This window comes from Heterocephalus glaber, unplaced genomic scaffold (assembly GCF_053883595.1).
Source record: "Heterocephalus glaber isolate CG9 unplaced genomic scaffold, H.glaber_assembly_v1.0 deba00001861, whole genome shotgun sequence".
NCBI classification, from domain to species: Eukaryota; Metazoa; Chordata; class Mammalia; order Rodentia; family Bathyergidae; genus Heterocephalus; species Heterocephalus glaber.
Genome location: NW_028258501.1, coordinates 237690 through 375382, shown reverse-complemented (window position 1 = coordinate 375382; position 137693 = coordinate 237690). Strand labels below are relative to the sequence as shown.

The 137693-nt window shown below is 56.5% G+C and overlaps 4 protein-coding genes and 1 pseudogene across 24 annotated transcripts; 1 reads left to right on the top strand and 4 right to left on the bottom strand.

The window, feature by feature from the left end:
* Window positions 1-24892: 24892 nt before the first annotated feature.
* On the bottom strand, window positions 24893-25800 carry LOC101714768 (ADP/ATP translocase 3 pseudogene; annotated as a pseudogene).
* Window positions 25801-32089: 6289 nt separating this feature from the next.
* Ccnq (cyclin Q) lies at window positions 32090-45136 on the top strand. 13 transcript variants are annotated; one of them, XM_087204112.1, is made up of 7 exons: window positions 32090-32314; window positions 33088-33176; window positions 34482-34665; window positions 35883-36015; window positions 39301-39534; window positions 40982-41302; window positions 42880-43356. In XM_087204112.1, the coding sequence occupies exons 3-6, from the start codon at window positions 34496-34498 to the stop codon at window positions 41261-41263; spliced, it is 819 nt and encodes a 272-aa protein (XP_087060238.1). In that variant the 5' UTR covers window positions 32090-32314; window positions 33088-33176; window positions 34482-34495; the 3' UTR covers window positions 41264-41302; window positions 42880-43356. The 13 variants fall into 13 exon arrangements, 10 of the variants coding, with proteins under 10 accessions (XP_087060238.1, XP_087060240.1, XP_004874985.1 ...); XR_002392157.2 differs by lacking the exon at window positions 33088-33176 and adding an exon at window positions 41627-41722 and having other exon boundaries at window positions 32101-32314; window positions 42880-42946; XM_087204113.1 differs by lacking the exon at window positions 32090-32314 and adding an exon at window positions 32934-33011 and having other exon boundaries at window positions 42880-43051.
* Window positions 45137-47005: 1869 nt separating this feature from the next.
* Atp2b3 (ATPase plasma membrane Ca2+ transporting 3) lies at window positions 47006-107708 on the bottom strand. 9 transcript variants are annotated; one of them, XM_013069336.3, is made up of 23 exons: window positions 107377-107668; window positions 92341-92522; window positions 91724-92059; window positions 87193-87390; window positions 86829-87086; window positions 83668-83793; window positions 82951-83076; window positions 80751-80792; window positions 79024-79188; window positions 78532-78746; window positions 77946-78188; window positions 77229-77470; window positions 72850-73084; window positions 70500-70679; window positions 70330-70417; window positions 69871-69977; window positions 66764-66955; window positions 64662-64875; window positions 64273-64484; window positions 62926-63033; window positions 61664-61846; window positions 58149-58302; window positions 47006-49989 (listed from the first exon to the last, which is right to left on the bottom strand). In XM_013069336.3, exons 3-23 carry the CDS (start codon window positions 91929-91931, stop codon window positions 49964-49966), a joined length of 3522 nt encoding a protein of 1173 aa, XP_012924790.1. In that variant the 5' UTR covers window positions 91932-92059; window positions 92341-92522; window positions 107377-107668; the 3' UTR covers window positions 47006-49963. The 9 variants fall into 9 exon arrangements, with proteins under 9 accessions (XP_012924790.1, XP_021107922.1, XP_021107931.1 ...); XM_021252263.2 differs by having other exon boundaries at window positions 58216-58302; window positions 107377-107643; XM_021252272.2 differs by lacking the exon at window positions 80751-80792 and having other exon boundaries at window positions 107377-107659.
* A 5429-nt stretch (window positions 107709-113137) lies between these two features.
* Window positions 113138-123991, bottom strand: Bgn (biglycan). The gene is made up of 8 exons (XM_004874920.4): window positions 123853-123991; window positions 117237-117485; window positions 116922-117034; window positions 116136-116349; window positions 115481-115591; window positions 115306-115399; window positions 115079-115217; window positions 113138-114293 (listed from the first exon to the last, which is right to left on the bottom strand). Exons 2-8 carry the CDS (start codon window positions 117472-117474, stop codon window positions 114096-114098), a joined length of 1107 nt encoding a protein of 368 aa, XP_004874977.1. The 5' UTR covers window positions 117475-117485; window positions 123853-123991; the 3' UTR covers window positions 113138-114095.
* A 6251-nt stretch (window positions 123992-130242) lies between these two features.
* Window positions 130243-135798, bottom strand: LOC147820548 (extracellular matrix protein 2-like). The gene is made up of 3 exons (XM_087204050.1): window positions 134987-135798; window positions 133933-134090; window positions 130243-133239 (listed from the first exon to the last, which is right to left on the bottom strand). The coding sequence occupies exons 1-3, from the start codon at window positions 135039-135041 to the stop codon at window positions 133195-133197; spliced, it is 258 nt and encodes an 85-aa protein (XP_087060176.1). The 5' UTR covers window positions 135042-135798; the 3' UTR covers window positions 130243-133194.
* Between the last annotated feature and the right edge of the window lie 1895 nt (window positions 135799-137693).

Genomic DNA, 137693 nt, shown 5'->3' with positions numbered 1-137693 from the left:
TGTCACGGAGGGAGATGACCAGAAGGTGTCTTCAGGACAGGGCACTTGTGGTCCACTGACATCCTCTTCTGCTTGGGCAAGCTGCCTCGTCCCCCGTGACTCATCCTCGTGTCGCCACTGTCTTCTGTTCTTCGCTGAGCTGCTCTCAGAGGTCCCCTGAGCATCTTGGGATCTGCCCTGCCACCCTCCAGTGCCTTCCACATAGAGCCTCTGCCTGCTGGCTCTGGACCCCTGGCCTGTGAGTGCTGTGCCTCCTCCTGTGCTCTCCCTGCACTGTGCCACCCCATTCCCGCCACAGCTTGTGGCTCTGATGGGGTCAGGGCAGGAGGTCTGCAGAGGCGAGCGGATTGGACCAGACCTGCACTTAGTGGGCCATTGTCCCTGCGGTGGCCGGGCATCCAGGCTCGGGCTGGGGACCCTGTCCCTTCCTGCACTGGCCTCTCCCCTGTGCCCCTCTTTCCCATGCCACCCTGCCACATTTATAGCAGCTCTCACACGCCCCGCCTGCTTCCTGAGCAGGTCCTCTCCAGTGCCCAGCCCAGTCCCCGCGTCCTGGCTGAACTGCTTCCGGGACACACTCTTCCCCGCCCGTAGCAGCCACCCACACACCTGGCTCTCTTTCCCTCCCTCTGGCCGTGTGTCCCCAGTCTCCCCCAGATTCCATGTCTTCTTCCCTCCCTCTACATGCACAGCTGGACACTTCCGCTCCTCCCCTGGATGGAGAATGGGACATTAGTGTCTCGGGTGCCTCACTTGTAGCTGACCATTGCCACCTGAAAGCCCCATGACGCATCATGCAGCATGTCCAAAAGTGACCACACAGCAAGCTCAGGGGACACCTCCGTCATGCCCTCCCGTTGCCAGGCTCTGGTGCTTTGAGCACCTAAAAGAGCTTGCAGAGTTGCAATGTGCCCCCAGTCCCCATCCAGGTCCTAGCTGTCCTCTAGTGCCTGGATGACAGTGTGCCCAGTCCCCACCCCACCCCAAGGCCAGCACAATTGTCCAAGTCAGGAGCTTCGAGACTGTTCCCCACAGGGCCCCTCAGTGGCCCTGTGGACTTGAGCTCAAAGTCCAGCCCATGGCCCTGATCTTTCCTGGCCACCCTGACCTCTGGGCTCCCACCTCCTCCAGCCCACATTCCAGCCCCACTCTGCTTGCTGTCACCAGAATGTCCCAAGATGTCTTGTGTCCTTATTCTAAAGGTCACATTCTGAGGCTCCAGGTAGACACATTTTGGGGGCCACTAGGAGCCTAACACAATCCTCCCCCTGCCTGCAAATTCACACCCATCTCAGGTACAAAATGCAGTCCCTCCACCCCACCCCACTCTCACCCTAGTCCTCCTGCCTCTGCCTCCCCTGCATGGAGCTGCGCGCTCTGCCTGGCTCTCGATCCCTGGCCCCACCGCACCAGCTCATGAGCCCTCCTTCGCTCCTCTGGGAACGGGCATGGGAGCTGGCATCTGTCTCGTGTGCCTGGCACCAGCTCACTTCTTGGGCTGGTGTCTCGGCATGTGGGGGTGCCCCACTGACATGGGCTCTGTCCCTTCTGGTGAGCTGCTGCCAGCCCGTGTCACTGGGGCACCCCATCATCTGCCTTCTGCACAGTGTGTCTGGTGCGGGCCCGGAAGGCCTGAGGCTCTGCAAGCGTCTCCGGAGTGAGAGGTGTGAGTTGGGGTGGCTGCGACCCCACAGACCTTCCCGGCCCCCACTCCAGGAGGACCGGCTCCGCCTCAGCCCACAGCTGGCTGTCACCTGGCCCGCTCCTACAGCTGCTGCCACGTGTCACAGCGTGGTGGGTGCTGGGTCCCGGTCACCCCTTGGCTTTGCCTGTCTCCAGGGAACCCCAAGGCCCGTGGCCCCCACCTGTTGCTGTGGACGCCCAGGCTTCGGAGGCCCCAGCCCGGCCCCCCAGGCTCCCCTCCATCGTCTCCCTCCCCTTCCAGGCTCCGTCCCAGCCTTTGTTTCTGTTCTCTCTTTCCAGATGCACAACCAGGCCTCGGACCCAGCCTCCCTCTCCCAGCCCAGCGCTCACCTGCCACCCAAGCGGCCCTTGGGCTGGTGGCAGCTCAGGCCTGGGGCTGTCACCATGGACCTCCCTTGTGTCCCCCAGCTGGCCACCCCTCGGGTGCCGTAGGAAGAGAGGGAGACCAGCACGGGGAAGGATGGGCTGTGTGACGTCTCTTCGGTGGTCCTTGGGACACCTCTGTCGCAGGTTCTGTGACCAGTCAGTTGGCTGCAGGGCTTGGTTACTGAGGAAACCAAGCTTCGCGTGAGTGTTGTTGTCAGGGAGGAGGGAGGCGAGTGGAGCGGCCTCGGAGAGGGATGGGGTGCCCAGGCGACAGGGATAGACCCACACTCCTCATGCATGATGGGCTGGCTGTGGTGACAAGGCTGTCCCTGAGACCAGGGTGGGAAGGGGAGGGAGGAGGCTGCCAGGAGAGCCACCGTTCGTGGCACAGGGACAGCAGGACCCACCCAGGCCGAGGAGGCCGACTGGCAGGGAGGCTGCCATTGCAGATACCCGGAGCTGCTAGGGCTGGAGTCACCAAAAGGGCTGATGACCAAGAAGAGCCTAAAAGCCTGTACTCTAATGGTAGGAGGCAGCTCCACCTGGCTTGATGTACCTCTACCAAACCTGCAGGGCAAAGTGGGCTCCAGACCTGGGAGTGTGGCTTTGTGTACAAATGAACTCAGCACCTGGAGGGAGCCGGGCCAGGTCCCACTGGAGGCCCCATTGTGGCTCCTGTCTTTATAAGGAGGATGGGACCCAGAGAAGGCAGGGAGAATTCGGGATGGAAGAGGAGGGTCTTCTAGGTACAGAAGGCCCAGGTGGCCTGCACACCCAAAAGCCTGCTACAGGAGGGAAACTGATGGGGCCTCGAACCTTCAGGAGCAGTGCAGCCTCATCAATGCCTAGATCTTGGGCTTCCGTCCTCCAGAATTGGGAAGGAATAGATATCTGTGGTTTGAAGCTACCTTGTGTGTGGCATTTTGTTGTTGCAGTTCTAACAAACCAACCCAGAGCTTTACTATTTTTAAAATACTTTCTCATATGTTATACCATTTAATTCTGAAATAGTTCCATGAGCCAGCTGTGGTGGCATAGGCTTGTAATCCCAGCACTCTGGAAAGCTGAGGCAGGAGGACTGCAAATTGGAGGCCTGCCTCAACATAAAAATAAAAAGGGCTGGGCCACGGATTTAGCTCAGCGGCACGGCACCTGCCTCACAAGCACAAGGTCCTGAGTTCGATCCCCTGTACCCTCCCAAAATAAATAAATAAAAGGGGCCGGGGATAGAGCTCAGTGTGAAGGCCCTGGGTTCAAACACTAGGGCTAGAAAAAAATTCCTATAAAGTAGATATCTTCACTTCTGTGCCATAGATTGTCTGTCTCAGCACTGCTTTGGCTGCATCCGCAGATCGGCAAAGATGCAGCTTCATTTTCATTCATTTGCAAGTGTTTGGAAATGGCTCATCTTTGGATTTCCCCTGCCCCTCATGGGTGGCTCAGCAGTGGCTTGGTTGGCCTCCCCATGTGTGGAGATCTCTCTGGGGCTGATATCTGGTTTGATTTTGTTGTGGGTGCAGAACACTCTGTCTGATTTCAGTTCTTTCAATGGGATGAGCTCTGCCTGATGATCCCTGGGCCCTCAGGAAGAATTGTTTAGATCCCGTTTGCCGATGGTGTCACTGAGTCCCTCTGGACCCTTTCTGACCTCCTGTCTAGTTATTTTATCAGTTGTGCATTTATGCATTTTTTCAGAACTGGACATTGATGGACACCCCTGTTTAAATGCCACATTGTGTCTCTGGTGTGAGAAACTGAATGTGGAAATAAGGACTGAGATGTACAATGGATGCTGGGCAACGGGAAGAAAGTGTTCACATGGGAAGGGGAGCAAGGGAGGAGGGAGGGGGAAAGGAAGGCAGGGACAAGAAAACAGTGAAACTAGAAGGACAAAGTGGAAACAAAGCTTGTGTATATAGGGAGGGGAGGGAACATGAGAAAAAGAGGAGGGAGGTATCGTTTACAGGTGCAAATTCCCTAAAATGAGTGTTAGCATTTTGTATGCCTAAAATGTACCAATGCAAGTTTTACTATAAAAAAAATTATGGTGCTATTAAAAAAAAAAAAGAACTGGGGATTGAACCCAAGGCCTTCACACTGAGCCACATCCCTAGCCCTTCTCATTTTTTATTTTTATTTTGAGACAGGGTCTTGCTAAATTTCCCAGACTGGGCTTGAACCTGTAATCCTCCTGCCTCAGCCTCCCAGAGTGGCGGGATGACAGGCGAGCACCTGCCACTCAGTTTCCTTTTGGTTTTATTCCTTTTTATCACACATATTTCATAGCTTTGATGTTTGGTGCACACAAATTTAGGATTGCTGTGTCTTCTTGGAGTGCCCTTTTATCATGGTGAGTTGTCGTTGATATCCAATTATTCTGCTTTTTATACAGGTTAATATTATTGTTTACTGGTTATAGTTCTCATGTGTCTGGGGCCTAGCGGCAGAAGAGGGTGTCAGAAGGGAAGAGAGCTGGATTGAGAGGAGCTGGTTCTGCTTTCTTGGGCTATTTAGTTAACTGCTTATTCTTTTTTTATTTTTGGAGGCAGTCTCTCTATGTAATTTAAGCTGGCCTTGAACTCACTATGTAGCCCAGGTTGGCCTCAAACTCAAGGTGATCCTCCTGCCTCAGCCTTCTGGGTGCTGAGACGACAGGCATGCTTGTTCCGCCTCAAAGACAGGCACAAATTGCACAAACAACAGCAGTCCATAGTTGTTGTTGAAACTGGGTACATGTACTTAGTTCTTGCTTTGTTAAGGGCGTTTCTTTCACATCTGCTCCAAATGCCAGTTTTCCTAAGTATGTATCCCAATTTGGTCCTGGGTGGCCATGTTATGCCAGGGGCAAGCAGAACGTAGTAGGTGCCCATCGCCTGTGGGCAATGAAGGGCTGAGTGGGCCGCAAGCCGAGGCAGGTGCTGTCCTGGGCCAGCTCGGGCTGCAGTTGGTTATGGGGACACAAAGCCCCTGAGAGCATGGCGCAGCTCGCAGAGCCCTGTAGGGCAGCCTGGCTGCCTTTTGGGATGGGCTGCAAGCAGCTGGCTGAGGGAGGGAGGCATGGCAGGCAGGGGCCCATGAGGACCGGAAATTCTGCAGACTGGCCACTGCAGAGCCACAGGGTCACCCCAAGCAGCTGCAGATGGTGGCACACATGGGCCCCCACTCCCCCACACAGCCACCACCGCCCTGGACAGTGGATGCAGACAGGGAGTGCCCGGTCCCCGGGCCGAAGGGGGTGGCCTTGCCAAGATCCCCCCCCCCAACCCTGGGCCGCCCCCGTGCTTCTAACAGCAAGGCTTTGCTGTCCAAGTTGCACTGTATGCCAGAGCGTGACTCCAAGGTGGGCACCTCCGCAGGACCCTTCCGGCCTCTCCTAGCAGCTGTGGGGCCTCCGCTTCCTTGGCTGGGACCTCCCTTCACCGAGCTTTTCCCTCTGCGTGTCTCTCTCCTGTCCTTAGGGGAGCCTGTCCTTGGGGCTAGGGCCACCTAGATAAGGTCGGGTGTCTTCTCCATATCCTTCACTCAGCTACGTCTGCAGAGACCCCCTCCAGCTCCTGGTGGCTCCAGGTGACCCTTGGCTTATGGCTGCATCACCCCAATTCTGCCTCTGTCTTCATGTGACTTTCTTTCTAGCAGTACTGGGATTGAGCCAGGGTCTTTACACTGAGCTGCATCCCCAGCCCTTTTGTATTTTGAGATGGGGTCTCGCTAAATAGCTAAGTTGCCTGGGGTGGACTACAACTTGTGATCCTCCTGCCTCAGCCTCTCTGAGTGTTGGGAAGACAGGTGCTCACCACGACACCTGGCTTCTATCTCTTCTAAGGATGCATGTCACTGCATAGTGACATCTGGTTATGTCATCAAGAGAACTGGCAATGATCTCACCTCAACAGCCTTAATCTCATTCCATTTGTGAAGACCCTTTTCCTTGATGTCCTATTCACAAGCTCTGCGACATGGACAGATCTGGGTGTCACCACTTAACCCACTGTCCCCACTGTGTGTCACACTCACAGGCACCCCGTTTCTGAGGGCAACAGCTCGTGGGTGCAGATGGGGTGGCTGCTTTTGGCTGAAGTGTGAGAGGGCTGAGCCCCGTAGGTGGACCCCTCTGTTGTGGTCCTTGCCCACTCTGTGGAGGAGGAGCTCAGTGTCCTCCTCTCTGTCACTTAGTTATTGCCCTGCACGAGTTGGACGAGGCTGTGCCTTGCTGGCTCACGCGTGCAGCTTGGCATCTGAGGTCTCAGGTGTCTCGTGAGACAGAGAGAACTGTGCACTGGAGGATCCAAGTCCTGCCTTGCGTGGCCCCTCAGAAGAGAGCAAGGACAGGCCATTGGGAGGGACAGGAGGGAAGAGGTGCATATGGAGCAGGTGGCTCTGGTGGCCCCACCTGGAAGCCCCTTGAGTGCCTCCTCTGCAGGAAAGGGCTCTGCTGTTCTCCCCTCCTGTCCCCATCCCTGGAGAGCCATGCTCACTGCAGTGACTCCCCTGCGCTGCATTTTGTTTTCCCAGGAGTTAATGATTGTCCCCCGGGCTGCTGCTGGCTTGGCTTCCCACACACTTATCACTGGTTCGGCCCTGCACTCTCCTCCGGGATGCAAATGCACCGGGCATGCGCTGCTCCCCTCTCTGGGGCTACATGCAGGCCGTATCTGTATCCAGGGCCCCTGCCCCTTTGATGTCCCAGCCCTGGACGTGGTGTGCGGCCGGCGGTCCTTTGCTTCTCCTTTTTTAATGTCTTGCTGTGTGAAGCTGGCCAGGCTTTAGGAGCCTCAGGATTTGGCGTGACCTTGAGTGGCCCCTCCCCTCGCTCGCTGTGGGTTGGGGCTGCAGTTACTCATTAACCCTTTACCGATTCACCATTCACCGCAGACGTTTGTTTAGCAGGGAAAAGGTCAAACACAAACAAAAGTAAAGAGTAGTTAATGAAGTCCTGAGGATCGATCAGCCTGCAGCCAAGATTCTCAACGGTTTACCCCCAGTTTTCATTTAGTCCCGTCCTTTCTGCCCCTAGAGAATCTTCGCAAACTTGCTCTTTGGAGTTCATTAGAGAAAAGCAAGTCCCACAGCCCAGGCATCCTGCCAACAAGGCAACCCAAGCAGGTGACTGTTCCTCAGCGCCAAGGCCCTGTGGCCCTCTGCACAGATGTGCTGTGGCCAGACCCAGAGCCTTGGGGTGCTGGCCACGCTGCCACGTCTGTGTTTTATAAGAAACTGGCAAACTGTTCCCCACCGTGGTCAGCCCATTCCCTGTCCTACAGCACGGATGCAGAGCGGTGTCCCCACATCCCTTCTTGCCCTCATTGTGTCCCTGAGTGCCTGGTTCTGTGTCCCCAGCCACTCACAGAGCCTCCTTAGTCTTTTGTCCTTGTCCTCTTTCTTTTCTTTTTTTCTTCTCTCTCTCCCTCCCTCTCTCTGGTTTTTTTTGAGACAGTATCTCACTATGCAGCTCAGGCTGGCCTCAGACTCGGTGATCTTCCTGCCTCAGCTTCCCAAGTACTGGGATGACAGTTATGCAGCACTTATGCCCAGCTAAAAGATGAACTTTTGGTTGTGGAACGATTTTAGTTCTGACGCCTACAGCACTTTTTGCGTGGCACACTTTAAATCCCTTCCACATACACATGGGTCCCCAGTGCCAGCGAGGGACTGGTCACACCTCACAGCTGTCTCTTAACATCGCCTGGCCCCAGAGGCTGCAGGTGCAAGGCCACAACAGCATCTCCCTTCCAGGGCTCCCAGCAACCCTACCCAGAACCTCGGCATCCAGATCCACTGTTTGGGCTTCCGAATGGGGGGATTTCAGAGTCTAGCGTTCTTGTTGAATTTCCTGGTTGGAATTCTGGGTGGAAGACGCTTCCCTCACTTGCTACTTGGTTACCAGGGATGCCGGGAAAGCCAGCCAGGCCCCCTGTGCCTTCTGCCTACTTCTCGGCCTTCAAGAGGTTGGGCTAGCGCTCAAGTCACCCACCGGCAGGTGAGCGGCCGTTTCTGGGGTTGCTGGGGTTTGCTGCCCTTCCAGTAGCTTCCAGGTGCTCTGCCATTGTTCCCAGCAGAAGTGCCAGCTCACCCTCAGATACACCCTGTCTCACCCCTTTCTGATTTGAGGGGCCCCTTTGGTCTTTTTGATTTCGTCACATTATGGAAACCATTTTTGATAAAACGGTGTGTACAAACTCATATACCCATTTTTATTTATTATTTTTATTTATTTATTTTTTTGGTACCAGGGATCGAACTCAGGTCCTTGCGCTTGTGCAGCAGGTGGCGAAACCACTGAGCTACATCTCTGGCCCCATATACCCATTTTTATTCCAGAAAGAGCACGCTGCTCAGGGCTTAGCTTGGGCTGTCCACCCTGTGCTGGCGCCACCAGACATCATTCCTGGCTGCTCTGTCCCCCACTTAGGTGCGACAGTCACCTCTTCTTCAGGCTCCTTGGACGCAGAAAGCCCTGATCTTGAGCCAGCCCACAATCTCAGGAATGTAGAAGTCACTTCTGAGTCCCTCTTCATCGAGTGTGGCCATGCAACTGATATGATTCAACTGGAAGTCTGGGCTAGCACCTTCTTGGAAACTGCTTTCAGAGGGCTGTTACTAGCCAGGTGTGGTGGCTCATGCTTGCAGTACCAGCACTCAGGAGGCAGAGGCAAGAGGATTACTGTGAGTTCCAGGGCAGCCTGGGCAACACAGTAAGTTCAAGTCCAGCCTGGACTACATAGAGAGACCCTGTCTTACACCCCCTCCCAAAATAAAGATGCTGGTACTCTCCTTATTTCTCTGGTTCCCCCTTCCCCTGTCTCTTTCTTCACCACCATTCTGGAATGATGGCTGGAGCTGTGGCTGCCATCTTGGGTCAAGAGAATGGAGGCCACACCTTAGGGATTATGGTGTGGTGAGCTAGAAGGACCCTTGATCCCTAATGACTTCATGGAATGTCTAAAGTGGCTCTGAAGGTTTTACCTCTGTCATCCATGCAGCCGAACCTAATCCTAATTGATAGAAGAGAAAACAAAACAGACAGGACCCGTTATCATCTGGGCCAGGAGGACAGTCACTCAATGACACATGGAGAAGTGAATGTACAAAAACATCTATGAACAAAACCACAAAGTCACTGTGAACAAGAAAACAGAGAGAGGGAGAGAGAGAGAGAGAGAGAGAGACAGAGTCATTTTGGGTGAACATATCCATATTCCTGCCATCAGAAAGCCCCAGGAAAGAAGGTGTTTTTGTGTTAAATGAAATATTTTCAAATCATCTTTTTAAATACACTGAGGAGATGACAAAAGGCGAGGGTTTCCAAGTACAGAATTAAATCAAAGCAGGAGCTCTGAGGAGCTGTGCGCGACCTCCAACTGCGGTCTTCGAGGCCCCTCCCCACTCTGCTGGAAGAGGGGCCCATGACAGGTGATGTCCTCACAGGCTCCAGTCCTCCAGGACTCCGAACCTGGAAGGGGAGCGGGGAGGAACAAGGTCTACTCTGAGTATTTGCTCCCCAAGGCGGCATCAGATCTCCATACACCAAGGGCTCCCCAGACTGAGAATTTCACTGAAAGTGTCAGAAGGTGGTCCACATCTTCCCTGGAGGAGCCTGGTGAGGTGGCACATGCCTGTCGTGCCCAGCCCTCGGGAGGCCAAGGCAGGAGGGTCACCATGAGTTCAAGGCCAGGCTGGACGACACAGCGAGACTCTGCCTGAAAAAAACACAAACAAAAACAAAATCTTCTCCAGAGGGACCCATCTGCAGCAGGGTCTCGGGCAGTCCTAATATGAAGTTGTGAGAAGAAAGAAAAGCCAATCCAAAAATTCCAGCAGGCAAGTGGAAAAGGAAACAACCCCGCAAGTGAGTGCCTGCGGAATCCACCTCCCACAGGTTGCAAATGTGGGGCTGGTGGGTTGGGGCAGCAGGTCTGTATGTTTCTGTGTTTGGGGAAATCAAGGGAAGCGTGGGAAGCATCACTCTCGAAAATCAAGCAAGCATGCACCAAAATGAACCCAGTGATACTTCTAAAAATGAAAAGCAAAATAATTGATTTTTAGCATTCAGTGAAGGACTCTCACTTGTGGTAATGATAAATTTGCAATTCATTTGTACCTCCTAACGAGGACAATTAGAAAAGCTGAAGAAGTGGGGTGTGATGCTGCACATCTGTAACTCCAGCACTAGGGAGTCTGAGGCAGGAGGATTGCCGTGAGTTCAAGGCCAGCCTGGACTACATAGTGAGACCCTGTCTTAAAACAACACAAAAATAAATAAATCACTACCACAACAAAACGCCATGAGATATCACTCCATAGCGATAAAGAAGACAGACAGTAACAAGTCCTGGGGAGCAGTTCACGGAGAGCTGTCTATCCAACAGGTGAGTTGCATGGACATGATATGTGGATTAGAGCTCCAAAGAGCTGTTTTAAAAAGAACCCCTCCCAGTGCTTGGGAGGCTGACCTGGAGGATTGATGTGAGTTGAGGCCAGCCTGAACTACATAGCGAAACCCTGTCTCCAAAAAAGAAAAAAGAAAAAACCTGTTCTATATGCTTGTTCTGCTTCCCTATATGTTGGCATTTTATTACATTTGCTTTATTCTTATCTCTGTGTATCTACACACACACACACTTCTTGAAATCTTTGTTTGTTTGTTTTGAGACGGGGTCACTACATAGCCCAGGCTGGCCTTGAACTGGCAGCGATCCTCCCGCCTCAGCCTCCCAGGTGCTGGGATGACAGGTGTGCACCACCACACCCAGCTTCCTCAGTGGACTTTCACCCACTAGTTTTTCCATGTATTGATTACTTTTGTTGGAATCAATCATTATTCTAATGGTTGCCAAGTGGCAGTTCTCCCCCTCCATCCTTCTTTCTCGTTATTCTTTGGCCTTTGGCTGTGAGGAAGTGCCTCCTCCCTCATTTGCTTTTTACTGGGGTGGAATTGCGGTCCTGTACTTTCTGAAGATCAATATGTTCCAGGCTCATCTTGATTTCCTTGCTGTCACTCCTGGAACCAGCTGGCTCTCCAGGACCCCGGTGTGCTCTGAGTTGCGCACCTGCCTGGTACATCGCATGGGCTGTGCTCACCCCAGAGGCGTCTGCAGGTCAGATGCCCTTGGCTTTCAGCTATGTCAAGGGTGTGGGTTTTGTGTGGTTTCCCTTGCATTTTTTAAAAACTAAATTAATAATTTAAATTTTATATGGAATTCTTTTCTTATTTTGGGTATAATTCGGTACTACACTTAGTAATTTGAACCTGAAGCTCAGCCGTTAATGTTGTCTAGGAATTCATTTCCCTGTTTACTTCCTTTTCCCCAAATGTCCTGTGTATTCTAGATGTCGCTACTGAAGATCCCCTTGCTGTTTAAAAATTGATTTCCAAATGACTGAAATGTATAATACCCTTTTTTTTGGGGGGGAACCAGGGATTGAACTCGGGTCCTTGTGCTTGCTAGGCAGGTGGCGGAACCACTGAGCTAAATCCCTGGCCCCTGAAATGTATAATAGATACTGTGAAATGGAAAGAAAATGCTCACATGGGAAGGGGAGCAAGGGAGGCGGGAGGGGGAAAGGAAGGCAGGGACAAGAAAACAGTGAAAGTAGAAGGACAAACTGGAAACCGCTTTTGTACACAGAGAGGGCAGGGGCTTGAGGGGGATGGGAGAAAAGAGGTGGGAGGGGCCAGGTAGAGGTGCAAATTCCCTAGGATGAGTGTTCGCACTATGTGTGCCTAAAGTGCGCAGTACATGTTTTGCTATGAAAAAATTGATTTCCAGCCAGGTGTGGTGGTGCATGCCTGTCATCCTAGCCGGCTGAGGCAGGAGGAGCATGTCTAGTTCAAGGCCAGCCTGAATTACAGAGTGAGACCCTGCCTCAAAGAAAAAAAATATCGATTTCTGTTTGGATGCTGTGTTGAGAATTTCAGATTTACTTGGTTGCCATTACCAAGGCTGCCCAGACTACTCCAAAAAGATCAGTGTTTGGAACATCCAGCTCTTCCCATGTAGTTTATAGATTGAATGGTGTTTCGCAAGTGGAGCTCAGTGATTTCTATGCCATGAAGCAGGAGGCAGTGGAGAAGAAGCCCTGCAGAGAAAGAGACCTGACAGGTGTGGAGAATTGCTCGATGACAGAACGGGCGTTGCGGGCCAGTGCGGAACCACCAGAAAGCTCAGCACTACGAAGCAGCATAAGGACTGGGACAATGAGCTTGGTGTAGTGATGCACGCCTGTCATCCCAGCACTCAGGAGGCTGAGGCGGAAGGATCACAGGGAGCTTGAGGCCAGCCTGGGCCACATCGTGAGACACTGTCTCAAAAATATATATATATATATATAGTTAATAAAGACAATTATTTTGAGACAAGGTCTCATTGCATAGGTCAGGCTGGCCTTGAACTCACTGTGCAGCCCAGGCTGGCCTTGCACTCGCAGTGATCCTCCTGCCTTGGCCTTCCAAGTGCTGGGATGACAGGCCTGCGGCACCATGCTTGGCTCTACGGTTCGTATAGAGCTCTGCTGCCAGGAGGGAAGGGGATGTAAGAAGAATGAAGATGTGTCATGCCCACTACGAGTGTGATCCTCTTGTAATGCAAATGCACACTCACAAAAAGGAAGAAACAAAAAGAGAAGCAAAGAGAATTCTGTTGGATTATATGTGAGGAGGCAAATGAGCCTGTTGTAGCTGAGAGACCTTGAAGGTCTTCCCGGTACTGGTGACGCCTCATAGCAGGTGGGGGGAGAAGCGGGGAGGGGGGCCCAGACCGGTCCCTGTCCCTACGGTCTCCGTGCATGTGTCAAGCGTTGAGGTGCCTCAGTGGCACACGCCAAGTGCTCCCCTTCCATCGGTCACTTCTGGTCTCCTTGGGACTTCGCTCCTCCTGATCACACGGGGCACAGCAGTGGCACTTGGGGAGCCTGTTCCAGGCCCCTTGAGGTCCTGCCTGGCCGGAGGAGAGACTCAAGGTGAGGTCCACCCCAGCTCAGGAGCCAGTGCAGGTCACCTCCAGGCCTGGATCTGGGATTCAAATGAAGGCGTATATTTCTACCTTTTATTCCAGCAGCAGCTCAGGCTTAATCAGGTCTCTAGTGATCAATTTGCCTGATTTAAAAAATTAAGCGTTTGGAAACCGATTCACCAAAGGCCCTTGTGCATCTCTGAATTTCCCAGGATTGAGTCTCAGCTGAAGAAGTAGGTTGAAGGCCCTGGGCATCCTTTGCAGTCTTTTTCTTCCTTCAGGAACAGATTTTCCAGTTGCAAAGGCCCACCAGCCTGCCACACCGCAGCCTTTGGCCTAGAGTTGGCTGGCTGTTGGGCCCCTCTGGCCCAGGGCAACTGAAGCAGCCACCACAGGTCGGGTGGTGTCAGGTGACAACGGGAGGGAGCCCAGAGTGAGGCAGGACACACAAAATGAAGGACAAAATACCTTGCCGGAATGTATGCGTTCCCAGGCCAAAGCAACCTTCAGAGAAGCTTCATACCACAGGCAAGGAAGTACTCAAATAGTCTAGGCTCAAGAGAATAGAGAAGGCCGGGGCTAAGAGGTCTCAGGTTTGTGACTATGGTCAGGGAGGCAGAGGAGTGGGTGACTCACTAATATACACTGAGCCTCGGGCTGCCTGTGGAGGGCCACCTTGTGCTATCAAGCGACAAAGACCTGGGAGGAAATAAGGTCCCAACACAGAGACAGACACAAGCTGCGGTGGCCTGCTTGGCCTGTGGCTTCCAAGTGCATCTCTGCCGCCTATCTCAGTGGCCTGGGCCCTCCGAGGCCTGGGCGTGGACAGCTCCAGCCAGATCCTGTGGGAATCCTGCTCTCTCAGCACTGCCTGCCCTCCCCAAGGCTGTGTCACCCTGATTCACTCCATGCCCCATGCGAGAGGCCAGTGCAGAGTGTCACCTGAGGATGGCCTTTGAGAGCCGGGTGTGGGTCCCCAAGGATGGGGGTGCACATTACCCATCTGTCCTGACAGCACACAGCAGGGTCCCCTGAGAAGGCCTGGGCCATAGACACTGGTGTGACCCAAAGAAGACAGGGCTGCTGGTGCTGAGGGTCTTTGGCAAGGAGGGACTGCGGCCACCCTGGGAAAGGTGTGACCCCACCCTCGACCTTGGGAGGAGAGGAGCCTGCCTGCCCTGGCCTGACAAAGGGAAGGGGAGGGGAGGGAGGGACAGAGGTCAGGGCAGCCGGTCTCCAGTCCGGTCCGTTCAGGCCCCGGATGGGGAGGGCAAGCTTCCAGGGGCCCATGAGCCTGGGCTGAATGTTAATCACTCAGAGGGACCCAGCAGGTTAATGGGCAGGTGTGGGGGAGGTGCGAAGCACATGGGGACCGCACAAACAACTCCCGTCATGAGGTCCACTAGCAGAGGAGCTCTGGAATGGGCCGCCAGCCCACGTGTGTTCCCCATCCAGGCTCTGGTGGCCCAGCTCCATCCCCTCCAGAAGGGGCAGTGAGCAAGGACAGGGGCCCTCTCTTTTCCAGAGGGAGCCGGGTTGGCCCATGGCCCTTTGACCCCAGGACACATTTCTCACTGAGTGGGAGGCGGGGTGGGGATAGATCCGGTGGACAGAAACCACTGGGTGGAGAGGGGCTCCCTTGGTACAACCAAGATCAGCCTGAGGGTTTGGGGGCCTGGTGGGCTCAGATTCTGGGGTGCAGGAGTGGGTAGGCCCACTGTGAGTCCTTGAACCCTCAGGACAAACACGCCCAACAGGGACACGGCAGCTGCTGAGCTCAGCCCTCTGGGCCATTTTCTAGGCTCCTCAGTGCTTATGTGGGGCTGGCTCAGGACCTCCAGAGAAAATTGGAGCCAGCTGTGGTGGCCAATGCCTGCCATCTGAGGCAGGAGGCTCATGTTGAGTTGGAGGCCAGCCTGCGCTAGTGAGTTCAAGAGCAGCATAAAGTACATAGTGAGACCCTGTCTCAAAAAATCAACAACTCCCCCCAGAAGAAAATGGCCGTTTGCTAGACTTTTCTGGCCAGAGGGAAGTTGGGCTCCCCAGTTCCGAAAATGCCTGTGCTCAAAACCAACTGCCAGCTCTGGCTGAGCAACGTGGGTTGGCTCTGGCTTTGTGGATTTCTCTGCAGCCTCTCTTCACACCTTGTCATCTAAGCTCAAGAACACGTGCTGCCTGCCCATTGCCTCCCTGACCCAGGGGCAACGGGACCAGGGTGTTCACCACCCTCTTTCCTGGCCATCTGCACACCTAGCCACCACCAGTGGCCCCTGGCAGAAAATGGCTTCTGCGCAAAGAGCTGCCTGGTAGCTAAGTGGAAACCATGGCAACAGGAAGCAGGGAGGATATTCCTGTCACCCCGCAGAAAGGGCAGCCTATTTCTGGGACCTGAGCCCAGTTATTCACTAGTTGTGTATTTCGCTGTGAATTTCAATTCTGGAGAGAGGCTGGAGGGGCGAGTGTTGGGTCCGAGGGTGGGGGCGGGTGGACAAGTGACCTGCTTTCCTCCCTGTCGCCGAAAAAGATTCAACTCCTGGCTCCAACTGTCAAAGCTGTTCCCGCTGCCACATGGGCGTCCAGGGCCAATCTGACCCCTTTCCAGCCAGAGCAGGTGCTGGTGGCTGTTCCGGGGCTGACTGGGCGTGCAGAGCCAGGGCCCCTGGACGTCCCCCTACTGCCTGGCCTCTGCTTCCCTGGCTCCTGCATAGGGGACCTTTCCGGCCCCCAGGCCAGGGGGCTGCTTAGGGGGTCACCTCAGTTCGCGCGCGCGCGTGCATGCAGAGAGCAACGCTCCGGTGAGTCAGCAAGCTCATCTGAGCCTGTGCTGAGCACGCTCCACCGTGCGTGCACACGTGCACCTGCTCATGCACGCACACGCACACGCACACACTTCCGAGGGGCGGCTTTTGGCGTAGACGACTCTGCCCCCTAGCGGTGGGCTGCGGCAGCACGCGGGGTCCCACGACTCGCTGCGGGGGGGCGGTGCGCGAAAGGGGACAGAAGAGGGGACCAAGGTCCTGGAGATGCTGGGTCTGAGGAGAAAGCCTCGGACCAGGCTTGGGGTGGAAAATTGCAGGGGACCCCAAAGCCTCGGCCCCTTGGCCCTCCTCTCCTTGCCCACCCTGGGGTTCTACACCCCCAGTAGCTTTGTGGCAGAATTTCGGCCTCCATGATGTCTGATGTCAGGCCTGTGAACAGGTTACCTTGCTTGGCCAAAAGGACTTTGTGGAGGACATGATGGCACCGCTCACTTGATCCTAACGTCTCGCCAGCTGGGCCACTGGAATCTGTGTGGCCTGTGCTCTGGAACCCTTTACCTTGGAGGCTAGAGTTACCACAGGGCAGGAACAATTGAGCAACTCCTATCGGGTTTCATTGCAAAATACTTTCACTGATACGTAGTTCCCGTACCATACCTGTGCAATTCAACCGTTTTTAGACTATTCGCAGTTGTGCAACCATCACCACTATCAGTATCTTTATCACTCTCAGAGAAACGCTGTGTGCTCCGAGCCTCACTTCCCTTCCACCCCTCCCCTGGTCATTTCTGTCTCTGGATTTATCTTGCCTGATCTTTCACATAAATCGAATCACAATGGCCTATTGCATGAGTCTTTGGAGAAAGACCTACTCAGAGCCTTTGCCTTTTTTTTTTTCAGTACGGGGGACGGAACTCAGGATTGAACTCAGGACCTTGAGCTTGCAAGGCAGGTGCGGTGCCACTGAGCTACATCCCCGGCCCATACTTACTGGTATTCTTTGAGGCAAAGAACTACTTGATTTTTATTTATTTTTTTTTGGTACCAGGGATCGAACTCGGGTGCTGGCGCTTGCGAAGCAGGCGGCGAAACCACTGAGCTAAATGCCCAGCCCAAGAACTACTTGATTTTGAAGCCCGACTTAATGATTTTTCTTCTGTCATTTGGTATCATATCTGAGAAATCATTGTCTCATCCAGTGTTGTGAAGGTTTAAGCCTGCTTTCTTTGGAGAGTTTTATATTTTGAGCTCCTACGTATAGGTCATGATCCATTTTTTGGACACAGTGTGAGGTAAAGCAAAGATCCGACTACATTCTTCCATCTGTGGCTGTTCATTTGTCCTCGAGCTGTTTGTTAGAGAGACGATTCTCTCTCCCCTTCAGCAATCTTGGCGCGCCTTGTCAGAATCAATTGACCATAGACATATGGGTTTCTTCCTGCACTCTTGATTCTTTTTTTGGTACCGGGGATCGAACTCGGGACCTTGGGCTTGGGAGGCAGGTGGTGGCACCACTGAGTTAAATCCCTGGTTCCCTGGACTCTTGATTCTATTTCATTGATCTATGTCTGTGGTAAGTTTCAGAATCAAGAATCATTGAGTCCTTCAACTGTTCTCTTTCAAGATTGTTTTGGCTATTTGGGTTTTGAGCACTTCCATATGAATTTTAGCATAAGCTTGTCCATTTCTGCAAAATGTTGGGTAGATTTTGACAGGGATTGCACTGAATTTGTAGATCAAGTGAGGGAGTACTGCCATCCTAACAGTATTGCGTGTTTTGATCCATGAATATGGGATTTCTTTTCATTTAGGTAGATCTTTCATAACTTTCAATAATATATTGAATGTATCTTGGCCTTCTTTTAAAAGATTTATTTCTAAGTTTTTTTTGTTTTTGTTTTTGAGACGGGGTTCCGCTGTGTAGTCCAGGCTAGTCTTGAATTCAGTATGTAGCACAGGCTGCCCTCAAACTCATGGCAATCCTCCTGCCTCAGCCTCCCAAGTGCTGGGATTACAGGTGTGCACCACCACACCTGGCTGTATGTCTTCTTAATTTCATTTGTTGTTCACTGTAAAGTGATGCAATTGATCTTGTAACCTGCAACTTGGCCAAACTCGTTTATTATCTTGACTAGGCTTTTTTGTATACTCCTTGGGATTTTCTGTATACAAGATTGTGCCATCTGCAATACAGAGTTTTGTGTCTCCCTTTCTAGCCCGGATGTGTTATATTATTTATTTGCTTGCCTTCAGCCTAACATTGTGGCTCTTCTGCCAGTTGCCACTGAGCTGTTACACACAGGCTTCTGCAGCTATGTCTCGGCTGTTACCTAGGGAAGCAGGTGAGGGGCAGGAAGCAGAGAGGCGGAGCCCTGTGGGGGCTGGGGGTGCAGGGGAGAGAGGGGCCTGCAAGGAAGGGGGAACCGGTGAGTCCTCCCTTTCTAGCTTCGATGCGGGCTGTCTGTGATAGCAGGTAGAATGCCGAGGCGCAGCCAAAACCTTCCCTTCAGAGCCGGTGAGCTGGGCAGGTCTCAGGTGACCACAGGTCTGATTTCTTCATGGGCTCCTGTCCACCACTTTACTTGGGAGAAGGTTCTGTGCTGATGGCCCTGGGACAGACGTGGAGCACAGAGACTGGAGTGATGGGGCCACCAGCTGGGGGACGCCCGGAGCCCCCAGGAGTTGGGAACCTGAGTGGGGGTGCCGCCCTGCCCATGCCTTGACTGCAGGGTTCTGGCCTCCAGACTGAGAGAGCAATGATTTTTTTGGTTTGGGTTTTTTTCTGGTAGTAGGGAGTGAACCCAGGGCTACATCCCCAGCCCCCCTCTCTCTCTTTGTTTTTTTTGGTACCGGGGATCAAACTCGGGGCCTGGCACTTTCCAGGCATGTGGCAGCACCACTGAGCTAAATCCTTGCCACCCCCTCTTTTTGAAACTTTTAATTTTGAGATAGGGTCTTGCTAAATTGCTTAGCTGCCCAGGCTGGGCTGGAACTTACCATCCTCCTACCTCAGCTTCCCAGAGTGCCAAGATCACAGGCGTGACCACCATGCCTGGCTCATGCTGTTTGAGCCACCAAATTTATACCTTCCTGTGCTTCATTTCCAGATGCACGAAAGTCACACAAACCCCTGCATGAAGATAGTACACTTTGGGCTGCGTCAACGTGTACAAATTCCCCTATACACAGCCCTTGCCTCTTTGCTGGCCATTTGTTCCGGTGCGGCTGTGCCCTGGCCCTTGTCCCTCCACTCGGGGGCAGCCCCTCTGAGTCTCGCTTCCGTGGGCACCGCCTGCTGTCCCTCTAGCTTGGGAGTGGGCTGGTCTCCTAGCCTCCAGGACCTGGGTGTCACATCAAGGTGTTTCTGGGTCCCAGGGCCTGTCAGCATGCTGTTTCGGATGGAGTGGCCCCGAGCGCTGTTCTGGGGGACTGTCTGGCCTGGAGCCAGAGAGCTGGTGTATCCTGGGAGAGACAGTTTTCTGGGCTTGCTGTGCCCCAGCTAGAGGGTCCTAGCAAGAACAGTAGCTGTGGGGGCAGTCACCATGGGGTTGAGGGACAATAGCTTCCGAGAGGTCTCTCTATTGGAGGAGCCACCGTGGCACCCTGCCAGTTGCTAAGCACCTGTTGGAATGGGTCGAGCCAAGTTATCCCAGGCAATGCCTCCCACACCTGGGACTCCACCTCCAACCCCCACTGCAGCTCCCTCCCCAAGGGGCCCTGTGCAGTGATCCTTGTTTCAGGACTTCGAGGGTACCCCCACAGGTCCCCTGTACCCCCTTCCTTGCCATCAAGCTGCCCTGGGCCACCAGTGTCAGCGCCCACCTGCAGCTGTCATCCAGCCTGAGCCATGTGTCTGCAGGTCTCCCTTGGGCTTCTGAGAACCGGCAGACTCTGGGCAGCCTGCCTGCCTGCTGCCCATCCCTCTGGCCAGGCTGTAGCCATTCCCTAGGAGAAAGCTGTGTCCTTGATGACATGATCGCATTGGCTGGTTTTCAAAAGGCACTCCTGAAATCCCAGAACTCTGGGAGGCTGAGGCAGGAGTATTGAAAGTTCCAGTCCAGCCAGGGCAATTTACTGAGAATTTGTCTCAAAATAAATAAATAATGATAACAATAACAATAAACGCTGGGAATGTAGCTCAATGAGAATACCCTGGTTCTATTTCTAGTATCACAAAAATAAATAAAAAAGCTGTATTTAGGTATAATTCACATATCATCCAATTCATCTATTTAAACCATACAATTCAATGGTTTATATATATTTTAAACATTTTTTTGTCTTTTTGTTTTTGTTTTGAGACAGGTTCTCACTATGTAGTTCAGGTTGGCCTTGAACTCACAGGCATCTTCCTGCCTCAGCCTCTCAAGTACTGGGATGACAGGCGTGCACCACCATGCCAGGCCTGCTTTTTCAATGTATCAATATATTCAGAGTTATGTGTCTGTCACCACCATCCAGTCCAGGACATCCTCATCACTCCAAAAAGAAATGCTGTTGCTATGAGTGGTCACCCCAGCCCTGCCAGCCCCCCAGGCCCTGAATCTGGATTCACTGAGCCACATCCATGGCTGGCCCTCGTGCCACTGGCTCTTAGCTCTTTGTGTCCCTCTGGTCACGTGGGTGACTTGTGTCCGCTCACAGTGTGTGCTGGGATTTTCTCCAATCAGACAGACACAAGTCTTAGGCAGCAGAGGGAGCAAGTTCCACCCCACTGGTCCAGTGTCCCCAGCGGTGAGGAAACCTCCGCCTCCTTGCAGAAAAGGCAGCTGTGTTGCCAGGTGCCCAGCTGGTGCTGTGCTGTGGGCTCCTTGTGGCGCTAGCTTGACAAAGGTTGCTCTGTTTGGAGCGTGGGGGGCTGGGGAGGAGGGCGAGGTGGTGGCCGCGTTCCCAGCTCCAGGAGTATGGGAGGTGACAGGGGGCAGGGGCTGGGCCAGTGTGTGGTGGTCCCTCTGCAGGAACAGGACAGACCCCCGTCTGAAGTCTGGCTTGGGAGCTGTTGCCTGTCTTCCCCAAGAGGACGGGAAGTCTCCATCCCTCCAGAATGAGCTTGGGGGGGGGGGCAGGGCAGCCTCACAAGCTTGCAGCAAGGAGAATGGCGGGTCCAGGGCCTCTGCGGCTTCAGAGACACAGAGTGGCAGCAGGCAGGAGATGGGACCGGAAGGCACAGTAGAGCTGGAGAGAAGCTTTGTGAGGACACTTGGTGGCACTTGGCTGCCACCAGGCTCCTTCTGCAAAGGCCGCTGGGAAGGAGGGTGGCAGGGGTGGCGCTGGGGAAGTGGTGCCTGTGCTTTGAAGAGCAGCCAGGCTCTTCTGTGGTCCTGCCAGGGCACAGCCTTCCCTCCGCATCCAGATGCCCTGTTATGGCTTAGATCTCAAATGGCCCCCAAGTCTCCTATGTGTGGGAGACGACTGGCTCACGGGCTGCAGCACCCACGAGTGGATTCATCCACCGACGAGTTCGCGGGTGGGGGCTGGTTTGAGGGAGTCACTGGGGTGCCCGAGAAGGATCTATTCTTGTCCTCTGTTTCTCCCTGCCCTCCGCTTCCTGTCTGCCTTGGAGCAGCCGAGCATGGGCTGAAACTGTGAGCCCAAATAAACCTCTGCTTCTGGCACTTTGGCGTCGGGCGCTGTGTCTGAGCCCCGGGGGGGACCATGCAGATGACGCTGAGGGTGGCAGGGAAGTGAGGGCTCCCACAGTGGGTGTGGCCTGCCGGCAGGAGAGAAGGCACTGGCTAGAGGAGTGCTGGCGCCAAGCGGTAGCTGCGGAATCATTCACGTCTCAACCACTGCGCCAGGGCTGCTTGCCAGGAGAGAGCCCCGTGGCCCAGGGCTTTACAAATTGATGTGTTCATAGAGTCCTTCCCTTGACTCACGTTCACAGGCACCTATTGCTCAAGGAGCCCGGACTCTTCACACCACAAAAGGCCCAGGGGAAAGGAGGAGTTCACGTGGCACTGTTTAACCAGCAAGCCCCGCAGGTGCAGATGGCACTGGAGGCTGGGGCCAGAAGGCAGCACCACCGCAGTTCAGGGTGCACAGGACAGATGCACGACGTGCATGTGCCTGTGTGTAGTGTGCATGGAGGCTGGGAGGCAGCAACCTGATCTTCCAAGACCAAGGGGAAATGTGGGGTGGCTCCCAGTCCATGGACAGGCAGTTGCTAGAGTGCTCAAGGCACGACAGGGGTCAGGGGCACAGGGGCATGCATGTAGACATGTGCACACCACTGTACACACAGAGCCGATTAAGCTGCGGTGGAGGGTGTGGGACAGGAATCCCTTCAGAGAGCAATGACACTGAGCTGGGAGACCCGAGGCTGGCCAGGCAACAGGGCAACTTGACGAGGACTGGCATATCAGGCCGAACAAAGCCTTGGGCTTTCTCCTGAAAGAGAGGTGCCTGGGGCATGTTAGTTAGGGGAGCTCAGCCAGTGTCATAGGCTGAACAGAAGGTCCCCAAAAAGTGTCCATTTCTGAATCCCAGACGCTGGGATCATGACCTGATTTGGCAAAGGAATGTGGGGATGCAGCTATGAGCTTGTCCTGAGTGGACCCTAACCCAATGACAGGTGTCCTTTCGGGAGCCAGAGAAGCCAGAGTCATACACGGGAGAAAGCCAGGTGAAGATGGGGGGACTGTAGTGATGCAGCCACAAGCCAAGGGACAACTGAGGCTATAAGAAGAGCCACTTGCCTGGAAGGGCAAGGAAGGGCCAGAGGAAGCATGGCTCTGGTCACCAGCATTGCGGTGGGTGCATTTCTGTTGTCTTTTAAATTTATTTTTAGGGTTTTTACAAATATTGCTTATTTTAATGGCACTGGTACAATGTCCATTTAAAACCCAGACCCTGGGCCAGAAAGTACAACTAAAATCAAAAGGAGCAGTGTTGTGTTGTCTACACTTCTGCACTGTAGGGGACAGGGGAAGGGGACGTTACTAGAACCTCTGCAGTGAGCCCTGGTCTCCTGTGAGCCATGGCAGCACACGGCGAATTACAGGAAAGGTAGACAAATGAGACTTTGAGAAGAAGCTGAGCTTTGAGTCTGATCAGTGCTGCTCTGGGGAGCAAAGACGAAAACTCCTAGCTTACCACACCTTTTATTCAGTACATCGGGAGAAACAGATGTAACAGATAACTGGAGAGCAGTGGAATTCCTAGATCAATGAGGAACTGAGTAGATGAAGATTTTGTTCCTCCCAAGATGTCTTCAGCTGGTGTAATCTGGTCCTGGAGCATCACAGCATCACGGGATCATTGAGGTCTCAGTTGTGACCGGAGGTCAAAATGGAATTACGTCTCAACATGCCACAGCTGGCCTGTAGGCAGGAGAACCAGGCCTAATCAAATGATTTTTCCCCAAAATTATGTAGCATTGCTCCCGACATATCTCCTTTTCTTTTTGTTTTATGTGAGGGTGTTTTTAGGAAAAGTGAGCACACCCAACAATGGCTGGTCCCTATATATTGTGAGGATCTATAGTGTGTTTGACTGGCTTAGCTGTCTATAATAAGCAAAATTTCTCTTAATTGGGGCTGTAAAAGGATTAAAAATCTAATAATTTTTTTAAATAATGTTGGCTAAAAAACTTAAAACTATTGTTGAACTCAAATAAATATTATCTTCAGTTATACTTTCCTACTGGGTGTTTAAGACCAAGTTACGGTGAGACCTATATTAAATAAAATCAATCTCTTGTTATCTAACAAGGTCAATTAAGTCTCCACAGGCACTGTCTTGGAACCATGCATAGAGCCTCTTAGCTCCTCTGTCAGTGTCAGCCATCAGGATATGTCACGGCCTTGCTTGACCATGTTGCTTCCTGCGAAAGCATGGGAGATTTTTTCCTCCAGGTGACATTCCTTTGGCACACTTTTTGTTGGATCTTACAGTTTTGGTGTTCAGCAACCTCCCTGCTCAGGAGGTTGGGTGACTCACCAAAAATGCAGGATCTTGGAGAAGGTTCCTCATGACCTGGATCTTTTTGCTATTGTTGTTGACCTTGGAGGGCCAGGGCCAAAATATTGGCTGCCTTCTTAGCCCAGATACCTCTTCAGTTTTGGTCTCTAAACTTTGGTTACTGAACACTCAGAAGAGAAGATCAATTAACATTAGCATTGTAAGAGGAGTAGTGAACTCAACTATTATAATTTTACCTGGATATAAGCATTTTGGAATAAAAATATAGTTAAAAGACTGTTATTATTGCCAATCATGCTTGTTCTTGTGGTTGGATCCCTAAGTAGCTATATTTTTATAGGACGTCATCTAAGGAAAATAAATCACCCTACAAGTGTGCCTATTATCATAGGTGGCTGGAGCATAAGAGAAGGGCAAATACCTGAATCAAAACGTTATTAACATACACAATGTTAGAAGACCCATACAATTAGAGGGCATCAATACATTTTGTACACCAGAAAAGGAGCAGCAATAAATATCAGTTACATAAAACCTTATGTTCTTCAATGTAGTTTGGTACCAAAAGCATCTTTCTAATAACACTCTTTAGTTTATGCCACAGAAATTAATCTTTTGAAGATGACCAATGTAGACATATCACAATAACATTGTTAGAACTTAACCAATATAAACATTTTATAATAACATATTTAGAACTTAAACTTCAATGATAACCAATGTAATCAATTTATAATAATACATTGAGACAGTATTTGTTGCAGTGTGTCTCCCATAAGATTATGAAAATTACTAGGGGGTCCCTTCAGTGAATTAAGACCAGAATAATTATTTTCTGGGTGGCCACTTCTTTATTCACCAAAGGGAGTACCCAAGGTCTCTATTTACTTTGACAAACAACAAATAATAAAAAAAAATCTTTTAATTTTTGTAACTGCTTATTGCAATTTGTTAATTGCAAGTAGGTGACAATACACATTACTTTTGTAAGATAAATCTCGATGGCACTTTGATCAGTTAGCAACCTGGGGCAAGAAGGGCATGCCTTTAACTTAATAACATTTATGTGTAAGCCAATTTAATAATAGGTGAATATCTTTTAAGAAAAAAATTGTTTTTCAAAAGGTGAAAAGGAAAAGAGAGGAAAAAAAGTTTTGAGCTCAACTGTACAAATGGACAAACAGACGACAGACAAACAGATAAGACAATTTATTTATTTACTATTTTTGCCAGCCTGGTCCCGCTTTTTTGGTCTGCACAATGCCCGAGCGAGCGGGACACGAATGGAGATGACATGATTCTTCGGCGTAAATAAATACTTTGGCGTGAGGCGGGCCTCAGCGCGCTGGACTCTGGTCTGCCAGCTGCCTCGCGTGGACCCTGGGGCCGCCCGCCGCCCGCCCAGCATTGCGTGGAGGGGTCCGCCAGGGTCAGTGGGGACGGTGACAGCCTTGAGGATCTTGGGCCAGCAGTCGATGGTGCCCATGTACATGATGTCAGCCCCTTTCCAGCCTGACTGCAGGGTAGGAGACCACGCTGGCCATGGGCGTGACGCTCTGGGCGATCATCCAGCTGACCACGATGTGCGTGTTCTTGGGGTCGGGGAGCATCCCCTTGGTGGTGTCGTAGATGCCGAAGTAGGTGGCGCAGTAGATGATGATGCCCTGCATCGACACGTTGAAGCCCTGGTAGAGCCCGCGGATGCCGTCCGACTTGGTGATCTTCACGAGACAGTCGCCCAGGCCCTTGAACTCGCGCTCGGCGCCCGACTTGCCCATGTCGGCGGCCAGCCCGTCTGGGCAAAGTCCAGCGGGTACATGAAGCACAGGGAGGTGGCGCCGGCCACGCCCCCCCGAAGCCAGGTTGCTGGCGAAGTACTGCCAGAACTGCGTGTGCTTGTCCATGCCGCCCAGGAAGATCTGCTTGTACTTGTCCTTGAAGGCGAAATTGAGGGCTTGCGTGGGGAAGTAGCAGATGACGTTAGCCAGGTTCCCCCGCCAGGACAGCACCCCCTGCTCCTTGAGGATGCACACAATACAGTCCACCATGCCCTTGTACTGCTTCTCAGCCGTGATCTGCTTGCTGGCACGCTGGACCGGGTATCAGTGGGGTCTTCTCAGGCAGGGATTGCTGGCCTTCGGACACTGCAGCCACCCTGGCCAGGAGGGGCTCCATATAAGACAATTTATAAAACTAGAGCGTACTAAAATGTATTTGGCCAAATTGAATTATAATATCCCTTTTATGGTTTTTAGGTTTATAATTGTACATAAGACTGGTCAAACACTTTTGTAGTTAATTAACAGAGATCTCTTGAGATTAGAATCAGAAGGAATGCAAGCGCTTTTATACCTGTACATGTAAAAAGAACATCCCCCCCCTTTTTTTTCACCATAAATCTATATTTATTCTTCCTCTGGGGGCATCATCTCAATCCTGAACCCTGCTGTGGATTTGTTGGTCCTTGCTGGTGAGGTGGGTCGCTCAGGTACAGCTGGCTTGTCGCTCTCAGCTGGGGTGCTATCACCCATTCTCCAACATGTTGGTGGCTCCACCAGCGTGACCCATGGTCTCACGTTCTGGGAGGGCAGCCACGAGGTTTCATCATTATCTGTCAGGACACAGGCAAAACCTCTCCCCCAAGTTATTAAGGCAGCAGGGCCACTCCACTTACCTGTTTGGACATCTTTCCAAAGGACTTGTGGTTTCTGAGTCTTAGCCTTGGCATCTGCATGCCAATGGAGCATGGCAGGCAGTTGTGTGAAGCCTGCTATGGGATTTTAAAAATTAAGTACAAAAACAGCTAGATCTAAACAGGCTTGTGGAGGCAGCTGATTTTCTTTTGATTGTTTAAGCAATTGATGTTTGAGGGTGGCATGGGCTCTTTCTACTATGGCTTGTCCTTGTGGATTATATGGGATACCAGTTACTATGCTTAACATGCCAAATAAGAAAGAATTTTTGTATAAATTTATTAACATATGATGGACTATTGTCAGTTTTAACCTATTTTAGGCCTCCAATAAAAGGCAAATCGAGGCCGGTCAATCGGCCACAAAGAAATGTTGAAAAAGCAGCCTTGTAAATCTGTAAGTGGCCCCTTCTGGGGAATTGCCACTGGGTTTGGTAAGCCAGATTGGAACGCCTTCACGGGAATGAGGCTAGCATTAACTGCCCATAAGTCCTGAGGCCAATGCCATTTCCCTGACTTTTTTTGGAATAATAAAAATGGGTGTGCTCCAAGGGCTCATGGATGGTTTTAAGTGCCCTTTGTTAAGTTGTTCTAATATAGGTTGCTCTAAAATGGTTAGTTTCTCATGTGTTAGGGGCCACTGATTAACCCAAATGGGGTCATTCAATTTCCATTGTAAAGGCAAAGCTGCCTTGGGCAGAGAAACTTCTTCAATAGCCCCAACTAAAAATTTTTTTATCGTATTCAATTCCAAGGCGATTATTTTTCTGTTGCTGTTCTATAGGCTGCATTCCGCCCTGACGTTGCTTGCCTAATCCTATTTCCAGTTCATATCCCATTTTAGACATCATGTGTTGACCCAGTGAGGTTTCAGGGGGCAAAGTGGTCATTACATAAGACTCTCCATTCTTCCAATAAATCTCTGCCCCATAAATTTACAGGTATGGGAGCTGTATAAGGACAAATATGTCCTGACTGACCATCAGGCCCTTCATAAGGCAGGGGAATGGAGCTTTGCAAAACTTGTCAGGGGGTGCCAAGGCCTACCAGAGATGTTTTAGTTGGTTTTTTCCCCCAAGATGACGGCCAAAAACATGTGCCAATCACGGACATGTCTGCGCCCGTGTCTATCAGCCCTGTAAAGAATTTGCCATTCAATTTAATTTTGCACATGGGCCGGTTTTTTGGAAATCCTTTGGGTGAAATAAATCTCTTCTTGAGGAATTTCTGGCTGAGGATCCTCTCGGGAATTTTTAAAGCTAACATTATTTAATTTCGGTTTAGGCAAGAGCAACAATTGTGCAATATAATCTTGTTCTATTACCCAGAGTCCTGCGGAGCTAAGAGGAATGCACAATTCAGAGGTACAATCAGTATTTGTTTTTTGTTTTTTGGTACCGGGGATCGAACTTGGGACCTTGTGCTTTCGAGGCAGGCGTCAGCACCACTGAGCTAAATCCCCGGCCCCCAGAGTTACAATCAGAATCAACAATAGCCTAAATAACAGCAATGCCTTTCAAAGTTAGAGAGAATTTTCCAAGTATCAAGCCAATGGTTCCGGGGGGTGGGGGGGTCCATGAATTCCTGTGGGGACAGATACCGGAGTCTCACCTCCCAGTAGGTGAACTCTCTGAGCAGCAGGAAGATCTATTCCTGAGCTCCCCAGTGTTCCCCTGATGAGGGAAGAAATGTCCCTCCGGACACCCATGCCATCTGATTTTGTACTTGTGCACGGGTCTGAACCGGGTACCGCTGACTCAGGGGGACTGGAGCCCCCTGGCCCTGATCCCCTCTTGTTTCCCGAGCCCGGGGAAGGGCTTGATTTCCGTTTCCCAGCAGCAGTGCACCATCCCTATCATATTTGGAGCGGCAATCTTGAGCCCAGTGAGTGCCTTTTCGGCATCGAGGGCAAAGGCCAGGCGGTACCTTGTTTTCTCTGGATGCCTGACTCAGTGGCCCTGGGTCAGCTTGTAAAGCCCCTTTCATTTTGCAGTTTTTTCTGAGATGCCCCATTTCTCCACAATTAAAACATGTTAAATCACTGTGTGTACTGTGTAAATGTTGGGAGATGGCCTGAGCCATCAGAGCTGAATTGTACAAAGGAGACCCAGTATTCTGGCATGCCTTAGTATAGGCTCCAAGATCTTTAGAGGAGCGAACAGGATTTATTGCCTGTTTGTAATCCATATTAGCATTTTCATAGGCTAGCTGTAAGATCAGGATGTCGGCTGCCTGGGAATTAGAAATCTGTCTCCTAATAGTTTGTTGTAATCTTGCTACAAATTCTGTGTTAGTCTCCCCAGGCCCTTGCATGATTTGAGTAAAAGATTCCGTTGGCGCACCCTCAACTGGCACAGAAGCCCAAGCCCTTCGCAGGAGGTCCTCTAGCTGGCGGAAGAGTAACGCTGGGCAACAGGCCTGCCTGCTTAAATCCGAAAAGTCACCTGTGCCCAATAACATGTCGATAGTAACTTCTCTTGACTGAGCGTCTCCCTGAGCATTCTTATGAGCCTGTTCCCTGATTAATGAACGCAGTTCCACCTCAAAGTGGCGATACTGAGCGGGGGACAGGCTCGTTTTTGCAAGGTGAAAAACATCGTGTGGAACCAGAGAATAAGTCTGAAGTACACTGTTCAACAAACCCACTGTATAGGGGCTTTGGACGCCATTAGTTAGCACACTCTGCCTGAGGTCCTTTAGGATGTTAAAATCAAACGAGGCATGAACATACATGTCCACCTCTGAGCTGTCAGGATCAGGCAAAACTGAGACAGGAAAGCACAAAGGGTCTCCCACCGCCTGGCTCGATGTCACAGCCTTTTGCAGGGTACAGTGATAGGGAGTGGCCCCAGAAGAGGGCTTCACAAGAGGGGCAGCTAGACCTCTGTGAGATGGCTCAGGGGCTAGAGAGTTAGGGTCTTCCTCAGCACGCTGTGGGGGTGGAGCAGAAGCCGCAGTGAGATGAAAGCAAACCGGAGACGAAGCCGAACAAGGGGAAGCCTGGACAGAAGGGTGGGGGGGTGGGTTAGCCGAGGTTTCCTGATCTGACTGAGAGAATCCGAGAGCAGAGTGGACTGAGGCCCAAGTGCGGAGCGTTCGGGGGGAGAGACGATCACCCCATTGCCAGGCCTCACGGAGAACGGTACCTACACGTTCCCATGCTAGTAAGTTAGTTGTCCCTTCCTGGGGAAAAGATGGGACGTACATTTGCATGTCTTTTAACAAATCTATCACAGCACCCTTAGGTACTGGGTACATAGCTTGCTTTAACAGTGACTTAAATAATTTGGCAAAATTATGCTGCTCCGATGACAGAGACTGACCCATAGTTGTAACTCAGCAAAGATAGAAAATTACCCCCAGCTGGACACACTTACCACCAGCGTCCCTCGTCCGAGTCTGGAAATCGTCCTGGGAGATCCCTGTGTTGTCTCTTTTACTCCGAGTTTGTCTCACAGGCGAGTTCACCCCTGGATCCGATTCACATCCACGTTGGGTGCCAAATGTAGGCAACAGGGAAAGGGGACGTTACCAGAACCTCTGCAGTAAGTCCTAGTCTCCTGTGAGCCAGGGCAGCACAAGCAAGTTAACTTATTACACAGGAAAGGTAGACAAATGAGACTTTGAGAAGAAGCTGAGCTCTGGGTCTGAACAGTGCTGTTCTGGGCAGCAAAGACGAAAACCCCCAGCTTACCGCACCTTTTATTCAGTACATCGGGAGAAACAGATGTAACAGATGACTGGAGAGCAGTGGAATTCCTAGATCAATGAGGAACTGAGTAGATGAAAATTTTGTTCCTCCCAAGATGTCTTCAGCTGGTGTAATCTGGTCCTGGAGCATCACAGCATCATGGGATCATTGAGGTCTCAGTTGTGACGGGGGGCCAAAATGGAATTATGTCTCAACATGCCACAGCTGGGCTGTAGACAGGAGAACTAGGCTAACCAAATGATTTTTCCCCAAAATTATGTAGCCTTGCTCCCGACACTGCACAAGTAACTTTATATTGTTAATGAAAATTAGAACGCTGCTGGGATCTTCTGACAATTTTTTTTTTAAGTCTTCAAATGGCTTCTCTTGAGTGAAGCCAACTTTGGACTTAGTCCCTACTCTCACCACATCTGTCATCTTCACTCCAAAACTGATCTTCCTCTTCTTGTGGTCCAGGTCCTTAAATGTAAAGCTTCAAGTTAAGGAAAGATCATTTTCCCACAGTTCGGTTCTCTGAAAAACTTCTGTCTCCCACTGTAAATCATGGTCAGGAAGCAATGCAATCACAAGCCCAAGTACCAGGGCCAAGTGGAAAGTCATTAAGAACAATCACATTGGCCAGTCGTAAGCATCACAACTTGAAAATGCACAGTCCTGAAAAAGGTGGCCTTTCTGCACATGTGCATCAGTTTTAGAAAGGACACGACAAGCTAAGGGAGCCAAGGTTTGATCACTGAAACCAGGACTATGAAAATAAACAGTGATGAATACTGAGCACTGGAATTCAAGTTACCACGTTTCAGAGACGGAGGTGCCAGTTTTCATTTCCATTTAGAACACCATATTACAAAAGAAGTATTTTTTAAAAAAATAAAAGAAGATTGAAGGAACAGAAAAAAATGAAAATCTAAACCTTTACATGACTGCCTGCTCGTTCCTGATAAACTTCAGGGCATCAGTTCCCAGCTCTTTCGGAGTGTGGTCATCAGCGGTTCTCTGACCCTCACGGAGAAACTCTCTCCCTTCTCTCATCCCTGTTGTCTTTAGTTATTCGGTTTGTCCCAGCAGCCCCAGGACATTAACCCAGCTGGAAAGAGGAGAGGACTGGGGGAGCACCATGGAGGTGTGGGGGGCCGAAGAAGGGGAGAAGGCTGGACAGATGGGGAGGTAAGAGGTGGAGATTTCCAAGTCACTGTGCAGGAGGGCTTTCACCTCTCCGTAATCCCAGCGACTTCAAATCACAGCATTTGTCTGAATGTGTCAGAATGTCCTGTGTCACTGTCACTAGCTTGGGAGCCCCTTTGGTGCTCTATGTCCCTCACACTCAGCGCCCAACTTCTTGCTTGTGGAAGACACGAATGAAATATGGGATGACAAATGCATGAGTTTGATATTCAACATTCACTCCGCAAACACTTATTAAGCTCCTACTGTATGCCGGAGCTTAAATCTGTTAGATCCACACAAATACCCTTAATGCCTCCATTAGAAAAGCCCCTCTTCGCCTTCTGCACAGCATTTCCTTCGGGTCTCATCTGTATGATTGTTCGAAAATCTGGATTTGGGTTTTACAAAAATTAACGTCTCTCATTAGGGTCGACTGCTTACTCACAAGCCCGGGACCACACCTAAATCGCAAGAGGGACCTTCTGTCCCCGCCCTCAGCTAGCGCCCGGACAGCTCCCGCTGGGGCCGGGAGCAGACTTTGCGTTTCCCACGGGCGGGGCCTCCGCTCCTAGGCGCAGCCCTGGGAGTCTGAGATCCTGGTGAGTTTCCCGGAGGCGGGGCGTAAAACTCGAGGGGGCGGGCTGTTCGGCTTCCAGAGGCGAGCAGGCGCACGCAAGCCTCCCAGCGCGCCGTCGGCCTCTGCGCCTGCGCCTACGCCTGCGCCGACTCGCTCAACCGGGCCTCCTTCCATTGTGCAGCCGTGCTCACCCGGCGGGGAGGGAGGAGGGCCGGGGCGGGGCCGGGCCGGGGCGGGGCCTGCGGAGCGGGGCGGGGCCGCCGCTCCCGCCTCGAGGACCCCGGGAGCCGGCCTCGGCGCGCCGGGGGCGCTTCTCCCTCCCTGGGAGGGTCTGGGCCGTGGGGCGAGGCCTCATGGAGGCTCTGGACCCCGAGAGCTGCGGAGGCGTCTCGGCGCCTGGGGCTGATGGCCGGCCGGCGCCGGTGGAGAGGGTGCATTTCCGTGTAACGAGGTTCATCATGGAAGCAGGTAACCGCTGCCAGGGAGAGGTGGCCCCGCATGGGCAGGGAGCGCGGGCTGGGGACGCGGAGCTACTCGGGCTCACGGAGATGCCTGGGCGGAGGTGGGACACCCGGCTCAGGGCTGGGGTCTTTGCCTTCTGTTCCGAGCCCAGTAGGGCGAGGCGAGGAAGCTCTTGGGGTTTCTGTAGAAACTCCCTGTTTCCCTATTAATACCATCTCGTTCGGTGTCCTGATCACTCTGGTGTGCTCAGGTTCAGCAGTCAGCCTGAAGAAATGGCGAAGGACCATTAATCCCGGCGGTTTGTGCATTTAACTTGATTTCCAAGAATTGCAAGCCAGGTGTGGTGGCACGTGCCTGTTATCCCAACCCTCAGGAGGCTGAGGCAGGAGGATCCTTGTGAGTTTGAGCCCAGCCTGAACAACATAGCGAGACTCTGTCTCAAAAAAGTTGCAAAGTGTTTTAAGGAAGGGTAGCAGTGAAGTGGCCCCTCCATTTGCTACCATCTGTCTACTCAGAGGGTCATGTCAGCAACACCCCCTTATCTGGAATCTCCTGGAATGAGAGTCCTGATGTGTAGACCTTGACATGCTAAAAGCGCTAGGTGTCCTTTTTTTCTGGAGACAGGGTCTCGCTATGTAGCCCAGGCTGACCTCGAACTCCTGGAGGTTCCCCTGCCTCAGCCTCCCAAGTGTTGCAACTACAGGTATGTATACACACCACACCCAGCTCTTGAAGGACTTCTTGAGAAAACATACTGCATTTGCCCTTGTCCTTTGTAGGAACTATATATTGGCTCCCTGAAGATTCCCCGTCTGAATCCCTGGAACCTTTGAGTGGCATCTTATATAGCAAAAGGGACTCTGCAGATGTGAGTAAGGACCTCCAGATGCAGAGATTGTCCTAGATAACTGGGGTGGGCCCATTGTCACCATGCTTGTCCACACAGGTGAGAGGTGGGAGGAGCCACAGGCAGGCGAAGGCTGGGGGTGACAGAAGCAGGCTTAGGAGAGGAAGGAAGCCACCTCTAGGAGCTATAAAAGGAAGGGGCATGGATTCTGTTCTGGAGCCTGTGGGAGAAACCCCCTTGGTGCCTTGGCTCTGCCCCCTAAGGCTCCTTTGGTGGGAGTGTAAATGGCTGGGGTGCGCTTTCAGCCGATGATTTGTTACAGTAGCCACAGGGTACCACTCAGGTAGAAGGTGCTGACCGAAACCTGAACAATTGATTATTGGCTGCTTTCCACCTTCTGCCAGCCCATGGGATGTCATTTAACCTTGTCTGGTTAACCCTGGTCTTTGGAATTGGTTTTGGTTCTGTGACCCAGCACAGTGATTTATTTTATTTTATTTTATTTTATTTTATTTTATTTTATTTTATTTTATATTTGTTTTTTTGAGACTGGGTCTATGCAGTCCAGGCTGGCATTGAACTCACCATGTATGTAGCCCAGGCTGGCCTTGAACTCGCAGTGATTCTCCTGCCTCAGCCTGTTGAATGCTGGGAAGACAGGCGGGCGCCACCACACCGGCTCAGCGCAGTGATTCCTTGAGAACCCGTCCAGGACTGGAGTAGGGTGGGGCAAGCTCTGATCCCGGAACAGTAGCACTCTACCATGCTGTGGCTTTCGAGTCTGGCTCACTTCTCAGCATGTTGGTCTCCTTCACTGCCCTGCCTGAGGTTGCCCTAAAGTGTAGACCAGGACACCGGTGCTGGATGTAACTGGGTGTAATCCCATAACACAGCACGGAACTGCTGGCATGTGCTTGGCTCACAGGCTTTTCTCCTTCCTGCCCTGCAGGGTTTTGGCTAGGTGGGCTGGGAGCCAGGGGCCTCTAGTTCTGCACTGACTCGTGTGAAACAGACGCGTGGCAGTGGATGGTCTTTCTGGACCTGGTTCACAAACTGATAAGCCCGGGGGTGACTGACGTTGCCCACACCCTTGCTGTGGGGGTGGTGCGCTCCCTGTACCATGGCAGGACCTGGGGGCTGAGACCGGCATCTCAGGGTCCCCAGGCCTCCCGCAGGGGTACCTGGACTTGAACACCATCCTAGGGCCCTTATCAGTACCCTGGAGTCCAAGAAGTGCCTACTCTGGTCTGCATGGGGTGTGCGCCCCAGGGCCCAGCGCAGCAGGTGGGGAGGGCCAGAGTGAAGGACTCTCCTGTCTCCCCACAGGCGTCAAACTCGGGATGCACTCCATTCCCATTGCCACTGCGTGTACCATTTACCATAAATTCTTCTGCGAGATCAACGTGGACGCCTATGACCCATACCTAGTCGCCATGTCTTCCATTTATCTGGCTGGCAAAGTGGAGGAGCAGCACCTGCGGACCCGAGATATCATCAACGTGTCCTACAGGTACTGGCATCCCCAGGGCCCTGGCCTCTGGGTGCCAGGGGGCAACAGCTGGATGGCTTGACCCAGGGTGGAAGGACTGGCTGCAAAGGTGGGAAGGAGCCTGGGGTCAGGAGCCTAGGGACTGTGTGGGAGGGAAGGTTGCAAGGCCACCTGGGGAGGAGGGGTCCTGAGTGGAGGGAGCCAGGAGAGGCTACTGGGAGCTGTCCAGAGTGCAAGTACTCATCCAGGCAGTGGTTGTGTTTAGGAGGCACGAGAAACTGAGTCCCTGCTGCCCAGGAGCTGCTGTGGGCAGTGGGCAGCACAGCTGGCCACACAGTTGTACCCTTGCTGGCGAAGGAGGCAGGGGCCCAGCCACCAAGGCCAAGGGCCCATGTGACAGCTGCAAGGCTTACGGAAAGTTCCCAATTTGCAGCGCGTTGCGGGCTGTGTGTCACTCTGATCATTAGGAAGAAAGCCATTTTGTTCTGCTACTTTATTAATTAACAGGTAAGGGAAACAGCACCATCCAGCCCCTCCGCCTGGCAGGTTCACACTGTCCAGGGAGAGGCTGAGATGAAAGCAGACATGGGCCCGGGGAGGGCGGCTGCAGTCTGGCCCTAATTGCCTGGCCCCAGCAGGGAGGCGCTGCAGAAGGGGAAATTGTGTGGCCCCCTAATTATGCGTGGGCATGGGGAGCTGGGTCGTCCTTGGCGAGCAGCTCGGGAGGGCGACTCACTGGCAGAGTGCTGAGCACGTGTTGTGAACCCTGTGCCTGGACATCTCGGGCAGCTTGTGTAGAAGTGTCACGGACCCAGGGCGAGGGCGGAAAGGTCTGGCAGGAAGGAAATAGAAAGCCGAAAAGCCTTTGCCTTTCACAGTGAACAGTCTTGGCCTAGGGTTAGGGTGTCTGCTCCGTGGCCCAGGAGGAGGGCCCAGGGTCCTGCCCCTTGGGTGGTAAAGGACCCTCCCCACGCCCTCCCCAAGGCCTCATGGCCGTGACAGGCACCACGACCCCCAGTCTTTGTGCTTGATATCCTGTTGAGTGCTAGCGGATAGCCCTGTTGGGCTAGAACTGAAGCCAGCTTCTTGCCTCAGCCGCTCAGTCTCCGTGGTGCCCTGAGCCACGTAGTTAAAGAGCATGCCTCCTGCAAGACGCCGTGGGCTGTCCCTGGGCGTCACACATGTGCACAGTGGGCTGTCCCCTGGCTGCGCTGTAAGCATCTCGGTCCCTCTGGCAGGTACTTTAACCCAGGTAGCGAGCCCCTGGAGCTGGACTCGCGCTTCTGGGAGCTTCGGGACAGCATCGTGCAATGTGAGCTCGTCGTGCTTCGAGTTCTGCGCTTCCAGGTGTCCTTCCAGCACCCCCACAAGGTATGTGCGTGCCTTTTGGCCCATCCCTGCAAGCCTGTCCCTGCTGATGCCACAGGAGCAGGGCCACAGGCAGCGAGGTTCGCCGCCTCCTGCCCTGCTCAGGGGCACCTCCGGCCGTTGTGGGCCCAGCCTCTGCCTGCCTGCCTTTCTCTTGTGAGTACATAGCACTTTCATAGACTAGTGGGCTTGGGCTTGGCACATCCAGGCACAGACAGGATACACTTGGTCATTTTCAGTCCCCGTTACGGTCCTTCCCATTCCCTCCTCCCCCATCCCTGTCTTCTTCTCTAACAGTCTCTCTTCTGCTTTCGTGTCCTGTCTTTTTTTTTTTTAATGCTCCATCTAGGAAAGAAAACACGTGCAGGGGCTGGGGATTTAGCTCAGTGGTTCCGTCGCTTGCCTTGCAAGCACAAAGACCCGAGTTCAATCCCCAGTACCAAAAAAAAATAAAAATAAAAGAAAAGAAAAGAAAAGATGTGCAGTTTGCCTGAGTCTGGCACATTTTGCCCAACATTACGCCCTCCACTCGCATCCATGGGCCATGAGCTGGGGCCTCTGCAGCCCAGCTAGGTCAGGTGCTTCCTGCCACGTCCCTGTTTCCAGGAGGTGCCCTCCATCCGGCTCAGTGTGCTTAGAAAGCCCTGAGAGGAGCTGAGGCGCTGAGTTAGGTGGTACTTTACTGACTTCTGGGGTATGGGGGTCTCAGGAGGCCATCAGGCAGTGGCCCAGGCTTGGCCCGGGACCTTGTGGGCAGGTGCAGGGCAGGGTTCTAGGCAGGAGCTCTGTTCTCTTTACAGGGAACCTTTCGCAGGTGATGCTAGATTCCCATACTGCTGGAAGGAAGATCCCAAAGTGATCCCACGTGCCCTCGCCGAGCCAGGTCACGACCAGGATGCTGATTTAGTGTGTATTGTGTTGGCCATGTTGTGTCAATACAAAAGGACTCCATCCCTCTTAGGGTCCTTCTGGTGCTGGTTTATCACCCGCTCCCTGACCCCCAATGCCTCTGGCCTGGCCTTGGATGTCCCCACAGTAGTCACAGTGAATGCCTGTCACCATCCCAGGGCCAGGTGGGGAGGGCGCTGGCCACTGTGGGGTGGACTTGTCAAGGCAAGAACGGTCTCCAGCCCTGGGCCTGGGGGCTCAACAATGGGGCTGGGACCTGAGCTGCGGAAGCCTGCAGCCTCTCCCCCTTTTGAGGCCCTTCAGTGTGCCGGCTTGCTTGTGTGCGTGTGTGCATGGTCCCGACTGTCCAGGCACCCCTGTGGTCTGCGCATGTGTGAGGTTCTGAGGTTTGGGCTGAGCCCACTAGCCAGCTAGGGTCCTGGAGAGGTTGCACCCAGGACTAGCACCACTTTAGCTCCTTGGCACCAACTGTAGTCCTCCTGAAAGTGGCTGGCCATACAGGGTGCACCGCCCACTGTTCTGCAGAGCGATTTCCTGTGGTGGCCTTTGGGGAATCCAGGCTAGAGAAGGTTGTGGAGGGTTGGCCATCAGGGTGGCCAAGGCAGAGCCATCGCCTCATTAGACATGGGCATGGGAGGACAGGGGAGGGGCTGGGGAACACCCTGGCTCTCACTGCCCGGCTTCCCTTCCTGGGCCGTGGGCCCTGTGTGGACACAGAGCTGCCTTAAAGGAAGAAAACTTTCATATCATTTGGTCCTCCATTTATAACACAAAGCAGAGTAGTTTTTAAATACTTAATGCAGAAACAAAAAACTTGTATATGGGTGTGTGCTGTGTGTTTTTCTTTTTCTTTTCCGTTTTTTGGTTTTGTTTTTGAGACAGGGTCTCACTATGTAGTCCAGGTTGGCCTTGAAATTACTGTGTAACCCAGGGTGGACTCAGACTCTTGGTGATCCTCCCGTCTCAGCCTCCAAAGTGCTGGGATGACAGGTGTGCGCCACCACACCTGGCTTAAAATTTTGTTTTTTTGTTTTTTGGCATTGCTGGGTATCAAACCTGGGGCCTCACATGTGCTAGGCAGATGTTCTGCTGAGCTCCACCCCCAGCCCTTCCAAATCCTACTTGGTGAGTGCCTAATTTTGAGGCACATAGTTTGGTTTAGAAACAAGGACCTCCTTTGGGGTAGGGGCGGGCAGTCGGGGACTGAGAAAAGTGGTTTGGGGCCTTAAACTCCCAGTACCATGCTGGGTTCCCCTGCCCTGCCTGCCCATATCAGGAAAGTGGGCCATTGATGCTTACCAGGTGGACACATGTTCCTAGCAGCAGAGCTCCGGGCCTCAGTTTGAAAGACACACATGGACAGGCTCACCTGTGGGTTTAGAAGTGGGAATTGGCATGTTACAGATAGAGGGAGAACTGGGGATCAAGCTCAGGGTCTTCGTACTGAGCTACGTCCCCAGTCCCTTTTTACTTTTTTTTTTTTCCCTTTTTCCCTTTTTCCCTTTTATTTTGAGACACTAAATCACTTCGTTGCCCAGACTGGGCTCAAACCTGCAATCCTCCTGGACCATGGATTTAGCTCAGTGGTGCCATGCCTGCCTTGCAAGTGCAAGGTCCTGAGTTCAATCCCTGGTACCAAAAAAACGAAAAACAAAAAAACTTGTAATCCTCCTGCCTCAGCCTCCCAGAGTTCTGAGATTACAGGTGTGTATCACCATAGTTGGCTAAATAGTTGTTGTTTTTTTTTCCAGTACTGGAGCTTGAACTCAGGACCTTGCGCTTGCCAGGCAGGTTCAGTGCCATTGAGCTACATCTTTAGCCCTGCTAAATAGTTTCTAAAAAAGCAAAACAGAAGTTGAGATTTTAATCAAATCTGTAGGGTTTGGAAGTATAATTTTCTCGGGTTCCCTGTTTGCATCACTGTGTCCTTCTGCTGTGCCCTTGGAGGAGTTGGGCACAGGGCTGCAGTGAAAACAGTTTTGTATCCTGGAGACTTTTCTCCTGGGGCAGAATGTTCCTTTCCTTGTTAACATTCCTAAGGAAGGTTTTTCTTTTATAATACACCTCTCCTCATCCCTTTAGAAAGCAAGAATGGCCCCAGTGCATTCTGTGGTGGTGGGACTGGAGGATGGGCGTGGCAGGTGCAGGCCCTGGGGTGGGGGATGGTTTCAGGCAGAGGCAGCGAGGAGTGCAAAGGCCCTGGGGTGGAGTGAACCCAGTGCATCCCAGCCCAGCAGGAAGGGGGCTGAGGCACTGTGAGAGGGAGGCAGGGCTTCTTCGCCAGTGGCCTGGATGTGCATGCCTGTGGCAACCTGGAGAGGGCTGGGCCAGGTGAGGCGCGAGCCCGAAGCGCCCTGGCTGATGTGCGTGTCTTTGCAGTACCTGCTCCACTACCTGGTCTCCCTCAAGAACTGGCTGAACCGTTACAGCTGGCAGCGGACTCCCATCTCTGTCACAGCCTGGGCCTTGCTGCGGGACAGCTACCATGGTGGGCTGTGTCTCCGTTTCCGGGCACAACACCTGGCTGTGGCTGTGCTCTACATGGCCCTGCAGGTCTATGGAGTTGAAGTGCCTGCTGAGGCCGAGGCCGAGGCCGAGAAGCCGTGGTGGCAGGTGAGGTGGCTGTGTGGTGCTGTGGATCGCGCACCTTGCTTTTCACAAGCCCCAGCTGGGCACAGAGGTAGCCGTCAGCTGCTGAGGAACGCCAACGCCTGATGACATTGCGTCGGAGTGGGCTGGGGCTGGGGGTCTCCCCGGCCTCCACCCAGACGCTACCAAGTCACCCCCTGTTGAGAAACACTGAACTAACCCAAGAGCATTACTGAATTGCTCGCTTACTGAACTGAGTAGGGACGGCCTAGATTGAGAGGTGCACAGATCTGGCTCCCCCAGCGGGGCTCATGGGGTGCTGTGTGGCAAGGATGGATGTGTGGGAGGGTGGGAGATAGTTCGGTGCGTGGTTCGTAATGAGCAGGCGGTGAGGTGGGTGATGGTTGGGCGGATGGGCGATGGGTGAGTGGTAACTTGTCGCCACACCCACACCTACTGACCTGAAGTGCCCTTGGTGGACAGTGTATTGAGATCTGCCCCTTGACGGAGCTGTGTGGCGGGTGGGGCGGTGCTCAGGGGAAAGGCCACACTTTCTCGACATGCCCTTTCTTGGCCTGCTTGCCCTCTATGGGAGAGCTGATCTTTCTCCTTTCTTACCTGTCACATCCTGCCTAAATCGGGCACACAGATGGGGCTGGGGGCTCTCTGATAACCACAGGCACAGTCGTGGCCCCCAGCCAGGCCCGCCTCTGAGTTTGTGTGGGCCGAGGGTGGCTGTGCACACACAGACAGCGTTGCAAAGAGCTGCCGTGGCCTTGCCTGGTTGGCATCAGCTGCTCTCTGAGAACATTTGCTGGGCATGGTGGTCCTGTCCCTCAGGCGCCTGGCTCTGTAATGTCACTAATTTCTGCCATCTGCCTGCACTTCCGTTTTACTCTCTCCTTACACTTGCTGTGCTAGCTTGTAAACAGTACCTGATAGTGCCACCTCTGCGCCCCTGCTAGGGCCTCCCAAGGAAGTGGCCCTGGCACTGCTCAGCCTGGGCAGAAGTTACCCTTTTTTTTGGTACCAGGGATTGAACTCAGGACCTTGTGCTTGTGAGGCAGGTGGTGAAACCACTGAGCTAAATCCCCAGCCCCTCTAGCTCTTCTTAAAGCCTGTCATCTCACCTGTTCAGAATGGCTCAGGGCTGCCTGCACCGGAAGCTTGGAGAATCCAGGCCCCCTTTGGGTGGTAGGGTGCCAGGCCAGCCACCTTGGATGAGCCATCCCAGGGAGCTCAGCTGCATGCCACTGCGAAGCTCATGGCTGATGCTCCTTTTTTTTCAGTGTTTTGTTTTGCTCTTTGAGACAGCGTCTTGCTGTGTAGTCTGGCCTTGAATTCACTAGGTAGCCCGGGCAGGTGGACCATCCTTCTGCCTCAGCCTCTGGAGTGCTGGGATGACAGGTGTGCAGCACCATGCCTGGCGTTTCGAATGCTAGAAACACTGTCTCTCCTCATGTCTTCTCAGCTGCTGCTTCTTGCCATGACTGCCTCCTGTCACCTGTGGGCCACGGGCTTAGCAAGAGAGCCCAGCACTTCCCTGCCAGCAGCTGGCCCGCATGTTGGCACGTGTGTGCCGAGGCATGTTGCAGCCTTGGGGCCTGGGAGGCAAAGCTCTGACCACAAGATGAATCGGGGCAGCGAGGGGTCAGCGGTGCCAACAGTCTTCACAGTGTTCCAGAGAGCTCCACATGCAGAGCCACACCAGGGCTCCCTGTACGCCTTCCTAAAAATTGGGAGGATGTGCTGACGGATGTGGAAGAAAAAATGTGCCTCTTCGGCACTTCAGGTCTGCAGTTAGTGAGAGTAAGCACATTTGTGCAGCCTTCCACCGTCCGTCCCTGAAACTCTCCTGCACAGCCAGCCTGCCCCAGGAGACACCAGTTCCCTGTGCCCCTGTGTCTAGCCCCTGGCACCAGGCAGTCCCCCGCCATGTATCTGTGATTGGCCATTCTAGGAGCGTCCTGCATGTGGGAGCACACAGTATTGGTCCCTTAGTGGCTGGCTCATTTCACTGAGTGCCATGTCCCCAAGGGTCATCCATGCTGTCCTGCGTGTCAGCATCTCCGTCCTTTTGTATTTATTGATTGATTGTTTTGGTCTTACTATGCAGTTCATGCTGGCCTTGAACTCACCGCAATCCCCCTGCCTCAGCCTCCCTAGTTCTGGGATGACAGGCGTGCGCCACTCATCCACAGATACTCACATGGTGAGCTGCTACCCTTTGGCCATGGACAATTGGCTTTTTTTTTTTTTTTTTTTTTTTTTTTTTTTTTTTTTTTGGTATGGGGCATTGAACTCGGGACCTTGTGTTTGCGAAGCAGGCGGTGGCACCACTGAGCTACATCCCTGGCCCGCACTTGGCTTTTGTTTTATTTCTTGGGCTTTTGGATGATGGTCATGTCTCAGCATGGGGTCCCCAGGACACATGGGCTGGGGGCTGCGGAGGGGCCTTCTTTCCTTAGGGGATTTAGGGCAGGCAGACTAAGGTCCAGTTCTTGCCTCGGGTCACCCAAGGCCTTAACCTAGTAGGTGCCTTTGTTCCCTGGCAGTCCTCTTGGCCACGGGATTGTTGCTTTACTTTTTACTTCCTCTTGTCAGGGGTCCCCCGAAGCAGCAGGCTTGGCTCACAGGGGACTCTGGGACCCCACAGACTGTTAACAAGAGGACACCCTGGTGCAGGTGTCTGGGGCAGGGGCCAGGAGTGGCCAGGCGGGAGTGTCTGGGGGCCTGGGAGGTGAGGTGCAGGCGGCTTGTGTGCGGCCTTGTCACCCAGGAAGCCCCCCTGAGCCCTGTGTCTGGGGGTCTTACCGGGTGGGTGGTGTAGGCTGGGAGTGCCGAGTGGCACTGTGCTGCCCAAGGTGCCTACGTGCATGGTGGTGCCAGCGTAGACTGCCTGGCAGGACCTCAGGCCCCGGTAAACTAGGGCACTTTCACCCGGCAGGGTCTTGTGGGGGCTTAGTCCCTGCCAGGGTGGGCCCCCAGGCTCACGGTGTGGCCCAGTCCTGGGAGTTAGGCCCCAAGGACGCGTGTGCTCTAGGTGCCCCTCGGGAGTGGGCCAGGCGGGGCCCATTTGGGAGTGGGGCCCAGGTGCCTTTGGACACCTGTGTCTGGAAGGGGGACCCCACCCTCCCTGTCGGCAGCAGCATCCCTAGGGGCCTTGGGCTTGACAGAGTCCCCCGGTAGGAGGCAGGAGCCTGTGGTTTGGGCTGGCTGTCACCCAAGTGTTCTGTCCTGTCCATCTGGGGTGGTCCAGGTTGGAGCCCTGTCTCCCCGCCTGCTTGGGACACGCCGAGCTGTGCTAGTAGCAGTGCTTGTCAAACACAGAGGCGTCTAATTGGAACCTGTTCTCCTTCTCCTTCCTAGGTGTTTAGTGACGACCTTACCAAGCCAATGATTGATAATATTGTGTCTGATCTCATTCAGATTTATTCCATGGACACAGAGATCCCCTAAGGCCCTGGCCCAGGCCTACCCAAAGAGAAACCCAGGATGGCCAGCTGCCTGGGGATGGTGCCACCATATCGCTGTGACGGCTGGTCCCCAGAGGACCAGCTGGGAGGACTGGTTGTGCTGCTGGAGGCGGGCTGGTGAAGGCAATGACATGCTGCCGCTCTGACTGTCCCCAGCAGCCACGGTCCCCATGTGCTGCTGCCCAGGCGGCACTTCTGCTTTAGTCCTTTGAGAGGACTCTGCACTTGAGGCACTATGTCACTGGCAGGGCATTCAGAGGACAGACGGGACTGCACCCCTAGGGGTTTTTTAAAAGTCAGACTTGTAGAAAGTTTGACATGTGATATAGATGGAATTTTATTTTGTATAATAAAAGACAATGCAAATCAACAGAGCCCCTTTGTCTTAGCTCGGAAACCCATGCTGCTCTCTGAGACTCAGTTTCCCTCAAAATGCCCCTGCTCTTCGTTGCGGTGCTTGGCACAGCGCTAGGGCAGGGGCCTTCGGGTGGCTCACTGGCACCTGGGCAGGCCGGTGGGATCCCAGGGCAGCCGGAAGTCCTGAGTAGAGTCCAGACAGACACCAAGGTGTACCCCGAGCGCCACGCCAGGCCCTTCCAAAAGGCCAACTCTCGGGTGTGCAGGATGGCAGCCTGGCATGAACTCCATGAACACCCAGCATGGGGTGACACTTTCCACGGGGATTGGCCTCTGGCACCCATTGGTGTGCTTAGTGTTTACACTGCCCCCAGATGGTTCCCTTTCACATCCATCCACCTGGTACACCCAGAGCTCCTGGAGGCCAGGGTCAGAGCCCAGATCTGCCACCTGCTCCCTGGTGGGCAGGGCTCTGGGGCGACCCTTGCCCTGCTATTGCCTGTGCCTTCTGCCTCCTTGAATGGACCTTGGCAGTGGTTCCCGGGGTCCTGTCAGGCCTGTGCCTGGACACTTGTGACTTCATTTGGGCCACCAAGCGTGATACTCTCAGCCCTCGGAAAGCCTGGAAGCCTGGAAGGGACCATGCTCTTCTGCTGCTGTTCCCATCTGTGTCCCTCCCCAGCCTCTCCCCAGGACGTAGCAGCAAGGAGAGGAATTGGGGCGAGCACCCTTGCCCTGGCTGAGAGTGCCCCGCAGGCCCGGAAAACTTGGTATTTCCCTTCATGGCGATCAAGTGTGAGGCCAGTTCCTCTCATGGGACTCAGTTCCCACTTTGCAGATTGAGCAGTTCGCACCGAATGACTTTTAAACTCCCTCCCCTGCCTCTGCCTGTCACGCTGCCTGCCGTGGGGATTCACCAGCTCTGCTCAGTGTTATTTGTGCGCTGGCTGCTGGGCCTGTCAGCTCAGGGCTTACTGCCTGGCCTGTCTGTGGTTTTCCTGATACGACAGCCAGCCTGTGTCCATCAGGGCCCACGGGATGTGGGACTCGAGCCTGTTCTACGTGCTGTGAAATTCAAGTCATTGTTCATAGGGTTGGGGGTTCTGTTGGCTTTTACTTTACTTTGTTCTGTTTGTTTTCGCTTTTTGTTTCTTTGATTCCTATTACCGAGGCTTTTCCAAAAAATAAAGGAGAGGAGAGACGTACAGCCTTTCAGCTCCTGCAATAAGATATTGTGGAACCCAAGGTAATGCGATCAATGGCCGAGGCTTGCTTGGGGCAGGAGGGGGAGGCAGGCCAACCCTAGGCCGGACCTGGTGCCCTGAATTGTGTCCCCTAAAAGATCTGCCCACATCCTAAGCCCTGCAGCCTGCAGAGAGGACCATATTTGGAACTAGGGTCTTGACACACGTCACCAAGTTGATGAGGTGCTTAGGGTGGACTCTAATCCAGGTTGGCACCGTGAGAAGACAGGAGAGGACAAGGCCATGTGAAGATGGAGGCAGAGGCCAGAGTGACACGTCTACCCGCCAGGGAATGCTGCACATCGTTGGCGCCACTAGAAGCCAAGAGAAAGATCCAGAACTGTTGCCATTTCTCCCGGCTCCTCGAGTTTGGACTTCAGGCCTCCTGAACTAGAAGGGGAGATATTTCTGGTTCTTTTTAAATTTTTTTGGTTTCTTGAAACAAGATCTCACTATGTAGTCGAGGCTGGCTTTGAACTCAGCCTCAAGTGCTGGGATGACAGGTGTGTGCTCCCACACCCAGCTCGTTTCTATGGTGGTTTTTGTTTGTTTGTTTGTTTGTTTGTTTTGGTACCGGGGATCGAACTTGGGAACTTGCGCTTACGAGGCAGGTGGCAGAACCACTGAGCTAAATCCCCGGCCCCTTCGTTTCTATGGTTTTACCCTGGCAGTTTGTGGAAGTCCGTGACAGCAGCCCCAGGACGTTCACACAGGCTCCCAGGGCTCTGCCGCTGTGGGACTTCCTTGCCCCAAACCATGGGAACCTGTGTCATACTTGATAGAGAAGTCTCAGGACAAGAGAGGTCACAGGCCCAAGTTCTAGTTCTTTAGGGGGAGCATAATCTCTCTCCATATGGTGCCAGCTGTCTTGGTGTGGAGTGTGGCCAGCCTAGACTGACTCAGCCTTTTGTCCTAGGTGTATTCACCTAGCAGTGAAACAGTGCTCTGCTGCATCCTTTCACCTGCTGGAGAAGCACAGGCTCAGGTGGCTCAGGGCACTTTGAATCCATCTTCCTTTCTCCGCTGCTGCCCTGCCAAGTGTGTCCTGTGGTGCTGCCAGCTCTAAAGGGTGGCAACTCATGAAACAAGGGACGGGGCAGTGCTCCAGTGCACATCGGCGAGTCTGAGTGCCTGACTCGAAGATGAGCTGTCCACACGCACAGGGCTTCAGAGGGATCCGGGAGCCCAGAAATGAATGAGTGCAAGGGGCTTTGTTCCATGGCTAGGAGTACAGTGGAGGTCTGATTGGGATCCTCCTGCCCTGCTAATGGGCGTGGCAAATGGTGTGGCTGCTGTGGCGAAGGTAGAGTTGTCAGGGGACCTAGCAGGGCCACTGCTGAGCAGACAGCCATTTCCAGTGAGGTCGAAAGCAGGAGCTCAGAGAGCTGCATGGAAACCCATGCTCATAGCAGCTTTATGATCATGGCCCAAAGGTGGGAGCCACTGAGTACCCTTCTGGGGCTGGGCCTGTTCCCACACATCTGTTACTCACCCTCCTGACCCATGCTGAAACATGGATGCCCTATGCAACAAGCCATTCCCAAAAGGACACTCTGATGACCTCTACGAGGGACCTGCTGTGATAGCACTAGGGCCAGCCAAGTTTACAGCCAGACCAGAGAATGGAGGATGGGGTCAGGGGCGGAACGGGGAGTTGGTGGCTCCTGGGGACTGTGAGGGTTTGCTTAGGGTTCTGGAAGTAGGGAGTGGTGAGGTCACAGGACACTGGGAATGCGGTCAGTGCCACATGTAGAAATGGCTGAGGGTCTGGGGTGGGCTCTGGTGAGTGTTTGCCTGGCATGTGTGAGGCCCGCATTCTAGCTCCTGCACTGTAGATCAAAAGTGTTGAGATGGTCAGTTTTATGTCATGTGTGTATGTGTGTGTGTGTGTGTATATATATATATATGTTTTTTCTTGAGAGAGGGTCTCATTATGTAGTCCAGGCTTGCCTTGAACTCAGTAGCCCAGGCTAGCCTCAAATGTGGCAATCCTCCTGCCTCAGCCTCCCCAGTGCTGGAATGACAGGTGCTACTGCACTCATCTTATGTATATTTTATCACAATTTTTTTTTTTTTTTGGTACCGGGGTTCGAACTTGGGACCTGCGCTTGCAAGGCAGGCACCGGAACCACTGAGCTAAATCCCCGGCCCTTTATCACAATTTTTAAAAAGTAAGGAGTTCTGGTGTTAGGTTTGGTGTGCTGGGGCTGAATTGTGGCATCTGAGGGTGCTGGCCTGACATTCACTGCAGGCTCCGCTGTGTCAAGCAAGTCACAAGATGGGCCATCTGTCACCTCTGCAGAAGGACCCAGCAGCTCAGCAGTGCTCTGGCCCAGTGGCTCAGGCCCAGGGCCACAAAGGCACCCCTGGTTCTGTACAAGATTCCCCCAAGCAATGAATCACACGTGTTACCCAGGCCACGGTTGTAAGAGCCTTTCATTTTTTTTTTTATACACAGAGATTTTGGTCTATTCTTTAAATTAGGAAATTCAGCTACAGACTTTAGATTGGTAAGCATCTGTGGTCTTCCTCATTAAGATATTTTTGTTCATCTTTATAATAGGCAGATAAAAATGTAAAACATTTATTAACTGAACACAGTTGACCAAGCCATTCTGGATAATATAATGCTTAGAAAGAGGGGCCTCCGGATGAGACAGTCCCTCGGCCTGAAGACTGTACAAGAACCAGAGTGAAAGATCACGAGTCCTCCGTGCCCCTTCTGCGTACCCCACGGCCCAGCTCAAAGGCACCCTAGGGACCACACGGGCAACATTTGCACCAGGCGACAGGACGCGGTGCCAGTGAGGGTTTGCTCTATCGATGTCTACAATGGAGGATGGGAAGAAGCCCAGGAGTGTGGCCATCTCCAGCTGACCCTCGGACTGACACATGATTTGGAACACAAAGACCCTCCAGAAATTGAGTTGCCTTTCAGGTTGTGGCGGTTTAAACAAGGACATGAGGGGACAATTTACAAATGGGTAACATTCTCAATGTGCCCTTTAGAAAAAAGGGATGGCTTTAAGTTATCTGTAGCTGGCATTTTAAAGTGGGATTTGCTTTCAAACCAAAATCCTTTTGCCCGAGATTCGACTACTGCTCAGGGGTGACAGCTTTCGTGTGAATGGTGGTCACCAAGCACATTTCCATTTGGCTTTGGGCAGATGCTAGGGAGGTGATGCAGGGTGTGTGTGGGTGACAGGCCCAGCTCCTGAGGGTGTCAATCTGCAGCTGAGCCCAAGCCCTACAAAGCATGACAGCCGGGAGCTCAGAAGCTCAAGGAAGCTCATGGCAAGGTGCTGCCCATTTCACTGACATCACTGCGGCAGACCTGGGGGCAGAGGGAGACTTGGCAATCCATGGGGAAGAGGCCTGTTTCCTGGGGGACAGGAGGACAGCAGACATCAGGGCCCTCTACCTCTGCCTTCCCTGCCTTCTCCTTTCAGGTTATCACTCATCCTGGAGAAACTGAGGCTTGGCATGCTAAGTGTCACACCGCCAGGAGAGGTGCCTCCCAAAAGCCCCACCTGCCTGGGTGGGCCTGAGCACTGCTGCACCCACACTCCGCCACAGTGGGCTTAGAAGAGCCCCTGGTGTGATAAGAGTGACGGTGACAGCAATGAAATGTCATTGCTCCACGAGGCGTGGCTTCTCTGCTGTTGCTGGAAGTGGCACAGACTCAGGGCCATGCCTTCACATTTGTCCTCCAGATGAGAAGACCAGGCTTGGAAGTGAGCTCCGGTGGGTGGCACTTCCCAGGCTGCAGCACGCAGTGGAGTGGCCTGGTCAGCACTTCCTGGCATTGCCAGAACACGAAGTGCACGTCCAGCCAGGGTGCCGAGAGTGGTGGGGTCTTGATTGGGCCCTAGGCGGGCTCCTGGCATGGGGGCAGACCACCTCTGCTCCAGAGACCCACAGTGGGTTCTGGCCCCACCCTTGCAGCAGACAGGATGGGTGTGGCCACCCCCAGCACTGGGTGCTTCACACTCTCCAGCTTGGGGCGTTGGCAGCTTCCTGTGTCTGCCAGAATGCAGGACTTGCGGTTGAAATGTCTAAGGGAGGGTACCATGCTCATCGAGACCGGTATTTTGCTTTGCAGTGACAATCCCACGGCAAGGTTTTTCTCCTTGATGCAGGGTCTGGAAGTGCAAATGTTCCCATGGCAAGGCCTCCCGGCCTTGAGCATCCCTCCCCACACCTCCTCCTTGGGCATCTCATGAGGGCTGAGCTGTGGGCAGCAGTGGCACAGGGGGTCCTGAGGGGCATGGGGCTAGGGAGGAAAATATTCTTGCAGCTGTGTCCCTGAAAAAAACCTCCTACATTCAATAATGAAATCTCAAAAGGAAAACACCTGGTAAGAGGAATGGAAATATCATGCCAATAAAGAGCTCCTTATTCTTGAACTATGCATCTTGTCGTATATGTATGTGTATGCATATAGACACACACACACACATATACGCACACGCACACACTGTGGTCTGCAGTTGGGCCATGTGCACTCAGGTCAGTTGTTTCGTGGTTGCAGGTACGTTTGCAGGTGGCTCCCTCTGGTGACCTGTATGAGCAGTGCCACCCTCCTGGACCCTGCGGAGGGCCCGCCTGGTTGTGGTGCCTATGTGTTGAGCTGATTGCTCCTTTTCAGGTGTAACAGAGCACCCAATAAGCCCAGAGCTGCCCTGCCCAATGCACAGCCCAAGTGGTGCACACTCGATTTAACTGCCGTGCTCGTTAAAAAAGATGCATCTATAGGTAAAAGGTGGGGAGCGCAGGTCTCTTCATGACTTTCTTCCTCCCACCTGGGGAAGAAGCTTCTCCGCCTCTTCTCCGACACCCCCCACTCCTCCTCTGTCTGAGATGAGAAGGCCGACTGACTACACCCTTATTGAATGGATTTGGCTTCTTGCAAACGCCATGCCAAAAAAAGTCTTCAGTCACTGTAGTGGTCTCCCTCTTGGCAGGTGTGTGGGCTGCCCTCTGTGTGTGTGTGTGTGTGTGTGTGCGCGCGCTCACGTGCATGTATGCACGCGTGTGCAACTGCATGTGAGTCCGAATGCGTGTACCAAAAGGAGTCCTGGTTAGAGTGACGTCTCCATGCTGTGGAGGGGGCTCCCGGGCCTGGAAGAGAAGGCTGAAGAGGTAGCTGACTTGGTGGCATGCGTGGTCAGGTAGATGCCGCTGTCTATGGCGTTGTTGTTCTGGTTGGGGGATGGAGGCAGGGCAGCGCGCAGGCGCTCCTCGTTCTCGTCCACGTCCGTGTCATCGATGAGTGGGATGTTGCGGGTGTAGTCATTGATCAGAAACTCAGGCGTTGCCATGAAGTTATGGATGGAGCTCTTGGATTCTGGTTTCTCCAGGCCTTCATAGAGTGAGCTACGGAACGCTTTCACCACCCGGATCTGGAGGAGCAGGGTGGAGGCAGGGTCCCGAGGCAGGGCGGAAGGGTAGAAAGGGAGGGAGAGAGGAGGGAAGGGGAAGAGAGGAGAGGAGACAGTCAGTGGCAGGTGCTGTGACACACTGGGTGTGCATCCAGGGGGCAGTGGGGAGTGGGGGCTCGAGGGGCTGGGTCTCGGGCTTGGCGACAATGCCCACATGCGGGAAACACGACTGGCCTGGCTCTCGGCTGCCACCTCCCTAGGCCCTGATGTGGCCCCCTGGGTCTCTGCCCAGTCTGAATTCCAATCAGGTCGAAATGAGAGATAATTAGAACAAGGGAGAATGTGGGGAGGGTGTCCTAGCGACAGTCTGCAGTACCTTGTGGGGAGGGATAGCGCCTGGTCTGTGGGCATTGCTGGCCTCCATGGCATGGTTCCCCTCAAGCTTCTCTAGGGACCTTGGCTCCTGTGGCTGCAGCCAGTTCCTGCCATGCCCAGGCCCATCAGGACAGCAGTTCTCATGTACCCAACACAGCTGACCTCCCCCTTCTGGAAACTGCTCAAGGCTCCGACATCACTCCCACTTGGCCTCCTCTGTCCTGCTCTGTGCACACCACCTCTGCCCTGGTCCCCCACCTGGAGGCCAAGGTTGCAAAGACCCCATTGTGACTTGCACACGCCACACCTGCCCTGCCTAGGCTGCTGGGTCTCCTCAGCCCCACGCTGAAGCTGCATGTGTCTGAGGGGGTCAGTTGCATCCTCAGTGCCACCAGAAGACCTTTGCTACCTGCTCCTTCAGCCTCTCTCACCCTGACCCCTCCTCCACTCAGGCATTCGCAGGCTTTCCCATGCTGGGCATATCCCCTGAAGGTCCCCACCCTCATTTCCAGCCACCAGAGCAGCACAACTCCCCTGCCACTGGGCCCTCTGCCCCTGGCCTGGATCTCATGCCCTCATGGGTGGCCTCTGCTGGGCCAATGCCAGCCATCCCGACAGCAGCTGCAGAGGCAGCCGACTGCCCTCCCTGCCCGCTGGCCCCAGCGAGCCCTTCTTATGTGAGAGGAGGACACATTAAGAGGCCCTAGGACTTGGCTCCTTGCTTTAGATGAGATGTCAGCTGACTCTGGCCTGAGGGCTAACTCTGGCCTTCTGCTGGCTTTGTAAATAAAGTTTTATTGGCAGGTGGCTGCAGCTGTTCATCTAGGTGAGGTCTGTGCTGCTGCCTGGCCCAAAAGTCAAATCGATGCACTCTCTGGGCCTTTAGAGGGGCAGCTGGCCGGCCCCAGTTCAGATAACACAAGCACAGCTCCTAGATCAGTTTAAGTGAGGCAAACCTTAGCGTCTTTGGAGTGCAGAAGCACGCCAGAAGCCCCATCGAATCAGTCTGACTTTTCTAGCTCTACATCTGAAATCCACTTTGGATTTTCCTGGACTTGGTGAAGCCACATCTTTTTATGTTATTATTATTATTATTTGTTTATTTATTTTTGCGGTACCAGGGATCCAACTCAGGACCTTGCACTTGCCAGGCAGGCTCGGCACCACTGAGGGACATCCCCGGCCCATATTTTATTAATTTTTGATTTTTGAGTCGGAGTCTCACTATGTAGTCCAAGTGAGACTTGAACTCACTACGTAGCCCAGGCTGGCCTTGAACTCCTGGGGATCCTCCTGCCTCAGCCTCCTGAGTGCTGGGATGACAGGCATGCACCACCATGCCCGGCTTGAAGCCACATCTGCCCGATTACAGATGGTCTCAGCTGTTCTCCCTCGAGCCTTTCCCCTAGAAAGGTTTCTGAAATAGGAGTAACACAGATGTTGAGAATCCTTTGACTGTTTTAATGAGGACCGTATTCACTTCTGCAGCCAGCCAGCTCAGACGTGGCCCCACAGGTTAGGTTCTCTGGGCCAGGGACATCACCTACTCTGGCTGTCGGCCATGCCCATTAAGTCACTGGAAAGAGACAAAGCTGCACGCTGCCTCCCTTGACCTTGGATGTGTTTCAGAAGTTGGTCACTAACGTGCCCAGGACCCTGGCCACACCTTCCTCCTTGCTGAGCAGGTGGCCTCATTTGGACCCGGGTCACGCACTCAGGCTCCTGCTCAAACCTATCCGCTGGTCTCACTGCACCTGACTGAATTCCAAAGTCCTTCCCTGCAAAGGGCAGCCGAGCCACAGGGCAGTCCCTGCCCCCAATGCTCCTCTCTCATGTCATCTGCCAGGCATAGTGCGCCCGCTGGGCCCCTGGGGGGATTGAAGCCCAGGCCAGGTCATCATGAATGTTTTCCAGCCTGTTTCTCCCATTCAGATCCTGGGCATGTTTAGCCCACCCGAAGGTGGAAGGGTGCAGGCAACTTCTGGGAAATGGGCTCCTTGAAAACCATCGAATGGTCCTAAGAGGGTGGTCCTGGAGGTGGCTTTCGGACCCAGGCTGGAGTGGGGTTTCCAGCACAGGGGTCCTGCCCGAGATGCATCCACATCTCTACTCCTCCCAAGAGGACCTTGACAGCCTCAATGCTGGCAGTGCCACATACAGCCCAGCAGACCTCTGTGTCCACCTTTATACCTGCAGCCAGGATCTGTACCCGCTGCCTCCCAGGGATCCCCCCAACCCCATGCTTCCTGGGCTGCTTGCATCCTTGCTCCCACCCACCTGGCCCTCAGCCTCTCCGAGCCAGGCACTGGGCCCTGTGTGCCATACTGTCCTCCTGTCCCATGCCCTTCCCTATCTCCACTGTCACCTGGGGGTCCGGAGGCCCCCGGGGACCCACAGCCATCTGGCAGACACCTGGGCATCACTTTTTCCTTGGTGCCTGGCACACAGCTCCTGGCTAAGGGCTCTAGCTAAGGCTGCTGTGCTGGCCCACTTTGCCCCTTCTCCTAGGGACATTTCCAAGCTCTTGCTGGCCACAAACTCCAACGCCCTTGCTCCCCAACCTGGCTTGAAACCTTCTCAAAGTTGCCAGAGCTGGCCCTTATTGAATGCTACCCCCCACAGCCCACCTTCCCATAGTGAAGTCTCTAAAAAAGAAATCGAAGGAGTGTGCAGGAGAGATGCATCCTGGGGTGGTGGCCCTGTGGGGCGATGTTGCCCTGCCAGCTCCTCTGCCCTTATTAAGTCACCCCACGGTTCCCTGCAGCTGCTGCCCCATGTTCTGTGCCCTGCTCCATCATAGCCAGTGGCCCTGAGCAGGCTGCTGATGCTTTATTTTCTCCACTGTGCCCAGAAGTCCCCAACATGGCAGGGTCTGCTGCCTGCCCGCCCCCTCCAGCAAGGCAGCCTGAGGAAGACAGAGCCAGGTGCAGGCAGGCCCTGGGCAGGACATGGAAGGACACACAGCTGTTGCAGTGTTCAAGATGCTGAAGGCCATGGCGCACTGTGGCTATTCCAGAATGTTCTTCCCCCTTAGCGAGCCCTTCCCTGTCCCCCCCAGGACCCTCCTACCCACTTCCACTTCATATGCTCCCTTCAAAGGTGCCCTGCACCCCAGTATTCGCTCCTTGGCCTATTGCTGGAACATGTCCCTCCAGGGCAGGGGTTTGTCTGTGGGCTCACTGAGAACCCCAGCACCCAGCAAGGTGTAAAGAATGTCAGGGACTCACCCACCTGGTCCTTGTCTTCCCGAGGCTCTCCACCCACTTCTCTGCCACCAGCTGGCTGGAGTTCTTCCAGAACATTCCAAGCAGGAGCCTCCCCCACCCCTGCCAGGCCAAGACCACTGCCCTAAAGTGCTGCAGATAACCCATTGCTGGCCTCTCTCCTCACGCTTAACTTGGCTCAAATGTCCATCCTCACACCCTGAGGCCCTCTTGCCTTTGGAGCCTGGGATCATCTGCCCTGAGCCCTCACCCTGTCAATCATCTGCTGTTGAGGAGACGCCCAGGGCCTAGGAGTGCCATCTGTCCCCAAGAGGCCTTGGGTGCCAGGCGGGGAGAGGGTGGGGCAGGGGTGTGGGAGCAGGGGATGAGTGAGGGACCCAAAGAACACCTGCCCCAGTAAAAGAACGGAAAAGGGAAACAAAAGAAGAGACATAAAAGCAAAGGCCCCTGAGCTTCAATGATGACAGTAATGACAGCAACTGCCTGAGTGCTTTTCACCACTTCCTACTAGTTCCTCAGGCAGAAATCAAGTCCACCCACCCACTGCTGCTGGGGTGCTGGGGAGCCCCCTCCGGCCCCTCCACTGGCTTCCTACTGCTCTGGGCTGACCTCCACTGCAGAATGCTCTTGAGGAGCAGGGATGGGTCAGAAACTGGCTTTGGCTTCTTTTGTCTGGGTTGGGGGAGCACCCAGGGGGGAAGCCCCTTTCCTCCTCACGGGGGGGGGTCACATGTTTGATCAGGAAACTGGAAATGCAAACTCCAGAGTTGGCCTTTTCATGGAGGGATCACAGCAGACACGGCTTTGTGCACACTGGCAAGTTTCATGACAATTGCCTCCCATTCTCCCCACATGTACCCATCGTGCCTGGGACCATGCAAGCCCAGACCTGAGCTCTGGGCATCAGTAGCTGAGCCCAGGCTGCTCTGGTGGCCAGATGAGGGAGGGCACAGGTGGAAGTCTTGATAAGCCCTGCCTGTCTTGGGGCCCTGCATGCTAGGAAGGGTCAGAGTGGGGCTCCTGGGGGTTCCCTAGCTGCATTCTGACATGTGCTTTAAGAATTCCCTGAAGCCCTGTTTCTCTGTGGAAGGCCTGGGATTGGGCAGGGCCCCCACTGCTTTCCCAGTGTGGAGGAGGCAGGGTGCACACTGTCAAATGTCTATGAGAAAATGCCAATACACCATTCCCAGAAACCCAGCCAGGAGATTCCGCTCAACATCATTCCACTTTCTGACAACTGTGCCAACTCCAGAAAACAAGACGGCTTTCACTTGGCCAGCTCCCTCCACATGGGCCTGTGCGTGTGCTGCACATGTCCCCCTGGGCTCTGGAGAGCTGTGTACAAGCAAAGCCCTGGAGGCTCACCTGGTGGGATTTGGTCCCATTGGGCCGAAGCTTTGCATGTTGCAAAAGCCAGCTGGACTAAAGCAAGGCTGTGATCTGTTTCCACATGGTCAATCAAAACTCAGGGCCTGGAGGGAGCCCCCCTGGCCACAGGGAATCAAACCCACTGGCCGCCTGCCCTTTTCTGGGCTGAGTCAGGAGCCAGTCCCTGAACAACTGCAACAGTAAGCACTTGGCTGCCATCAGGGCGAGCCGAGCCATTAGGGAACAGGCTAGGGACCTTGGCTCTGGAGGGGCCGGGCGTGTCTGTGTATCCCCAGGAAAACAGGCACAAAGGGTCCTTAGGCGACCAGAGCCCTCAGGCTTGGGCGGTGCCAGGACACTAGGTCGCGCACCCTCCTGTTCCCACCTGGAGGCAGAGGTATGGTGTCCTGGGCGAGTCCAGATGACCACAACATCCCATCTCCAGGCACACCCTGAAGATGTCTGCCCCAAGTGGAGAGATGCTGAGGTTCTGGCAGCCTCAGCGCGTGTGCCTGGCTGGGAAGGGGTGCCTGATAGATGCCCCAACGGGGAATAGGACTGTGAAGTCCCCGAGTTTCCAGGGCCACCCAGGCCTTAGAGGCTACATGACATGCGGCAGAGGCCCTGCGCCTAGCCTGGGAGAAGGGGCTGTGAGTGGGAAAGGGGTACAGAGACCATTCTGCAGCTTGAAGTCAGGGTTGCCGCCAGTGCAGTTTCTGGGCACAGGGGCTACCAGAGCGCAGGATCCTCCTGCTCACTCTCTCCCTTCGGCCACACCCTGCATCGGCCCTGAGGACACAGGGCGAGAATGGCCTTCTTTCACGAGACCCCTGCAGTACCCTGGGCCTTCTTGGCAGGTGAAGAGGACAGAACGTTGTGCATGGGTGGAACTGTGGCTTTCCCAGGAGCCCCGGGACTCATGGCACATTTGGGCCTGGCTGCCAGTCTGTGACTACACCACTGTATACACTGCTGCCTTGGGGCGCTCCTCAAGGCCTTCACCTTGCTTTCCTTCTGAGCAGCTCTGGTCTTCCAGAAAGTTCCAAGGCAAGAGAGAGGGTGGAGGGCATCCCCTCTGCCAGGCTTGGCTGCCTAGGGAGCTGTGGGCATCTCCTGGGCTTTGTGGGTACCTGCCTTTCCTTGACTCATAAGACGAGAGTGCTGGGCTTGGGGATTTCTTGGGGTCTCCCAAACTCAGAGTGGGGCTTGGCTTCCGAATTGTAAACCTATCTGCCATGCGGTAGCGATGGCAGGAGTGGCTTTGGTCAGTGGCTTCCAGAAGCAGGTGCCCAACCGGCACCTTCCTGTGTGGAGGGACGGGTCTTAGAGGTCACTGGAACCCTGCGCCTTCCCCGTACCCTCCTCAGAAGGCCCTAGGTCACCAGGGGCAGCTCAAGATCGGCAGGAGGGGAGGTGTCCTTCCACTGTACTTACCGAGTGCTGCTGATTTCTGGAGATGGGAAGGAAGGGATAGATGGCCGCAGGAGGAAGGAAGGGGGGTTGCTGGAAGGCAGGGAAGAAAGGAGGGAGAGGCTGCTCCCAGCGAGCGTCGCCTAGTGGTGGAGGTGTGGGCCAGGAGTGTTGCCTGGGTTTGTCCCGGGCGGGACCTGGCCAGAGCTGTGGAAAAGGTGTGAGGGGCATGAGAGAGGGCCTTGCCAGCTGCCTTTCCCCCGTCCGCAGGTGGGCAGAAGGACAGATGGACAGGAAGCTCAGAGAGATGACAAAGGAAAGTATGGCGGAAATCAGCAGGGAGGAAGGGAAGGGACCCCCGTCTGTCTTGGCCCTAAGTTCCCAGGGCCCACCCGTGCCCTGGCCAACGTGTACTGGGGGGCCAGGTGCTGGTTTGATGCGTAAGTGACCCAGGGGATGGGGGAAGGCCCCTCTAGGCCCTCTTCCGGGTGTGGCCAGGTGGGTGGCCTAGCGGGTGGGTGAGCAAGCTGGAGAAGAGGGTCCCCGTGCTGTCCCTGGGGTGGTCCCATCCTTTCCTTAAAGGGCAGAGTGGCCGGAAAGGGAAGTTTAAGCAAGAGGACAGGCGCCCCCACTGGGGACCTCTCACCAGTTCCTAAAAAAAAAAAAAAAAAAAAAAAAAAACGGAAAAGAAAAGAAAAAAGAAAAAGAAAAAAAGACAAATAAAAGAAAGAAATCAAGCCAAAAGAAACTGGAAGCGTCTGTGGTGGGAAGAAGGCGTGGTTAGGGTGGCAGGGCGGCCGGGCACTGCGGGCTCACTGGAAGGAAGAGTAGCACCGCGCGGCAGGGCTCCGGGCTCGCACTCCAAGGTCTACTGTCTGCTCTGGGAAATCTGAGCTCGTTACAAAAGCAGGCTGCCCGGGTGGGAGGGGACCCCACCTGGCTCCCTGCATTGTCTCCTGTTGGGGGAAGCGGGGGATGGCAGGGTCCGTGGTCTAGTGGCCTTGGCTTTGTCTTTGTGGAAAGATGTGAGTGGTCAGGGATGTTTCTGCCTACGTAGGACAGCCCCGAGTTCTCCTTACAACGTGTTCCTCGAAACGTGCTGAAGGGAGAGATTTCTCCGGGCTGAGACCTGGCAGTCCCGAGGCCTGTTTGGAAAGAGCAAAGGTGCTTCGGGAACACAAGGCAGGGTGGTCACCCTACTTCTCAAGACACCTCTAACATCCAGTGCCACCACTGAGCCCACCTGGGGACAGATGACGATGGCATCCTTTGGAAGCCACCTCAAGGAAAATGCTGGAAGCTGCTGCTTTCGTCCCCGAGGAGGTGGACTGGACTCTTCGGCTGCAAATGATGCCACACGCCCGGCAGGTACTTGCCACCCACTCCAGCCCTGGGCTGGGCACCTCCCTGACCCTCAGCAGTGAAACAACGCGCGAGTGAGGCCCTGCCTGCCACCAGACGCCACCAGAAGAGGCCTGAGTTCATGAAGAACCGTCGGCACATACGGACAAGTTCGAGAAAAGGAAATCAATGGCAGGAGGAGCACTAAATGCAAACTAAAAACCCCAACAAAGCAAAGGACGCCAGGCCTGGCAGGCAGTGCCTTGGGTTCGGTACATCTCATAAGAGCATGTATGGCTTGGGAAAGACGCCGTCTGGCGGGAGGGCTGGACAGGGCAGCAAAGAAGGAGCAGAAAGCCACAGTGAGCAGAAACGCAAGACTGGAAAAAAGAGAAGGCAGAGTGGGGGCCTTTGTCTTCCCCCAGATGCCATTTATGAGAGAAAAGGGAAGTCAAGACTCACTGCCGGAAGCGCTGGTGGGCTTGGTGGCAGAGAGAGTTACGTGAGTAGGGGTAGAAAGATTGGTTACGTCATGGAGCTGGCTGAGGACCGAAGACCGCCGGCGCACAGCACCCTGAAATGACCCGCTTCTCTTGAAGGTACTCACTACCTCCATCTGTGGGAGAGAAAATGAGATAAAGGTTGGCTTGCACTGCGATCCTGGCTACTGCAGGGGCGGGGCTGGGGGAGGACAGGGGCCACACTGGGGACATGTCGCCATAGTGAAGCCTCAGCTAGGTGAGCTCCGCTCACCAGGAGCTGATGACACTTTTGGCCAGACCGTGACCAAGAGAGCATTTGCTGGGCAGTTGCTTAGTGGTCACGAGGCTTGAGGAGTCACGCGCATTCACGCTCTGCTGGGTACAAGCCACTCCCCAGTCAGTGCCTGTGTTTGCCAATACTCTGTCACTGTACTTCTGTAGCTCTCAACCTTTTCTGCCGCCCCAACACACCTGCGGGACATGGCACGCTGCCATTAGGACAGGCCCCGGGGCAGCTGCTAGGTGTGTGCGTGGGGGTCCTTCCACTGCGTGTGGCCTGGCACTCCAGGCAGGGCCTCTATGGCCTGTCCCTACACCAGCCCGCCCTGCTCTGATGCAGGGGCCGTCACCCTGCTTCTACCTGAGACCCTCCACAAACAGGAGGAGAGGCTCAGGGTTAGGGTTAGATGCCCTGTCTGGACCCACAGGGGTGGAGGATCGGGGAGCAAGGATGGCTCCTGCTTTGTCTCTGCCCTTTAAGCTTCCCAGAAGTTGGAAGTTCAGTGAATCTGCAAACGTGAGACCCACAGAGCACCCCAAGGAGAAACCCAATGTCTTTGGATTTCCACCTCTGCCTTTGACTGGCAGGGACACTTTGATCTCAAGTTGAGGACAAGCTCTGGCCTTAGAGAGGGAAGGTTGGACTTTGGGAAAATACCATGGAGTTCTCTGGATGACACTAGCAGTGAAGCCAGCATGCATTTCTGGGGCCCAAGACCCTCACTTCCTGCCCCACCCACCTCAAGCCCTGCAGTGGCTAAGTGGTGTCTGGCATAGGTGTCAGGAGAAGGCAGCTTGAGTGTTCAGACCCCCTCAAAAATGCAGACAGATGCCATTTCTACCTCGCACATACCATGGACAGGTCTTGTCACCTGCTCCCCCTGCCTAGCACCCCTCTGCCTGTGACTGTGCACGCAAGGGGTGGGGGGAGTGGAGCACCGAGCAAGGGGAGGGAAGATGACAGATGAGATGGCATCGAGGTCTCTTGTGGGGGGGTCTTCCATCTAGATTTTAGGGTTGTAGGCCATAGAGATGAGTCTCTCTCAAGGGAGCACTGTTACTGTGGCAAAAGTGACAGGCGACAGGATGCATGACTTTCCTGTCTTGGATTTGCATTGGCTTCACCTGGCTCTGCAGTGTCCACATGGGATAACTGTATCACTGAAAATATTGCCATTGCCACCTCCCCTCCCACCGGAAGCCCGAGCCTTGGGCTAGGAACGAGGGCCAGTTGTTAGAGCTCATTGATCATGGAATGTGAAAGGACTGTGGCCCAAGCCTTCCCAAAGCTGCGCAACGTGGGCCTGAAGGGCTCTCTTGTATGCTGCTTGGTGCCCTGATGCGTTACTATGGACCGGTGGTGAGAGCAGGTAGTGCGTTGCTTAGCAACAGGAAACTTTGTGGAGGCCTCTGAAATCTGGGGAACAATTTTGTGGTTCATAAAATTCAGAAATCTGAGCAGGGTGCTGAGGGGCCAGGCACGAGCGACTTGGGCCTCTGGCTCTCGCTGGTGACCTTGGGCTGTCCCTTCCCTTGGGGCACTGTTCCCTCACTGCTAAAGCATCTTTCCGGGGACTGACAGAACAGCGGGGAACACGCACGAGCCCACAGGCACACGAAGACACAACGCACACAGGTGGCCAGGCCACCACTGACACCTCCGATAGGGCCAGGGTTGCTGTCCCAGCTGGTGCAGAGGCCGCCACTGCCTCATGCTGTGTGGACAGAAATGAAATGAGCCCATGAGGAGCACGGTCCTGCTGTACTCCTCCTGGGCTCAGGGCAGCCTGGGCTCTGTGGCAAAACTGGGGTCCTCCAGACAAGAGCCCACCCCGCCCAGAGGGCTGCTGGGGAAGACACGGGGCTGCTTTCTTTCTAAAATTCTCAGGGTTAAGCTTAGCACCTAAATATTTATTGAAGGAACAAGGAGAAACTCCCCGTGCCGCACCTGGACTGTTCAGGGCGGTGCTCGAGGTACTGGCACCTCCATGGCGAGGAGACTCCTTCCTGGGGCTCGGCTGGTCCAGGCCCTCTGGCCCCTGGACTTCCCTGGTGCCACCTCCCCTGCCCCACAGGAGTCCATTCTCTGGGCATTCTGACATGCAGTGACTCAGGGCCCCAGAGTGGCAGGAGGGAGCGGGCATGGAAAGGCTTCACCAGGCTTGCCTCCTCAGGCCCTTGCAGAGAGCAGGCAGATAAGTATGGTGGCCAATGTGGGAGCCAGGGTCCCAGGGGCTCCATCACACCACTAGGAGGGAACACTGGACCTGGGCACGAGGATAGCTTGGGGACGAGTCCTTGGCCATATATGGCAGCCAGGCTGGAGGGGTGTGGCCTCTGATCTGCCCTAGGAAGTTGTCCAGACAGAATCCCAAGGGGGACTTAGCCAAGTGTGGCCCTGCCTTAGCTGGTAGGACCCTGGGCAGGGCCAGTGGTGCTGTCTCCCAAGAGAAGGTGGCCAGGGCCTTGCAGGAGAATGAGGTGGCACAAGGGCCAGGACCTCCTGGAGGCTGCAGGGAAGAGTGGGGCTACCACAGGGTCTTCCCCCTCCGAGGCCCAGGTGCGTCAGCAGGGCAGAGCAAGGGCTGGGCAGGTGAGGTTGTCACAGGAGAGGGCAAGGGGTGATGGAGTCACCAGGGACACAGCATCAGTGGTGCCTCTAGAGGGTGACTGGGAAGCAGGAAGGCTTGGAGGCTGGGGGGTGGGGACAGCATGATGGCGGAAGGCTCAGGGGAAGCATGTGGAGAAGCAGCAAGTGTGGAACATTGTGCAAGGAAGTAGGCCACCGAGGGGTGGGGGCCAAAAGCCCCGAAGCTCAGGCACACGCGCTCATGGAGCCTTCCCAAGGGCCTGCTGCTGGGCCGGAGTCGTGGCCATGGGACTGGGGGGCTGTATAGCCGTGCCTTGGTCTTGACCAGCCCTGATGTGTAGACATGTGGGTAAACGGAAGGACCAACTTGGTGGCAGAGTGCACCTCCCAAACGGAGCCTCTCCAGAATGCCATGTGCCCACAAGCAGAGCAGACAGCCACTTGTCACCCACACAGCGTCCGCTGGCACCCGCACCTATGCTGGGGGCACCTGGCTGCCAAGGGAGGTGTTGGGAGGCCGTCCAGAGCTGCGGCCAGTGGCAGGCACAGTGGGGTGGCCAAGGGCAGCCTGGAGCTGCTGCCCCTTCTCGGCCCAGGCTTTGGAGGAGTGACGTGGGCGGCCGTACCTGCGTCTGGATCCGGTTGAGGCCGCGGAACCAGAGGATCTGGCCCCTGCGAAGCTCGCGCTCGGCGTGGTCGATCTCCTCCTCCCCCTCTGCCAGCTCCTCGTCAGTCATCTCGGCCTTGCCCGGCCCGTGGCCTGCCTCCTTCAGGCACTTGAGCTGGCTGGTGGGGATGGTGGCAATGACCTGCAGGAGCCCCCGTTGAGGGACAGCAAGCAGAGGTGGCCGTGAGACCCTGCAGGGGGTGGGGAGAGACCACAGCCCCCTCTTCCTGGTGACCCTGGTTGGTGACTCTGGTGTCCTTTGCTGGGCCCCATCTAGCCAGGGGACTTCTAGGAGCTGCCATGGCAGCCTGGGAAAGGTCTCAGGGGCCCTGGGTGGTCGGTCCTGCCTGAGAGGATGTGGCTCCCCAAAGCAAAGGGCAAGATTTAGGGCCACAGAGTGCTGGACACACCCCTAAAGCTACTTGGGAGGCTGAGGCAGGAGGATCCCATGTTTGAGGGCAGCCTGGGCAACTTAGTGAGGCCCTGTCTCAAGATAAGATAAAAAGGGGCTGGGGGTGCAGGTCACAGATAGAGTGCTTGCCTAGGATGCATCAGGCCATGGGTTCCAGCCCTAATACTGAAAAAAACAGAAAACAAAAAAGAAAAAACAAAACCCAAGGAGGATCACAAGTTAAGCCCAGCCTGGGCAACTTAGTGGCTTAGTGAGACCCTGTTTCAAAGTGGAAAGATGAAAAGGGCCTGAGGGTGTAGCTCAGAGCTCCAGCAGCCCACGCTGACTAGGACTTGGTGAGAAGGGAGCGTGACCTTGGCGTCTCAGCTAGTGTCCTGAAACCCCACAGATGCTGGGCGAGGCCACCTGTGACCCAGACTGCTGCTTCCTCAGCTGACTGCTGTCACCTGCCCTTGCCACAGGTCTGGACATGGGGTTCTTTCACTTTCCATCTGGTAAGAGGCCTTCCAAATTTCTCGAGACCTTAGCTTGGCCCCTCAGATTAGTTACTGGGGAGATTTTGAATTTCAGATCCAACAGTGGCAACTTTCCAAGCCAGGGGCAAGTTTGGGCTGCTCTCACGGGCAGGAAGTGGCTTCCTGGGACTGGGGTAGCCCAACCATGTCATTTGCATGTGCTGTGTGGAAGCCAACATTTGTGTCTTTGTGCCGGGTCATGGTATGTCACAGGTACAGGCTCTGAGGCCTGGTGCCATAGCAGAGCTGACCGGAAGTGGGCAGGGTGAGAAAGCCTAGCAGGAAGACACTCACCTGTCCCCAGACCAGCTCCCCAATGCCGACGAACAGGCACCAGAGCCACTGTTCCGTGGAGAGCGGGGAGCAGCTGAAGGGCTTCCCGCCGAACTGGACGATGACGATCTGTGGGGAGGGGAGAGTGGGTGTGGCCGCAGACCCGGCCACAGGCACAGCACCTGTGCCCTTGTGCCCTGGCCCTCACCTGACCCACCTGCTGGGCCGGGCTGCTCAGAGACCACTGTCTCCCCACGTGCGGCCACTCCCCAGGGGAGGCAAGGGCTCTTCTTCCTGGGCACACTTCCCTTCCATCTCTCTCAGCAAACACCTAAAGGTGGCTTCTCTGACTCGCTCACCATGGGGCCAGGGGTTCCATGACAGAGCAGCGTGGACTTGGCATGCTGCCCTGGCTCCCCTGTGGGTGCCAGGTAACTAGCAACTCCGGCCTCCGGGTGGGGCACAGCTACCGACCATGTTCCCAGCCTCTGCCAATGGGACACTGCAGCACCCACTCTGCAGGCACGCACCAGACCCTCAACGGGAGGGTCACCTTGATCATAACAGATGGTCACCTTGGGCTGGGGATGTAGCTCAGGGGCACAGCGCCTGCCTCAAAAGTGGGCAGCCCTGAGTTCAGTTCCCAGTACCAAAACAAAACAAACCAGATGATCACCTTACCCCCAACAAGAAGGTCGCCTTGCATATGATGACAGGAGGGCCACCTCACTCATAACAAGAGGGTCACATGGCCCATAACAGAAGGTCACCCTGCCCAGGACAGGAAGGGAGCCTCACGTATGACAGGAGGATCACCTCATCCACAACAGGAGGGTCACCAAGCCCAGAACACGAGAGTCACCTTGCCTTGGGCCCTGCTCCCTCTTTTTCCCTGGGCAAGCATTTCCCATAGGAACCATGCAACAGTCCCCTGCCCCAGGGTGGGCAGAAACCACTCCCAGTAGCTGTCCATTGTGTCCTGGGGAAGCCGCAGGATCCCTTTTCCTATGTGTCCTGTCCCCCTGGGCTCTGTGTCATGGATTATCTTAAGATGCCAATCATCTCCTGGCCCATGGACCTTAGTACACTTGTGATTTCTTCCAAGTCACTGTGTTTTAGGACCGGCCACCCGTACTGGGCAGAGGGATCAGCATGCCAGCCTTCCCCAGGAAGATGGAGCTGGGGATGGCGGGCCTCAGCAGACCCAGGGTGGGCTGCACCTGGCCTTGAAGGGAGGCTGCGAGCTCACAGTCAAGCTAGGGCAGCCTGCTGGTGTCAGGGTGCAGCTTGGGCACTGCCTCTGTGAATGGAGACAAACAGGCCAGCATCAGGGCAGACCTGGGGCCCGAGCCCTGCCCGCCCTGCTACCTGAATCCCAAAGGTGCCCAGCACGATGGTGCAGAAGATGGGGTTGCTGAAGATGCCGTCGAAGACGTTGTGCTCGCCATGGATCTTGCGGGCGTTGATCTCGTTGAAGAGCTGCATCATGACGAAGGTGTTGAAGATGATGGTGTAGTGCTCGGAGGGTGGCGAGTGCAGTGGTGCGTTCCTCCCGCTGTCAATGTCAAAGAAGAGCTCCCCTGGAGGGAGGAGGGTTCAGGGGCTCAGGGGCCTTCAGGCAGCGACAGTGGCTGCTGTGAGGCGCAGGCACATGCCCGTTCCCCCTCGGTCACCACCTGCATGCTCTGGGGATACTGACGGCGTGCATGTGCCACATAGGCCCCGAGCGCACAGTGACAGCAACAGTGCCAACCTACCGACAAAGAGCAGTGTGAAGATGATGGTGAGCTGGTAGACTGCGTGGCCCAGGATGTTCTTCATCATGGTGCGTGAGATGAGGGGCTTGTCGCGGCCATATGGCTTCCGCAGCAGCAGTGACTCTGTTGGGGGCTCTGTCGCCAGGGCCAGAGAGGCAAAGGTGTCCATGATCAGGTTCACCCACAACATCTGCACAGCCTTGAGAGGGGAGTCCTGCAGAGAGGGGACAGTCACCAGCCACCTCACAGGGAAGAGCTCAGTGTGGGCTCAGCACCCCAGGCCACAGGACATCTCCAGCTCAGGTTTCCATTAGGCTGGCAGGCTTTTTCCACTGGAATTTCAGGTTCTGGCCACCAGCAGTGATCTTGAAGGAGTCCAAAGCCTTAGCAAGAGGCTGAAATCCCCAGCCAGTTATACCAGCCTGCAAAAAGCAATGACAGGGTGCTTCCTTTCGGGACCACAGTGGTGGCTGTGCTTCCTGCCTCCCTTGGGACAGGAAGAGGCCAAACCTCTGAATCTGACCTGCTGTGGTGGTTAAGGTACAGTGTCACCCAGATTGGACCTGCCTGAGGGACTGGTGGAGCACACTTGTGGGTGTGTCTGGGTGGGTCTTAGAGGTGTGACTTGGAGGTCTATAGCTCAGCTGTGGCCCATTTCCTGGCTAGAGCTATTCCCCTGCTCTGGCCTCCAAGAACTGAGCATTTTTGCTCCACCACATCCTTCCACCATGATGTTCCTGCCTTGGAGCCAGCCAACCATGGACTGAGTTCCCTGAAACTGTGAGCCAAATGAAACCTTTCTTTCTTTAAGTTCTGGGTGTCAGGTATTGTGTCCCAGTGACAGGAAAGCTAATACACCACCACTTTCTTGTTATCCCCTCTGAGTTGTTCTGTAAAACTAGGCCTCACAGGAACCTGAGGCAGGAGGCTATGTGTCATGTGACTCTATTCATGGGCTACTTCCAGAACTGTTAAGTCCATGGAGAGAGCAGAGGCAGGGTCCAAAGGCAGGGGGAGGAGACTGAGGGGTGAAGGCTAATGGGTGCGGGGTTTCCTTGCAGGTGATGAGAATGTCCTGGGAGTTGTTAGCAGCCTTGATTCTACAACATCATGAATATATTAAAAAACATCGAATTGTACACTTTCAAATCCTTATTATAGTGAAGTTTATGTCATGTAAATTAGATCTCAATTTTTTTTTTGAGACAGGGTCTCACTATGTGGTTCAGGCTGTCTTTGAATTCACTACGTAACCCAGGCTGGCCTTGAACTTGTGGTGATCCTCCTGCCTCAGCCTCCCAAGTGCTGGGATGACAGGCGTGCACCACCACACCCAGCTAGATCTCGATTTTTAAAAGAAATCTTTGTAATGACCAAGTTGATCAGCAAATAATTTAACTCCCCATCGACCACAAACATGACTGTCCCACACGGGGAAACAAATCCTGGACTCTGGTGGCCAAGGCGAACAGGGCCATTGAGGAAGTAGAAGAGCTCTGCCAAGAGTGAAGTGCATGCCCCATGGGGCCCAGTAGCGTGGAAATGAGTCTGCACAGACGCAAGGAATGGCGGATGCCATGTGGGCTCTTTTTCAGCCCCAAATACAAAAGGCCACAAACTACTTGAGTCCATTCATATAAACTGTTCAGACCAGCAACTCCATGCAGACAGAGGCTGGGGCAACCAAGTGCTTGCCAATGGGTACAGGTTTCCTTTGGGACCCATAAACATGTTTGGGAAATAGAGAGAAGTGATGGCTGCACAATACTGTGAATATGCTAAACCCCAGCTTTATTGTGTACCCTGCAGTGGTGATTTTTCTGGTATGGGAATATGATTTAAAGAAAAAGAATCTGTGGCAAAGAGCCTGGTATGGTGGTGCAGGCCTGTCATCCCAGCACTCAGGAGGCTAAAGCAGGAGGATCACTGCATAGTGTGACCTTGTCTCAAAAATACAAAACAAAACAGAGAAACAATCTCCAGCAGAGAAAAACTTTGCTCTCAACCTGACCATCGGGCCTAAGCTCCTCAGCCCAAGCCTCAGACAGCAGCTGCCTCCTACAGCCCCAGGGCTTGTGGGAAGGACAGTTCCTGGTCCCCACCTGAGTAATGCAGGCGCCTGTGAAGGCCACGATCACAGCTACTACGTTGACTGTCAACTGGAACTGCAGGAATTTGGAGATGCTGTCGTAGACGTTTCGGCCCCACATGACCGCCTTGACAATGCTGGTGAAGTTGTCATCGGTCAAAATGATGTCAGAGGCCTCCTTGGCCACATCAGTCCCTGCGATGCCCTGGGGGTGGCACGCAAACACACACAGAGTGTCCATGGGGCCCCTTCTTCAGCTTCGGGAAGCTTGGCTTGGTGTCCCCTTCACTATGGGCTCCGGGAAGGCTGGGCGAGGCCCCTTGTGGGCTGAATGAAGGATGCTCCCTGCCACAGGGTGGGGACATGGCTCACCAGGCTGCTGCCAACCACAGCTCCCTACAGGACCAGGATCAGCCATGGGGCAGTGCCTGGCATGCCACCCTGGTTGGTAGGATCAGGGCTTTATGGGAAGCACTAGCTCTATATGAGCAGCAGGGACCCAATACAGGGGATGAATCTGTTGGGGACTCTGCTAATCACATTTGGGCCAGGAGTCCACTTAGCGTGGATTAGGAGTGGGTGCTGGCAGGCCGGGACTACCACTGACAAGCCCCTTGCCCCTTGATCCTGAGGTGTCAGCATGCCAAATGTCCTTAAGCAAATCACACACATGTCCCTTAATGGGCAGAGCCCATTCAGGCCCAGACTATTAGGATGTGAGAGAAAGAACCTTCTACCACTCTGCAACCTGTCCTCAATCCCACTTTTGGGTATAAATTCAATGTCCGTGGGCCACAGGGCTCATCTATGGTGGTAAGCTATCCTGGAATGGGGTGGCCACGACCGTTAACAGTGATTTATCAACTTGACTGGATTCAGAAATGCCCAGGGGATTAGCAAAGCACACTTCCGGGTGTGTCTCGGTGGGTCATGGACTTGGATATCATATCTGGTCCCTGGCCCCTCCCTCTCTGGCACAGCTCCCCTGCTCTGCTTCTTGGCCATCATGAACTAAGCAACTTTGCTCCATCACGCCCTTCTGTCATGACATCTCAGCCCTGGAGCCAGCTGACCATGGGCTGAGTCCTGTGAAACCGTGAGCCAAATTAAACCTCACCTCTTTTCAGTTGGGATGTCCCAGAAACAAGAAAGCCAATACAGGAAATTGTCAGCAGAGGAACGGGGTCATTGTTGTAACTATATGTGACCGTGTGGTTCAGAAGCCTTTGGAACTGGTTTGTAGGAGGAGTTTGGAAAGGTTTGGAGATGCCAGCTAGAGAAGTCCTAGGATGCTATCAGCCAAGTTTGATAGGCACTTCTGGTTGGAACTTAGACAGTAAAAGCCAGATTCAGGAGGTTTTAGGTAGGAACAAGGACTCCATTGGCAATTAGACTCGAGGTCACATGTGTTACACTCTGGCCAAAAAAAAAATTGTCTATATTTTTCTCATGTCCCAAGACTTTGTGGGAGACTGAGATTAGGAGTGATGGAATAGGGCTGGGGATTTAGCTCAGTGGTTCTGCCGCCTGCCTCGCAAATGGAAGGACCCGAGTTAAATCCCCGGTACCAAAAAAAAAAAAAAAAAAAAAAAAAAAAAGAGTGATGGAGTAGCTGGGGATTTAGCTCAGTGGCACCACGCCTGCCTCACAAGCACAAGGTCCTGAGTTCAATCCTGGTACCAAAAAAACAAAACAAAACAAAGCACAACTTAAAGAGTGGTGGAGTAGAAAAAAAGAAAAAAAAAACCCAAACCATAAATGAATAAATAAATGATGGACTAATTGATCTGGAGGAGGAAATCTCAAGGCAGTCCAACATTCAGGTTGTGGGATGGGTATTGCTGGCTGCTTTGAGCTAGATTTATACTGAGAATCAAGGCAAAAAGTAGAGCAGAAGAATCTGAAAAACTTAAATTTTAGCCCAAAAGGAACTGTGTGTAGAGTTGGGGCCAAAGGAGGTGTGGCTGTTCAAGGGATTAGCACCCTTAAAAAGATACTAAGTATTTTTTACAGGGACAAGAAGATGCCTTCAGGATATCTCAGAAATCAGCAAGACCTCACCCATCACAGGCTCAAGGATGCAATAGTGTCAAGCTTTCATTTGAGAAAAGAGTCCCTGGGACCCCTGCTCAAGAAGGACCTCCTAGGGAATTGGCTCCCTTGGGTTCATTTCACTGTGCTCAGACGCATATGCACTTAGAGGCTGCTGCGGACACGGTCCAAGGGAGCTTGGCTACTGTTCCCACAGGCAGCGGGTCATGGTGTCATCCAGGTGCATGCAGAATGCAAGAATTGTAGGGTTACAGAGGCTTCTACACAGGTTTCAAAGGAAGGCTTGGAAAGCCAGTCCAGGAGTCCCTGAAAGGCCAGTACAAGAAGCTGTGGGAATGAAGCAAGAGACACAGTGGGGACCCTAGGAAGTTGGAGATACCAGGAATGTGGGACACATGCCGCCGAAAGCCACAGGCAGTGATCAGAGCCAGCCCAAAGTGAGGACATGTGAGATGCAATCAGCAAGGCTGTAGGTTGGGGCTGCCTAAGCCTCCTGGAGCTTTCATCTCACCAATGTGTACCCTGGGTGCTGGACATGGAGCTACGGGACTTAACATTTGCTCCGCTGGCTTTTGGTCTTGCTTTGGTCCAATTCTTTTCTATTCCTCTATTCCCTCCTTTGGAATGGGAAAGTTTACCTTGTGCCATTGTACCTCGTGAGTGTATAATTTTTTTTTTTTTTTTTTTGGTACCAGGGATCAAACTTGGGACCTTGCACTTGTGAGGCAGGTGGCGGAACCACTGAGCTAAATCCCTGGGCCCTGTTTTTTATTTTTAAAGAGGTTCATAGCTAAGTGTTTTTAAGTCTCAGAAGAGTGTTTAGATTTTTGAAAACTTCTGGGACTGTTCCAACTTTGAGTCAGGGATTATTGCATTTTTGGTTGCCATTGAGGTGAGCAGCGTGGGCTCTGATCCCTTCCCGCCGCACTGTTCCTGCCTTGGAGCAGCCCACCATACACGCAACCATGCTCTAAAACCATGAGCCAAATAAAGCACTTCCTCCTTTAAGTTGTGAGTGTCAGATGTTTGGTCCCAGCAATGGGAAAGCTGGCTGATACAGTGGCTTACCATGGCAAAGCCCACGTCCGCCTTCTTGAGGGCTGGCCCATCATTGGTGCCATCCCCAGTCACTGCCACCACCTGCCGCTGCTCACCTGTGGTGCTGTCAATAATCCCTGGAACACAGAACAGGGCAGGGCAAGGCTAGTGCAATCTGTAAGCAGGGCGGTGTGATTTGGTAGAAAGGAGGGGCCCTGCACTGTGTGACTTGGATAAATGCCTCCCTCTCCTGGGCCTCAGTTCCCTGTCTGTTTTGATGTGGGAGCAGCCTCTTCTTGCATGGACATTTTCTATTCACCAGTTTCTAGAAGCAGCAGATCTAGATCTGAGGACCCTGGCTTCCTAGGCCAGGGTCCTAGGCCGAGGGTCTGTTGGGGAGTGTGGCATAGGGTGTCCAGAAGTAATTGTCACAGCATGCAAGGGCGCTGCTGCTGGCCCACAGGAAAGAGGGTGACCGAGCTCGTTTACCTTTGACCAGAGTGTGCTTGTCGGTAGGAGATGACCGGGCCAGCACCCTCAGCTTGGGCCACACCTTGTCCAGTCGCTCCTGTTCTATCTGGGGAGGCACAGGGACACTGCAGAGCCAAGGCAGGAGCGTGCGCAGGGGTGGGGTGGGGCGGGGCAGGAGGCGGGGCTACCTCTCCTTTCTCATTGCGAATCCTCCGGTTGAACTCCTTCCCCTCCAAGCATAGGAAGTCTTCTCCAGGCTGGATGATGCCGCACTTGGCCGCAATGGCCCGGGCTGTGTTGATGTTGTCTCCGGTCACCATGCGGACCGTGATGCCAGCACGCTGGCATTTGCGGATAGCTTCAGGGACCTGCAAGAGATGACATAAATGGGAGGGGGCAGCCAAGCCTGATGGGTTGGGCATCAGGGCTGGGCCCCTGCCTGCATCCAGATCTGCAGGACCCTGAGTTCCAGCAAGGCTGGCAGTGGAGCAAACGTGTGGTCCCAAGCAGGATCTCTTAGGTGACAGCTCCTCAGCTACCTTCCCCAGTTTCTCCTTCACTACACTGTGCCCTAGGAGCCAATGACAGCTCAGACCCAGGCCCTAGTGGCACAAGTGAGGCTGGCTTTTACTCCAGGGAAGGGAGTTCTCAGATTCAACTTTGCCAAGGTCACCAGGGTGGCCACAGGCGTCACCCAACTCTGTCAACATCATTTTCCTGCTGGGAAACAGCCCCAGAGCTTCCGAGCAAGACCCGCCCGAGGGTCACTGCTGGTAGGGTGGCGGCATTGGCCTCCCGACCCTGTTCACCTTGCCAGCTCCTTGAAGGTCAGCAGGGCTGAGGGGGACCAAAGTAGGGCAGCGCAGAGCAGCCAGGAGAAAGTGGAGGTGAGAATAGAGTGGCCTCTACTTCAGGCTGTGACACACAGCCAGTGACCCCTGAAGCAAATGGCCCTGGGATGGGCTCAGCTGCTGGAGGGAGCTTGGACCCTGTACCCGCATGTGTCTCACCCTTCTGGCCTCAGGGCCACTTTCTGCTTTCTGAGGATCTTAGGGTGCTGGATAAGACCATGAACTACTAGGCAGCGCCTGTGCCACCCCTCTGCTGCCACCAAGTGGCCATGAGGAGCCTGAGGCCTGGCAGCTGTGGCCCCAGGCAGTGGTGCTCCTCACCTGCCTGGGCACCTAAGGGTGACCTTGCTTTCCTGGGAAGAACTGTCCCTCTTTGTCCCACTTTCTCCCCAAGGCCTGACAGCACAACGACCAGCCGGGCATCTGCAGCAGTTGCCAGGCCGCACCCTGGCATCAACAGTACCAGCCCTGGGCTGCCATGGGCACAGCCCCACGGCCTTCTCCGGAGGCAGCCACCCGGTGCCTCCAGGCACCAGCACTTTCACCAGTCCTCTGGGCTCCTCCTAGGCACCGTCTGGCCTCCCCACCTGGCCCTGTCACTGTGATGTGCCACCTGGACTCTCTCCTGGCCAATCTCAAGCCAGAAAGGAGCTGTTCCTGATCCCTGGGCCCGGCTGCCATCACCCAGCCTGGGGTGGCTTCTCCCTGCCCCTTACTCATCTGTGGCACCCTTATGGCCTTCTATTGACTTACCTGGGTTTGACATTATCTGAGATGAAAACTTACAAAAAATACTGCTCACTACAAGTCTGTCTCGTCCACCAACTTCTCCCAGGCGTGACCACAGTGTCTTTGGGACTCAAGGCTGCTCTGCTGACAATGACCCGTGGCCACTGCTTCTCCTCCCATCGCACCTGCACATTCTACAAATCTGCTTTTCGGGCTAATGGGCAGGATCGAGGTAGCCCTGCTGCTGACATGAGGTGGCACCAATGGAGAGGGTCTGGGACAACAGAGGGCTCTTTCAGATGTCCCATCTTTAAAGACCAAAGCCACAGCCAGTGAGTGGAGCCTGCTCTGATGGCTGTCCAATGTCAAGGCCATGCCTGAGCTCATCTGCTCTCCTTCACTCTGTTTTCCTCATCAGCCTCTATCACAGCCACACATTACCCTGGTGGTGTCACCTACATAAAGATGCCCCTGGAATGTCCTTCCCTCCAGGGCCTTTGCCGCCTGGGCATTTGACATTCCACAGAGGAAGTCCTGAACTTCACTCTGAACTAACCAGGCCCTTGACGGAGAACTGCTTACCTTGTCCCCCAAACCTGTGCCCCCTCAGGCTTCCCTACTCTGTCATCCCTGGTGACCACCCATGGACAAGCAGGTAGAGCCTCTAGTGGGTGGCACAGAAGCCCTGTGTGGGTCAGGGCCCAGCTTGTTAAGGGGGTGTCAGGTCTTGGGAAGGACAGCCATGCCCCCAGAGGGCCCCAAATCTCTGCCATTGACCGCCCTACCCAGTCTTTCTGGACTCTGGCACTGGCCTGTTTGCCCTACCTGGAACTTTGGTAAGAAGATGGGCGACACGTAGGAAAGCCAGATGTGGGAGAAGGCTTGTCCGGCCACCCACCAGACAAGCCCAGGCTCAGGGCACAGTTACCAGGGCAGCTCCCAGAGAAGGGGTGGCTACCTCAGGCCGCACGGGGTCCTCGATGCCCACGACAGCTATGCAGGTGAGGTCACCCACCACCTCATTCTCGTTGTCCCAGTCGGGCTCCTGGCCTGCAGAGAAGTCTCGGTAGGCGACGCAGATGGTGCGCAGGCCGTCACAAGCCATCGGCTCGATGACCTTCTTCACCATGTCATCCCGGTCCCGGGGACGGAAGCTCCGGAGTTCCCCGTTGCTGTTTAAGATGTTGGTGCACCTGGGCAGGGAGGGGCATGGGGTGAGGGGAGACAGGAAACAGTGCCGGTCACACGGGATTAGGGTGGGGCCTTAGCCAATGACCGGTTCCCTTATAAACAGGGAGTGCAGAACACATGGACAGGGAGAATGGCATGTGACAACAGGCAGAGGTTAGCATGATGCATGCTGTGCCGAGGATGGTGGCCAACTCCAGAAAGTGGGGGGAGGCAATGGGGATCAGCCCTTACAGCTTTCAGGGGGGCACAGCCCAGTCCACTCTTAACTTTGGACTTTCAGCCTCTGGAACTGAGAGATGTCAAGTTTGTGTTGTTTGAGGCCACCTGGTTTGGGGACATTTGTTCCAGGAGCCCCAGGATACTCATACATTGCTGTTGGCTAAGTGACCCAGGTGGGAGGAAGGCTGCAAGGCTGCGGTAACTGTCCCACAGACCCTAGGAAAAACTGAATGCCACAGCATTCAGGCAGCAGCCACCTCAGTCCAAGCTCTGATGACCCTGGGAGCTCCTTAGAAGCGACAGGCCCGGGGCCGTCAGCCACAGAAACAGGTGTGGTGGAAGAAGTAAATGGGGCCTCCAGTGGCAGTGCCACGGGGAGACTGGTGACACAGGAACTGGCTGTAGAGATGGGGGATGGGACAGCTCCGCGGTGGAGGGGACACTGAGACAGGGAGGGCGTAAGCACACAGCCAGCAAAGGCAGGGCCAGGGCCCGAGTTCAGCCCCAGCTGCAGAGCTTGGGCCCACAGTGCTCACCAGAGGGGAGGCACAGAAAGACGACTGGGTACCCAAGCCACCCCTAGCCCAGCAAGGACAGCATCAGGCTGGAGATGGCCTTTGCCTGGGCTGCCTGGGGGGCATGCATGCCAGGCACTTGGTGACTAGGTCTGCCGAGGCTGTGGGCACGGGAAAGGCTGGCGTCCTGTTCAGGGCTCTGTTCCCATGGCCTGTGGGGGTGAGGAGAGGGAAGGAGCACATGGAGGACAGAGAGGCCAGGGCCAAGGATGTGTGCAGGTGAGGCAGGGGTGCAGGGACATCCGAGGTAAGGTGCATGCCCTTCCTTCAGGTTTTAGCAGCTTTATTGATATATAATTCACATACCACACAGTTTGCCCATTGAAAGTGTACAATTCAATGGTTCTCAAGATATTCACAGATACGTACAAGCATCACTGGAGTCAACTAGAACATTTTCATCACCTCTGAAAGAAACCCCACATAAACCGCAACAGCAAGAACAGACACTTGGACTTTATCACAGTCTTCAAACATGTGCGCCTCGGGACACCAGCGAGAGTGTGAAAAGACAACTCACGGGACGGGAGCAGATAGTCACGAGTTATATATTTGATGAGGATCTAGCATCCAGAGGATATAAAGAACACTTCAAACTCAACAGTAAAAGGACAAACAACCCAACTCAAACATGGGCAAAGGAGACCTGCAGAGCACTGCTGAGCCCAGGGAAAGTTGCTCAAGACCATCAGCCCTTGGGGACACAAGAGTCACAACCACCATGAGTTGCCACTGCACACCCACGTGGATGGGAAGGCTAATAATCATAGCAGAAAATAACGAATACTGTGAGGATGAGGAGAAGTTGGCACCCTTCTACTTTGTGGGTGGGGACATGGGACAGTGCAGTCATTCTGAAAACCATTTTGGCAGGGTCTCAAAAACGGAAGCACAGAGCTACCACGTGGCCCGGCAATTTCACTCCGAGGTATATGTGATGGTTAATTTTGAATACACTGAGGATGCCTAGAGAATTGGCACCGACAAATGGAAGTTGTTGCTGTGACTGTAGGGGACAAAGTGAAAAAAACGTCTTTAGAACCACTTCGCAGAAGGGGTCTTGGAAGACTCTGGGGGAGCAGGCTAGAGAAAGCCTAGCATGCTATAAGCAGAGATTCCCGGCGCCTCTGGAGGGGGTTTGGCAGCCCCAGGGCTGATGGGATGTGGGCAGTACAGGTTATGCTGATGAGGTTTCAGATGCAACAAGGGTTCTGGTAGATGATGGGATGACAGCTCACCCTTGCTACGCTGTGCCCCGAGACTTTGTGGGCATCTGACTTTAAAGGTCATGGACTCGTTTGTCTGGTGGAGGAAATTTCAAGGCAGCACAGCACTTAGGCTATGGTATGGGTATCACTGGCTGCTTTAAACCAAATTTACTGTGAGAGTTGGGAGCAAGGAGGAACAGAGTGAAAAGACTTGGAAAATTTGCTGCTTGACTGGAAAAGAAGTGCACATGGCTAAGGAGGGTGCTGTTGCAACTGCTGCTAAAGAGAAGCTAATCCTTTCCACTGGGACCATAGGAAAGACACCCGAGAGAATCTCAGACACTGGCAAGACCCAGGCCATCACAGGCTTAGAGATGGATAAACACAAATTTGTGTCAAAGACTTTCCAGGGCAGTCTTTGTCGAAGAGAGCCCCAGGGTGCTCTGCTCACCCCGAAGCACCTAGGGAATTGTTTTCTGAGGACTGGTCTTCATATGTTCACCCATCCAGGCACTGAGGGCTGTAGAAGCCATGGTTCAAGGCGGGCCCAGGTATAGCTCACACTGGTGGCAGAGCTGAAGGTCATCCATGTGATGCTGGGTTTGCAGGTATGCAGAATGCAAGAGTTATGGGGCCTTAGAGGCTTCCACCCAGATTGCAAAGGAAGACCTGTGGCCAGGTGATGTGTGGCAGAGCAAAGCTAACCCTGAGGGAAGCCATGTGGGCTGCACCTAGCAAAGTCCTTGAGGCCCACATGCCACCACAGCGTGTCTCAGGTACTGGCCCTGGCAATTTCAGGTTTAATATTTGCCCTCCCAGGTTTTGGTCTTATCTTTCCATATGACTTTTCTATTTCTCCCCTCTTCGAATGGGAACGTTTATCCTTGTGCTACTGCATGTTGGCAGTGTTTAACTTCTTTTTGAATTTTACAGGGGCTCACAGCTGAGAGTTTGCCTTGAGTCTCAGAGGAGACTTTGGACTTGGACTTTTGAGCAGTGCTGGAATTGTTAAGACTTTGGGGACTCTCAGAGATGGACTGAGTGCATTTTTCATTGTGAGGCAGCCATGAGGCTATGTGGATCGGGGGGTGGGATGCTAAGTTTGGATCTGAAGTGTCTCCCAGAGGCCTATGGGGTAAAGGCTTGGTCCCCAGCTTGGTGCTACCAGGAGTTGGTAGAATTTTAAGAGGTGAGATGGGCCAGGGATTTAGCTCAGTGGTTCCACCGCCTGCTTTGGAAGCGCACGGTCCCGAGTTTGATCCCCGGTACCAAAACAAACAAACAAATAAAAAACCCCAAAAACCAAAACAAGAGGTGGGCCTAATGGGGGAGATTTTAGGTCATTGGTTGTGTGCCCTCAAAGGAGGTAATGGCACTGTAGTCTCTTCCTCCTTCTTCTCATGCCAGCCATGAAATGAGTGGCTTTTTGCTCCACTATGCACTTCCTGCCATGATGTAGTGCCTTGCAATGAGGCCAACGGACAATGGACTGAAACTTCCAAAACTGTAAGCCAAAATAAACCTTTCTTCTTTATAAGTTGCTCATCTAGATACTTGTTATAGTAACGGAAAGTTAGCACAGCATATATCCCAAAGAGTTGAAAATGTGTGTTCAAACAGAAATGTGTACATGAATTTTCAAGGCATTATTTACCATAGCCAAACTGTGGAAACAGCCCTGATCTGTCCACAGATGAATGAGGAAGCAAAATGTGGTCTTTCCCATACAAAGGGATGGTATTTAATTGTCAGAAAGGAATAAAATTCTGATACAAGAGGACATTATTCTCAGGGAAAGAAGGCAGACACAAATGCCATGAGGTGTACGATTCCATTTATATGACTTGTCCAGTTAGGCAAATCCAGAGAGACAGACAGCAGAGCGGTGGTTGCCAGGGCTGGAGAGTATTGCTTAATGTATCCAGGGTTTCTTTTTAGGGTCATAGAAATGTTTTGGAAGCAGTAATAGTGACGGCTGACATTGTGAATACACTTAATGCCGCCGAACCACATAGTAAAGCGGTTAAATAGTCAACTGCACATTAGGCCTATTTCATCACAGACATAAAGCAAGAGATTTTGTGAATACCCTTTAGCTAGCCCCCAGCCTCCCGGCCCCTGGCTCCTTCCTGTCGCCCACTCACTTTTTGAGCAGGATCTCTGAGGCCCCCTTGCTGAAGAGGCGAAAGCCGCCGTCAGGCTTGTGGATGACCGTGCTCATGGACTTGCGGACCGAGTTGAAGGTGTACACTTTGTAAAGCTTATCTTCCGGAATCTGCTCCCGCACGGGCTGGAAGTCCCGCTTCAGGTCCAGCATGAAGCCCAGCAGAGCGCACTCAGTCTTATTGCCCACTTGGCGTGGGAGGGCGCCTTCCTTCTCTGGAGGCTGCAGGGCAAGGAGAGGCAGCATGGCATGGGGGCTGCAAACACCCCCGTGCTGTCCCCAGGCCCTGGCTCCTGCTTGGCTGTGCCCTCCACACTGGCAGGGTGGCAGAGGAAGGCCCAGTGTGGACTAGACAGGCCCTGCCCTAGCTGCACAGTGAGCCCTTGTGGGCTGATTTCCCACCATTCACCAGGCCCCGCCCAGCAGCCAGAGCACCCTCTCATGCCAGGGACGGGAAGGGAGGTCGCCAGTACCCCAGAGGTTCTACTCCAAAGTTCTGGATTGTGGTGTTGTGGTTGTTGTTTGTCTTTGCAGTGCTGGACACAGAACCCAGGGCGTCGTGCATGCTAAGCAAGCATTCTGCCACTGAGCTGCACCCCTAGTCCCCCAAATTCCTGGGGGGGGGCCTCATGAGCCCCTTGGGATGCTCATGCCATGCCCCCAGCCCAGTTCCTGCCCTCTCCCTGGAGCGGCTCACTAGTATTTTGGTGGTGTAGGCACTGTTGATGGAGATGGCATGGACCAGGAGGTCAAGGATCTTGGGGGTCAGGGCGCTGGGGGCTGGAATCTCCTTGTAGTAGGTGTCTCCTAGGTAGGACTGGACCACGGTCATGCGGTTGGTGGTGAGCGTGCCCGTCTTGTCTGAGCAGATGGCCGTGGCATTGCCCATGGTCTCGCAGGCGTCCAGGTGGCGGACCAGGTTGTTGTCCTTCATCATTTTCTGCAAAGGGCACAGACGGGGTGGGGGGTGCTTGGGTTGTTTGCTCAGCAGGGGAAGGGGAGCGAGAGATGGTCAACACAAACATGGCATGTGTGTTGGGGACCGTTGGGGACCGCAGCCTGCTCAGTGCTGGGTGGTGGCCCAACCGAGGGAGCAGGCTGTCCCCAGAGCCCCCTCTTGGCTCACCTGCTGACCTGTGGCTCCCCATGCCACCCCAGCTCTCCCACGCTTCCAGTCTCACAGGCATCCCCCAGGGTCTCTTGCCTCTTAGCCCCTCGCCGTCCACACCCCACTCCTGCTTCTGAGCCTGTGGGACAGAACCGGTCAGAAGCCTAGTGATTACCTTGACAGAGTAAGCCAAGGAGATGGTGACAGCAAGAGGCAGGCCCTCGGGGACAGCCACAACCAGCACAGTGACGCCGATGATGAAGAACTTCACAAAGTACTGCACGTAGACCGGTGTGCACTCTGCCAGCCACACTCGGCCATCCACAACAAAGGTCTCGATGACAAAGTAGAGGACCAGGATGATGACAGTGATGGCGGACATCACCAGCCCTGCCCAGCCACCATGGAGGCCATGCAGTGGGGAGGGGAGGGAGGAGAGGCAAGAAGAGGTTAGGGTCACTGTAGCTGCAGCCAGCTTGAGCTAGCCCGGGGCCTTCCTGAGAGCACCCAGCTTTGCCCCATGCTTGGGGAGACAGCCCCGGGAGATGGGTCAGAATGCAGCCCGTGTACACCGAGACTACATGCCCTGCTACCTGGCCATCCCCGGGGCCCAGTGTCCCTGACCCTGCTCAGTGGCCCCTGGCCCTCTGCCTCCAGCTGTCCCTACCTGCTTTCCCAATCTGCACGGCCAGCTTCGTGAGCTTGCCCTGCAGGACCGACTTCTCCTTCTTGGGCACGCTGGCTTTCTTCTTCTCCCGCTCCTCCGTCTCCCCGCCCTCTGCGCTCTTCAGGGGCTGCATTTCCATGGCGACTGCCCCATCCTGCTTCTTGGCTGTACACAGAGGAGCCCCGTGGGTGAGGTTAGGGCCTAGCCAGGGAAAGGGGCTCCAGGGGGCTATCAGTGGGGCAACATGCCACACCACACAGAGGAAACGGGGTTCCATGGGGTGCGCTTATTTCCAAGCTCCACAAGGCCTTTCCTGTGCGCCCACCTAAGCTCAGGCCCTCCTGAGGGAGGCCGGCTGCTGCAGCACCATCCTGGTGGGACAGAGACTGGGCTGTCTCGTGGGAAGGGAGGATAGGCACAACACAAAGAACTTAGGCACACAGACACAGTGGCCAGTCCTGGAATGCCCCATGTTTCGATACCTGAGACCAGAGTCCTGTGGTCTGAAGAGTGTTCCAGAAGCTGAAGCTGGCTCATCTGGCCCCAGCGTCTGAGCTGTCTCCGGGCTCCCCTCCTCCCTGCCCGCCTGGTGCTGCTCAGCCGTCTCCTCCAGTTGGCCTTTCTGTCCCTCGCTACCTTTCTGGGCTCCCTTTGCTTCTCCCGGTTGGGTCCCTCATGCCTCATCCTCACTGCCTTTGATGGGGTAGGGGCGAGTCCCCCGGCTCCACTAAGCCCCAGCCTCACACACTTTGGGCTCCCTCTGGGCCTCCAGCTACACTGCCCAAAGAATTCATGTCTGCAGGAGGGGCCACCGGACTGGCAGTTGGGGTCCCCAAGCTTACCTTTCTCCTGCTTCACTCTCGCCCTCCATGCAAGGCGCTTTTGGTACAATGGCCAGCACCTCTGCATCCTTTCTCCCTACCCGAGAACCCCAGGCCACTCGCTATAGCTCCTTTCTCCCTGGTGCCTCTAGGACATGCCAGTCCCTGCCCAGCTGGGCCACTCTAGCCCTGTGCCCCACCTCTACTCACTCACCCCCTCAACCCAGGGCTCCAGCCAGTGGGCTGTCCTATCCTGAATGCCCGCCAACCTCAGTTATACTCTGAGCTGCAGTTGGCTTGGGTGACCCTGTCCTAGTCCCTGGGTCCCCAGGTGTCCAGGCAAACACCTGCCACATGGTACTTGCACTATCCATCTCTGCCTGTGACTTTCCTGGGGGCCAGGACTGCCATATCCCCCTGTGTTCCTGTCACCTAGAGCTGAACACCATTTGACCTGAAATCTCGCCTCAGGCTCCCTTCTGCCACCAAGTCACTTTTTCCTGTGTCTCCCAGCACCCACCAGGAACCTGGGCCTCTGCCCCTTGGATGATGGCCACGACCCTGGCCAGTGGGCTCTGCTGAAAGGGTGCTCACCTGGGAACTGCACAGGACCAGGCCCCAGAGCTTTGAGCAAGTCACCCTCTCTGGGCTTTAGTTTCCTCATTTGGCCAAATGGACCAGGGTGCTCACTCTTTGCAGGGACAAGCTGGCCACCCCTAGGCAGCCGCTCTGGGCTTCCGGCAGTGGCTGTGAGTGGGCAGCTTGGAGCAGCCTCCGGGTGCCCCCTCCACCCTCTGGCAGGGACGAGACCACTCACCTGGCCTCCAGGTGCGGTTCCTGCCGGCTGAGAGTGGCTCCCCCGCCCCCGCCCACTGTGCCCCGTCCCTGGGCTCCTGGCTGCATTACCTCTGGTCTGGCTACTGTCCATCGCCCCATCCTGCTGCTTGCCTACAGTGGAAGAGGAACGACAGACACAGACTTGAGAACACTCACATGGTGAGGACACATACAGGCACAGGACAGCAGGCAGAGCTGGGGCACAGACAGTGCAGCCCAGGATGTGGGATGGGGCTGTCACCACCTCCCACCGTGTGGCCACCAGATAGTCTCTGGGTGTCCTGAGCAAAACCACTGGCCAGGGCTTTATGAACCCCTAATGCCAGCCCTAGATGGGCCCCAGGCCACGCAGGGCTGGGGCAGGAGGTGCCCACTCCCAGTGTTGCCCATGGGGTTTTTGCACCCAGGTGTCCCACTGGCAGGACTCTGTTGGATCTCGGGTACCTGCCAAGTACACCTCCAGGGCAACCCAAGACAGGGCTTGCTTATGTGCCCAGGGCCACCACATGGGAAGGCCCGCCTGAGCGCTGGCGAACAGCAGGAGGCAGTGGAGGGTCAGGCTGGGCCCCAGTGGACCCGTCTGGGCACAGGGTAGGTGGCAGTTACAGGAGCTATGCTGGGGCCATGTCTACTCTGGCTCTGATCCAGAGGTGACCTGGGCAAAGGGGGCTTGTGGCTTGGCCTGCTGCTTCCTTCTCAGTAGCTCATTGTTACTGGGGACCCAGGGACAGAGAGAGCCATGTGGCTCCTAGGCAGTGGGGATGGGCTCTGGGGTTCCCAAGAAGGAAGGAGAGGCCCCTCCCAGCTGGAGGTAAGGCACAGATTGGGTCCCTTCTGCCCAGGGCCCCTGTGCATGCTGGAGGGCAGTTCAGAGGTGAAGGAGACTGAGGGGTGGCAGAGGGGGTGGCAGAGACACCCGAGACACAGGATGACAACATGGTGACAAAACAGCACAACAGGTGGTGTTGCTGGACAGGCCACAGAGCAGTGTGAGGGAGGGCTGGGGGAGGCCTCTGAGAAGGGAGGCTTGGGGTGAGCACTGCAGGGAGAGGTGGCCTAGAGCGGGGACAGGCCTGAGGGGAGGCGGGCACCTTCCAGGTAAGGGTGCATAGGAGCTGTAGTCAAGCAGCACAGCCACAGAGAAGAGGAGGCAGGTGGGCAGGGAGCACCTTCCAAGTATGCCCGGCAGGCTGGGCCGACCCCTGGGGTCAGGGTTAGGGGTGGCAGAGAGAGAGATGCTGGGCACAGTGAGCTCTCCCCCGGAAACCAGCCACCCGGGGCCCTGAGTTGCACAGTCTGAGGATGCTGGAGAGGAGCGAGGTGGGGGTCAAGGTCAAAGAGGAGGGGCCAGGACCAAGCTGTGAAAGACACGGACAGTGAAGGGACAGCGCAGCAGCAGGCCAGGAGCCTGTGAAGGGCCCAGAGGACACCGAGAGTGGAGGCTCCAGGAGTCCAGGAGAGGGAGCCTTGGTGTGCAGGTGGGGTGGGGTGGAGGGCCCTTTGTGGAAGGGACTCCCTGCCACCAGCTGTGACCAAGAGGCCATGAGGAAGAGAGAGAGAGGTCTGGGGACTCTAGCCCAGTGCAGCCCAGCCCATACGATGCCTAGGGCCCACCTATTGCCCGTGTACCCCGGGTGCTCACTGGGGAGGGGCCCTGGGCTGAGGCCCATGGAGACAGGGGCTTGATGCAGCAAAGAGGTGGTGTCAGTGGGTCTGGCCTGCAGGGAGCAGGGTGGTACCCATGTGGGGAGATGCAGGCTGCCAGGAGACAAGGCCCACGGAAGCTTCTAGCAAGAGAACCTGGAGCTGGGGACTGTGAAGAAATGGCGCAGGCTGGGGCTGCTAACATGTCCTTCCTTATGCCAGCCTGTCCCTGTGAGGCTGGGGGTGGGCAGGCCCAGGCCATCTGCAGCCTGAGACTTACTGTCCCCTCGCTGGCTCCCCGGTCCCGGGGCCCTGCTGGAGGCCTCTGGCAGGAAGCCACATCTGGATTCTCTGGACTTCTGGGGAGATTCTTCTGGGCTAGAAATCTCTGCTCCCCACTTGGTTTGGGCTGCAGGAGAGGCCAGAGCCAGAGAAGTGGCATGCAGGCATGGGCCCGAGTCACAGCAGTAGTCAGGCCAGGCCTGCAGAGCTGTGACCTGAGGAGGGTGGGAAGGTCTAGCTCTCTCCAGCAGGGGACCTTCCGCAGGCAGACAAGAAGAAAAAGCAGAGACCTAGCTGAAAGGGCGCCATCAGCTCTGGAAACCGGAAGTTGGTGTTGCCTTACCTTTCTTATCCTTCTTTTCCTCCTCCTCTCCGCCAGCTCCCAGCAAGGTGAAGATGATGCCTGTCTGGGAGTTCACACCAACAGCTGTCACCACCATTCTTCCCGAACCTTCCATGACATGAGTGCCTGGCACAGCGACACAGAGACTGAGACAGAGATTTGCGCCACCTGGTGGGCGACATGGTCAGTGCCTGCAGGTTCGCTCCCAGGGAATCCCAGAGGCAGGGACTCATCACCCAGAAGTCACCAGAACTGTGTTGACCTTAAGCCTAAACTGCAGCCTGCTGCCTGACTTAGTGAGGACCCAGAGGGCCACAGAGGGGCAGGTGGAGAGCTAGTCACAGGACCCCCAGGGGCCTACATTTCCCACTGGATTAAATATTGGGCTAAGTCATAACCTTCTGGAAAAGGAGAATTGTGTCCACTGGGCCTTCTCAAGGGTCTGGATTTGGGAAGAACACTATGCTGAGCCCCAGCAAGCTCTCCCCGATTTGGTGCTTCCCATTCCAGATACAGAGGCCCTGCTAAGCTGGCAGCACCTACTTCCTTACTCTGTGGCTGCAACTGCCACCATCAGGCCCCCAGTGGCCTTTCCATGGCTCCTCAGCTGAAAGGGCTACTTAGGGAGGCCATTGCTCAGGTGAGCCGGGCAGGCAGCTGGGCCAAATGGCTTCCAAGTTGGCTTTGTGCTGGGCTGGTTGGGAAGGTGGGCCTCACCTGACAGCAGCATGGGGTCTTTGTCAGCTGACTTGCGCACGTGGTCTGACTCGCCTGTCAGGGAGCTCTCGTCGATCTTGAGGTCATTGCCCTGGATGAGCACACCATCAGCGGGCAGTAGGTCTCCTAAAGGCCGGCCCAGAGTCAGAACCAAAGACTATGGGTCTCTAGGACCTTTCTCCCCACTGCCTCCTCCAAGCTTTCCCAGGGGAGGTCCCTTGAGCTGTGACTGGCCACCTGGGAAAGGTACTGGGGAGCCCTCTTCCTTCAGTCTCCTCCTTTGAGAGGGTGTCACGGTTTAGGTCTAAAAAGTCTCCCCAAAGTCTCATGTCTTCCAAGGTGGGACTTTTAGGTGATAGGATCATGTGGCTGCTATACTCATGAGTGGATTAATGCATTGATGAGTTCAGTAGCTGAATGTATTATTATTAGGAAGTAGGGCCTGGTCAGAAGAGGAGGGTCATGATCTGGAAAAGCATATTCTTGTCCTGAGCTCTCCCTTTCTCTTTCTGCTTCCTGGCTGACATAGGGTGAAACTTTCCTCCATTGTGCTTTTTCTTTCTGCTTCCTGGCTGCTGTGGGGTGTGCATCTTTCCTCTGTGATCCCTTCCACCATGCTGCCCTGCCTTGGAGCCAACAAAGCATGGACTGAATCCTCAAAAACTCTGAGCCAAAATAAATCTGTCCTCTTTTGAGTTGTGGGTGTCAAGTACTTTGCCCCAGTGATAGGAAAGTAACTAATACAGCTTTTAGTACCAAGAGTGGGGGTCATTGCTATGACTGTACCTGATCACATTTTTTTTTTTTTGTACCAGGGATCAAACTCAGGACCTTGTGTTTGTGAGGCAGGCAGCAGAACCACTGAGCTAATTCCCTGGCCCCCTGATCATACAGTTTTAAGAAACCCTTTGGAACTTGTCTGTGGGAGGAATTTGGACAAGTTTGGAGACGTGGGCTAGAGAAGACCTAAATTGCTGTAAGCAGATACTGATGGGAGATTCTGATCCAGAGCTTGAAAACTAAAACGCTGATAGGAATGTGAACAGTGAAGTCCAAACTCAGGAGGTTTCAGATGGGAATGAGGATTCTATTAGTAACTAGACTAAAGACCATGTATGTTTCATTCTGGCAAAGAATTTGTCTACATTGTGTCCATATCCTAAGACTTCATGTGATGCTGAATCTAAAGGTGGTGAACTAATTGATCTGGTAGAGGAAATTTGAAGGCAGCTCAATGTTTAGGCTGCAGCATAGGTACTGCTGGCTGCTTTTAGCCCAATCTACAGTGAGAATCAGAAGCAAAAAGCAGAGTTAAATGATTTTGGAAAACTTGCAGCTTGGTGAGAAAGGAAGCATCCATTAAGTTGGGGTCCAGGGAAAATGTGATTGCTGAAAACATTACCATTAAAAAGTTACCACCTGCCTCGCAAGTGCAAGGTCCCAAGTTCGATCCCCAGTACCCCCAAAAAAGAAGCCAAGTACTTTGCATCAGGACTGTAGGAAAGGTGGCCAGAAGGCATCTCAGAAATTGGCTAGGCTCCACCCTTCACAGACTCAAAGGTGGAAAAGTGTGAACCTTTCATTTAAGAAGAGAGCCTCTGAGGTCTGGGGATTTAGCTCAGTGGTTCTGCCACCTGCCTCATAAGCACAAGGTCCCGAGTTCAATCCCCAATACAAAAAAAAAAAAAAAAGAAGAGAGTCTCTGAGCCTCCTGCTTGAGAAGGACCACCTAAGGAATTGGTTCCATGGGATTCATTTCACAGTGCTCCAACACCCAGACATTCAGAGGCCTCTGCTGGCATGGTCTAAGGGGGTCTGGCTACTGCCAATGTTAGTGGTAGACCTTGATGTTGTCCATGTGATTCTGGTTTTACTGGAATGCAGAATGCAAGAGTTCTGAGGTCATGAAGAGATCCTTCCAGATTCAGAAGAAGGCCTGGGCAGCCAGGCAGTGTGCCCCCGAGAGGGTAGTGAATGAATCTGTGAGAGTAAAGCTTAAAGTGCAGTGGAGACTCTGGGAAGTAGGAGATTCCAGGAATGTGGAACTTCTCCTGAAGAAAGCCATAGGCAGTGAGCAGAGCCAGCCCAAGAAAGGGCATGTGCACTGCAACCAATAAGGCCATAGGATCGGGGCTGTTCAAGCCCTCTGGAGTTCACAGCTCACCACCATCTGTCCCAGTGCTGGACATGGGGCTACTGGAGTTAATGTTTGCCTTCTGGGTTTTGGTCTTGCTTTGGTCCCATTCCTTTCTATCTTCCTATTTCTCCCTTTTGGAATGGAAAGGTTTACCCTGAGCCATTATATACTGGCAGTGTTTAATTTTCTTTATGATTTCTGCAGGGGTTCTTAGCTGAGTTCGTATGAGTCTCACAGGAGACTTTGGACTTGAATTTGTGAGCAGTGCTGGAATTGTTAAGACTCTGGCAACTCTTAGAGATGGGCTAAATGTATTTTGCATAATGAAATGGACATGAATCTTTTGGGGGCCAAGGATAGAATGTTATTGTTTAGAACTAAAATGTCCCCCAAAAGTCTCATGTATTTAGAAGTGGGGCTTTTAGAATGTGATTGGATCATGGGGGTATTATACTCATCAGTGGATTGATGGATACATCAATGAGTTCAGCAGCTGAATATACTGTTAGGAGGTGGGGCCTAAGTCACTGGGGGTGTGACTGGAAGGGTATGTTCTTGTCCCTGGCTCTTCACCTTTCTGCTTCCTGGCTGCTATGGGGTGACCATCTGTCCTCTGTGATCCCTTCCACCATGCTGCCCTGTGTTGGAGCCAACCAACCATGGACTGAATCCTCTAAAAACTGAGTCAATATAAACCTCTCCTCCTTTAAATTGTGGGTGTCAAGTATTTTGTCCCAGTAATGGGAAAGTTACTGAGACAGAGGGGGAACCACCCAGACCTAACCAGGGAACAGGAACATTTGCATCCTGCAGTAGTGATGAAGACCTCTGCAGAAGCTTGCTCCCTGGGGCCACTGTTGTGTCTCAAACTCTGCCACCTCCCTGTCTCATATCCACCATGTCCCTCATCTCCAGCCCCCTGCAGGTGAAGGCGCAGGTACTCTTGAGGAGACAGCCATGCTGGGAACTCTTGTCTCACTCACTGTGTTCTTGGAAAGGGGAGCCAGAAGACCAACACACTCACCATACTTGACCTGGGCAATGTCCCCTACCACCAGTGCAGCCACGGGGACCTGGAGGAGTTGCCCGTTCCGGATGACCGTGAACTTCTGCTCCTGCTCAATGCGACTCTGCAGGCCTCGAAACTGCTTCTCCTTGCTCCAGTCATTGAAGGCTGTGACCAGCACCACGCAAATGACAGACAGCAAGATGGCGGCCCCCTCGATCCAGCCGGCCTCTGCTTCACCCTCGTCTTCCGCCCCGCCAGACACATTCCCGCAGGCTGTGCCCAAGGATGGAAGGGGAGCAGAAAAGAAGTCACGCTAGCCTGGGCAGGGCCATCTGGGAGGCCACCCTCCTCTCCTTCCCCCAGACCCCTGGACACGCACCTTCACTCTCCTCTCCAGGCGGTGCATAGAAGGAGAGGCCCAGGGACACGATGGCAGCCACCTCCAGGATGATGAGTGTCACATCCTGCAGGGCCTCCCACACCAGCTGCAGGAAGGTCTTGGGTTGCTTGGGGGGGATGAAGTTCTGCCCATAGATCTGCCTGCGCTTGTCCAAGTCATTGGCGTTGTCCGCCAAACCTGCATGGTGCCCCACGAGGGTGGCAGAAGCACAGAGGGACAGGGTGGGATAGGCCAGCCTGAGCCCTGGGCACCGCGAGCAGCCTTCTAGATGGTGCCCTGGGACAGGAAGGGGGCTGTCCAGGCCAGGGACAGGGCAGACCCACAAGGGAGTGACCATCACAGGGAGCCCCAGCCTGGGAAGAGGGGCTGCTGGCTTCCTCCCGATGCCCAGATGAGAAAACAGGCCCAGGGAGCCTTGGGGCCACAGTGGTCCCAGTCTCTGGCACCCCAACCCAGGCCACGCGCCTCCTTCATCTACTCTCAGTCAGCTGAGCTGCCTCGTCCTGCCTCCCAACTATCACTGCGTGGGGACTTGCAGGGACACAATAGCGCCCGGCAAGGGGCAAGAACAGAGGGGACCCAGAGGAGCAGAAGACAGCGGCCGGTGGTTCCGAGGAGTTACCAATCAAAGGGGTGGGGATGACAGCCTGGTTTCTCTGGGGCCCTCTGCGAAGGGTGACTCTTCTGGCCTGGGAAGACATCTCCAGCTCCGCACAGTGACCAGTCCAGTGCATCCGAGACAGCCACTGGGCTTGGCCACATCCCGGCCCCATGGCCTGCTGGTCCCCAAGATTTGCCGGGTCGTACAGCTTAACCTGCACGGGGGCAAGGCCCAGGGGGACCAGAAGCCTTCAAAAGCAAGGCTGCTGAGGACAGAGGGGTGGCCACTGGAGACAGGGAGTGAGGCCCACTTTCCAGAAGTTTCTTTTACAAGGAGCAGAGAGAGGGAGCATGATAGCCAGAGGGGTGCAGAGACACAAAACAGGGGGACTGCTAGTGTCATGTGAGGGGAAGAGGGGACCCAGGAGAGCAGGCAGGGGACCAGGGCTGGCTGGGGAGAAGCAAAGCCAGAGTTCTGGTGGCGGTGGCGAGGACCTGGCCTGACATCCTGGTGGCAGGTGGCATCTCACTGGGGGCTGTGCCAGGATCTGAGCCCTGGGCTGACTGTCAGGTGAGACCCCAGGGCCCACAGGGGCCCACAGCTGCCTCGTTCCTAGCGCCTTACCCAGAGCCCTGGCCAGCACCGGCCTCAAGCCTGAGCTGGTTTCATGGTGAAGGGTAGGACAGGATGGGGCCTCACCATGGTGGCCTCCCTCCCCATCTGATTCTGTCACCATCATTCCTGAAGACGAGTGCTGGGGTTAATGGGATTCCCAGGGGTTCATGCTGATGGCTCATTGTCCCCAGAATGCCAGGCAGGGGACAAGGAGGGTGAAGGAGGAAGAACCAGAAATTCCAGGAGAGACCCCCTTAGACATAAGCAGGCCAGACTCCTGGACCCCAGCAGTGTCAGGGGGCTGAGGGGCTGGGCCCATAATGTGGGCAAGCTCCCATGGGGCTCTGAGCCTCCAGGGATGCTTAGCCACCTCCCCTAGGGGTGGCAGCGGAGGTGACGCCACCCCGTCCCTGGCCCCTGGGATTCCCAGCCCCTCCTCCTGCTCTCACTGTCTCCCCTGTCTGTGTCCCCCTAGTGCCCAGCCACACTGACACCTGGAGAGCGGATGGCTCTGTGTCGCCAGCTGGCATCACCCCTGCCCCCTGCTGTGGGGGCAGGGGTGACCAGAAGGGCCTGGAGAACAAGGAGGTGCTGACGGGAGCCCCTGCAGAGGGCCAGGGTGTGGCCTGGCCAAGGTGGAAGGACCGCAGCCACAGAATGTCCGATCTAAGCTAGGTGACAGCCACATGGTGTTGTCCTCACCCAGAAGGGCCGCAGCTGTCCCTGCCTTTCTCTTTCTGGCATCTTTGCTTCCCGGCCCAGCTGGCAGCTCAGATTTCTGCTGGAGCCAAAGGCCTCTCTCTTTCCGAGGGCCACCACTCCCCTGGGCAGGCCCTGACTGCCTTCTGAGCTTCCCTGTCTAGCCACAGCTCTTGGGTGGCAGGGGAGGGGCTGAGGCCAGGGGCCTGGCTCAGGGGCCATTCCATCACTCCAGACTCAGCTTCTCTCCTTCAGCTCTAGGAGATATGAGAAATGGGGCCAGCACTGGGAAGGGCCCAGAACCCTGTGTCCCCAGGCACATGGCTCAGGGCCCCTGAGAAGGATGAAAGCCCACTGTTACCTCTAGAGAGCCCTGTTGCATGCCCAGGTTGTCCCCAGGGGCAGGGTGGCCTTGCTCTTGGCCTTGATTTGCCCTTGCTGCTGTAGCAATGCTTCTCCCCATCATCGGCCCTTATGGCCTTGGCCTTCCTGTGGGTGCAGGGGTCCCGACAGCTGCCACCACCGCCTCTGCACCCGCCATGGGGAGGGCCATGAGGGCAGCTGCAGCCTCTCTGCTCCTGAACGCAGGTCTGCCCAGCAGGTCCTAGGGCGGCCTGGGGCCAGGGCACGGGGGCAGGGCTAGCCGGTTGGCATGGACACAGATGGGCCGCCTGCCTGGAGCACAGGCCAGATGCCATCGGAATTGGATTAGGACCACATTGTGTTGGCTCTTAGCTAATCTGCCCCTCCTTCCGAGGACTCCTGTGAAGAGCAGACAGGAGGTGGGGACACAGGGACACACTAAGGTTCCTGACCAGCAGAGCGGCTGTCCTCAGGTGTGCTCCAGAAGCTGCTGGGGTCTCCTCAGAGGCGAAGGGGACGGTGGGGTGATGGGCTGTGACCGGAAGACAAAGCCCTCTCCCGGTGCACCACGAACCTCCCCGGCTTCCCCGCTGTCCCTGAGCCCCTCCTGGGCATCCCTGTGCCTGCCTACCTTGCCAAGGCCTTGGCATAGGGCCTGGGGGCAGCTAAGCTGGCCCTTCTACAGCTCAGCCACTGTATCTAAGCAAGGAGGACTGTGCAGCCTGGCTGAGGGGACCCAGGGAGTGTGGGTCACGGCTCTTGGCTGACCAGACAGCTCAAGCCCGTGTAGCTCAAGAGGCAGGGCTGCCCCTCTGGCCTCGCCGGCTCCCTGCAGGGTAGTGCAGGTGCTCAGAAGGCAGCCAGGGGCTGGGCCACCTACCCAGGCACCTGCCCTTCTCCAAGACTGCCCCCTTCCTGGGCACCAGGCGAGCTCCTGTGAGCTGCGGCTGAATCGGCAGGTTCCCAGGGGCCTTGACATTTTAAATATTTAACAAGGCCTGACAGGCCGAGAGAAGAGCTGCCAGCTGAAGCCCATCTGTTTCCTTTGATCTGGGAGAGGCCAGAGCCCTTGTGGCTAAATGGCCCTCCACCCCAGCCTCCTTGGGGGCCTCAGGCCCGGGGCGGGGGGCACGAAGCAGGGAGGAGCAAGAGCCTCTGGGGCAGAGCTGGGCCATCTGCCCCAACAGCATGCCGCTCCAGGCTGGTGCACGGTGGGGCGGGTGGGACAGGGTGTCCATGGGCATGATTGTGCCACTGCACACTCAGGGACACCCAGGTGGCTGACCAGGGAGGCCACTGTCCCCAAAGTCCCAGCCTCCCTGCCAGCCTCAACTCCTCCCCTCTGAAGCCCAGGTGGGGCGAGGCCAGAGCAATGGGATCCTGATTGTGCCCTAAAGTCCAGACCGAGCAGAAGAAGCAAGCAGGAGCCCATACATCCAAGGGATGGATTTAGAAACTAGAATGGGCAGGGCCTGGCGATGAATGATGGATGGGACAGGGGTGCCAGGGTGCAGGAGCAGCCCAGGGTGACGGCCAGGGATAGCAGCACTGGGTGGGCCAAGGTGCTGCCACTGAGATGGGCAGCTGATGAAATCAATCAGCACTGGCTGGGAGTGAGCCTGGCATCACGCTGGGATAGCCCAGGTAGGCTTGCCAGGCCAGTGGCAGCTGGGCCAGAAAGGGCTCCAGTTTCTGGAGTCTGGGGCTGGGCCTGGCCCTTGGGTGGTCCCTGCCTCACAGGGGACCCCAGCCACAAGGACTTTGCCCCACAGCCAGGCCCCCACCCCAGTCCTTCCAGAGGATGTCCGTGAGGCTTCCGGAGGCTTGCTGGGGCAGGGACAGTGTGGGACAGCTGTGAGTGCTACTTCCAATCAGCACTCTGGACCTCCTGTGCCCCATCTTGGCCACCCGTGTTCCCAGGGCAAGGTACCCGGCAACCCAAGCCCAGAGGACTCGAATCCTGCACCCCTTCCCCTCCACTGGTCTCTCCTAGCCGAACACACTGATAAGGATGTGGGGAGTCCCGAAATGTAGGCAGGGGTCGTGTCTCCCTCCTTCATCAATGGGAAGCTGCTTGGGGGGTCATTTGGGGTCCTCATCTCCCCTCCCCCACCTTGGCTCTAGACGAGGGGGTCAGGGCTCTGTTACCAAAGGGACCACGAGGGTCCCCTGCACAGAGTCCCCTCCCACAGGGAGTTAGAGGATGCTCTGGGAAGCACCTGCTGGACCTACCCTCAGTGGGTGAAGTCTTCAGCCTCCGGCAGAGCCCGCTGACACTCCCGTAGGCTTCCTGGACCTTCTGCAGTGCCTCGGCCCCACGGAGCTCCATGAGGGCACGCAGCTCTGCCAGCGTGCACCCGAAGCCACCCGGCTGGGGGGCCTCCCGCTGTTGCTGCGGCTTCGGGTGGAACTCGATGGAGCTGTTGGCTATGTCGCCCATCCCGCCTGTCAGGCCTTCACGCAGGTGCAGCCTTGGCTCCGCCACAGTGAGGGACAGGTGGCTAGCCACCTGCAGTCTTGGTGCCCGGTGAGGCGCAGGGGTAAGGGGCAGTAGCTAAGGGTGGACACCTGGAGAGGAGGAGGTGAAGCAGTTGAGACAAAACTAAGGTCCCACCATCCAGAATATACTCCGTGTGAGCCATGACTGGCCAGGGGCAAAATTCACCCCGAGGTGGGTGGGCTTTCCCAGGTGGGGAAGGAAGGCTTCAGTGCCTTCCACTGGGGACGCTCCTGTCCTTAGCTCCCCCCTCCCTGTCCATCTGGGGACCTGGCTGAAACAAGGCAATGACTGGGTTGACAAAGGCCAGTGTCGCCTGTATGGATGGGGGGTAGGGAGGTCCCCCCCTTGCCTGATTAAGGTGTGCCCAGTATCGCTGCCATGCTCTAAATCCCGGATGGTCTGCTGGGGCCGCCTCGGGCCACACGGATTCAGGCCTGGGGTTGCGGCAGGCTCCGGGGAGCAGGCTGAGCCATGGACAGGGCTCCAGGTCAAGACTTAGTGCGCAGGGTGTTTCTGTGGCCCTGGGAGCACCTGGGAGTCAGGGGACAGGAAAGGAGGAGGCCAAGGGAGAGAGAGAGGAGAGAGAGAGGAGGGGATAAAGGGAGCGCACGAGGAAGAGACCAAGAAAGGGCACACAGGGGAAAGCCACAAGCAGCCCCAGGTCACTGGTGACTCTGCCAACACTGTCCCCCAGCACAATGCCACCCGTACGCTCCACACCCTCCTTCCTCCTGATGGCAACATAAGAGCTGAGGCTGCCAGGGCACAGGGCTTCCCCCTTTGCAGAGAATCATGAAGTTGCATCCCTTTCACTGTTCCTCCCCACCAGTGTCCCGGCCCCGACCTAGGAGCTACTGGCTCTGTTGAGGGGAGCCCCAGGGCCCCCTTCTGTGGCCAGACTGCAGCCCTCTGTAGCTTTGCTTTCCCTACATCTCCTTCCTGCCTACTGATGGTGGGAGCAGCCCCCAAATCCTGGAACTGAACCAGTCTCCGTGCACGCAGCCAAGCCTTGGCCGTCACATCAGCCAAGAGTTCTCCGGGCACCATGGCTCGGTTGGGCCTTTTGGGGAGCCCCTGGCTCAGAATGGCCCTCTTAGAAGCAGAACTTAGCCATCCATCTGGGGTTCAGACCTAGGACCACCCATGGAGTTGTGTGGGGGTCAGAGCTCCAAGGAGAGCATAAAGGGCCTTGGGAAGCCCAAAGGGAGCTGGCCAAGCCCATGACCTTTGCTCTCACTTGAGCCCAGAATGCTGGAAGCTGGGAGCACCACGGCCCTCAGGAGGGGACCAGAGTCTCTGGGAAACAATGGGCCATTTGGACATATGTCCCAACCTTAGCCCTTGGGTGTCAAGAAAAGGTGTGTATGCCTGCGGCACACATGAGAAAAACAAAAGGAGCCACAGGCCCCTGGTGACTTTGCTTCACTTCTGGAAGATGGTGAAACAAAATGGCAGACACAGGACCATGCCATTTTCTCCCACTGTCCCACAGCCCTCTCCAGCCCGCCCTTCCAGTTGGTTATCTGACAAATATTCACCGGCCTGATCTGCTGGGCACAGAGGGTCAACAAGACTAAACAAATTCCTTCTCTGAGACAGAAACAAGGTCAAGGGCCAAGAGCCATAAGGCTTGAAGAAGGCCTCTAGGAGAAAGGACTGGGAGAAGGCCAAGGAGTGAACTGAGGCCAGAGGATGGGAGGCTGCAGTGGTGGGCCTGGAGCTCAGGGCACCACACAGCGTACAGCAGCACGAATCACTCTCCTTTTCTCCAGAATAGGGACCTGAGGCTGATCAGAGGACATGGTGGAGCCAGTGGAAGCCAGGTCTACTTCTGGCCGGTAGTGGCCTGCGTGACTTCCTCAGATGGCCATGGCCACCTGCCAGACTCTGCTGTGCATGCTGCCCCTGTTGCCCTTGGCCCTTTCTGGGCCTTCTCTGGCCTGAGCCCCAGAACTTGGGTCCAGCTGTCATCTGTGGGCTCTGTCCCCACCCCTGCCACCCTGTCTGCTGGCTGCCTGAGGGTGCATGGTGCGTGAGTCCGGTTTGCCCACAGAGGTGCTGCCTCGGGCCATTACAAGCCCTCCTTCTTGTGAGCAGCTTCTGGCCCCAGGCTCTGATTCCCTCACCCCTCTGCCACAGCCTAGGGACTCTCCAGGGGCTGCCTGAGGGGACATTTTGTTCCTTTGGAGCCTTCAGCCTCTTCGGCCTTCCCCAACTCGGAGAAGGGTGGGGGGATGGTCTCGGCTGGGGCTGTGGCCCTCCCTCCTCGGCCATGCTAGCTCCATACTGCCCTGCTGATCCCTGCCCTGAGCCCTGTTGTGGCCCAGCCCAGGATAGAAGAGCGGTGCCGACCTAGACGGAGCCACACCGGGTCCTCCCCGAGCTGCTCCCGGCTGCTGTCTCGTCATCGCTGTGGACCCGTGGTGACTCATGCCCAGGACACTGGGCAGACAAGCCAGGCCAGGCCAGAGCTTCTGATGCTCTCAAGCTGTGTCCCCTCCTGCAGCCAGAAGCACAGTGGCCCTCAGGCGACCAGCTGCTGTGCCTCTGAGTCGCCACCTTCCCCGCTTCGCTTCAGGCACCATCACTGGAGACTCTCCAGTCCCCCACCGGCTCCACCACAGCCCTGGGTCCAATCCCCAGCCGGGTGAGTGGAGGGCTAGGTCCCTTCCAAGCACCTCCTGGATCCTGTTGTAGCCGCATCCCGCAGCTGCCACCACTCTGCTGGGCCATACACCCTCTCCCCAGCTCCACCTGCCGACCTCCAACGAACTCCTCAGTCAGTCCCAGCGACACGTTCCCAGGAAAGTCTGCCAGTGACTTCTCCACCATAATCAATTGTGGCTCAGCCTGTGACCCAGGACCCACTTCCACCAGCAGGAGCTTAGCTCTTTGGGATGCATGGTTACGTAGCTGGCAGCAAGCCCACCATGCAGTCAGCCCTGTCTGGGGAAAGGGGCCCGGAGGGATGAGTGAATGGGGCTTGGCCCTCCAAGAGGAAGCCAGAGCTCCTGGAGGTAGAGGACTCTCGTTCTGGACAGCTCGGGGACATAGTGGGGTGGGGCAGGCACTGTCTTCATGAACTCACAGGCCACAGGGCAGACCAGAGCCAGGGGTGAAGATGAGGACTGCTGCAGAGAGCAGGTGGCATGGGCTCTGTCCCCCTGAGTTGTCTCTACGCCTGGGCCATGACCTGCCTCAGTTTGGATAAGGGTGGCAGCCATCACGGAAGTGGTCCAGGCCTATGGGTTCTGCAGGCCTGAAGAGAATTTCCGGCCTGCGGGCACCAAAAGGGCAGGGGCAGGGCTGTCTCTGCACTCCCTCACCTTGCAGACTTTAATGGGCTTAATTGAGTTTAGAACTTCCACTGAGGGGTGCCTGGATCTTCCGGCATGCACTGCACACTGGCGCAGACTGGTTGGCTCGGCAGGGCGGGGACAGAGATGCCCTCGCTGGGTGCCTGTCAACAGGTTGCTGCCTCGGGGCCAGAGGGAGCGTTGAGGGACACAGCCAACCCCAGCACCTGAATGCCTTCTTAAGACTCTTCCTCTGGCATGTCATAGTCACTTGGCCAGAGGCACAGGGCTCCTCCTTCCAGGGCTGTTTCTCTGGCCACCCTGATGGGCTTCTGGGCAGCCCACCACCTCCAGGAAGCTGCAGAGTTCCCGAGCAAGGGGCACCTCTGTCCCTAGGCTCTCCTCCTGGGACCCCACTCCTGGCACCAAGCTTCGAGCCACCCAGCATCTGCAGATGCCAACACCCGTGTCCCACTTCCTCCTGGAAAACAGAGCCCTGGGCAGGGCTGGAGATACTGGACACCTGGCTCCTATTTGGCCCTGGCCTTTGGGCTCGGCCTTCCATGTGACCCGAGGCGAGTCGTGGCCACCCATGCTGGAAACCCTGGCAGTCCCCCAAGTAGCTTCCCTGGCAGGCCTCGGCCACCTGCTATGTGTGGGGACAACGAATCAGGGAGAAAAGGCCCCGCTGCCCCCATGTTGGTGCCCGAGAACACATTAGAGTTTACCCTATCCTCAAGGCTGGAAACAGCCCCAGGGCGACCCCTGCCTGGCGCCTGCCAAGCCCATGTGGGCTTGTGTCCCCACACTGATGACGGGATATTTGTCCCAGAGTGCTCCTGCCTCCTGGGGGTGGACAGAGCAGCCGCCAGCACTGCTAGAAGCCAGGAAGTCCTGGCTGTAGTCACTCCAGGTCACTGGGACCTCAGTAACGAGAACATCTCCCACCAGCTAGGCCCATGACATCATGGCTTGGGGGCCACATGGAAGCCGAGCCCAGGTGCCCGGCAAGAGATGAAGGAACATGGGAGGAGAGGGCTCTGGTGTCCCCCACCCCTTTAACCCTTGATCTCCCATACCCCCTCCACCATACAAGACCCTCTCACTCCTGCCCACCCCTGTCTGATGCATCTTGGTGACACCTGGGAGGGGAAAGAAGGGTTCCAAGGACGAGGCCTGCATGCAGCCAGGGAGGGGGAGGGGGAGGGGGAGGAAGGAGCCCGGCCTGCAGAGAGCAGCCTCATTAATATTTCAGAGGCACCATCACTGCAGCGCCTGGTCGCCTTCGCCCCACCACTCGCTGGCAGAGGGAGGAGGATGGGAGAGGAGAAGGAAATGAAGCTAGAAAACAGATTTAAAGAGACAGGCTCCCCCGCCCCTGCTGCTTGTTCTTTCCTCCCCTGTTCTCGGTACAATCTGTGCATCGCTGCGTGGCTCTCAAGTGCAAGGTAACAGCTTTGGGCAAAAACAATAAGAGCACAAAAGGGTCAAGTGCTGTCCTGGCGCCCCCTCCCCGAGGTGCACACACCCGCCTGCCTGACACTTCGCCCCCACGCCAGGAAGTACCCACACAGAGGCTCGACTCCAGGCACTGGACGTCCCTGCTAGTCGGGGTCCAACACAGGCTTCTGCAACCCAGAGAAGCCCAAGTCTAGCGTCCTCTAGGTGGCAGGAACCAGGAAATCACCCAGTTCCACCCCACCTTTGAGGGGAGAACTTCTAATCCGTGCTCCGTGCCAGCCATGCATGGGCTCCTCCACACAGGAGCTTAAAATGCCGTCTTAGGTGTCATGGTGCATGCCTGTGATCCCAGCACTCGGGAGGCTGAGGCAGGAGGATTACCATGAGTTCAAGGCCAGCCTGGACTGCGTGGTGAGTTCAAGGCCAGCCTGGACCACACAGTGAGACTCTATGTCAAAAAAACAAAACACAGGGCTGGGAATGTACCTCAGTGGCGCTGTGCCTGCCTGGCAAGTGCAAGGTCCTCAGTTCGATCCCTGGTACCAGAAAAATAAATAAATAAATAAATAAGCCCAGCCATAGAACATGGGCAAAATAGCATGGGAGTCCTGCAAGATGTGAAACATGGGACTGCCACGGGAGCCAGCAGTCCCATGTGCAGGTACAGCCCCCACAGAACGGCAGCAGGGACTTGGACAGACACCCGGGCAGCCAGGTCCATGCCAGCCACAGGATGGAGGCAGCCTGGTGCCCACACAGGGAGCAATAGGCAAGCAGATGGCACCCATTCCTGCAGCGGGCCACCACTCAGCTGGGACAGCATAGATAGCCCTTGGGGACACAGGAGCCAGGCGCTAAAGGACAAACAGCATCTGATCCCACTTCTAGGGGCTCCCAAGGGAGCAGGTCAGAGACTCACGGGGCAGTGGCCAGTGGGCTGGGGCCAGGGCAGAGGAGAGGACAACCGGAGTTGGTGCCTAATAGGGACAGGTCACACTGTCTTGCCCCTCAGGCCCAACAGCTGTTTCTGCCCATGTGGAAAATGCACTGCTGGAATGGTCCTTCACACTGTCACCCACCTCCTGCCCCAGCTGGTGGGACACCCAATTAGGCTGCACAGGAACAGCGCAGCTGAGCGAGCTTCACAGTGGATAGGTTCAGTTTACAAAATGTGCCGTAGGGGTGCTGGTGAACCCCCAGAAGGTTCTGCAGAGACTTGGTTTGAATGGTTACCGAGGTGTCTTGTCATCCAGTTAGTGGTACATATATATATTTGGTACCTGGGATCAAACTCCGGACTTTGCGCTTGCTGGGCAGGCACAGTGCCACTGAGCTACATCCCTGGCCCTAAGTTAGTGGCTATATTCTCCCAACTCCTTGCAGCTACATATGACCATCTGGCCAACTGGATGTGAGCAAAAGTGAAAGGGACAATCTCTAGGTGGTGGCCGTCAAGGGAAGGAATGTGTTCTCCTTCTGCTCTTTTCCTCATTCCAGCTGCCTGGGATGCTGATATAATGACAGGAGCTGCAGCAGCTACCTCACACCATCTTGCATGTGGAATCCACAGTCAGAGCCCTGGAGAAAAGAAACCAGAGCCTCCAGGAAGCCACCACTCACCTGTTCCATTTGACATTGTCCCAGAAGCAGATTGGAGAGACAGTGAAAGCAATGGTCCCAGGCCAGCATCGCCAGTGGACTGCTACTTGCACCCTGCTCCGGAAGAGGAGCCACAACCGCACTCTCTCTTGAGCCTGCCTGTCCCCTCTGGCCCTTCTTGGGCACCCCATCATGCCTTTCCTCCTGCTACCCACCCAGAAGCCCAGACCAGCTGGCTCCAGAGTTCACCACTGAGGCCAGAGAGTTCTGCTCGAGCAGGGGCAGGACCCACATGCCTTGTGGGCTGCATTCTCATCCCAGGGGTGTCTCAGGCCTGCTTGCCCCGCCCCCCCATTGCTCTGGGCTCCCTCAGATGCTTCTGGGGAGAAGTCCACACTTCCACCCAGCTGGCCCCGCAGTGCCAGGTAGCCCTGGGCCCTGGAGGGGAGTCGGAAGCCCCTGTCTGGCTTGGGCCTTGAAGAACCGTGACAGGGGCCACAACTACATGGAAGGAGTCGCAGTCATGCCTGTTGTGGAGAGACAGAGCGGGAGAAGCCGATGGGCAGGAAGCATAATGACGCTAATTATCCAATTAGGCGAGCTGTGAGGTAGTGGCGGGCGGTGTGGCCGCATTGCAGTGGGAGCATGGATGCACACAAGGGGCCCAACAGGACAAGGGGACCCAGAAACCCCAGGATTGGCTTCTATGTAGGATGCCAGCCCACAAAGGGGCTGGGACCTCATGTCTGGGTCCCTGTCCGCCAGCCCTTCATAGACTGGAATAAGAGGTACCCAAGTCTCCTCAGCTCTGCCAGTTTCCAATCCCAGAGACAGATGTAAGGACAGGAAGTGGCCAAGGTGGGAACAAGTAATTCAGGAAATTACCTGGTGGCCCTGGGGAGGCAGTGGACTGGGGGATGAGTTCTTTCAGCCAGGATGGGCAGCTGCTAGATGAGTAGACTGTGGGGACACTCATGTCCCCCTGAGGAAAGTGACCCTAGGGCCCCATCCTAGAGCCTGGTGGGAGGCGGGGTCTCTGGTTTCTGGAACCAGACTGAAGTCTTTGGGGTCAAGGTCAGGGGCTGCAGATTCAGAACACCCCAGGAGTCTCCAACTACGTGCACAGAAGCCTTTTATGTGTCCCTCTTGTGACCTGGCTGACTCACTCTGAGAGCCAACCCAAGCGGAGAAAGACCTGATCAGACCTGTCACTATATGGAGACTCCAGGCACCCGGGGGTGGGTCTGGAAGCCCCCCTTCCCTGGGGCCAGGCCGCTCTGCACCCTAGGAGAGCCACTGACCATGGCATTCCTGGCAGACGGGCTGGCAAAGGTGCTGGAGCAGGGGCTGTGGGACAGAAAAGGGCAGTTAAAATGGAAGCTGAGTGACACAAAGGACTGGTGCCACTTGTCCAGGTGCCTGAGGCCAGATGCCTGCTGCCAAATGCAGTGATAGTGTCAGAGCCAGTGGCCAATGTGCTCCCGAGGGAGACAGAGAGAGAGGATGCCTCAGGAGATGCAGCCCAGGGAGGGTCACCCAAAAGGCTGCCAATCCTCGCTGGCTATAATGGCAGGACCTGAAGGTTGCTGAGGGCCTGGCTGCAGCCTGGATCACACGGACAGAGCTTGGAGCTACTTATTTTGGCAATAAGTACTTAATCTCCTGTGGCCCCTGGGTGCCCAAGGGAATGGGGTTCCCTCAGAGGCAGAAGGGCAGCTCTGGGGAGACACCACCATGAGGATCTAGGTCCCTCTCAGTGTACCCACAGGCCATCAGGGACACAGCTGGGCCCCTCCACCAGTTCCCATGCTTACCCCTGTGCCCACGGAGACTTCGAGCCCAGGAGGAGCTGGTGGCGGCAGTGAGGGTGGCTGTGGGAGGGTGGCAGAGTGCAGTTGGGACTGGGGACATTTATGACCAGCACCTGCACCCCATCCATTCCCCTGCCCCAAGGGAAAGCCAGGCCCTGCCACCCTGGCCCTGGCTTTGATGACACTGCTTTGCTGCTGTCTCTTCCTCCAGGGAGGAGGAAAGGGGCACAGGGGACAGTTGGTGGCCCGGAAGCTCAGATCCTGCCAGGACCCACCTGCCTGACACCCTGATCCACCTACAGTTACGTGTGTCACTCTGGATCACCTGGACATGGACAGCCTACTGCTGTCCTTGGCCAGAGGACAGGCTGCTCCCTGGGACAGGTTTCTAAGAGCAAAGGCCCCACTGTTGGTCATCAAGCTACGGGCAGATGAGTCATGGGCCACAGGGGACACTGGCCTGGGTGGCAGGGGTGCTGAGGACAGACTTCACCCCCCAGCCCCCCAGCCCTTTCCGACTCCAGGTGGCAGCCTGCCTGCCCGTGGCCCTGAACCAAGATGTGCTGTTTCCCCCCACCTGGGGAGGTAGTCAGAGGTGCAGCATTGGCCAGAAGCCCCTGCCCAGGAGGCAGCGCTGGGCACACGCCCCTCCCCTCTGTCACACCTGTGCTACCTGCCATGCCTCTGGCCGATCGCCCATGTCGGTTCAGCAATGAGCCTGCCACTCCACACGTCTCGACCTGGTTTCAGGTTTGTGCCTTGATGCCGGAGCTCGGGGAATGCTAGGACAGTCCAGGGGCCGATGACGTTCCCTGCTGAGTGGAGCAGGGCCACCTTCATTTAGTGGCTTCCCAAAGAGAAGCAGAGATGTCCCGTCATCTGAGGTGACCATCACTATAAATGAAGATGGCCAGCCTCTAATCAGGGGGCTCTGGTGTCCTGGGGCCATCCGGCTGTCCCCAGCTGGGGCCCTTGCTCACAATCATGCTCCCCTGACCCCACCACCAACCTGTGCAAGGTAAGCCCATGGTGTCTGCAGAGAAGCTAGCAGCACCTGTCCCCTTAGGGACACACCCATTGCTAAGGAACTCCACCGATGTCCAGGAAACGCATCACCGAGTGCTGAAGAGAGGAAGAGGGAGTGGATATAAATCAGCCAGGAAACAACTGATTTGATATAGGAAATGGAGACATGTGGTTAGCCACCTGGCCAAGGTTGCACCTCACATTTCCCCAAGCCGAATTTCCTTTGCATTGAACAGGGTTCAACAACTACAGCCCCAAGGGTCTGGCAGCCAAGAGTGTGTGAATAAAGTTTTATTGGCACACAGCCACACCCATTCGTGTAACCATTATCTGTGGCTGTTTTCATGTTTCCACACAGAGCTGAGCAGTTGGGACAAAGACCACAGGGCTGGCAAAGTGGAAAATGTTTACTATCTGGCCCTTTGCAGAAGTTGCTGACCCCTGGGTTAAAGATTCAGCAAGTATCTTAAAAGTCCAACTACACACAAGCACGCACACACACACAGAAAACCCAGAAGCGATTGGCTCTCCAATGTCTGCAAGGGATTTTGTACGCCTAGAAGTAATGGAAGAAATCACAAAAGCTAGTGACAAAAACGTGTTTACCTTCTGCGTGAAAACTTGAAAAGGCAAGAACAAAGAGGTAAACAGTGTTTGCAACAAATATGTTGAATTGCTGCTATTTTTTGGTATATGATGTATTCAAGCCCACAAGAGAAACATTAAGACCTCAGTAAATAAGGTGAGGAATAGGTAATTGGCTAAAAAAGAAAGATGCAATTTAAAAACTTGGCAAACTGCTGGCTAAAGTAGATGTTTTGTGGCCTAGATACTTAGGGCAGGTTGATTTAATGCCTAAGGCCAGCAGGGCCAGCTCCTGTGTGGGAACCTCCTCAGGGCAGCCTCGCTCCCTTCCAGGGTGCTCAGGGTGGCCTCCCGGAGAAGGGTGAAATAAATCCGGCTGCCTGCATTTCCAAAAATAGCCAAATAATTAAGCGAATTACAATCTCTTGAGAGAATACTATTCAGCCATTAAAAATTGTAATTACCGAGGACCGCCCTGATCCATCCTGGGTGATTGATAAATAACTGTCAAGAGTGAACTGTCATTTCAAGTTTCTTCCTTGCCTGTTTCAACTTCACGCTTTATTTTGGCAATAAGTACTTCCTGCTTTCATAATCTTTAAAAAATTAAACAATATCCATTTGGAAAAAATGTTCATTTAGGAAGGGATTACATTAATAAAGAAAACGCTTATGTAAAATAAAAAAAAGATTACACAATTGAGCCCATGGTATAATTACAGTAATGTGAAAATAAATAGGTTTTGCTAAGAAAAGGGAGCAAAAACAAGCCCAATAAAATGGGAATGCTGGCTTGCATTTTGGTGACAGGACAAAGGGAGTGCCTGTCATTGACTTTCTGTGTGTTAGGGGCTTTCTATACAAAGCATGTTAAGAACATTATTTTTAAATAGGAAGAAACAGACATTATTAAAAAAAAATCAGGGCGTAGTGGTACACGCTTGTCATCCCATTACTTGCAAGGCTAAGCAGGAAGATTGCTGGGAGTTGGAGGCCAGCCTGGGCCCCAGAGTGAGTCTGAGGCCAGCCTAAACTACACAGTGAGACCCTGCCTAACCCAAAGAGAGTACCTTGCCTTGCCCATCTGTGCAGAGCTGCCTGGGCCCTTCCGCTGCTGCCCTCTGCCGGGCTTCTCTTTGTGTTCTGGGCACATGGTGGGGCCTAATTAGGACCCAGAAGTGGGCATGTCTGCATTTTGGCCCAAGCTGGGCCTAGGAGGGCTGCTGGAGTGAACCAAGGGCGGGCCCAGCACCCCCATGGCTCAGCAGGCTGTGGTCTCCCTTGCCCAACAGTGTCACCAGGAGCCAACCATGGGACAGTGGCCTGGGGTGGCTCTAAGTTGGGGCTGAGTGACAGACGATTCTGAGGGAGGGGACTGTTCTCTATCCGCACGGTCCATTAGGGCGGCAGGGCTAAGGCTGTTCAGCTGAGTTTGGGACTGGCACTGTGGCCTCTGCCCATCCTGCAGCTCAGCCAGAGGTGCCTGGCCGCACGCTTAGCAAAGCACCATGCAGGACATGGACTTTTGATACCCTCCATGGTATGCATGGAGCCTGCATGGTGCTCTGCTTGCTTGAAACAGGGTCGGATAAGTAAGGGGCAGAGTCTTCGATGGCTGTCCAACCAATACAACAGGGCCCCTGGCCTGACTGGCCACATTCTGACAACAGGGCACATTCATCTACCCAAGCCCAATCCGGTACCTGGGTCCCCACTTATCAAGTGCTCAGATCAGAGCCTGACCAATCATGGGACGCTTCTTAAAATGTCTCTGAGTCCCCAGATCTCCTTGAGGAGCCAGCCTATCAGCAGCTGTGTGTCACAAGGGAGTGGCCTTGGAAGTGGCTTCAGGATCCTTGTGAGGTGCCATGGATGGTACATTCTGGAGTGACGGAAGATTTTCTCCCTGTGCCATCCAATATGGTAGCCTCCGATGGCTATTGAGCACGTGACCTGTGTCAGTGTGACTGTCGGTGAAAACGTGTGATTTGGCTTAAATGAATCGCTGCTTGTGGCTAATGTGGCTCTCAAAAGTGACTAGTGAAAGAATTTTTGTTTAGAGACAGGGTTTCGCTGTGGAGCCCAGGGTGGCCTTGAACTTATAGCAATCCTCCTGCCTCAGCCTCCAGAGTGCTGAGATTACAGAGACGAGCCACCACGCCTGGCTAAACATTTCATTAGGTCCTTTTTTGGGTTTGTTTTTGAGACAGGGTCTCACTATGCAGTTCAGGGTGACCTGCCCAGCATGCCCGGCCATGAAGAAACTGCTCACTGAAACAGAATGGTCGCCCATTTGCTGAGGGCCCACATATGGGACAGCAGTAGCCGGCTCAGGACCCCTTGGAGCAAACACCCTACAAGGGCGTGGATAGTGTGGCTCCCTTGCACAAGTCTTGAAGCCGAGTCTCCAGATACCTCCAGTGCTCAGAGTCTTCCTGCTGGCCCCAGATCTCCTGAGCCTCAGCCTTCCTGCCTGTACCCAGGTTCTGCCATTCACCAGCCACACGGCCTTGGACTCGCCCCTCTCCCCACACACCCGGGTCCCCCTGCACAGGACAGCCTCCTCCCCTTGTCCCGGTGCCACATGGCTTGGACCCTTCTCCCCAGGCTGCTCCCAGGCCAGTCGCCAGCATGGCCCACCCGACAGAAGGTGCCCAGGCAGGGGAAGGCCTTCCAACCAGGCAGCTGATGGCCTGGCTCCTGCTGGCCAATCCTGGGCAGGGGAAGAGAGGCACAGTGGGGAGCTGGGAAATGGCAGGGGACAGGAAGAGCCATCTGTACGGTACAGTACGGTATGGTATGGCCTCTGCCTGCCTGCCCAGGACGCTAGTTAGTGGCACTCACAGGTGCTAAGGTTAGTGTCTGCCTTGTGTGTCATAGCCCAGGTCCCCAACTGTCAGCTGCTCCTTCATAGGGGTCCCCTGAAGGGGTCACACAAATGACTTACTGAAAAGCAAATCATTCTCTAACCTGCTCTGCATAGGCAGAAAACCTCTTTCATCTTTTCTCTCAGTGGGGACAGCAGCATTGCAGTTTCTGAGCTGCGGGGTCTCCCAAGAATCCCTGGCCTCCCCCCAGCAGGGACCCCTGGGCATCAGTGTGGGCACACAATCCTCCCTCCTGCCAAGTTCAGCACATACTTCTAGGGACAATGGGCCAAGTGGCTGCATGCACAGACCAGACTCGGGAGCCTGGGGGCCTGTGGCCCTGTCTTGGTTTTACCACCTACTGGCTACAGCCCAGGAGCAAGTTACCCAAGCTCTCTGGGCCTCTGTCTGATCAGCTGCAAATGACTCTCTGTCACAAGTATACTTGCTTCAAAGGATTCTAGTTTCAGTTCAGGGGATGTCTGGGAAGTGCCTGGAGCAGAGTCTGGCAAAGGTGACTGCTGTTATTACTGTCATGATTGACCGGACCTCTGATGGTGATGCCCAAGAGCCATCAGTTTATAGTCAGAGGGGTACAAGCAGACTCAGGTGCTCTCCAAGGTGACACGGGAGGTGGCCAGGGACCCCGGCACACTGAGCTCCCGCAGGTTGTCCTCCAAGGGGCTCTGAAGTTGACCTCACACCCCGAGGCTGCCTCTCTGGTCGCCGGAGAGCAGCATCCCTGACTCACGGCCCAAGCTCTCCTGCTGCTAGCTCAGGAATGATCCAACCTCCCCAGCTCGAAACCCTTAAATGTCAGCACAGAACCCGCTGAGCGCACCCCCACCCTCTCCGGGTCTGGAGCAGGGAAGGGACTTGGCCAAGGTCACAAAGACCACTGGGCACTGAGCTGGCACCAAAGCCCGCAGCTCCTGATGTTGGAGCCTGAGGAAGCTCTCCCAAGTCTCCTCTGGCCCTCTCGCCCCCAGGGACCTGCCCTGGGCACTCTCCCAGCATGCTCCTCGATGCCAGGGCTTCCCTCCCCATAGGCCTGGCGCTCCTGCTGGCTCTGTGCAGCGCCCTCTCCCACGCCGCCCCACTTCCATCTGCCTGCCTCACCCCCTTCTGTGCCGGAGCATGCCTGCCCCTCACTCCAACCACCTGGCAATGCTGGGCGCGCACCGGGCTGGGCTGACGGAGCCGGGCTGCGTCCTTGGCCCTCCCCCACCTCGAGGCAAGGCAATCAATGGCCTGGGACCACAGCTGTCCGGCCCTGCGACCGGCCTGCTCATTCTCCGGCTGCAGAGTGGAGGGACCGAGACCCTGGTCCCTCTGCTAGGCCTCACTCCCCTGGCTCCCCTGCTCTGTATCCCAGCTCCCCTCTCCAAGACCCAGGGCCTCCGTTTCCTCTTCTGTGAAAAGCAAGGCCATGAAAACAGCAGCTCAGTCACGTAGTTGATGTGAGACACGGATGAGGCATCCAGGACACGCTTGGAGCTCTTATTAGGATAACTATTAGGATGACCCCCACATGCACACATAGGAGTGTCCCAGCCATGTGCTCAACACCCATGCTCTCAATGTAACACTACGTCCCCTCCCCTCCTGTGGCCTCAATGAACCCATCTGAAAAATGGGGACAAAAATCCAGGTCTTTCCTCTCTTTTTGGGTGAGTCTGCAGATTCAGTGAGGTCAAGGTCACTCTGTCAGGCCTATGCTGGGCACTCACACAGCCCATGCCAGTTCCTGCTTTCAGATGCTCACACACCAGGGAGGGGTGATGGCTAGGGACGAGGCGACAGAGCTAGGGGATGAGTGGAGGAGGAACGAGCAGGAGGCACCTGCCAGGCTGGTGCCCAAGTTCTTGTAGGGAGCCAGCCAGGAGCAGGCTGGGCTTGACCCACTTTAGATCAGCAGCTCAGGGCCTTGCCCGTGAGGGACAGGGTGGTCTCCCTCAGTGATCCAGCCCTAGTGCAGGGGACTGTGGCCTCACTCAGACGCCCCCACTGCCCTGCCCAGGCCAGGGTCCCTCACCCTCCCTCCCACCCTCCTCAGTGGGCCCAGCCACCGAGCCCTGCAGCAGCCGCATTAGGCAGGGGGGACCTTGTCCCACAGCGTAGAGCATTTGGGCAGGAGCTCCCCAATGCAGAATCCTAGGCTGGCGCGTGCAGCCCTGGGAGCCTTGGGAAACAGCAGAAACCCTCTGGCCAAGGTCACACAGATGAGGATGGAGAAACAAGTGTAGCCAGGGCGCCGGGTCCAGGCCAGAGGTGGGCTCGGCGGGCAGCTATGTGGGCGTGCAGGGAACAGTGTGCGAACGTGCGAGGCGGAGGATGACACAGTACGAGGGCGCAGGGGGAGGGGTGCCGCGAGGCTCCCGGAAGGTGCGTGCGCACCGGTGACTCCGGGCCCAGGCCCCGCGCCCAGGCTGTTCCTGCCCCGAGCCCCCCCCAAGGCAGCCCCCAGCGGCCTTGTTCCCCGGACGCGGATGCGCGTGCGCGCGGGATGCGGGGCGCAGGGTGCGGGTGGGGGGCGCTGCCCGCCGGCTCCAGGGCCCCGGGGTGACGCTTGGCCGGGGTGCCGCAAGGACACGCAGGCCCGGCGGCGTTGGGCGCAGGTGCCTTGGGAGAGGACCTGGGTCCCCCCACCTGCCGCCACGCCACCTGCTGGGCCGCCCTTCTGCCCCCGCCAGCGCCCGCGCCCACCCAGCTTGCGCCGAGCACCCCGGGCACTACTTACCCGGGCATGGGCACCGCCGCCACCGCGGCCTCGGCTCTGGCTGACGCTGTCGCTGCGGGCGGACGCCCGGCGGCAATGATCTGCTCCAAGGACCTAACGGCCCGGCCCGGGCGCGGGCGGGCTGGCCAGCGGCGCGGAGCGGGACCCTCTGCGGCAGGCGAGGGCTGCTGCGAGGGTTCGCCACGCTCTGCACCGGCAGTGGCGGCCGCGGGGCGACGCGGTACGCGGTGCGCGGTGCGGTGCGCGGTGCGCTCGGCTCCAGCCTCCAGCCGCAGCTCTGAGCAAGGAGGGAGGGAGGCAAGGAGGGAGGGAGGCAGGGAGGGAGGGTGGGGAAGGGAGGGAGCCGGTGGTGGAGGAGGAGGAGGAGGAGGAAGAGGAGGAGGAAGAGGAGGAGGAAGAGGAAGAGAAAGAGGAGGAAGAGGAGGAGGAGGAGGAAGAGGAGGAGGAAGAGGAGGAGGAAGAGGAGGAGGAAGAGGAGGAGGAAGAGGAGGAGGAGGAGGAGGAAGAGGAGGAGGAAGAGGAGGAGGAGGAGGAGGAAGAGGAGGAGGAGGAGGACAGGGAGAAGGGAGGGGGTGGAGGGTTGAAGGAGGAGGGAGGAGAGGAAGGCGGGGGGAGGGGGGTTCGCCGGTGTATAGCACAAGGGACACAGGGCTGCAGGCCCTTCTGTCCCCAGGTCACCTTCCTAGCCTGGTATTGCTCCGAAAGGGCACTAGCTGTGTGGGGGTGGGTGCAGCTGTGACACTTGCAAATTGGAGAAATCACCTCAAGCCAGTGACAGACACCAGGTTGCCCTGCCTCTCAAGACCCCCGCCCTCTGGATTCCTTTCCCTAACAGAAACATGGGGGGTGAGGCTGGGGGGCTGATGGTAGCATGGGGTCCCTGGACCCCCAGGTGGACTGAAGGGTTGGGGGCCTCTGAAACTCCACAAAGCCGAGGGAGTGCAGACATCTGAATATGTTTCCTCAGAAGGAAGCTGGAGCTCATAGCAGTCCCAAAGTCCCTGACCCCTAAGGGACACTAGGTGACTACACACACACGGACACCCAGAGGCAGACACACAGGACATGCGCAAGCTGTGACACCAGCGGAGACAGCTACACAGCCCACACCCACTGAGGCGTGTCCTCACTGCTGGGCAAACACCTAGTGGGTGCCGTGGGACCCCCAGAGGGGATCTACCTGTGCCACCTCCCGTGCTTCCCAGCTCCAGCGACAGCAGGGGCTTCTGCCCTGAGCTGGGTGAGGCCTTTGCCCTGGTCGGTGGGAAGCTTACCGACTAGGGTGGGGGCCCAAGGAGGGGACTGAGCATGCAGGAAAGAAAGGGACAAGTCCTTGGAGAGCATTGCTCCCCACTGCAGGCGGCAGTGCTTGTAGGTGGAAGAAGCCTGGATGCAGAGGGCCCCAGGGCGTCTGTCCTGTGTGCCACACTGAGCCTGGGGACACAGCAAGGAGTAGCAGGCAGACAGTGACTGTGTGCACGTGCTTGGGGTAAGGGCCACAGAGATCAGTGATCAGGGGGTGACCAAAGACCATGCCATAAAGGACAGGAAGGCATTGCTGTGGTCCTGCTCCCCAGGCCAGGGAACTGTCACAGTGCTCCAGCCTGCCCCTCCGCAGGAAGCGGCTCAGCCGTGCACAGCCCTCTCAGTGTGGCAGAGGCTTACTCCCAGTGCCCCACGTGCTCACCCTGCCACTACCCTCCCACGCGTCCAGTGCACGCACATGTGCTCACCCCCACAGGCCAGCGTTCTCACACATTCATGGATGTTCAGGAATCTCCACAGGCCAGGTGCTCACATTCATGCCCACACTTACCCACTAAGGGTTTTTCACGCCCTCATCCAGCTGTTCACACATGGGCACAGCTGTGTACACCCCCACACACTCATACACACTATCGACTCACACATTTACATACAGGTTCATTCACAGAGCCTCACTCATTCACTTGCTGTTCTTTGGCTGTGACACAGAAGCCAGGCCACGGGGCACTGGCTTTCTGGAGGGACATCGAACTGGTAGACCCGCAGGTGAGGCAGATGGCACTGCTAAGCAGTAGGCTGGGCAGAGCAGGTCCCTGCTGTCATTGGCTGACGGCTACCCTGAAACCTGGGGCATGCCCAGTGAACTGGGCAGACTGGGTCCTCAGGACCTATAGCTGCTGTGGGGACCCCTTGCCACCCCTGTGACCACACAGAGTCCCCTCTCTGGAACACCTGTTCTAAGCTCCGTGCTGTCCCATGCCACCCTCCTGCTGGTCTTCTTCCTTCGCTGCCTTTCCTATGGGGCCACCAGACCCACCTGGAGCGGGTTGTGGAGCTGGCTCTTTATCGCTGCCTAGGAGGCCTGGGAGTGGCTGTGAGAGCAGAGAGGAGACTCCCTTGGGGCTGTCACTGCCTTCTCTCTGGGACCAGGGAACAAACTGATTGTCCCTAGGGCGTGCTCACTTAACTGGTGGCTGCTGGCCATGACACTAGCCCTTGAAGTCTGGCCTGCTCCCCTAGGGAGAACTGAGATGCAGGCCCTCTCCCCCAGGGGCAAGAAGCAATTGGGGGAGAAAATCTGAGCAGGGCCACCTGCTGGCACCCCTCTGCTTCTGGCACAGTTTTGTGATGAGTCCTCCCAAAGCCAAGATCAGATAGCCAGGCAACAAGGTATCATGGAAGTCCCTGGTCCTTGGGAAATTCTGTCCCAATCATTAATGGCCAGGAGCAGGAGCGGTCCCCTTTTGTGGTTCATGTTGGTTGGCCCCTGGCCCGGAACTGGCAGTGAGGTGGCCCGTGTCCCTGCTGGCTTTCACTCATGGCTCCTCTGGTCCTCAGTCTGTGAAGAGGTGGGCAGGGAGAGCTTTGCTAGAAATTTCTGTCTTTGGTCCCAGAAACGCTTAGGGAGCCAGTCCTAGAGGAGTCCCTCCTGCCCCGTGCCCTCCCCTGCCCTCCTCTCCTGTGGTCCCACACTTACCCCCTCGGTGCCCTGGACCTTGCTGCTCAGGGACCCCAGGCTTGCTTCTGGCCTGAACCCCTCTGGCACTCTTCAGCCCTCACTCCCCTGTCCTGGCCTCTAGGTCACATGCCCCCCCCCCATAGGCAGTGGTAAGTGTCCTTAGAAGAGGGAGGCAGGAAGCTATGTGACAGTGGAAGTTGGAACACTCAAAGCCACCAGAAGCTGGAAGAGGAAGGAAGGATTCTCTCCCATATGGTCAGAGGGAGCATGGCCCAGCCCATACTGGGTTTCTGGCCCCCAGAATTGAGAGGGAAGAGATGCTTGCAGCTTTAAGCCACACAGCCAGTGGTCATTTGTCACAGCAGTCCTAGGACACTCACACAGCCCCAACAGGGCCACCAAGGAGCACCACCTTACAAGCCCTGTGCACTGTTCCCCTTCGTCCTCCCAGCCTGCTTGGCCTCAAGAGAGCTCCATTCCTGGGATTCTGGAAAGCTCTGGTAGGCTGTGGGGAGTTCGTGTTCATGTGTGAATGGACACTCATATGTGCAATGGCTCCCCTTGTGAGTGTGGTTCCAGCCCTGAGGGCCAGCTCAGTCCCTAGGGCACTACCGGCACTCTGGTTGTCCCTTGTGCAGCCAGCACGAGGGCGCTTTGGTACCCTGGCATCTTGGGGTTCTCCAGGATCCCAGGGTCGGGCCCTTGCCCAGAAGCTAAGCGAGACAAAGGTCCCCCTGCTGATGGTGCCCTGACCACGTGTCCAGAATGGAGGGGGCGTGGCCTCTTCTCCTGGCCCTTGCCCTTCTGAGATGTCATCCCAGAGCCCACGGGAGGAGTGATGGATGAAAACTGTCCCCCATTTCCCAGAGCAGCTCTGTGGCCTTGGCTCCCAGCCTTCCATCTGCGCCCCCAGCCTCCTGCCTGCCAGGGGCTACCAGCCCCACCCTGGCCTAAGCCTGGCCAGCAGCCCTCCGACAAGCCCTGGCTTGTCTAAAACCAAGCAGTGGATTTGGCTTAGGCTCCAGCTGGGCCCCGCCACATCTAGAGGCACCTGACCTGCACAAGTGTTTGAAAATGACCCCTCTTCCTCCCCCAGGCCCCTCAAGGGCAGCCCCTTGGCAGCTACCCTGTGCACAGAACAGCTGTCCCCAAGCAGGGCTCTCTTGTGACACTCAATAGAGTGTGTGTGCTATGTGTGCCGTGCACATGCATGTTTGTGCATGTGTTAGTGTGTGTGCAAGCCTGACTGCATGTGTGCATCTCTGTGTTTCTGTGTCTGTACACACTTGTGTGTGCATATGCATGTGTTAGTGTGTGTAGTGTGTGGCCGTGTGTACTGGCATGTTTCTGTGTATGTGTTCATAGGTATGTGTGTGTGGGGGGGTCATGTGGGGTCTGGTGGCCGCCCCAGCCGGCCCCTGCTTTGCGCCTCCTTCTTCCCACCTGGTGCCCTGCCAGGTGCCCCGCACCCCCTAGCTGCCGATGCCCATCCTTCCGTCCTCAAGCCTGGGGCCCCTACTCAAGCCCGAGGTGGGACCTTCCCCCATGCCCAGCACGGAGCGCTTGTCCCGGAGCGGAGCTCTGCCCTCCACCCCTGGGGCTTCCTGAGGCCACCTGCATGTGAGTGTGGGTGTGAGTGTGAGGGCTGCTGGCCCACAGGGGCGGGTTTTCTGGAAATTAGCTTTATCGTCTAATAGTTTGCGACATACTTGACAGAGTCAGGCTAAGGGGCTGGTGTGGGCAGTGAGGGTGCCACACACCCGTGTGACACTTGTCTCCCCACTGTGTCCTGAGCTGCAGTGAGAAGGTGGCAGAGGAAAGACCGTCGGCGGGCGGACTTGGGGGGGGGGCTAGGGGGCGGAGAAGCACCCCCGAGAAACGGGCCTTCAGGGCCTGGCTCTGGCTGCCCTTCCTCCCTGCCAGCCAGGGGACTTGACTGAGGCTCTGACTCCTGGCACCCAGCCAGTACCTTTGCCCTGTGCCTGCCCAGCTCAGCAGAGGTTGCTGGGCCGTAGAGCACATGCCCCAGAATAGTGCTATGATGCTGCCGAGTGACATTCTATCGCTGGGCCACCATGCTGCGCAGTGTCCACAGTCCCAGAATGGAGAAACCTGGGGACACTGAGTGTCCCTCGTGCCAAGCCAGGGATAAGGGAACGGCTGTGTGTGAGGAGCCATGCCAGTGCCTATGGGCTCCATGCGCCCGGACTGTCACTCAGGTGGGTCCGCTGGCTGCCTGTGGCCACAAGGAAGCCCCAGCTCCCACCTGCTGAGCGGAGACCTCTCCTGTGGGACACAGAGGGAAAGCTTCAGGCCTCAGCCTGCTGGGCCAGCCTCCAAAAGGTGTTGCTCTGGGCACTGTCCCTTTCTGGGACAGCTGTGGGTCCCTGGTGAGCAGGCTTCCCTGGGCCTGAGCTAGTCCCTCTCTCAGTGGGACCTTCGGGGGCACAGGACCAGAAGCCAGCAGCACACTGCCCTGGTTCCAGGGGCCCTGCCCCTTCTGCCCCTTCCTGAGTGGGACCACAGGGACTAGACACAGTCTGCCCCCAGAGGGCAGATGACACCGTGGGCCCGACTTGCTCCTGGAGCCAGCCTAAGGACAGCTTGGAAGGGAGGGGATGTGGCCAGGGCCTGGGCCTTCAGCCTGTTCACTTGGGGCCTGAGGGTGACAAGGGCCCTCTTCTGAGGGCAGGGATGAAGAAAAGGCGGCACAAGAGCTCAGAGAGGCATAACCTGGAAGGCGGCCAGAGGCAGCCCTTGTGCCTCTGCTCTCTGCTTGGTCCCCGGTGCTATCCCAGGAGGAGGGGGCCGCGGAGCCATATTGCACAGTGTTTTTTTAATTAAAGGACAACCAACCTCAGAAGCAGCCCTCCTTGAGCTGGGTGTGACTGACATCCCCACCACAGCAGCGACCAGAAGGCAAGGGGGGGGGGGACTAGCCATCAAGGGGGGACTCTGGCGGCATGCCGATCCTCCTGGGGGACAGAGGGATCACTTCTCATGGGGGTACATGGCTGCCTCCCCAGGCAACCTGTGCAGGTCTGGCCTCCACCTTCCCACCTCCCCAGGGCCAGAGCAAGGCAAGACTGGGATCGAGTGGCTGGGGGCAGCTGGCCCCCACTTATTTGGGCAGGGGCCTGCAACAAAGAGCAGAGCCAGCCCAGGGCCGAGGGTCAGAGCATGAGCACATGTGTATGTGTGTGTATATGTGTGAACAAATCAGATCCAGGAGTGAGCAGGTCACGGAGCCCCAAAGGGAGAAGTATGTCAGGAAGCATGACACAGACTGAGGGGGAGAGGGGAGAGACAAGGGGCTGGTTCCGGGCCAGCAGAGCAAGGTGGCTGCAGCAGACAAGCTGAGAACTTGGTGGAGTGGCGACCCCGAACCCTGGGGGCCCCGACGCCTGGGACAGGTGAGGAGGAGAAGGAACACCTGCCTGGGTAGGGAGCCCCTGACTCTGTCCCTACCAATACCCCCTGCCCCCAAAGATGGGCTCCCTAGGACTGGGGTTTCAGGGTGAGCAAGAAGAAAGCTTCTCAGGGGCGCCTCTGGGTGTCCATGGTGGGTGGGCAGGGCAGCTCTGAAGCTGAGGGGACAGGTGATGGGGGCCAGGCCCTGTATCCACCTGCATGCTTGGGAGCCAGGGAAGGCAGCGATTCGGGGCAGGGGACCACAGGTGGGGGCTTTCACTCCTCACTTAGCCTCCCCTCCAGGACAGTGGGCTGTGTTCCCCAGAGATCCCCACCAAGGCCACCATGGTGGCTGCTGCTGCCTCTACTTTTTGTAGTTGCCAAACTGGATGGCCAGGCGGTCAGTGACACAGCGAAAGGTGGCTGGCTGCACCTCCCAGTAGGGCACGGGGTTGTTGAACAGACTGATGCCGTTGTAGTAGGCCCGCTTGACGCCAAAGCCCATGGGGCAAAAGTCATTGACGCCCACTTTGGTGATGTTGTTGGAGTGCAGATAGACCACCTAGGGACAGACAGACAGGGCCGGGGCACACTGTGAGGGCCCCGTCATCCCAGAGCTCCCTCTCCATCTCTTCTGGCCTGGGTGGGTGCTGTGGGCACTGACGAAGGTCAGGAGGAAACTGAGGCTTGGGGATTGGGCAGGCCTTGGCCGGGACTGGGCCTCTGGTGTGTGACCAGGGACCAGGATGAGGAGATCACGTGGGGTTCCTGGAGAGTAGTGGGGCTGGGACCATCATGTGCTGTGTGGACTGGCTCCTGGCATGCTGTCTACGCAGGAAAGATGACACCTTGGGCTGACAGAAGGCCCCTGGAGAAAGCCTTCAGGATGTCCACCTCTCCCTCTCAGTCCTCAGGGACACTCAGCCTTGAGCAGCAGGTCCCTAATCCCAAAAGCCACTCTCTGGGGAGGATCTGCAGAGGCCAAGTGAGGCCTGCTGGTGGCAGAGAAGGCCGGCCGCTAGAGGGCGTGCTTGGCTAGGCATGGGCCACTGCGCTGACCCCAGAGGCTGTGTGCCAGGTCATTGGGCATGGCCAGGTGTGGCCGCGCGATTGCAAGTCTGCATGGCTAAGTGAGGATGACAGTATCGCTACCATTGTGATTGGGGCAGAGGAAGAGACTGAGGTCTGAGCAGGGCTGGGCAAGTCCAAGTCCACCCAGTTGGCTGGCTGGAGGGCCCAGGCAACCTCACGGATGGAGGGTGGCATGGTCCACGGGCTGCAGGAGAGGGAGTGGGGACCGAGGGGTGAGACCCAGAGTGGCCTGTGCGGCCCCCCTGCCCATCCCACCTGGAGGAGCTTGAGGTCGGGGAGCCCCACAGGCACCCGGGACAGCTTGTTGTTGTCTAAGTGCAGCTCCCGCAGGGTGGGCAGGAAACTCAGGCTCCCATTCTCAATCATGCGGATCTGGTTGTGGCCCAGGCCCAGCCTGTGCATGGGGCAATGAGAGTCCTCAGAGACTGGGGGGAGAAGGATGGCGGCACGCAGCCTCCCAAGCTGCCCCTGCAGATTCTCACCTGTACAGCTTGGAGTAGCGCAGCAGGTCCTCTAGCTCGATAGCCTGGATTTTGTTGTGGTCCAAATGGAGCTCATTCAGCGTCTCAGGGAGATCTGCCAGGAGAGAGGGCCTCCAGGTGAGCACAGGGCCTGGGAGGGGCTGGTGAGTGGAGGGCCTTGCCCAGTCCTGCCTACCTTTGGGGATGCCAGTGAGCTTGGCCTCAGAGATGCGCAGGTAGTTGAGCTTCAGGCCGTCGAAGGCTCCAGGTTCAAAGCCACTGTTCTCCAGGGGGTTCCCGCCCATCTCTAGGAGACAGGCCCTGTCAGCCCTGCACCCACTTCCTCCTGGCCCTGGCCGCTGGGAGCAGGGAAGCCAGAGGCAAGGGGCACCCAAAGATGAACACAGGGCTCCCGGAAGCTGCCTGGCTCCACTGGCCAGCACTAGGCCCTCTCCCACACTGAGGGTTTGCCGGGAAAGACACCCAACTTCCTTTAGACTGTTTTCAACACTCAACCTGGGCCTTTAAAGCCACCCTAGGCGGGGTGTGGTGGTGCACGCCTGTAATCCCAGCTCTCTGGGAGGCTAAGGCAGGAGGATGGCAAGTTTGAGCCTAGTCCCTGCAATTTAGCCAGACTTTGTCTGAAAGAAAAACATAATAATACAGGGGCTAGGCATGTAGCTTTGTGCGGAGACCCTTGATTCAATCCCCCCCAAAATGAGTAAATAAACAAAGCCACCTCCAGTCTCCTTTCACTGTGCCCTGGGACAAGTGTGTGGGAGGCTGTGGGAGGCTGTCCCATGTCCCCGACCCCTCTAGGCCCACACTTTCGGACAGGGCAGGGACGTCACCAATGCAGTTCATGTTGCGGAGCCCGCTGAACACGCCCTTGGGCACTTTTCGGATGCGGTTGTCATGGATGCGCAGCTCCACCAGGGAGCTGGGCAGGTTGGGCGGGATCTCCACCAGGTGGTTCTTGGAGATGTACAGCTTCTGCAGCTTCCGCAGGGGGCTGAAGGCCTTCTCGTGGATCTTGGAGATCTTGTTGTTCACCAGGACAAGGGCCTGCGGATGGTGGGCGACTGAGGAAGGCCGCAGCTCCTGCACCTTTTCGCCCACCTCCCTCAACCCCTGCCCGACGCCTGAGCTGAGCACTTCTCCGCCTCAAGGTCGGTCTGTGCTCTGCTGCTTCCAGTTTCAGTTTTCCCCTGGCACACTGGCTACAATGAATCTGTTCTTTCCGTGTTGCTGGGACGAACCAGTATGAAGAGTTGTGCTGAGAAGGTGCCCAAGCTGAGTGAGCTTTTTGGGTTTTGTTTGTGTTTTTTGAGACAGGGTCTCCCTATGTAGTTCAGGCCAGCCTTGAACTCATTATGTAGCCCAGGCCGGGCTCCAACTCACAGCAGTCCTTCTGCCTCAGCCTTCCAAATGCTGGGATCACAGGAACGCGCCACCACGCCTCACTTTCTGACTCGAATGATCTTGTCCTTTGCCCGCACACAAAGCCCATGACCTCGGGAGCTCCAGCCACCTGCCATGCCCTGCTCTCAACTTCCCAGACTCGGAGGTGTCACTTCCCACATGGACCCCCCCCCCTCCTCCCTGCTCTTCAAAGTGAGGGGTAGCAAAGACCTTACATAGAGGTGCTGGAGGCCTTTGAAGTCATCCTTGCGGAGCTCAGAGATGTCGTTGCTCTGCAGGTCCAGCAGCGTGGTGTCTGGGGAAATCTCCTTGGGCACATTCTTCAGACCTGGGGGCCCGAGCATCGCCAACATAAGCGCCAGCCCCCAGCCCTCTGGGGTTCTGGCACCAACACAGGGACGCTGCTGAAATGCCCTCTCTTCCTCTTCCCTCGGCTGCAGCCAGACCGCCGGCCACACTCACACACCCACGCTGCCCTCCCTCGCCCACGCCACAGGAGAGACGTGTGTCCCAGATGTCCAGGGACTAACCCAGGTCCGAGCACTGGACAACTCGCAGGTGGCAGTGGCAGCCAAAAGGACACATGGCACTGAAGGTGGGTGTCACGGAGTCCATGTCTGGGGCACCAGAGGTGCTGTCGGCTCCCGAAGCCTCCTCGTCGTTCATGAACAGCCCGTCGTCCAGGGCGAAGTCCCAGAAGCCTTTCTGCTCGAAGGGCAGGGCCTGGCCCAGGGCCAGCAGGGCGGCCAGGAACCACAGGGGCTGCATGGTGCTCAAGCCTGGGGGCCAAGGTGAGAAGGGGCCGGCATCAGCCCTGGGCATGCAGCCCACCTTCCTGCACTGCGTCCCCGCCCTTCTCCGGGGTTAGCCAGAGCCTGGCGCAAGGTGGTTTCCACCCCTCCTCTCCCAGGCAGGACTTGGCTTCGTCAGGTCTTGGAGCCCGCTTTGGAGAAGAATCAGTGAAGCCTGGAAGAGAACCCGTGGGCCACCCGGACCAATCCCGTCCCGGAGTTCCGGGCGCCGGGCAGTTGGGATGCAGTTAGCTAAGCTGGGCAGCCATGAGTCATTTCCTTCCCTACCAGAGCTTCTCCACTGTGCCCACGTTTCTCACAGAGAATCCAAGGGACAGGAACAGGCTGGGAAAAGAGGGATGTCCCCTGAGGCCACGGGCAGCTGTCAGTGGAGGTCCCTTCCCTCTGCTCCTGTGACCTTGCCCCCCCCAAGCTGCCCCTGCCCTTCCTGTGTGCCCACACCTGGCATCCTGCAGAAGCCCTGAGTGGAGCAGGCTGCTGCCGGGTGGGAGGGCAGGGGCAGGCTTGTCTGAGACCCCCCAGGGTGAGGCAGCGGGGTGCCAATGGAGAGAAGCTGCCCTGCCCAAGCCTGCCCCGGACACCCACATCTGCCTCCCTCTTCCTCCCCCATCAGATGCTGCCCCCACCCAGGGCTGGTCTGCACCTCCCCCTACCAGACAAGGCTCTGGGTCCTGACTCCCTGACCAAGGCCCTGCTGTGTTCCAGCCTTCTCCTCTCGATCTGTTGAATGAGGGCAAACAGGTCCGCCCTGCTGGCCTCCTACACCTAGGTGTCTGTGGTTGCCAGCTGCAGCTGGGTACCAGGGGTATCCCGCACAGTTGAGCCACACCAGCCCAGTTCCCTCTCGAATGGGGAGCTGGATGGGGTGCTGGTCCCTGGGGTCACAGGCTGCCCCCCTGCTGGGGGTGTGCCCAGCCTCCCTCTCTCCTTGGAGCCTGGAGATGCCTGGATCACACCCCAGGGCCCTGCCAGGCTGGCCCAGTGGGAGCCGGGGACCCTCCCAGAGTAGGTGGGCAGACCCCTTAGGTGCTCACCTACCTAAGTGCTGTCCCCCTTCTTCCCATCGGTTTGCAGCCTCTGGGGTAGGGACCCAGACACCCATGCAGGAGCGGGGAGGAGGAGGAGGTGGCTAGAGGCAGGAGATCGAGGACTGGGAGGGGGGTGGAGCCCACCCTCTGCCGGCACCTCAGAGGGAATGAGTCAGGCCAGCGTCCATGTCCACCTGGGCAGCGGGTGGGCTCTGGGGACAGAGGGTCGTCAACCTGCCAGCAGCCTGGGGCCCCAGATCCACACAGTGGCCTGCAGGTCACCACAGGGCTCCCCTAGGAGAGGAGACACACAAGTGCTGGGGACCGGCCTTGGGGTCGGGGACTTTGGAGCAGCTGCGCCTGACGTCACAGTGAGGGTGGGAGGCTGGGCTTGGAGGCCCCGTGGCAGAGCATGATGGGGTTTGGCGGGGTTTCCATGGCCCATGGCTCAGTGCCCAGAACGCCGTAAGGGAGGGGCAGGCCAGACAAAGAGGGCCCCTGACAGAGCTGAAGAGCCCGGGAGCGCCCTGGAAAAGTGAGTGCCCCCACTTTAGGGTTAAAGCAACTGAGGCCCAGAGAGGGGTGCCTTTCCCCCAACACTCAGCTCACTTGGCCTGAGACTTGTGCCCAAGTCCTTACCCAATAGGTATGTTGTGCGCAGGGGTGGCCAGTGGGGGGCCCCAGGCCTGTCTGGGCTTCGTGTCCCAGAGTCCCACACTCACTCTGCAGAGACACGGACGCCTCCAGCAAGTACCTTCCACACCCTCCCACCACCACTGGGTCCTCTGGGCCTCAGTTTCCCCTCAGTGGCCTCCTGGGCGTGCCCTGCAGCCCCATCAAGGTGCACTCTGAGCTCCCTGGGCATGGCCTCCTCAGAGCAAAGGAAAGAAATGGTCATGGTAGTGACGCTGGCGTGGTGACCTCAGGTGTGAGCAGGAAGGGCCCACCTCCCGGAGCACTGCTGCCACCCCACATAGCACCTTCCTTGTCTCCCGTCTGAAAGCCAGCGCAGTGCTCAGCGCAGGATTGCTCCAGGTCACAGCCAAACCAGACGTGCTGGCAGTCTCTGAGAACATGGAGGGGCTGTGCCAGGCATTCAGGCCAGGCCAAGGGCAGCGGGCGCAGGGCTTGAGGTCTGGCTGGCCTGGGAACGCGCCTGCAGATGTATGGCTAGAGGCTGCCAAGGAGCCGACACCAGGCACAGTCTCTGCGGCCTGGGCCCCAGGCTGTCTGACCCCACTGAGCAACCCCACCTGAACCCTGACATGGGGCTGCAGCCCACCCCCCCACCCCTTGCCCTGGATGGCTGCAGGCTACACTTGGCTGTAGAAGAGAGGAGGGACGCGTGCTGCCCGTGGGTCTCCTAAAGGCCGAGTGTGTGTGCACGTGCGTGTGTGTGCCTGCGTGCCCGCATGCATGCGTGGGGTGGGGCTGGAGCCCCGCCCCATCTGACCCAGGCTGTCCCAAGCCCATGGCCTTTGAAATGCGGAGCAGATGCCCAACTTCAGTGGCCAGGGCTGCTCCTTCCTGCTGTGGCCCTGGCACTCCTGGACACAGCTGGGTCCTGCGCTTTAGGGCACTCAGGGGACGGGATGGACTTGGACCAGTCCAAGTAGGTGTTGAGGTGGCTGGGTGCATCAAGGGAGAACCTTCTCTCCCCTACCCCCACCCTGGAAGAAACCTCTGCAAAGGAGCTGAGCAGAGCTGCCTCCCACACTGGAGAAATCCAGGCTCCTGCTCACCATGTGCTAGAGCCTTTGAGGAAAGTGAGGCTGCTGTCACCTCCCAGGGATGCAGCAGGGGACTCGAGGGATTTCTTTATCCAGCTAGCCCTCTCCTCTGCTGACCAAAAGAAGGGCATGGCCCTTTTCACCTTTGCTGAAGGACTAAACTGACCCTCGGAGAGCTTCCCCAAAACTCATGGTCAAGGCCACACGGCGAGGAAACACAGTCACACGTTGGTGCTCAATTGCTTTGAAACTCACCGAATTTGGTGCCCAGTGCATTTTGATGTGAAAGTTTTGTCCTAGTACACATCCTCTGGTTGGCACTGGACGTGCAAGCTAGCACTTGTCAGTGTCAATTGCCTGGTGACTCGCTGCCCCCTCCAGCCAAAACTGTGTTCGGGCCTCATTGTTTTAGGACTCATCAAGCCTCCCAGAACCAATTAACAAGTACTGGGGTACCACAGTGGTAGAGCTGGGACTCCACTGTGTCTGTCTCCCTGTGTCCATGCCATGCTGAGCCTTGCTCCTGGGGAGGAGGCTGGGGTTTCCTGCCACCCCTTCCCTATCTTCAGTCCCCTGCTCTCTGCCAGGGGCTCTGCTTGGGATGAGACTCAACCTTCTTAAGGTTGCAGAAAGGCTGAGAGCTGGTCGCTCTTTAGGAAGCCCTTCCAGCCCATGGGAGAGCAATCAAGGCTGAGCAGGGATTCAGACTTCCGGAGGACAAAAGCAGTGGCCCCAGGGCCTGCCCTCGGCCTCATCTTTCAGTGGGGCTCTTCACAAAGCCCCCAACCTGTGGCAACCCAGGCCTCGGTCCCCAGGGACCAGCCAGGGCTGTGCTGGCCCGAAGCTCCCGCGAGAGAAGCAGTGGCAAGCTCGGGTTCAGCCCCGATGGTGTCGGCTCCGCTGGGGTCCCGGATGGAGTGGACCAGGAGAAGGCAGTGTGAGGAAGCTGGGAAGAGCCTGGGTCCCGACACTGAGGAAGCGCTATCACAGGGAGGAGGTGCGGCTGTGCAGTTCCGTGGGTTCCTCCTTAGCCACCCCAGGGGCTGCCCTGGGCGGGAGCCATAGCCAGTGGGTAAAGAAGGTGAAGGGCAGCGAGGCTGCTAGGGCAGCCAGCACCTGAAGTCCCAGAGACAGCCAAGGATTCTGGCCCGGGGGTCGGGGGCTTTGGCTGTGGGCTCCAAGTTGGGGAAGGGAATCAAAGGCCTGGAAAGGAAGGGGGGACAGAGCCCAGCCCCCACTCCTCAGAGGTGGTGGCCCTGCACGCCCTGCATCTTCCCCTAAAGACCCCTGGAAGCTGGCGCTTTCTGGAAAGCTAGAGAAGGGCAGGGTTGAGTGGTACCGCCATCCCCCCATGGCTGCAGTCCCTCGGGCTTGCCCTGACTGGTCTCGGTAAGATTGCAGAGCCCAAGTGATGGCGCACTCCTGTCATCCCAGCATTCCAGAGGCTGAGGCAGGAGGATCTCAGGTCCAGCCCAGTCTGGCCAACTTGGCCAAACCCTGACTCAAAGAACTGAGAACTAATAAGGGTCTGGAAACATAGCTCAGTTCTAAGACCCTGGTCCAACCCCCAGTACTGGGGTGAGGGAGATTTGCAAAGGTCCGGGTAAATGGCCAAGGTGTGGTATGGCCCGTATCCCCTTCCAGCCCAGTGTCTGAGCACAAGAGGGTGAGGTTGGGGACCATGCAGGCTGCCCTTCCCAGGCCCCGGCACAGCAGGCCAGCCTGCACCCCTCAGCCTGTGGCTGTGTGCCCGGGGGAGAGTTCCCCCCGGCCCCAGACCCTTGGTGCAGGTGAGGTCCCTGTGCTGGGTGGTGGCCCCGAGGTGCCCAGGGTAGGGGCTGCTGCCGGCACTGGGCAGGGTGCTGCCAGACTGGAAGCTGGGAGCAGGGGAGAGGCCCGCGGTGGGTGTACCAGTCAGGGGCCCTGGAGGGGAGCACAGGGGTGGAACTTTAGCAGGTGGGCATCCTGTGGGTTAGCTCAGGAAGCAGGGAGACTAGGGCAGTGGCCCCCAGTCCTCTCCGAAGGCTCCAGATACAAATGGTCAAGTGTGGCCTCATTACCAATCCTCTCTCTGGGAATTTGACACTGTCACTGGAAGGGACACCCTTGGGCCTTGAGTGACTACAGAGCATTGGTAAAGGAGGGACTGGGAAGCAGTTTGCCCGAGGCCTGTAAGACATCCTGCTTGATGGGCAGAGGCTGGCATCCTTCCTCTCCGGGCATCTCTCTGGGCAGGGTGCAGAATCAGTGAGGGAACCCCAGGTCCTTGGGGCTGGAAGGTGGGCTAGTCACTGGCCACAGGAGATCCCTCTGTCCCTGGCCCAGAGCCTGCTCCTGCCAGCCAGCCCCAGTGGCTGCTGGGTGCCCTTCGTCTTCTGTAGCTGTCAGAGCAGCTACACAGTCTTGCCCACAGCACCCATATGTGGGTACGTGCCACACAAAGGTGCTCTTGCCTGCCCAGCAGTTCTTCCAGGGTGTGGTGGCGCAGGTAGCTGGCGTCACAGGAAGCACTTGACTGCGCCCTGGGTGCAGGTCCCCCTGGGAACCTTCCTGAGACCTACCGCACATCCCCAGCTCCTCTCGATCCAATTGCTCCTTACAGGGCAGAGGACTGGCAGGCCAGGGAGGGGTGATCCCCTGACGGGGGGACCTCTGGCTGGGAGACACCTGTCCCCACCTGTGGCCTTGCCCTACAGGAGACTAAGCCTTTTTCTCAGGGCACTTGGTGGGTACCCAGATGGTTCTGCACTCTCTTGTTGCCTTCCCTGCGGGACGCTACACCAGGTCTGTCCCCCCCAGGCATGGCATAGTTCCCCGATTTCCACCTCCCCCACCCATCCAGAGTCCCGATCTGAGAGGGTTCAGGGGACAGACAGGGTGGTGGCACCCAAATGATCCCACCCAGAACCCGTGCAGCTGGGGCTCTGCGGACCCGCGCCTTGCCCAGGAGGAAGTAGAGGCAGCATTAGAACTGATGAGTGTGGAATATCTGGGCAGGGTGCCTGGGGCGTGCCTGGGAAACCGAGTCTGCCCACGCCAAGGACTAGCCTAGGCAGTGGGGACTGTGCCCAACGCTGAGCTTGCAGGAGCCTGAGGCCCCCCCAGTCCCAAGGCAAAGTTCCAGCGTGAGGCTGGCTGGACAGAGTGTGGTTGGCCAAGAGACAGGGCCCTAGGTAGAGCCAGGGTGTCACCCTCACCCTGCCCCAGAGCAGCTGAGGTCAGAGGGGACCAGGAAATGGGGTGGGAAGACGGTGGGGGGAAGTGGCAGAAAAGGGGCAAGGACCGAGGGGGCCGCAGGGTGGCGATGAAGGGGCACAGACCAGGAGGCTGCAGTGGGTGCTCTGGAAATCCGCAGGAGCCCTGGGGGCGGGAGCGGGCAGAGGAGGGGGCAGTGTAGCTGCTGGGGACAGCAGGACTCCAGTCTGGGACAGCAGAGACAGCAGGGCTGGTGGGGACAGCAGAGTCACAGGCATCTCTAGGCTGGTGAGGGGACGGCGGAGCCAGGGGCGAGACAGCAAGGGCAGCTGGAAGCCAGGGCAGATGGCAGGACAGTGCAGCGCTGGCGCCGGGCCCTACCTGGGGCGAAGCAGCCAGGTGCGGGCTGGTAGTTGGTGGGCTTGGGGCTGTCCGTGTGTCTGCTGTGTCTGTCCGTTGGGCAGGGCCGGCCGAGAGCAGCTGCTCGCTCCTGGGCAGTTGGAGGAGAGAGGGAGAAGAGGTGGTGGGAGGGAGGCTAAAGGCTGGGCGGGTGGGCGGGGACGGGGAGGGGGCGGGGAGGGAGGCCCAGAGGAAGGAGGGGGCTGGTGGGGGGAGTGGGAGGGAGGGCAGCTTCAAAGGGAGCAATTTTCTTGGAGAAGGCTGGGTTAGCTGCGGCCCTCCCCCTCGCGCCCCGCCCCCACCCAGGACACCGCTGGCTTGCAGGGACCCCTGGTCTCCGGGAGTCCAACTTTCCACTGCCCGGATGGGGACACTGAGGCGCTTGCTGGCACCCTGCCAGGCGGAGGAAAGTGAGAGGGCAGAAAAAGGAAGGGGGATGCAGGGGAGGTGACCTGGGATTCTGTCCTGAGCCCTGCCGCCCAGAACCTCCCGAGGCCTGGGCTGCCACAAGGGCTGGTTTCCCTGGGCTTGGAGAGGCGGCCAGGCCTTGTGGGTTTCAGGAAGCACCCTGCACACCCTCCCCTCACTCAAGCCTTTCCCTCCATCCCAGTCCCTAGACAGAGGGTAAGGTCAGTGGGGAGCCAGTGGGGAGCAGGCAGGAGCACTTGGCAGGTTCTAGGGGTCCCCAGCTTGCGTGTCCTAAGGCCGAGAGAAGCTGAGGGCCAGGAAGCTGCTGGAGGAAAGTGAGTTATCCTTATTCTGTCCCTGCAGGGCCCTAGGCCACAATGACCCTCAAGGGGACACTTCCTCTGTTCGCTTTCAGGGGCTCATGGGCTCACTTTTCAGGCCCTAGTGAGCCCAGTTCCCAGACCCACACCTCCCTGTGTTCCATCCCTCCCCTGCCACAGGGCTCCACAGACAAAGGATGCTGGAGCCAGTGACTCTGAGGTCTGCGAAAGAAGGGACAGAGACAGGGTTAGACCCGACTAGGCCCAGGGGCAGGGGCAGAGGTGGAGAGGAGCCCCGGGGATAGCTGGGGACCAAGGGGGGAGGGCAGGGCTGGGGGCTGAGGGAGCAGCACTCAGTTATGGGGTGGGGTCTAGAAGGTCCCACAACCAGGACAGCCCCTCCCACCAAGGTCTTACCAGGGTAAGAAGCTACGTCTCATTAGCCCAGGCCAGGCAGGATAGGAGGTGAGAGAGCTACCTGCCTCGGGCCAGCGGTTGGCTCGGCTGCCAGCTGCTTCCGACATTCTACACTTTCATTTCATTTTTGCCATGTGGGGCTTGGACCCAGGGCTGCACCCCAGCCCCACGAGGGTTTTAGTCTTTACTGTATTCAGATTCAGACAGAAAGGCCTGTTCGTATGAACCAGACCAGACCTCATGTGGCCTTTTGCCACTGGTGGTGCTTGCAAAAACTTTATGAGTATACCGAATAAGAACCATTAAATTGGACATTTTATTTCTTTGAGACAGGGTCACTATGTAGTTCAGGCTGACCTTGAGCTCTATAGCCCAGGCTGGCCTGAAACTCAATCCTCCGCAATCCTCCTGCCTCATCCTCCAGAGTGTTGGGATTACAGGTGTTTGACACCACCCTCAGCTGAATCAGACATTTTAAATGGGTGAATTGCATATTTTTTAAAAAACAGAAAAAGCTCCCATAAGACATGCCTACTGCCCAACTCACCTGTGCCCAAGTCCCCTGCTGAATCGGCATGTTCCTGGAGGGGCCTCACAGGTGGTGGTGAGGTGACACCCTCCGCAGAGGCAGGGAAGGGGCACACTCCACATCCGGAGCTCTTCCTTGAAGTTGGGGGTACGCATCTGGACGATGCTTCTATAAATACGGTTTCTGTGCCTGGAAGGCCCTCGTGTCTGTGGTTTACAGTCTACAATAAGCCATAACTGCACGCCCGGCCCAGGTCCCACTGAGTCACTGGGCCTGGCCCTCTAATTTGGAGGCCACTCCCAGACCAGCCAGGCAGCACCTCAGCCCCTGGGCCTGCCCCATCCCTTCCCCAACCTGGTCCTCAGCTCTCTTTGCAGCACAGGGACATGGAACGGCGTGTCCCATCCCTGCAGCAGCTACTGGTACCCCTGCCCTCTGGCCTTGATGGGCTGAGAGGAGGTTGAGGGAGGGCAGCTGGGGTGGGGGAGGTAGGAAGGAAGGGCAGGTGTTTTCTGAGGCCCCCAGGCTCCCAAGGGGGAGGCCAGGCACAGCTGTCTCCAAGGGGCGGTGCGAGGAGGGGCAGAGCTCAGCCCTCCTTGGCTGGCCAGCCCATGTTCGACTCTGGGACAGGCCCCGGAGCCCTGGCTCGGACACTTCTCCAGGGGCTGCAGAGAGTCAGGCTACTCTGCCATCACCGGCCTGCCGCACCTTGCCCATCTCTCCGCCTGGGAAGCCCCTTCTACTGCATGATGACACCAGGGACTCGGGCTGGGCAGTTGGCTTGGGCTTCTAGGAAAGGCTGTCTTGCTCTGGGCACCTGCCTGCCCAGGCACCAGGCTAGGCTGAGCCCAGGGCAGGTGTTCATGGGGCCAGGGCCAGGCGTGCAGAGGGCTGGGGCTGAGGCAGGGGTGGAGGGAGGGGCCCACAAGGAAGGGGCTGGGTGTAGGGGGAGCTCAGCCAGCTGCCACCCCTTTGGCTTCTATGTGCAGGCTGCAGCCTGTCCTCCCAGCAGCTGGCTTGCAGCTGTTTGTACCCTAGCTTCAAAGTTAGAGGGGGAAGGCCCAGGAGAGAAGCGGGGTACACAGGGGACAATCTGGGAAGCCTCTGGTCCCCTTTGAGCACACAGTGCTGGCCTTTGGGAGGGCAGGGCCTGGGAACCTGAGAGGCGGCCTGTCATGCAGAAGTGGCAGCTGCTTGTTCTGTGAGTTTCTGGGGCCTGGAAAGAAGGACCATCCGGGCCTGGGCTTTGGGGGCCTCTGCCAGCCTCCTGGCCTCCCTCTGTCCTGTTCCCTGCCTGGGTCTCCCTGGCAAATGGCTGTTTCTTTAACCCTGGTGTGACTGCTTCCCATCTGTTCCGACAGCGTGGGGGCCGTGGAGCCAGAGGGGAGTCCTGGGAAACAGCAGGGGCTGCCGTGCTCAAGGTGGGCAGGCAGAAGCCCTGTTCCCTGGGGCGTGTGCTCTGCTGCACCGTGAGCAAGGCCCAGCCTGAAGAAGCAGAACAGGGGGACCTGGATGGAGGGACCAGGAGGGTTCCAGAGGAGGGGCTGTGCTGGGGGCTCCTCCAAAGCCAGCCCAGAGCAAGGGGTATCTCCCACAGGGTCATCTGCATACTTCAGCCTCTGGGCCAAATGCTCATCCAGGGACACTTCTGAGCATGCTCAGAGTGCCCCTAAGTCCCGTCTTGCTTGGACCTCCTGCCCAACCCATCACCTGCACTATCAGTGGCTGGGCAGGGAGGGACCAGCCAACACCAGACCCACAGACTCCAGAGGGCAGCCCACCACCACTTGGTCACTCGAGTGGCCTTCGAGTGATGACTTGGGGCCAGGACACTCCCTGGGACTCTCTGGTGCAAGGGATGGGGCCGACATGCCCAAGAGTGGCTAAGGTGGTGCTGGTGAGCCGAGCCTCCACCATCTGGAAGCTTCCAGCGCTGATGGGCCAAGCGTGGCTGCTGAGAGCTGGCGGTCTTCAGGCCAGGAGCTTTTTTTGACCTTCCCCTGAGGACATAATCACACAGCATCTCTCCCCTCAGGCCACCAGGGCTGTAATTTCAGGGCCAGAGGGGGGCTCCTGGGGGCCTGGCCTGTGTCTAGCTATCTTTAGAGGCATGGAGTGGGCGTGACTACAGCAGGGGACAGAGCCAGTGGCTGTACCCTCGGAGCTGGGGAGCCAGAGAGTGGCCTGGAGCACCCGGGACCTCACGCCCTTCCCTTAGGCCAGGAGTGCAGCTGCGGCAGCGGCACAGTGCTGTCTGTGGCCTGCGGGGCTGGAAGGAGCAGGAGGGTTTAGGCCTGCGCCCTGTTCCCAGCCCTGACTCCAGCCTGAGGTCTGGGTGCCCAGCTCAGCTCAGTGTCTCCCAGGTTGTCCCCGTGTGCTACTTTGGTGGCAGAGGCTATGAGGCTGGAGGGAGGCTCGGAGCAGAATGTAGGAAAGGCTGGACAAGGAGGCCTGTGGGCCATAGAGAAGTTTGGAGGCTGATGGGACTAGGGCTGGGAGCAGGGTTACGAGGTCCCCCTGAGGTCCTCGTCAGGAGACACAGGCCCAGCTCAAAGGAGTACAAGGCTCGCTGTCCCTTTCTCCACCCCCATCACCTCAGCACCCCTTCTCAGCCTGGGACTGGGTCCCATCCCAGGCCCTGCTACCCTGTCATCCCCACCCTGCTCACTCAGAGGTCCAGCCCTTTGGGGCTACTTGCTGGACACCCTTGGATGGAGCCAGCACCTGCCCAGAAGAGGAACACAGTGCCCGCCTTCCCCACGCAGACACGAGGGGGCCGTGGCCACCAGGAAGATGGAAGTCACATTTGCTCCTGGGCTGAGCTCCACGTGGGAATGTCCCTTGCAGTGCTGGTCTGGACTAGGGTGGCTGGCTGCCAGCTCACCCCTCCTACATTGTCACAGGCTTGAGCTCCAACCCAGCCTTGAGCTCCCGGCCCTCTTTGGCCTTACATGAAGGGGGCATCTTTGTCTCAGCCATGCCCCTTTTGCTAGTGGTGACCTGGGGACATGCAGGCCTGGTCCCCTTTTCCAGCTCAGGGCCAGCCTGGCTCCAGACTGCCCAGCCCTAGGGTGCATCAGTGTGGCTGCAGCCCCTCTTCTCCCTCTGCAAGTGGCAGCCCCAAGACCCCCCTGTGAATTTCCCTGATTCAAATCTCTGGCCTCGGAGGAGGGAAAGTCAGAAGGGTAATCCCTTCCTGAGGCTCTGCTCCTCTGTAGTAGCCCAAGGCCAAGCCCTTCCTGTTTGAGAGGTAGAACTGAGCAGGGAACCACACGTGAGATGCCGGTCCCCCAGTCCGCCTCTCCCTGCCAGGGGCCCTTCTCTCCCCTCCTCTTGCCATGTCTAGGGCAGGAGCTCTGAACTCTGGGGCTCTGAAGAGGACAGGGACTGGAGGGAGCAGGAGGCTGTTGCAGGAGGGGCTGAAGTGGCCAGGCTGGGGGAGGGGCGGGGAGCGCTGGGGAAACAGGGCTGCTGACCTCTGACCCAGCCCAAACAGGAAGCGCCGTATCGTATCTGTGGGCCAGGCCCCAGAAAAGAAGGAATGCAGGGATGAATCCAAAGCAAACACTCCGCCAGCTTCCCAGGCCTCTTACCCCCCCCCCCCCCAGGCTGGCCCTTTCTTAGCTGAGAACGGGGATGGGGGGATGGGAGCTCCCAGGCCCAGCCCAGCTGGAGCTGATGGCCATGAGGTCTCTCATGGGAATCTTCGCACACTCCTCCCTACACAGCCACGGAGGTGCCAGGGCATTGTGAGCTGTGGAAGCTAACCCGAAGTCCCTAGCCCATTCCCTCAGCTCCCTGCTCACAGACGGGCATCTGCCTCAGTGGCCTCAGTATCCCCACCCAGCACAGTCCTACTGAGCTGTCACTTCCCAGGGTGGGGGTAGGGGTCCTAGCACATAGTGTGGTCAGCACTGCAAGCTGACCTTGCATAGGGTGACAGCAACTCCGGTCAGGGAGCAGTCACCGTCAGGTCGCCAGGCTGGAACTCCAGGGCCAGGCCTGGTCTTACACAGACCAAGGGTTCCATTCCCAGTAACTGGTTTTGTTTTGTTTTGTTTTCAGTAAGGGAAATTGAACCCAGGGCCTTTGCACTGAACTATATCACCAGCCCTCTTTTGTTTTTTGAGTCAGGGTCTTGCTAAATTGTGCAGGCTAGGTTCAAACTTGCAATCCTCCTGCTTCAGTCTCCCAGAGTGCTGGGATCACAGGCGTGCGCCACCACACCCGGCTAGCAGTACTTTCTTTAACCTGGTCCCCAGCTAGTGAGCCCTGTATCCCTGGGCAAGTTACCTTAGCCTCTCATCTGTGAGCTGGGTGTGCACAGGGAGGGGGGTGCAGGGTGAGGGTCCTGGGGCCTGAGAGAAAGAGACAGAGGTGCTCCCCTAAGGTACCCGGCAGTCCCCAGCTTCTGGTGGTGGTAAGACAGAAGGCAGGTGCCAGCCTGCACTGACAGCTGAGCCCATCTGTGGGTCCCAGCCCTGGACTGGGGCACTTCCTGGATGAGGGGGCTTGGGTACAGATGGTGCCAGGAACAATGGATGCGAGCCACACGGGGCTTTCTGGGGAGCTGAAGAGCTCTGCCCTCTGAACCCCTTGCTGACCAACCGGTGTCCAGGGTGTGGCCTACGACTGCAGGGCAAGTGAGAGCCAGGGCCTGCAGTCTACACCCAGGAGGGTCGAAGGCAGCTGTGAGCTTGAACGAGAGGCATTTATTATGTTCAAGTACAAACCAGTGCCCCCGCCCCCTCGCCTCTGCTGGGCCAAAGGCGAGGTGGGCATATCCGTGTGATGGGGTCTACTAAGTCTTTCTCCCTGCAGTGGAAAGACCAAGTGGCACTCCACCTGGGGAAGGTGGACAGGGGCTATGAGCCCTCCTCCCCTTGCTGGGGCTGGAGGAACACGCTGTGGTAGGCAGGGATGCAGGAGAAGGCCGTGGGTGGGATTCAGCGCCGGTCAATGAGGTTGTTCTCCAGGTGTGTGGAGGTGAGGTTGGAGTCCTGGGGCACACGCGTGTCACAGACGGAATTCAGGGGCACGTGTCTGTGATGGGGGTGACAAGGCGGAGCAGGGGAGAGAAGTGCCCAGAAAGGAGGGGCAAGGACCCCACAAAAAGAGACAGAGAAAGAGCCCCTCAGGGTGAGTGGAGCCTGCAAGATAGCAAACAGCAGTGTGCAGAACGGGGGAGGAGGGGGAGGCAGACTCTGCGCTCTGGGCCCGAGCCTGCCTCACCCCTGGCACCCCTGCCAGGATCAGCCATCCTTGGCTGCTTGGGTCTGCCAGCCCCGTTCAGAGCCTCCCAGTATGGCCACTGAGATGGATGCACAGATGGATTGGGGGGGGGGTTAGAATGATCACCCAACTCCTGCCTGCTGCCTCCCAAAGGCCTCTGGGAAGGCAGAGCCCTACCTGATCTTGTTGTGGCTCAGGTGGCAGCCCCTGCAGGCCCTTGAGGCCCAGGAGGCCTCGTGGGATGGCCTACAGCTGGTTGTGGTCCAGCAGCAGCTCAGCCAGGGAGGCACGCAGGCCCCAGAAGGACACGGCGTGGATGTCGTCGGCATGGAGCTTTTTGTGGGACAGGTGCAGGAACTCGAGGCCGGGCTTCATGTGCACAAACACGTAGCCCGGGATGCACTCAATGAGGTTGTGATGCAGCACCAAGTGCTGCAGGCCTCGTGGCAGGAAGGATGGCACATGCACCAGCCGGATGTGGGACAGGTTGAGAGTCTCCAGCTTCCCGTGGGGCGGGGACACAGGTGCCAAGGGAGCTTGGGGTGGAGTGTCTCCTACCGGGCTAGACTCACACTCACGACAGCAGCTGCCACAACTCGAGTCGGGCCAGGCCCTGTGTGGCTTCTGTGGCTCACTCTGTGCCCTGAAGTCTGGGAAGAGGGGATCTGGGTGGGGCCTTCCTTGAACCCCACAGAGCTGTTACAGCCAGCCCTGGAGATGGGGACTGTGGGGGAAGGGAGCCCTGTCCCAGGACTTCCGGTGCACTCTGGCCTGATACCTGTCAGACAGATGCACCTAAAATCTGTCCTCCTGTCCTAGGCCTTGGAGCCCTCTGCTGTGTCCCTCCCACTCTCCTCTTATCCTCTCCCTGCCGGGCTAGTCAATCTCCTGTCAGCCATGCGAGTCACAGGGCGGGGAGGGACAAATCAGACTCCTAGGGATCCCGAAGCCCTTGGTGCCTGGTGGTGCACAGGGATGCTGAGAGGCTGATGGTGAAGTTCAGGTCGCCACTTTCTCTGAGGCCGCTGTGAGCCCTGGGTCACTCCACTGTGCACCACAGCGGCAAGAAAGCCCCCGTCCCTGCAGGTCTCCAAGAGCAGAATGGGTCAGAGCCAGGAAAGTGGCTCTTTTCAGTGACAGTGACATCCCCCAGCCCCTGGGGACAAGGCCAGCCCTTCAGGAGGAGAAAAGTCTTCAGCAGCCCAGGCACTGGCCAGGCCAGCGGCGAGTGAGGGACAGAGCTTGACTGGCAGCCAGGCCTGTGGTGGCGGGCAGCCCCTCCCAGCTGCTGTCAGCTTTCCTTTGCCCCCTTGGCAAGAGAAGGAGAGGAAAAAGGAATAATTAAACCCAAACATCCTGCTGACTTTTTCCTGGAACTCGAGGATGCGGGGTGGGAGGCTCCTGCCCCAGGAGTGGTGGGTGGGACCGCCTGTGGACCTCTGCTTCTGGTCTGGTCCTCTCCTCACTCCAACCCCGCCCCATCTTGGTGGTCTCCAGACCCTGCTAGGCCTCTCACCACTGTTCCCAGGACTCTGGTCCCTGTGGCTGGCCTGTAAGTGCCGGCACCCCCACTCGACTGTCCAAATCGGAGTCCTCCTAGACCCTTCTTGGAATAGGTTAATGGTGGCTCCCCAAAGGTGTGTCTGTACAGGCCCTGGGAACATGACCTTATCTGACAAAATGATCTTTGCAGATGTAGTGAAGGTCAGATGTGGAGATGAACTCACCCTAAACCCAGCGACAGGTGTCCTTTTAGGAGCCAGAGAAGCCAGAGACACACGAACAGGGTGGAGGCTGTGTGGAGACAGAGGCAGAGGCAGAGGGAGTGAAGCGGCCACAAACCCATGCACAGTTTGGGGGCCACCAGAAGCTGGAAGAGCAAGGGAGCCTTCAGAGGGAGTGTGGCCCCCCAACACCGAGATTCCAGATTTCTGGCTCCAGAATTGGGAGAGAATCCACATCCATTGCTTCAGGCTGCCTGGGTTGCGGCTGTCTGTGATGGCAGCCCTAGGACAGCAGACTCTTCTCTTTGGCCCGCCCCCTCCCTTCTGTGTCCCTTCCTGCTCCTGTTGCCTCATAGCTAAACCCAGCTCTCCTCCGGCCGCTGCTGCCCCGAGTGGGCTTCCTGGGTGGGAGGGACACAGGGAAGGCGTTGGCAGTTGGCAATGGCCTGGAGGGGCAGGAAGGGACTGGGGCCCAAGTGATGAGTCCTCTCTGGGGCTCATGGCTCCACATCACCCTCTCGACCTCCCCGCGTGACGCTCTGTGCTCCCTCTTGTCCTCCATGTGCGGGTTGGGGTGGTGCCCGGAGCGGGACACTCACGGCGGATCAGTCCAAGCCCCGGGCACCAGGCGGCCCTCCTGGAGCCAGTTGTTGCTGAGGACCAGCACGCTGAGGCTGTGGCAGCCACTCAGTGCTCACTCAGTCTCCTCCTCGATGAGGTTGGCGCCCAAGTGCAGCTCCTAGGGTGGGGCAGGGGCCAGGGTGAGGGGCTGGCAGCCCGGCCAGGTTGTGGCTCTCAGGCCCATGGCTCCTCAGACACCCCAAGGGACACCCCAGAGAGCACCACCAATGGGGGTGGCTTTCGCAGGGGCCTATGTGGCTTCAGAAGGTTGCCTCTGGCTGAGGAGAGGCCCACTGGCTTTCAGCCTTGTCAGCAACATTGGGAATACTCCCCAGCTGGCTGCTCTGTGCCCCTCGGTGGATGCTCTGCTCATTTGACTGTGATGACATCATCTTCTGTTTCGGCTGTGTCTAGATGTCCCCAAAGCCTCATGTGGTCATAGGTGGTGCTTTTCAGAGGTGGCTGGATCTCGGGTGTGTCACGCTGGGATTGATTCATGGTGCAGTGCTAGGATTAAGGGACTGAGCGCTACCTGCCCTATGGGCAAGGGACAGAAAGTATCATGTTGTCACTTGTGGCCTGCTGCCTTGGTGCCTTCTGCTTGCCCTGCTTTGTGACAGACTGTTTCTCCTCTGTGACGCCCCTCTGCCAGGCCACTCTGCCTTGGAGCCAGCTGACTATGGACTGAAATCTCTACCAACTGTGAGCTAAATAAACCTTTCCTCCTTTAACTTTGTGTGTTGGGTATTTTGTCTCAACAATGAGAGAAAAGTAACTAAGACATCTCGGATCTCAGGGGCTCCCAGCTCACCTGCAGGGAGGCTGGCAGGCCAGGAGGGATGGCCCAAAGCCGATTCCGGTCCAGCCTCAGGTAGAGAAGCCTGTGGAGGGGCTGGAAGGCCAGGGGGGAGATGTTTCCATCATGCAGCTGGTTCCCTTCCACCTCCAGTGTCAGCAGCTGGCTGAGCCCTGCAGCATGGGTGGAGGGGCACGGTGAGCCACCCGTGGTGCTTCCTGGTCTGCACCTCCCTTCCACCTCCCTAGCTGCCCACCCCCTGGGCCAACCCGCGCCCTGCACCCCAGAAGCTCCTGCACAGAGGCGGGCAAGGCTGGCACTGTGGGCAGTGAGTTCCCACCCAGGTTCAGCTGCTTTAACCCCATAAGATTCTGGGTAGGGGTCTGGGTGCTACTGGTCGGGGCCAAGGGGCACCCCATTTGGTTGCATTGTGGCTTCCTAGTTCCCATTGGAACCAGGCCTGTTTGGGGGCTGTCCTTTGCTCCTGCGTGGGGCCCAGGGGTCTGTGCTGCTCCCCAGGTCCCAGCTACAGACCGAGTACCCCAAATCAGAGAAGCCCTCCATGCTGGATGCTATGCACAGCACCCCCTCCAGCCCTGCCCCCCAGCAGCTCCACCCTGCAGCCCAGTGGACACCTGGGGCCATCCAGGACCCCCAGCCCCTTGAGGCCCAGCCCTGGGAGAGAAGGCTGAGGAGCTGCAGCGGACCTTGAAGGCCTGAGGATGCAGGCCTCAGCTGTCCAGTTTGTTCTTGCTCGGGTCCAGCTGTTCCAGGTTGGGCAGCCCCAGGAATGTGTGGGCTGCGATCCTGGTGATTTCATTCTCTGTGCATATGTGGGGCAGCCATATTCTGAACCTACCTTCTGCCCACCTGACCCTCCCACTGCCTTGAAGCCAGCTCTCCTGACTGCCCTGGGTCAGGGCATCTCCTCACTGCCATCCAGGACCCCGGGGGTGGGCCATGCCTAGTGCAATGGGGCGGCCACGTGGCTGAGCTCCCGTCCCACCCAGCAATGTGCTTTCTCAGCCCTGCTTGGGAGGCTAGGTGCTGCAAGAGAAAGGCCACCCACCTGCCAAGTAGCGTCTAGTCAGGTCAGGGTCAGTTAGGGCAGGAACCTGCTTCATCTTGGCGTCGACTCAGGCCAGGGCCGCCTGGGCCAGGAGGCACGAGGCCGGCAGGGAGGGCATGGCCTGCTCTGCAGTGCCTGGGTCTACAAGCCCAGGCCCGTGCTCTCTTCTGTTTCCCAGTCTTTCCTGCCCACAGCCTTTGCTTCGCTCCTTCTGCTGGTACTTGGCCCCCAGCCTGGATGGGTAGGAGGTCCCTGGAGGAAGACAGAGGGGCCCTGGCCTAGTCACATGTAACAAAGGAACCCTGAAGGGCAGGGGCTTGCCAGCTACAGGCAGAGAAGTGACATGCCTTTGGAGGGGTCCCCGCTGGCCCCCATATGAGGACCCTTGGTTCGTGCACACTGAGAATGGCACAGGACCTCAGCGCTGCTGACACCGCGCCTGTCGTGGCCAGTCCTCACCTTGGGGGCCTCCTGGGCTTGAGGCCCCTTCTCCTGGCTTCCTGGCCTCCTGCCTTTCCGCCCCAGCTTTCCTACTCCATGCCCAGCGCCCCCCGGCTCAGCCCCCACTCCTTCCCCAAGGCCAGTGCGTGTGACTTCTTCCTCAGAGCCAGCCCTGGCCTGACAGATGCTCTCCGGTTGGGGGTGGAGGGCCGGAGGGGGTTCTGGTGGGTCTGTCCTGGGAGCCAGGCCAGGCCTGCTGCCAGTCCGGCTGCCAGTCCTCAGGGCTGTCACGACTGCCGGTCCTGGGGATGGGTTGCGCCTGACCTGCAGAGGGAGCCAGTGTGGGCCAGGGTGGCCGGGTCTCCTTTCCCCAAGGTGCCCTGCCCACCTCTCAGGAGGGAGGCAGCTGTTTTCTGCTGCTGGGAGGTCCTGAAGTCCACCGGGACTGGGACCGGGCTGACCTTGCCTGCTCAGAGGACCCCTCACTCCCCCCAGGGCCCCTGAAGATGGGCGGAGCATTGCCTCAACAGTCCCCATCCCCTGGTGAGCAGGGGCCTGGAATATGCCTCCCACAGCCGGCCTCCGGGGAGATGGAGGGGCACTGCTGCTAGGCAAGGCTGGAGATCACCTTGAGGGGCTGTCAGTGACATCAAAGGAGGGGACCTTAGAGCCAGCAGCCCATAGAGTGGGGCCTGAACCCCCCAACTGGCACCACCTATTGTGCCCCTAGGCCTAGGGTGGGGCCACCAAACACAGCAGCAGCCTAGTAGACAAAGGAGCTACCTGTGGTGCTTGTGCAGCAGCAGCCTGTGAACCCCTGCCTGTCAGCTGCCCCCAGACCCGACACTTTCGACACTTTCGGCTTCCTGGCCTTTGTTTGCCCTGTCTCAGCTCCCAACCCAAGGAAGCCAGATCCCGTCTTCCAGCCCGGCCCCTGGCTTGCACGATCCAAGGCCTCCATAGCTGCAATCCAGGCAGGGCTCTCCTGGAGGACCCTGTGTCCCTCTCAGCCTGCTTGAGCACCCCGGGTGGGCAGTCTTGGGGGGCTGGCCTTCTCCCACCCTGCCCAGCCCTAGGGGTGCTCTAGTAGCAGGCGCCAGCTACTCACTGTTGTTGAAGGACCTGGGCAGCAGCTGCAGGGTAGGCAAGCCCGTGGGGGTCAGCAGAGCTGTGGGCTCTGTCAGGCACAGCTCCTGCTTGGCCAGGGCCCCCCAAGAGCAGCACTCCAGCCAAAGAGCCAGGATGGGGAGCAGCGCACTCCTCATAGGTCCCCTGGGCAGGCCAGCAGAGGGGACGAAGAACTGGGAGTGGCAGACTGGCGGCCACAGTGGGTTTGCCCGAGCTCCTGGCCCTGGTTGTTGCACTTGAAGCTGCCCTCCCCAAGGAAGACCACTTTCTGCCACCCAAATGCCTCCCCAGGCCTGGCCCCCGAGTCCCCTCCAGGCCCTGCTCCCACCTGATGCTTTGCCGGCTCAGTGCTCAACTACTCCTGTGAGGCCTGCATTGATTCTCGCTGGCCCAGACCCAGGGGCCCCATGAATGCGGCTCTGTCTCCATGCCCCTCGGGCCTGTGAGGCCCATCGAGGAGCAAAACACCCACTGCAGGCCGCCAAGAGAGGGCGGGCACCGGGGCTACCTGGGCAGAACCTGCGAGCCTGCCAGCCACGTGGGCTCCTGCCGTGGGCACCTGTGGTAAGCCTCCCTGCCGTGGAGGGAAGAGAACAAGTGGGCAGGCAAGGGCAGTGAACACGGACGCCCGGCCTGCAAGTCCCCAGCAGTACTGAGCACTGATCCGCCTTGGGATGGGGCTGGCTCCTGCCTACCGCTGGGTGGCGCCCATCCCTCCAGGCCTCTGTTCTCTCCTCTGTAAAGTGGGGTGGTAGTCTGGAAGTCCCGCGGCAGCGCCCATTGGAACGTGTGTGTGCCAGGCACTGCCTCGGAAAGGCAGGCCCCGGATGTGACTATGTCAGACACTGCCCCAATGCCACCGTTCCCCACACACCCTGTAGGCCACAGGGGCCCTTGTGGGTCAGGATGGCAGGAGGCAGGCCTGTGGGAAGGGCTGGTAGTGGAGACAGGGAGGTAGGCAGCAGGGCTCTCAGGCCAAGAAGGAGTCCACATAGCCCTGAAGCAGCCCTTGTGAGGGCACCCGCAGTCCCCACGCTGGCGACTGCCCTGGACATTGACCAGGGCGTCCCGTGGCCCCAGCCCCAAAGCCAGCGCTGAGAGCTGAGGGCAGCAGGGGTGGGGACTGGAGTGGGGCACT

Coding starts and splice junctions, on each gene's coding strand:
- Ccnq (XM_004874928.3), top strand. CDS start 32,200: ATGGAGGCTCTGGACCCCGAGAGCTGCGGAGGCGTCTCGGCGCCTGGG. Junction 32,315..34,481: donor GAGGTTCATCATGGAAGCAG/GTAACCGCTGCC, acceptor GTCTCCCCACAG/GCGTCAAACTCGGGATGCAC. Junction 34,666..35,882: donor ATCATCAACGTGTCCTACAG/GTACTGGCATCC, acceptor TCCCTCTGGCAG/GTACTTTAACCCAGGTAGCG.
- Atp2b3 (XM_021252263.2), bottom strand. CDS start 91,931: ATGGGCGACATAGCCAACAGCTCCATCGAGTTCCACCCGAAGCCGCAG. Junction 83,794..86,828: donor CATTGCCCAGGTCAAGTATG/GTGAGTGTGTTG, acceptor GCCGGCCTTTAG/GAGACCTACTGCCCGCTGAT. Junction 83,077..83,667: donor AGACCCCATGCTGCTGTCAG/GTGAGGCCCACC, acceptor TCGCTGTGCCAG/GCACTCATGTCATGGAAGGT.
- Bgn (XM_004874920.4), bottom strand. CDS start 117,474: ATGCAGCCCCTGTGGTTCCTGGCCGCCCTGCTGGCCCTGGGCCAGGCC. Junction 115,400..115,480: donor GCTCACTGGCATCCCCAAAG/GTAGGCAGGACT, acceptor CTCTCCTGGCAG/ATCTCCCTGAGACGCTGAAT. Junction 114,294..115,078: donor CCGACCTCAAGCTCCTCCAG/GTGGGATGGGCA, acceptor GTCTGTCCCTAG/GTGGTCTATCTGCACTCCAA.
- LOC147820548 (XM_087204050.1), bottom strand. CDS start 135,041: ATGAAGCAGGTTCCTGCCCTAACTGACCCTGACCTGACTAGACGCTAC. Junction 134,091..134,986: donor GACTAGACGCTACTTGGCAG/GTGGGTGGCCTT, acceptor CCCATGCTGCAG/GGCTCAGCCAGCTGCTGACA. Junction 133,240..133,932: donor GCCTGCCAGCCTCCCTGCAG/GTGAGCTGGGAG, acceptor GCCCCACCCTAG/GAGCTGCACTTGGGCGCCAA.